The following is a 144,179-nucleotide window of genomic DNA, read 5'->3' as shown; positions in this document are numbered from 1 at the left end:
AGAAAATACCATTTGCAATGTTGCTTTTAATCCTATCAGCAGAACAGACAGCTACTGCTACACTCAGGGGCTGCAGGTAGAAGTCTGGGAAGGATGGAGCTGTTCCAGCCTCAGCTGCAAAGGGCTGGGAGACTTTAATCTCTCACTGCTGTCATCCTTTGCTTTGCCTTGACCCACTGTCCACTCTGCTTTCTGTGTCTGCCCCACAAGCTATTTAGATATCTGTGCTCAGAGTCTGAACCCATTGCTGTGAAGGGAAGGGTAACCTTGTGCTTGAGACACTGGTGCTGCCTGGAAGAACAGGAGTTCAGGTCTGCTGCAAGCTTCCTGACCACGTCCTGGGGAAGTTGCAACAACTCCACAGGCTTTTGGTGTTTCCTAGCTAGGAAAGCTGCCATAACCTGGCTGGTGAGGCAGGTGGTGTGTGGTGCTGCCAACTGGCTGAGTGCTCCAGCAACTGCTGACAGGTGAGATCTGGGGCAGGAGGAATAGGGGGTGGATGTTACACACCACAAGCTAGAAACACATGCTGTTTGCTGGTGTGATGAGGAGAATCCCAGGAGCCGGACACACAGATTCAAAGGCTCAGTAAAAGAAAGAGAGAGGCATCAGACACCTCATAGGAGCAAGCAGGAAGAGGCTGTAACAGGCTTGAGAAAACCAGAACCCTTCTTGCAAACCTGGCAGCCATGTCCTTTTAGACTAAAGAGCCTTCAGGGCAGCTGTTGCCTCCCACCGTGCTTTACACAGCACCCACCACCACAAAGCCCAGCTGAGGTGGGGCCACCAGGCCATGAAGAGCAGCAATGAAAACAGAGCAGACAAACTCAATTCGTGGACCATCCCTCAAGCAGAAAGCACACATAGTGAGCCACAAGTGCTTCTAGTGAATCTGAAAGCAAGTCCTCTTTAAAGTCAGAATTGGCCCAAATCGCCTATAATTGCACAAACTGATGGAAAGCCTGAGTGACTCAAAACCTAGGGAGTCTCAGCCATGAAAAATCAGGGCAGGGAAAGCGAGGAAACAAATCAAGCCCTTCTGGTATAGCTACAACCTCTTGCAAGGCAGCACCCAGTGGGTTCTTTAAGATTCTATCCACCACAACCACACCAAACTGTGATTCAGACTGTGCCAGCATGGCAGTTTGAAGTGAAACAGTCAAGTAGCTGGATACCAAGGATAAATAAGATTTCTGCTAATCCTGCTTTCACAGCAGGATACTAGAAAATTTAGCTGACCTTTGTTAAATAAGCTCAATGGGTCCCTTGAGAGATGGTGAATTACTGTGAGTGAGCAAAGAATGTCTGCCCTAGGCTATAGCCTGCAGAGAGAGTTTTTCCTTACACAAGAGGCTGCAATCCACCACCTTCACTGGACAACATATTTCTTTTATGCTACAGGGAATAGGCCACACCCAAGCTACTGCAAGGCAAGCCAGTTGTGCCACATCTGTAGAATACCTCTCAGCAGCATAGGAGACACCCTCACCACACAGCTTTGGAAACTCTTGCACTGGAAAACTGGAAACTCTCAGCAGGAAAGCTGAGCTGCCAACATAGCAGTTCTTGCCCCAGGATGTCACTGCCATGGCTGCCTGGTTCCCTGCTCACAAGTTTGCCCTCTGGCCTGCCAGCTTGTGCACCTGTGTGGGGCCTTCAGGGGAGAATGGAGGACAGGCAGTGACTTGGAGACAAGCCCATCACGGACTTCAGAGGCACAGGATCCCTTTACTAACACACCGTGAATCCATCGGCAAAACATGGACCAAAACAGTACCACAGCCTGATGCAGCCAGACTAAAATTTCATTGCTGCACACACATATCCTTTGGGAAATAAAAAATATTTAACACCTGTTCCAGCTTGACTAGCTGAAATTTAGACCACCTCATTTGACAGGCTAAGGAAGCAGATGAGACAGAGCAAGGTAACGTGAAGCTTTTCCATCTGTGTTCTGCTGAAGTGGATTTGATGAGACACAGAGGTCACAAAGGGTGACATCAGTTGAGACATGCTACAACAGGAGCTGCACACTATTTCCTTTCCAGGCATAATAACACAGGAAACAGTGTTACAAAGCTGCATCTAAGATCTTCCATTCAGCATCCAACAAGCTGGATAAGAAAACCAATCTGGGCCAACCTCTTTATAATGAACTGAGCTAGGAGAAATCCCACCTGGAAAAGATATGTCCAGAACTACATTTCTGGGTATCCACAGTTGCTCCAGGAGCCACTACTTTTTCCTTTCACAACCTCAAGTAATAAGAAGGATTAGGGATAGGAGAATTGCAATTGAACAATTATTATTTTTCTGTTTCTCGTTCTTTAAGCAACCTCTGGGTACCTGGATAGACAAATACCTGGACTGCCCACTCATGGCAACTTAAAAATAAAAAGTATGCTTCAGATTGTTGACCTCCCTTTATTTCTCTCTCTCTCATCTCCTCCCAACTCTGACCTCTTTAAAGTTCTCAACTGAAACAGATCACAGATTCCAGTGTCCATAAAAACAGGAACATTTTTATTTTAGATTTGAAGCCTATTTCAGTGACCCTGCCAAGGCGGGGGTGGGTAAGGAAACAGGATCATTCATCGTAGCTGAGCAGTACAATTCCATTTGCCAGGCTCTGAAATGAGAGACACTGCTGATGAAGTCAAAAAAGGAAAATGCTCCTCTGTGCCATTTTTCTCCTTTTCCCCACCCCAAGTCTTTTATATGTCTTCCTCCCTCTCTACCCCCTCAGTCTCCCAGCAGGCTCTCTGGAGATAAAGGGGGAGAAGCAGAAAGACTGGTATCTCAAGGGAAACCCACACCTCTCAATATTCAGAATATTGAATATGAAATGTCAGAGGAGTTATCAATCTTACTTTGAAGACACAAGGAGCTTAATTTGTTAGTGCTGGAAGCAAAAGGGGCCTTCCAGAGCCATTCACTGACTCTTCAAAGCACATTTCACCATTGGAGGTTTGTGATTGCTCACTCTACACAGTGTCCAGGTAGGAAAGTGAGACATATTCAAACCTGCCAATCTGTCCTAGGCAGCAGGGGAAGGTGCAGACAAGTAGAAGAGTACACAATGGCAGCATGAGGTGGGGGCCAATTCTTAGCTGGTGGGAAGTCATATGCTACTTCAATTAGCCTCTAAGATATGATGATGCAGCTCAAAACATGTAAGGAAATTAGGCAAACCCTCTGCTGACACTGATGACAATGATGACATGATGACAATAGCCACAGCAGCTGTGAAACCAGTTGAGCCTAATCCTTTCCCTCAACTTTAGGCTCATCCCTTGTCATCATCAAGGTATCAGCACTCTTCCTTACCTCTTCCCTAACTTTAGTGCCTGCAGACAGAAGCTTCAGTGAGGACCAGAGAGCATCCTGAGATATGGCAATTAGCCCCAACTCAATAATCACATACTACAAAGTAGTATGGAGAACTGGATCCTGGCTGACAACAAAGCAGAGGGAGAGTGGGGATTAGGCTTCAGTGAGATCAGTGGAAAATAATACTGGTAGGGCATCTCAGAAGAAAGATATCTATATTTATACACACACACCTGGAAACACAAAGTTTCCAGGTGAAAGACAGACCAGCTCTAGGACAAGCAAAGATGGGGGCAGGACTGCTCACTGGTGAAGAAAGATAACATGGGGCCATGGGCTGCAGGTTATGTGTTCTGATCTGTCTGGTTACCCACATCCTTGTCAGCCCCACAGCTCAGGAGGCTGACGTTCCTCACCATCACATATTTTTTACATGGTGTGATCCACAGCCTTCAAGTGTGCACATCATCCCTCTTCAGGGCAACCAGTAGGGAGAGGTTTCAGTCTTCCCTTAATTCATCTCCCTGACTTTATTCCTAAACATCTGTGGTTGTATATGAACCAGATATTATGTGACCCAGTTCTCCTCTTGCTACCAAATTGCAGACAAATCAGATATGTGCTGGTTCCAGGGACCTACAAGAAATCATGTGTATTGTTCTCTGACCAACATTTTCAAGCCTTGAAAATACAGTTTTAATTCTTAGTTGTACATTCTCTACTACTAAGAATGTTCTGCTGCTCAAAAGTTAGTGTAAGTAGCACACCCATTCGGGGGACAGGATAGGAAACCTGGGCACCCCACAATATTCAGTGCACCCTGTTTAAGAACCATCTTGGGGAGATAAGTACAAGTCCCTTGATTCCTGGGGAGCTACACTTTTTTAAGCTGACTAAATGCTTGGACCCTAAATTCTATACAGGAAAGTTTGAAAATGCTGGACTGCTGCTGTTTCCTGCAGAGCCAGTGTGTAGAAATGAGGTGCTGTTGTTTATGACAGACCACTGTGCAGAAAAAATCTCCTGGTCTCAAATGTGACCTTTCCATCAGAGGTCACCAAAAAGTCATCAGTGATTTCATCAGATATCAACCAACTCAATTGCCCTTACGTGCACACACAGCAGTAGCAACGTACAGGTCACACTCATTTCCTTGTGTGAGTCAGTCACTCTGAGCCCAAGGCCACCAGTTAGAAGAAAGAAAGATCGTCTGAGATCCTGAATTAGATTTCTGCTCTTGGCTCAGCTCTTGTTCTCAGAAATATGCCTACTGAGTGATTACAGGAGTAATACAGCCAGTTTAGTGTTACAGGAGGGTGTCCTAGGGACAAGTGGGCTGCACAGTGGCATCTACCAACACCCCAGCTCAGCTGTAGATGTGCTCTGGTATATTTACCCTGTGGATTTGTATGGCTGTTGCCAATGTTAGCTTGGGAAAGACAATAAAGAGATGAAAGAATAATACAGACATGAGGGTGACTATTTTCCAAAGAGGAAACACTTGCTCTGGCTGTCAATGATTTACAGGGTCATGTTGTTCATTGTTGACATATTTTATTGTCATTATTTATCACGCTCGCTGCAGGAGCCCTGAGGAGCCCTGCACAGGAACTCGGGCCATGTAGCGCAAGGTGATGTACAAATACAGAAAGCTGTCGGGGGGGTAAAGGCACCGGAGTCCTGCCAGCTGCTGCCACTGCAGAAGATACTGCAGATTCACAGCAGGACATAAAAGAGGCAGTAGGGGGAAGATGGCAGGTGTCCAGAGTGCCAGAGTATCTCTCAGCTCAGCACAGAACAAAAAAGATTCTCTTCACTCCATCAAGTTTATAGAGTTAAGTTCACAAATGCTAAATGCTTGCATCATTTTTAATGCTTTCTTATTGGCCACAAGGCTGTCAAAATGCAGAGTAACTGCCTGCACAGACAGAATCCTGAACAGGAGATTACCCAATAATAATAATTATTATTGGTATTATTACTACAGATTTATATCTCTATCATGATCTCTCTATCAAGAGAGACGTACTCTCCTTGTGAAATAACATTTGCTTTGCTCTTCACAGAAGAATTAGAGGCTTTACAGGCAAAAATATACTGGCAAGTTACTCCAAAAGCACTCCAAGAAGGCAGAGGTCTACATCAAATATGTACATTTGCACCTGCTTAGTCTATGATCACTTTTGTAGTGGTGTAAATCAGGAGCAATGCTCCAGACACTCCACTAATACACATCAGTGCAGTTCACTGATTTCATATAAAAACCCTGCTGACGTTAGACAGGGAGAGAGCGCAATCAGACCCTGTCCAAGATCACCCCGTGTCCATAGGCTGTTATTCATTACAAACTATGAGTTCAGTGCCTAGGAGCACTAGGAAGGCCAAAGTCCCCTCCACTACATTCTGCACTGATCAGTAATGACATACAGCACCTGCTTCAACAATTTGCAATGAAAGGAGACAGAAGCCAGGTGTATTCTGGATACATTCTCAGATGATGAAAATACTGCCAAGTCTTGCAATTACATGGTGAGCCCATACAAGTCACAATTTTTCTTCAAGTCCCAGCTCCCAGTCTAGTGAGTTGATGAGATCTTGGAGAAAAAGGCTATTCTTTTACCTAGAGAAGCCTCACAACTCAGACCTTCAGGCTGGCCTTTCTGCCCATTTCTGATTTCCAGCTGCATCTTCAGTGCATGGCTGAGTAGGCTCTCAATTCTATTTATGCTGAATCCGTTTAGAAGGAACGAGAAGTCCAAAGCACAATACAATGGGAAAGAAAGAATGGTTAACAAATGCCATTACAACTCTTGTGAGTCAAAACTGACACAAACTTTCCAAGCTGAATTTTCAATGTGCCTGAACTTGAGTCAAAATTTCCAATTCAACCTGCCTATTGATTTTACTTACTTATTATTCAGAACTAAAGAAATCATTTATCTCTGTCAAAAAGAAAAAAAAAAAAGGGAAAAAAAGAAAAAAGTGAAATACCAAGACACACTAGGAAAGTAAAGAAACACACCACTGCTCCAAGACAGTGGTGGGAGCTATGCAGAATTGGCAGCCACAACCCTCATGAGAAACAGTGTGGCCCCTCCTTGCTCTGTTGAGTTCTCTTCTGTGTTATTTTAGTTAAAGGGAGTAACCCAAGTCTCCCAAAGAGCAGCTGCTGTTCTTACCCATACATACAGTTACTAACAAAACAAAACATGACAAAAAGCCCACATAGGATAAGAGAATGTGCTAACCCCCCAGAGAGCACAGCACCTGCAGTCCAGACGGGAGGAAATCCATGGCTGTGAGCAGGCAGCCCAAAGGCCTCTCTGAAGTACAGAATCCTTCCTGGACCATCCTACAGGTCCCAGAGACACTCACAACTCCCCAGCACTGCCAAGCTCCCCACATCAAAAGGCTTTGAGGAAGTTACTGGGAGACTGCTTCAGGATGATGTCCCACAGTGCCTGTACCAGAAGAAGCCCCCACTTCAGAACCCTTGTGCTCTTAGCATGAAATCAATGACTGGATGAGGTCAGAGGGAGTTATGAAGATTGTCGTATTTGACCATCCTGTTCAAACCAAGATCAACAAGAGGAGGTTGCTCAGGGCTGTGTCCAGTCAGTTTTTAATCGTCTCCACAGATGGAGACTGCGCAAGCTCTCTGTGAAACATATTCCAGTGTTTGACCACGCTATAGCAATTATATGTGATACAACATGTGCAGATATTCAGCCATCTCCTAACCTGATTTGTTCACCATGCATCAGAAATTAAATAAAATAACTCTACTGTCCCTAGTCAGCACATTACTAGTAGTGTAAGAAGCCTACTGCAATAGCACTTGGAGCCCAGCTGGAGTTCAGGAGCCCATATGTTACATCTGTCACACCATGAACAGACCAGACACAGAAAGAAACAGGATACAGAGAAGTGGTGTGGTTCAGCTCAGCTCATATAATAGGCAGGACTAAACCTAGGGTCTCTGAATCCTCTGTTCACAGAATCAGGAGAACCATGCTAACACATCCACATTAAAGCATTTATGTTCTGCTTCGCCACCAACATTGGTGACATTTTTCATAGTAAGTACAAGCTGTTACAAGTTTAGCCTTTACCTTTTCCTGTTCATAGATCCAAAAAAGGCTTTCTAGAAGACAGTTCCCTGTTTGAGTATTCCATACATAAGCAATGTGCTCAAATCCCATTTGCAGCAATTCCCCTTCAGAAGAATTTTCATTTCATCTGAGGTCACTAAAGATATCTGCCCTTACTACTGCAACATGGATTAACCATGGAAAGAGCAAATAGCCACAAAGCAGGAATTTTCTGATGGACCAAGACCCACATACATATGTCTATAGGCCTCTTAGAAGGCCATAGGTCCTCTTCTCATTAAGACTGCCTGGTGCAAACACAAGCCCTGTGTCATGGTCTGTGATCTCATTGCAGGGCTCTGCAACTTCTCTGTCCAGGGCAGGGACACAGCTGCTCTGAGAAGCACCACTTTTCACATTTGTTGCCTTCTGCCAGCACTTTTCTGGTTAAAGACAAAGCTGAGAGAAAGTTAAAGAGCAGAAACAGCTGCTCCGGTGTCTTCCCCAGATGTTCAGCAGTGTTCAGCCGTTTAACAGTTTGAGAAATCATTCGTCAGCAATGGTTTTGCTGCCTTGCAGGCTTATCTCTGAAACAACATGGTACTTACAGAAAAACTCACTCTCACCCTGCCACACTAAGCACCTAAAAACCCCTTGTCATTTCTTAACCCACTGCACTCTCTTGTCTCTCTTTGGGTTGTAGAAATTATTTGGTGCCTTGATAGACAAGGATGTGAAGAAGCTCCCACCCATTAAAGACTATCTGCATGCACTCACAAAGGTTAATCTGAATGTTTCATGAATTTAAAAAGTTGACCCTGTTTTTCTGAATCCTGTGCTTTAGCATGTCTCCCTGCTAGAGTGCTTTCTTCTGCTGATTATCATTCAATTACTGTTATGATTCTCTGTTACAGGGACTGATTGCAGAGGTCAGTGAAAAGAAGATTACAAGGAGTGTTAATGTTGAGATTAGGGTATGGTGGAGATCAGGGCGGAGCAGAGTGGCTCATGTCAAAAGTTACAGCTGGTCAAATTACAAACAGCAAAGGGCAATTTAAGAAGGCCAGTGTTAGGACCCCTTAACACCAGGTATCAAGGACTTGGAAGTGAACCACAGTTGACAAGAGCTAATTGCTGGCGGGATACAGTCAGGACAAATTACAAGCGTTAACTGCCAATTAAAATGACAGGGCCAATATCAGGGCCACTACAAAGATCAATTATGGGATTACAACAAAGGTCTACAAACACATAAGAACAAAGCCCACCTGCAGCCACACAGAGAAACTCAGATGAGGAGCTTCCAAAAGTGGGAGAAGACTTTTTTTGCCTTGAGGTAGCTGAGAGACAGAGACTGTCTCTCGCTGCTGAGGTTCAGGGAACTTCAGGAAATAATGCTGGTTTACTCCAGCTGGGGTTTCAGCTGCGAGGCTTTTACTGGTGGTAGGAGTAAGATATGACTTCTTCATGGTGTTAACAGCCTTATGGTTGTAAAAGACCTAAGAGGAACGGGAGACAGATGTCTTTACAAAGGGCTCACTGGAAAAAGAGCACAGAGCACAGCTCTATCAGCCTGAGGAACCAGCCAGGTGTGAAAACCAGACCTCCTGTACTGCTTCTTTGCTAATGTTGACACCAGTGAATCTGGGATCAGAGGTTTTAAACTCAGCCTTGCTCTTTCTGTGCTTAATTAACTGTCCATCCATAAGCACATTCTGTAGTGTGTGAAAGGGCTCCTCAGACCTCAGCTGAACACTCCAGTCATTTCAGAGCAACACACAAAGCTTTATGAATAACCTTAGAGATTTTTTCCTCTGTTTGCAGAATGCTCTCATTGCATATTCTGAGCTCATATAGACTTTATCACCTTCTTTGAAGCCATCTAGACATAGCTATTGCACAGTCAGGACAGGGGTGTAAAAATGCCATCTCTCCTTTGTCCTCCGAGGCCATCTAGGTAAGGACTGAGGTCCGAGCATAAGATGGGCAGGTAGAGAAGCCACAGTGGGCTAGGGGAACATATGTGCAGGTTTCCCTAGAGCCTGAACTTCAATTTGTTCAAAGAAAGATGCCCTTTTTCAGGCATATTCCAATTGCAAAACTGTTCCAGGTTTGTTCTCCCCTTGTATCAACCCACTAATACCTCAATGATTCCAGCTTGGAACAAAATTGCTTACTGCCCACAGAAACCGACCACGTCCACCTTTGGGGCAGAACATGTCACTCCAGAATCTTTCACACATGGAGGAGACAGCGATTCTCTGCATGCCAATCCTAGAAAGATCGAATTACACAGTCCTAAATACCACAGGAACTGCCCGGATTTCTTTGGAGCTGCAGGACCCACACTGAAGTTAACTGCAACCCGACAGCACACCTGTCTCTGCAGCGTAACCAAGATGGCACCAAAACCCCATCCCAAAAAGCCTGGTGTTCTTACCCAGGCCTTGCACCTGCCCTTACACTGCCCAGCTCCCAAGCTACACTGGAGCACCATTTTCCCAGGCTACCAAATGGTGTCCCTTTTACTGGCTGGACAAGATCCCCTCAGTCCTGTGCTGTGCAGAGGCAGCCAGTCAGAACTGCACTGCCTCCTCAGCTCACCTCCAAGATGCTGCTGTAAATCCAAAGAGAGATTATCTTACCTGCCACAGTGTTACCTCCTTGACTGCTAGCAACGGCAAAGGGACTGGTGAAAAATGCTGTAAATTAATTAACATCAGACCTCTTGTAGCTGTTTGTTACTGTAAACAAACATTTTAATATGCAGTAATTAATTAAATCTGCCATGCTGTCCCCCTCCTCCCATTGATCTTTCTTCAGCTTTTCTTCTGCTCTGCCTCATCTTTTTCGCTTGGTGAAACAGATTACTTGCAAACAGAGACACAGCTTTCCCAGTGGTCCAACAGCAGCGACCCAATTCAAAGAGATCAGTTTCCTCTTCTTAATCAAATGCTGGGCTCTTTTTTGCCCACACATCTGGGGTTTGTTTCTCCTCGTGTGCACATTCTTTTTTCTCTCTGACACGTTCCTTCCCACTAATCAAATACAAATACAAAATTCATTTCTTTTAATAAAAATATAAGCAACATCCCAACACTTACCAGTTGTTCCCCAGACAAAAGAAAAAATATATATGTATACACATATATATACATACACACACACATATACACACACATAAATCAGATTGGTACAATCCATTTCCCTTCATCAGAATCTTTCCAGCCCCCTCCTATTACAGCTCAGCTTTTTTATTCTCTCAGATATAAACTGAGCCCTTATTTTTCTCTTAAGCTGTAGGTAAGCTGTACCAGGCACTGCTCAGAAAAAACACATCTTCCGGTTAAGTTTTCCTATTAGCTAAAGCTAAGACTGTTACAATCAGTAGAAAGCACAAGCCCAGCATTCCAGTCAGAAGTAGAAAAGCATCAAGGAGCAGGAAGAGTAGGACTGCTCCATGACAGAATATAAACCAAGACCCAGAGGTGACCGAGCAGCAGCAACAGTCACCAGTTAGACTGCAGTTTCACAATATCTAGACAGGACTGCCAGAACAGCATCCATGAGCATTCCCTCACCCCCCACAAAGTGTGTCTTCACATTTTACAAAGACCTGGGCTGTGAAACAATCTGCTTGCTGTGTGTTGACATGGGGCTATTTCAGGGCTACACAAAGCCCAGGCACCAACATGGCATGGGGAGGTGGCAGCTAAGGTAGAGACATGGAAACACAATAGAGATGTGATGGGAGGGACTCCAAGGACTCTTAGGCCAGAGCCCTTTTGCACTATCACAGCAAATACCACTTGAACTGTGCCCATCCCAGTCTAAGTTCCATATGGCATGGTTACACCACTGCCATGACCCAAAAATTATGGTAATATTTGAATAGTCAGAGTGCATAGGTTTGCTGGATGAGGAGCGGGATTTAGGAGCATCTCTGTATGTGCATACAGATGGAGGTAAGCGTATGACAATGAATTTGCAGAAAGGTGTGCTCATATAATAAATGTTATGGCAATGCTTGCTCTTTGTGGAATGAACACTTCCACTGATAGGTTGTAGCAGCTTCATATTCAGACATTTCCAAAGACACCCAACAAAATTTTATTCCCATTGGAAAACAACCTGTTGGTGTGTGTGGAGCTAAGCCAGCAGTATTTGAAGCAGGAGGCAGAAAGGAACTACAGCTCCTCACCAGCACTGGTTTATTACTGCTGCAGGGAGAAGTTGCCCTTCCTGGCAAGCACAACTACCTAAAGAATTGAGCCAGGGCCAGGAGCAGGGTCAGGAGCTGTGACCCTTTTGTGCTATCCTGATGATTTGATGTAATCCCTATTCCTCCCAGAGAACAGAATTTTTGCAGACCAGGCAGATCTGCCAGGCAGGAGACCACCAGTTCTGTTCCATTGCAGGGGGAGAGTGCCCTAGCCTCCACAAGGCTGCTGGGGTGTGCAAGTCCTAAGGCTGCCTCATGCTTTTCAAACTGTGGGCTTCACCACAAAAGCTGGCTCCAGTGAAGCCAACCACAGTCATGAGTACCCAGCCCCTCTAAGGAGCAGGCCTTGTATTTGCAGTTTTATTATCCATTTTTCTTTTAATGTCCTGCACACTTGAGAAACCCTGTGTGAGAATCAGAATGAGAGAGGGAGAAAGAGAGAGAGCTCATCATGCCCATAAAAGGGACAGATTCTGATTAGCTGAAGTTATAAAAATGATTTATACTTGCAAACATTATTTCTACTTGTATTGTTTGCCTGCAAGCGTTAACATCACGTCATGGACACTGTAGCCAGACTCAGTCATCCCTTGAGACGGGACAGATGGCTAACGTCCCCTTCCTATCAAAGAAACCCCAGAATGCAGAATTGGGGTGACCAGAAGAAAGACTTTGCTCTGGCTCTTGGCACTTCCGAGCCTCATGGGAACATTCATCCTCATGCAGCCAAAACAGAGTCCCAGGCATCAAGAAGAGCAATCCTGATGTCAGCTCCTTCTCTGTGCTTGGCATTTCTCGCACAGGAGAAGCATGCTGAGTCCTGCCTATATTGTGCGCTTTCTCCGCCTCCTGCCAGCCCAGATCTGGGTTTATTTCCTCATCCGTGATTATTGTAAAGAGGAGCAGAATGAAATGCAGATGCAAAACATGCTCGTAAGAATTTCCTCTCTCTCTCTCCCCCATCTGCCAGAGAATAGATTTTAATCTTTAATCCATGAGCAATCAGCGAACACTAGCGAATTGCAAATTACAGATGTTTTACTGTCTTTGGCATTTTTAGCTTCCTCGCTTCCCCACTGCCACTCAGTGTCTTTCTCACATCCTCCCCTCTTCTGCATTCATCGAATGCCACGCGCCATCACCAAAACCATATGACACTGTCATCATTTGGTAATTAAACCTTTACTCACTTTAAATACGCAAAGCTGGCTGGAGTAAGCAGCACTTAACCCTTTCCTGACAGGCTTTATGCATATCTGGAATGAAGGGAAGGGGGGGATGGTGGACAGAACAGTAAGAGAGAGGAAGCCCAAAGTTTGAAACCGTTTCCTAGTGCTGATGATTTTCTCTGAAAGCATCCCTGCTCTAAGAGAGGCCAAAAGAGATGGCAAAGGTATCTGCTTGTTGCCATTTACCTTCTGTCTGGACTGTGTGGCGCCACTGACAGAGAGGAGCAAAACAAAGCCCCATGGGCTGCTTGAAGACATGAGGTTCCTGGTAAAGGACCTGCTCACCACAGCTGTAACCCTGCACCACACTTTCCTACTAAGCAATTACAGACTCAGCCCTGGCTACTTCAAGTTGTTTATTAGCATAAAATCTCACAGTCTGAGGTCCTTGGTTTGATTCTTTGCTGCCCCAATGGAGATCTCCAAAGAAAATCAAGTGCAAGGACAACAAGCAGAAGCAGGGGCCATCCCTCAAGAGGGGTAAAGAGTAAGTGTGTAATCACCCTTCCTGGAAGTATGTTTCAGCAGTGAAGGACAAGGAAGAACTTTTATATTGCCTCAGTTGCAAGCTTATGGAGAAAAGACAAAATACGACATAAATGCTTTCAGCACAATCTGCTGTTCTGGCCTGAGTCTCCTGTCTTAGGTTGGCTTCCAGCAGGGCTGCAGCAGAGTCCCAAACACAAGTGAGCATTCAAACCTTCTAGTCTGTGAGAGATCTGAATTCTCACTGGAGGTTAAATCACAATTCATTATCAAAGGAGTCCAAGGTAAATCAGAGCTGGAGAGAGTAAGACATGGCAAGAAGGGAGGGAGGGAGGGAGGAAGGGAGGAAAATGTTGCTGCAATTATTTTGCCATAGATTGGCAGGGCCTGCTTTCCCTGTAAGAAGACTGCAACATTTGGGGAAACATAAATAACAGTTGACAAGAGACTGCACCGTAGAGACAGGCAGTAATTGTTTCACCTCCCTCTGTGCCCTGTCCACTGTAGGCTCCCAAGGAACTACCTTTGTATCTTAGCTCGAGGCAGCAGCTCAGGGCCCCTCTGGACTAGGAACAGCCAGAGCCTTAATCATTTTCTACAAGTTTGTCAATTTAACAAGTGTTTGCCCAAGGGGCATCTGTCTTCCTGCCTTCCTTTATTTCTCTCTCTGCTTGTTTGTTTGTGAGCTGGTGCATTCTGGCTGCTATCACCAGCTTCCCACAAGTCTGGCTCTAAGCAGGATGTGGCCCTCACTGGAAGCAATATGGTTAACCCCAGTTTCAGAGGTTACTAAATGGTATCCTCTCCACTTTCTGCCTTCACTTATTTTTTTCCTCCATCTTTCCTTCCTGTAAGTGTGGGCTGCAGCAGTCACACAGTCACCCTTCTCTCCTGCCTCCCTGCACCAGAGACTGAGTTTACTCCATGGCAGCTGGAATTAAATTCATCAAAAAGCTGAGCACTGGCTGTTCTTGAAAACAATGTCTTTCAGCAAATCCCCACAGGACCTGGGGCAGCACCAGGGAGCTCTGGTTCATCAAGGCATTTTAGCATGGGATCCAGCTGACAGGTGTCTAAGCTGAAGGTACAGCTGTGTCGGGTGAGGAAGAGGAGGAAGGTAGGAGTGAAGACTGCTGATGTGAAGGGAACACACTCCCCTCCCAGTGCCAGGTCCCCAGGCCCTCTCAAAATGTGGCAGATTGAAACACAGAACTTGGGAATTTTCACTGTACTTCAGACAACTGAAAAGCAGGTACAGAATTGTCTTTCTGCTTTCCCTTTGAATTAAACAATTAGGGGAAAAAAACCCAAAAATAACCTTAAGGAAGTTTTCAGTGCCGGAATTTAAATGTATTAATTTCTCATAAATGTTTCAGATTTCTCAGGGTGGGGTTACTTTCAGAGACACTGTTCCTGTTAGCCATAACCCTCAATATCATTGTAGCATGCCATTAGAACAACTCAGCATTATATCAAGAAAATTTGTTCCTTCTCACTCTTCTTACTCTTAGGTTCTGTTCTCAGAGAGTGCTCAGCTTTGGTGCCCACGATTACCAAAAGCTGGTCTTAAACCTAGCCCAAATCCCAAACTTCAGGGTCAAGTCACCCATCTCTACAGTAAAATAGAATGAAGGGCTTTTCGCATGTCCGAAAGCACCAGGTCTCTTCCTTGTTGTAAAGGCCCAGCAGACTCTGATAAAAAAAATAAAGTGTTCAATCAAACAAGTGATAGCCAGAATTGTCAACTTGTAGTAAGAGAGAACGAAATCTTGATGAGAACCAAACATCTCCCTAAGAATGACAACGCTAAAGAACACATTTATTTTGGCTTCCTCAACCTAAAATTTCACTTGAATTATAATGGACAGCCCATCCTTGCAGTCAAGAACAATTTAAGACTCAGCAGCTGTGAGAGCCCTGTAATGTCCATTCAAACTTGGTTCTAGTCATTTGGATTGAGATGGTTCTCCAGGCTATATTTCTGGCTGAAATCAGACTTTTATTCTAGTTTTGCTGTGGTACTACAAAGATTGAATCTCCTGGTTCAGTGCCCCGTAGGACTGCTATCTGCATCTATATAGTGCTGTGCCACTCCCTCTTCAAGAGAGGGCTGTGTTTGTCTGGAAGCTTTACAATATTTTTTCCTGAATCACTTTTATGGATTTGATTATTCTAGTATTTCAGCACCAAGAAATCTTGGAGATCCCTACACAGTATCTCCAGGACAGTGATTGCTGTCTTAAAGGCAGGGTAAAAACACAGAATAAATTCAGCCAGTATCTCCTAAACACTCGGTTAAGCCACAAATATGAATATGCAAGAGGTTTGGATCCTATCTTTTATTTAAGCCTAAATATGTGACCAAATTGTTTAAAGGAGTCATTAAAGATGGGAGTGAAAGGAAACTGCTGGCAATTACTCCCCTGTGAGATGGACCAGGGAAGAACAGATTGACTGCAAAACACATGTGTTCCAGACATGGCTTTTATAATGGAACTGGGTGATAAGAGCTCAGGCAACATGACATTACTGCAGGCAGGCAGTACAGCAGTCCCAGGAAACCTCCCTGCCACTCATCTGTCAGTATTTCTTTTTTTACAGGGGGGCTGGCCTTGAGCTTTGTACTTAGGTCAGACTAACTGATTACAAGGGAAGACTTGACCATGATCCCTTTGAGAAAGGTGAGCAAAAGAACATCCACTTAAACACTTAGATTCATGGCACATTGCATCTCACATAAACCATATGAGAGGCAAAAAGTCTCAAGTCCAATGAGCAATCCACCAGGATGCTCACTTGCTGGCTTTTCCTTGAGACAGCAAAGAAATGCTTCACAAGAACCAGAAGTACCACAGCAGTTATTGTTGGGATTGTCATGTCCAAGAAGGTATCAACGTGGGTAACCATGAACCACAGATTCCAGTGTTTCACTTCAGCTGCAAGAAACCTACAGCTGACAGCAGAATTTGTCTCTGTAAGCTGCTCTGTGTTCTCTGTATGCTTGGAACTGCATCACAGCTTCTCCAAGACTTGCTGCCCCCAGGCCCTTCACATGCCAGCAGTGGTTTATTATCTCAGTCTCCTTACCACTGGCAGGAAAGTCTTTAAGAAAAAATGGGTGAAAAACCCAGGAAATGTGTGTCCTTATTAATCACTGTTAGGGCTGACAAGGAGGAAGCAAGTCCTGGACCATATCTGGATACAGGAAGGAGAACTGGAAAGACCACTTCCCAAACAGTAAACAAGGCCCTAGGGGTAGAGCCCAAAATTACTCAGATGCAATCAGAGAAGCGTATGTTTACAGGTTCCCTTTAATCTGACATGAAGATGGACAGGACCAAAGCAGAGATGCCAGGGCACTTTCCACCTGTCACTTCGACCAAGGAACGTCTCTTCTGCCTTCCCCACCCACTTCTTGGTGATAAACATCTCCCTAGGTCACTTATAATGGAGATGATGGGTTTAAGAAGGTATGAGAAAACCACAATAAATGGAGCATTTGCCAAGTCCTGATAATAGGCTGGAGAGGCAGAAACACAGCCACCCTTCCTATCAGTCTCAACTCCCTCTCTAGTGGTTATGGCCACAGTCCATTAGATGCCAGAATGTTTTGCTCTGTGGCATGCTTCTCTGCTTGGCACTGTTTAATATTAGAGAGCCCAGGCAAGACAGTCCAGAGATGGGATATGCACTTCTCAGCACTGACCACTGTGGAATTAACAGGGAGATCAGTGAGGAGTTTCTAAGAAGGAGATCTCATTACCCATGCTCTGTCCTCCTCACCTCCTTTCCACAGCTTCGTCTGACTCACTGACATGTCTTCCTTAAGTCTTCTCCAGCCCTTCCACTCATCTAGCCTAGGCACTTCACTGGCACACAGCCTGTAAGAACAAGAGCTGCTCCAGAAAATAACTTGAATCCTAGGTCAGATCTTTGGTTCCCTGACTACATCTCCGGCTCTGCTAGCAATAGAAAGAGCCTCAAATATCCAGCATTCCAGGTGAAAAGATCCAACAAGACGTTTTGCTGGGGTGGGGCAAAGAGCTGTAGTTGGGCAGGCAGAATAAAAAAGGAGTGGGAGTGAGTGCTGTGGAACATAAAGGTACTGTACTTAGAGGGATAAATGACAATGCAGGAGAGGTGAAACTAAAATACCACCAGACTTCAGAGAGTCAGTAATACTGGTCACAGTGCAGGGGCTTCATCTGTACTGCCATCAGTTTCCCCAAGCCAAACTGGAAAGTATGTCACATCCTGTTCAATACCAGGGTGTAACTGGAGTCTTTCAGACTTGCAGGTCACTGTGCATCTATATCCTCCCCTCTAGCACTCTAAAAGATCATGTGAAATAATGCAGCCCCCTTTTAGCACACTGTCCAGTAATACCCACAGAGCAGTCTGCTCTATGAACTGCAGGGAGAGATGGAGGCTTTAGGAGATTGCATGGACATGCAGTCCAGATGACTGCCATGGAAACAACTTGGCTAGCCTGGCTCCATCGGGAGGAATACCTGCCCAAGGCCAGCAACCCAGCAGGAATACTGCTCTGCTGAAGAGAATAGGAGCCCATTTCCAGATAATTTCTTCCATTCCTCCTGCCAACATCAGCTGTTCCCCTATTGTCAGGCTTTGGCCAGGTGCTTTCCATCAAAGTATTCTCACGATCTGCCTTTCATTTTCCCTAGGCCAAAGAAGCTGAAGTTACATAGGAAGATACCAGAATAGACAACATATTGTTAAACAGCTTCAGAAAGCAATGGAAGTACTTGATTCTGGAGTACTTGATTGAAAAGAAGCAAGGTAGGAAAATGTTCAGAAGTATTTAACCTGGCCTTCTAGCAAACTGACGAGGAGCTCTTAATCAGAGTGTGTTAGGGGAAGCAATACAAGCCACTTCCACTCTCAATGCCTGTTTTTATCTCTTCTCAACCTTTCCCCTTCAACCACACTCATCTCAGTGCTTTTAGACACGTGCTCTGTCTCTACAGCACCTTACACACAGCTGCTGGCCTTACAGGGGTAACAGTGACAAACTCCATTGGCACACAGTCTGCTGGGGAAGTTGGGGAAGATCTGGGACACAAATGAACTTGTATCAGTACAGGAAACGAGAGTGGCAAGTCCAGCAGTATTGTTGTAGCCTTGAGAAAAGGGCCTGGCAAAACCCTGGTAGGAAAGCAACACCAGATGGGCTTGCACAGAGCACCATCACGTGGACTGAAACCTGGCTGATGGCCCATAAAACGAAGGTAGGGTAACATAATAATGATCAGTATGAGGAAGGGAATATCTGGGTTTTGTGCTAGGCCAATTCACAGGTTTATTAATGACATAGAGCAAAGGACATCAAGCACTTCAGTAGATGATACCAAATTTTCTCCTTTGTCAGTTCAGCAATGAATACAGGGCCAAGTGAAGACTCTAGTTTTATGCCTATGGTCTAACACAAGTTCTTCTGCCACAGTTATGGTCACAGCAACCACTCTGTGATGATCACTTCCCTTGTAAGAATGAAATAAACCCCACCCTGCTCAGCATCCAAAAGGAAAAGAGATCAGTCTGCCTAGCAAAAGTAGAGGCAAGCTGATGTGCTGGGGGTTACCTGAATGCTTGATGGTTGAATGACACTATACTTCATCATAAGAACCCAGTATGAAAACAGACCAGACATGAACACCAGCTATATAAAGCAACCACCCATGGGTGCTTTCCAAGACCTAGGAAATTCATAGATTTGTAGTAGCTTAGTCTTTTTTTTTTTTTTTTTTTAATTTTTTTTGTGTGTGTGTGTCGGGGAAGCATTAAGAAATGAGGAATATTTGCCCTGGCTGACTTTGCCCTCATATGGAGTGCTGCAGCACAACTATATGCACAGAACCTACCTGAAATTACCAATGGTCAAGGCATTCCCAAGGTCATTTCATCCTGTGGGAACCAGTTTGGCTGAATCTCAAGCAGCCACAGATGACAATTTCCTGTTACTCTCTGAGGACATTCGAACACCACGGCAGTTGCTCCCAGAAAGTAACTATCAGGCTGGTGGCCAGGATCTCTGCAATCAGCACTTTAATTAGTTTGGCTATAGGTCTGTGGTAAGCACATGCCAGTCACAGAGCGGGCAGATACCCTCCTACACCACTCTGGTGGCATTAGAGAAACCAGCTAGAAAGAAAAAAAAAGGAGAAAGATGGCTTTTCAGCAAAGTAGATGGGAAAGTCATGCTAGAAAAGACAGTGAGCTGGCCTCAGCTGCAATATACAGAGCTCATGACCAAAAGAGGGGTTTTGTTCATGAATGAGGGACGGAAGAAGCCGTATTTCCATAGAGCACCACACACAGTGGAAGTTCTCACTAAATGTAATGGAAATGAAGCAAGCAAAAGTCAACTTGCAGGATACGTAGAAGAGCCCCAAGAGATAGGATAAAAGTCTTGGGATTATTTAGGTCATTTGAAACATTCCTGGATAAGGCATCTAGCCACACACAGTGAAGAAAAACTTCTGCTCGCCACTTGAGAAGGGACACCCAAAGGATCAACCCATATTCCCTATGCAGGAGTGGTTTCCACCAGAACATGACTGGTGAAGCATTCAGCTATCCCAGAGCATTACCCAGCGGTTGGCAATGTAGCCAAATGCAGGCAGAGCAATACTGAGGGCTCCTTGCAGGCTCCCGAAACAGTATTGGGAAGTTTGGCTCATCATCAGCCCCTGATGCGAGTTCCTTCCCTTGCCCAAGCAGACTGCTGATTAACTAGGAATTAAGCTGGCATGAGACAAGAGCTTGTTGATGTCTCTATAAAGCTTTAGCTGATAGACAAAAATAACTTTCATGTTGTCTATTCTGCTTCATCTTCTGCAAATATGCCTGGTTTTGCCAGACTGTCGGCCAAGGTTCTACCCATACTGTAGTTTTCTGCTTGTCCTCAAAAGGAGGAGATATGCAGCCAGCTTGTGCTCCCTTACTCACACATCCATGTTCAGCCATGTGCTGGCTCACACTCACATGTGCCCCACACATTCCCAGTGGTGACTCAGACACCTGCAGGTGTGTTCACATGTAAGAATCCCCAGGCTGCCTGAATGTGGGCATCCACCAAGTGTTCACAAGGGAAACTATATCGTCACATAGGTACACACACATTCTCACTCACTCTCAGACATAATTGTACCCATATAAATGTGTGGGCATGTTTTACGATGCCTTCACTCACAGAGATCCATTCCATCTCCTATTCATTCACCACCCAAGCATTCACATGCAGCACAGCACAGATACCCTATGCAAAGCCCATTCCCTTTAGACATGCTAAGACAAATCAATACTTACTCACATGCAAGACATGCATGCAACATGCATATTTGAACATGCTTGCAGAGATTGCAAATACACTGCAAACCTACAGAAAGAAATATTTTAAGTCATGTTCATTTATGTGTGTGCAAAGCAGCCTCGCTGAGAAATTAACTGCTGGCATTTCTAAAAGGAAAAGAGTTGCTCTTTACTAAAGATCAAGCTCTTTTTCTCTTTGCAGTTCATCACTGGGTTAGAAACATGGAGCAGTCCCTAACTGCAGATATTTGTTACCATAATGAGCATTAAAGATTCCTCACAAACCAGTCGAAGAGAAAAAAATTCTGCCCTATTCCCTGTGCCCACCACTGCTGCTTGGACTACAGCAGTAGCAGATCCCAGGTGAGGGATTGGGAGCCCACAGTGAGCTGTACAGAGTGACCTTACAGCCAGTACCTGAATCCCTTCCCATGCAGCACGATAGATGATGACACTGGTGGGGCCTGGACGAGCAATATCTGCTTGCACTCTCTCTTTCCCTCTGCACAGCTCTGTGCCTCCACCTTCCTGGCAAACACACAGAGCTTTCCTCTCTGGACTCACCAGCAGGCACCCATTTCTGGCCAGCCTCCGCAGAGTGACGGTGCTGATCTGTGCAAGAGCTAAAACAGGCGGCTGAGGCAGGGTGAAGACATAATGGTCTCTGACACACACATAGTCAACTCAATCACTGATGTGAACTTGAATTCTCACCTGCATAGAAGAATATTTTCCACTCTCCAAAGGTGCTAGCTCATCAGTGATCTTTCCAAGGGGAATTTTTCATACTTTTTTGAAAGTATATTTTCTTTACTAGTCAGTGACCTGCTAGTAATGGAAAAGCAACATGCATGAACTTACTTGTTTCAGAATTATGTCCTTTCTTCCCTTTTCCCTAAGTCTGCCCCAAGAAGTACGAGGTGCGAGGTCCAAAACTGCTACCACTTACACAGAAGACACTTTGGCAGATCTGTCTCCAAATCACTTCAGCAGTCACAAGCTAGCTTCAAACTGTGTATAATTTTTTTCAGAAGAGAAGCAGTGAGTTTAAGGAAAAAGAAAATTATTATGAGGAAAAACTCCACTGTATTTTTGTTGTTAAAATGAAGACATTCAAGTTAACTTTGTTTCATGTGCCAAAGCAAACACACGGGGGCTACTGTCCCAGACTAAGAGAACACCAAATTTAAGTCAAGGCTTACAAATTTTCATATGGGTTTTTGGCCATAAAGGCTTGTACAACAGCAAACATGGTCATAGCAGAAAAGCATCTAGCAATACAGTCTTGGAGTATTCTCAAAAGCTTCAGGAAAAAAAAGGTACTGGCACTAAGATATCCTAACACAGGTGTTAAGTAGGAGAAGAGATAGTAAAAATAAGTTTATAGACTCTATAAGGAATAATCAGAGACTACAGAGGTTTTGATCCAAAAAAAGTATCCAAATAGTAAAGGGAAGGAGAAGGGGAAAGGGAATTTTCTAAATTCTCCATCAAATTTTGTCTGACCAAGAATCTTTTACTGATCCTGAGAACAGGTTTTGAATATTGATTTCACAGGCAACAGAAGAGGGACACATCTTAACTGCCAACATTTCACAAAGTATTAAACTCTTATCTTGCAAGTATTTATTGAGCTCTCATGGTGAAAAAAACACTGAGGAGTATAGGCTTTTAGATAATCTTTCTAATTCTTGGCTGCAGCCAGGATACAAACAAACAGTATCAAGAACCTCAAGTAATCCCTTGATGGAGCCTTCTGTTAGCAACATCAACTCTGAAAAAGAATGCAAACCTCAAGAAGGAGTGTGGAGAGCTGCAGTAGCTCTGTGGGATAAGCAAGGACATCTGTGAGGGAAGAACAAGGGCCAGCTGTGCACTCAGGGAGAACAAGCCAGGGGCTGAGGGCAGCCCCAGCACAGGCACACAGTGGTGGGGCAGGATTGCACAGTGCCTGAGCACAGCAGGCACAGCTGGGAGCTGCCAGCAGGCTCCATCAGCAGGGTCAGACAGGACTGGAAAAAACGCTGCAACACGGGCCCAAAGACCATGCAAAAGTCGCAGGTGACAGACACAACTGGAGTTAAACCATAGGAGATGTGTGAGGGGGGCAGCCAGGGAACAAGCTACCTACAATGCAAGGCCAAAGTCTATCCAAAGGGTCGGGAGAACAGGTCCACCTACTGCATAAACAAAGCAAGGCCCAGCTCTGAGCTTAAACAGACCTCCTGGGCCTCAGCCCATGGGCCAGAGGGTGTGGGGCATCTGGAGGCTACAGGTGAGGCTGCTCAGAGCATTGAAGTCCACTGGGACCTTTGACACCATTTCTCAGGAGAGGGTACTTTGTCCCAGTAGGATGCAAGCAGCCTAACAGGCAAGCCCTGCTCAGAGCAGAGTGCTCTATAGCCCGTGCCACTTCACAGACATCCCAGGAAAGAGCATCCAAGAGCTGCCAGAGTGCTTCTGCCAAGAGAAGCTGCTTCTCTGTGGGGTTCAGGAAACCTGGTGGGACCTGCTGGTCTCTAGACTAAAGAAGATCAAACCTGCTCTTGATTTTGTCCAAGCTTGAGGAGGAAACTTAAACATTTTGTTTGATAGTTCTTTACCACATTAGCAATAACCTGGTTCCCAGATTTGCTGCTCTTTTTCTCTGTGCCTTCCATTTACCTTTGCCTTTGCTTCTCACCAATAACATAGAAACACTGTACCTGTTTTTCCTATTTATCTGCCCCATGCTAACTTCAAAAAGCATTTCTGAAAAGCATTCCATAAGGCTCTCAGATAGGTGCTTTGAAGAAAAATTCTTTCCTTAATGAAGATTTTAGAGCAAAGACTAGTCTGTATCTTTGTCTTCCAAGGTGACACCAGAGTATTAACTAGCTAAATAATGACATTTCTGTTAAAATAATCTAGCCTACCTGCACCATTTTAATTTTTAAGAGAAACTTGCATCTGTTGGACTTGTTCACCTCTAAAAAAAAATAAAGGTAAAAAAGGAATATTATAACTGAAAAATATTTTTTAAAAAATTAAGGGGTTTTTTTTTGTGTGTGTTTTGGTTTCAGGTTATTCTTTAACACTGGACCATATGAATTTATGTGATTACTCAGCTGTAGATTTTTAAGAGAAAAATTATACTCAGAAATTACTAGTAATCTTGTTGTGTGTTTTTAAAGAAGAAAAATGTTTTGATGGGTAAAATACACAAGATTCCCACTGACATCCCCAAACCCTGTATCAGTCATGAATCAGTTATAGCTTGAGATAAGAACAAATTTACAAACTTTATATCCTTCTCATTTTATTACTAAGGTTTCAGCTAGGCTTTTCCTCGAGCTGTATTAGTTGAAAATACATCAAAGCCGAGAGTTGCATTTTATCACTTGACTGCAGGAGATGGGACTGAGACAAATTGCTGTTAGGGTGATCTTGGGGACAGTATTCCATGAGCTGTCAGGGCAGCTTCTGAAGGTAGCTGGTAGGTAAGGCTGAGAGGCAGCCCTCACACATGCCCTGCAATGAACGCAAAAACTCCTCCAGTATTTCACTGACACAAGACTCAGGCTGAGCTGGAGACAAAGTTCTTAAATTCTAGCGACCAAGGGAAATAACAGCATCCAATTCTTGCTCAAAATGCAGCCCCTCAGCTAACAGGTGCTCAGTTCATTGCTACCGCATGATTCCTTCTTCTGCTGGCTGATGATCATTTCTGCTTGCAAGTCTGATTCATTTTTAAGGTCATCTAGAAGTTGGGGAGCTTGTGGGATGGGGGGAGGTGATTTCCAGCTTTATTTACATCCAAGGGGATTTATTTAACTGGAAGTCCATCTAAGTGCATTTTCTGAACATGTACCACTTCTAGATGCATCTCAGACTACTCAGCAAAACAAACAGCTAGGACTTGGGCACCTCCAGCCCAGCTGAGGTCAACAGAAACCAGAGAGCCAGTTGAGCTCGACTGACTGACACCAGCAGGACTTGCTCTAAAGCTGCTGCTCTGTGGAGCATCTCAATCAACCCACAGACAGAATTATGGAAGAAGAGGGAAAATAAGTGCCTAACTTTGCCTTTTTGTGGGCAGCCCTGAGAGGGCCTCCTGCTCCCACCTGCAGCACAGCCAGCTTCCAGGCTGTCAGCAGAATACAGCAGCAAAGGAGGGGTTGTGGAGCAGAGGGACCAAAGCTGGGCAGGCTACAGCACCCATCCCCAATGAAGTGACCAGGGCTGGGCCATCACCACCCCTGGCCCACCTCCAGCTCTGCCAGAGGCACACCCAAGGAGCACAGCAGGGGGCAGGGGCTGGAGACTCCCAAGGCATCACCCCCTCCCCGAAAAGGGAAACTGAAATAAAAGGCAGAGGGAGCCTTGTGTGTGTTTTTATTATTATTATTTCTGATTAAAGAGGAATTCATTTCATCTTTGCCTCCTGCCAGGGGCTGAGGTGCCGCCATTGAGGTTAACGGTGCGGAAGAATACAAAAAAATTTCATTGAGGAGGATTATAAAAGTTACTAGCTGGAACATTAACAGAAGAGTAACTTGTAAAAAATGCAATATTACAATATTCACAAGGACGGTAGAGCGTGGTAAAGCTATAAAATTCAACATTAAAATCTTCTACAGCCTAGATAACCTAGTTAACAAACATTGTATTGGAACTACTTTTTTTCCGCGGTGTCGAGGTGCTCGGGGCCGGGGGCGGCGGGGCCGGGGGCGGCGGGGCCGGGCCGGGGCAGAGCCGCTCCGCGCTGCCGCTCCCCCGGCGTGAGCAGCGCATCTGCGGAGGGGACGCACGAAGGCGTGGAGCCGGCGCCGCTCCAGCCCCTGATTCAGCACTGATGAACTTTATGTCATTAGCAAAGCGTGGGAAGTGATTTGTCTCATCCAAACCCGCAAACAGGAAGCACGGATTCGTGTCGTTTGTCACCAGCACCTAATGCCCACACAAATAACAGCCAATATCTTTCCCTGCGCTGACGGAATTCTCCAAGGGGGAGGGGGGCAAGAATAAACCAAAATAAAAAACACCAAAAAAAAAAAACCCAAAAAACCCCACCAACCACATACACACAAAAAACCCCAAAAACCCCACAAAACCCAAAAGAACAAAAGCCCAGGAAAAAAAACCCCAAACCCCCACCAAAGTGGCGAGGATCAGATATTATTATTACTATTGCTATTACTATTATTATTGTTACTAATATTCTGCTCCTAATAATGGTCTCATGCAGTGACATCAACCTCAAAGATTAACCGATGCCATTCTCCCAAAATCGGCAGAGAGAGTTTCAATCTTTAGAGACTCCTGCATCAGGCAAAACTTCTTTCTCTTGAAAGAAGTAGGGACGCATTTCCCCTTGTTGTGTGTTATTTTAATGTTGTTTGTCGCCGCATCCTTCTCCCCCCACCCCCTTCGCTCTGCGTCCTCTGTTCTGGGGGCTGCGGAGTCGCGGGAAGCAGATAGTGTGAAAGGGCCGGGAGAGAGGGAGAGGGAGCGAGAATTGCTCTGAGCGACTGCGGAGTGGAATTCAGTTCCCTGGGGAGTTAGCAGACAGTTTGTGGAGATGTTACTCCAGAGTTTCAGACTATGATAAATATGATAATTTGTATAAAATTTGAATGGGTTCTTGTTTTCAGGGAGAATGCCTCCGATGATGAATGTTCATGATTTTCAGATAGATGGCTGATAAAAAGTGTATTGAATTGTTGAAAGCGATTTTAATTTTAATTCTCTACCTGCAGATGTCTGATAATAATAATGTCTCCTAATAAAATAGGAAGGTGTCAGTTTAAGCAGCAGTATTTCGCTTCACTTCATCCTTCCCATCCCCAGACTGTGGCAACATTAACCTCTTCTTATAAAAAGGCACATAAAATTATTATAATTACAGAGTTATTAATTTTAAAAAGAGGGTTAGCAGGATTTTTTATTATTATTAATAGAGCTCGCAGAGAACCCCTGCAAGTAAATCCCCGTGTGAAATGATGGATCCGATTGCTAATTCTATTATTAGGTATTGCCTAGGAATTGCCTTTCGGGTTTTTAATTAGAGTAATTGAAACTAGAAGAGGCGGGGCTGATTATTTTTATTTTTTCCCCTTTGTTATTATTTAAAAGTCATTGATAATGCTCCCTGCATTCAGATATCGTCTTCAGAAGGAGACTTACAACAAAGCAACAAAGGGAAAACAGACAGATCCGCGGGTCTGGAGCTTGAAACTCCCTAGCCAGCAGTGTGCGTGTATTAGGTTAATTGGGTTTTGTGGGTCTGGGGGGTCTCTGAAACTATCCCCAACCCAGCTCTTACTGCCTCTGAGCTGGGCTGATATTTCATGTGTTAAAAAAAAAAAGAAAAAAAAAAGAAAAAAAAAAAACCCACAACAACAACAACAACTCTGGTAACATGAAATCAATGACCTGGCAGTTACACTCTAATTAGCGCCTCCTGCGAAGCAGCCCAAAGCCAGCCCAGGAAAGCCGCACACAGGCACCGCACGCCGGGGAGCGGAGGCAGGCGCGTCCTCGGCGGGCTGCGGCTCTCCGTGCCGGGGGCAGCCTGGCTCCCGGCCGAGCCTTCCCCGCTGCTCCTGCCACCCGCCCTCCGCTCCCCCAGCGCGGCGCGGAGCGGAGCGGGCTCGGCCGAGGAGCGGGGACCGGCCCCGCTCGGATCCCTGTGGGGCGGCCGCCCAGAAGCCCCCGGCTTCCCTCTCGCTTGCCCGAGCTATTTTTCTCTCGCCCTGAAAAGAGCAGACAATATTGTCCATTCATCAGAAAGGCAGGAATTTGGTGCTTCTGGTTGACTCCGAGACGGGTAATTCAGGGAGAAATGAAAGCTGGATAAATGACTCGGTAGTGTGAATTAGTACGGAGGGTGCAAGCCGCCTGGCAGAGAAGTGCGATTTTATAAACAACGGCATCATCTGGCAAAAGGGTAAAGAACTGTGCAGAGCTCACAGCTTTTCTAAAGCATCACATTGATATTTTATAAATGGAGAAGAGGGGGGAGAGAGATACATGTGATATATGTTCATAAGCACAAGCTATGCAAGCACAAGGGATCATTCCCGTTCAGATCCCCACACAGGTGCATCTCGCCACGTACTAAATGCTCCCTAGCTGTCTCCAAAAGAAATAGTTATATGCAATAAAATATATATAAATTAAAGTCTCTTCATTTTGATATAAATATTCGGGTTTATATTACACATTTCTTACATATTGCCACGTATTTCTCTCCACAGAGGAATCTATTTTGGATATATGCGCATAGTTGTGAACATAGCATATATACTTATAGTTACACAGGGAATCTGAGAGTTGGCAATACGTCTAGCAACGAGAGTGCTCGTTATGTATATGGTTGCATAAAGGATCGTGTACAGTTACATTAAGTCCCATTAAGACACTGAATGTCAGTCCGCACCGTTTCGCACACGAAATTACAATTACAACTTCCTTACTAAAGAGAAGGAGGAAATTGTCAGAAGCTGGGGTGGTCCGGTCTCCCGGCCTGATGCTTCCGACCTCCTTCCCGATGGGGTGCCATTGGACGTAGGAAACCGGAGATGGGGAGAGGTATTTATTCAGGGCAATTAGAAAGCAGGTACCGCTTCAAAAAATGGATTTATTAAGGGGAAAAGGAGTCGAAATTATTGTTAAAAAAATGTGCATAAACGAGTCTAACAAAGTAGGGAAGCAGAAGCATATTGGCGTGTAAGGTATCACACTGGAACTGCTTCCACTTCAGACCTCGGGATTAATCAAAGAAATCGGTGCGGCTGATGAGGAGTTATTCAGCAGCTGAGCTCTGGAAAACTGCATCCCTGCTTTCTTTATACATTTTATTATTTTCAATTGGTTTGAAAAATTAGAAGTGTTTAGAAAAAAGAAATACACATTTCTTCTTCCAGCGGGCTGGAAAGCTTTGATTTTATCCCCCTCCCCAACCCCTCTCTCTTATCTTTCCTTCCCTTTCTATTTTTTCTCCCTCTCAAGTTTGTGATGGGGACGACAGGGAAGGATGCTTTTGAGTAAGAAATTGAAGCGCCTTTTTGGAGGGCACTTCTCTCCTTCGCCCCACCCTCAGCATTCCAAACTCCTGTTTCCTCCGACAGTGCCAGCCCTGGAAGCCAGCAGCCCGGGCGTTCTGTAACCTCCGACGCCAGGCAGGGAAGAGACAGATCAGGGTTCTTCCTGACAGTTTCCCTTCATTGTGCTTTTAAACCTCCCCCTGGCAGGGCTCGGCAAACGCGTCTTTGTCCGCTTAGGAGTGGCCGTGGCAGGGGGAGGTGAGCGCTTCCCCTTCACACGGACATCCGTCGGTGCCAAAACTTTCTTAGGAAACTTGGAGGAAGACTCGACCTCTGACAATCGGGCAGAGATGACAACTGCCAGCGTTGGCCGCGGCCATTAGCTTTAACTTTCTCTGCTTTCAAAACGAATGGGAAAACTCCTCTTTTCACAACGGCCATCTCCTCAATCGAGTATTCTTAAGCGCAAATCTTAAATGCTGTTGAATCAGAACCTCTGTCTCTTGGCCAGCGGGCAGACAAAGTTGACAGGCTAAAGGGATGGTGGGGAGCGAAAGTTGCCGACACGAGTGGGACGAGGCAGGAGCGGCCGCAGCCCCCCGCACTCACCCGCTGGGGTGTCACTGTCCAGGCACACATGGACCGCTCGGGAAATAATCCCCCGAGAGCGATTCCTATTGATCGCCGGGCGAAGGGCAGCGGATTGCATCTCTCCCCTGACGGTCGGCGACGTGTGACGGTGGAGGGTATAGGGCGGGGAGGGGACTGGGGGAGGGGCAGAGGGAGAGAGGGGAAGAGGGAGTTCTTGGGCCAATTTATCAGTTATTAAAGGACCCATCCTGGACCTACAGAGCTCAGGGGCATTTCTCATCTCAACTCCAAATAGAAAAAAAAAAAAAAAAAAATGTAGTCAGCTATCTTTAATCATTGACTCCAGGGCACATTTCACATCATCTCTCAAATCTGCATTTTTTATGAAGTGGCCAAAACGTGTGCTGTGTGCCTAATTTTCTCTCCCTTACAGGCGTTAATAAGAGTAATGAGAAATCGGCTGGAAATTAACTTGCTTCTGCCCCTGCAGCCTTCTCCCCTCATGAGAGACTGGAACTTTTATCCCCCTCACACACACTTTTATATCAACTGGTTCAGAGCCCGGGGGCTGCCGGGGTTGCGGGGCAAGGGGGGGAGGTGGAGGGAGCTGCCCGCAGCAGAGTTAGGAGACGGACCTGCAAAGTTCCCTTTTCTCTACAGCTCCCAGACCATAACAGAGATTCTTGTCACAAGGACAATGGTTGTGTTCCCGGGAAAAGGTGAAAGGCACACGAGTTACATCTCCCCCGGCTTTTACTCTTCCACCCAATGTTCCCCTCTCAAACCTACTCCAGCCCCCAAAATACTGAAAACTCAGCTCGTTCAAGAGATCAGGGGACCAGGGAAGCAGCGGATGTAGGAGGATATTTATTTTCTATGCTTTAATATACGGAAACACATTATCATTGTTGTCATTATTGTTCCTCTTATAATTACTAGTGCCTGGAGTATTGGAGTTTTCCACCGAGGTTTGGAGTTTTCCACCGACGTGGAAGGACAGGCTGTCAGAGAAGGGAGAGCCACTGTTTCCTCACTTCTTGCACCTTGAGGTCTGTTTTTTGTTGCTCCCGTAGCCATTCCCCAGCACTCGCCCCCGCGCACGGCAAGAGCTGCGGAGCAAGGCAGCCCAGCCGTGCCTCCGCTGGCTCCCTCCCCATCCCGGAGAAAGCCGTGCCCGGGGAAAAGCAGGTTCTTCCCTTTCCTCGACGTGCCGGGGAACTGTTGCTTCTGCGCCGGCTGCGAGCCGCTCCTGCTGCTGCCCCCGGGACCCCCGGGCTGCCGAGGGTGGCCAGGGCTGCAGAGCCGGGAGTTGCCGTCCCCGCACGGGGCGGAGGGGCCAGCCCCCGCTGCCCGCTGCCCTTCGGCCCGACGGGAGGCGCTTGCTCGGGGGCAGCTGCTCACCCTGCTCCGGGGCACCCGCAATGGAAAGTGGAAGTGAACCTAAAAAAGAAAAGTGCGGCGGAAAATAATTCTTTACAGCTCAAAACAGCGTAAAGCTGAGATTTAGGAGCTCCATAAAATGCCAATGGGGAAATCACCTCGGCGCAGGCTGCCATAAATGTTTCAGCTTTTCTGTTCTAATTTTCATGTCTACCAAGTGTTTGACGGCTCTTAAATACCTCTTTATTCTTTACTTCTTTTTCTTTCTTTTATTTTCCCTTTCCTTTTATCCTTTCCTCTCTTATCCTTTCTCTTCCTCTGCCCCCTCATTCACTTCCTTCTGTCCACAAATGCTAGAAAGGTGGGGGGTTTTCCTCTTCTCATATTTTCTATTTTTTCACTCATCCTGTCCATTTATCCATCCATCCATCCATCCATCCATCCATCCATCCATCCCCCTTTCATCATCAAATTAAACATCTGCTTCTTCATTCAGACCTTTTTCTCTAATATTAGTAAAGATCAATGTCTGTCTCTTTGTCTACCCATTCATCCTGATTTCCATCCTCTCACTTAGTTCCAGGCTTCTTTTATTTTCACCTTCTTTTGCACATTGGCACAGGGCATGTTCAGCTGCCACAATCTCTCACAGTTTTTATGCGATCTTCCATTTTCCTTTCCTTTTCTCCAATTCTGGCAACGGCGATTGGAAGCCCCCCGCCTACGTGTCCATCTCCCTCATTTCTATCCTAATCCAAGCTAGGACTTTCCAGATTCCCCAAACCCTCCGGATTCCCCGGGCCCTGAGGACCCAGGCTGTCCCGAAGGACAGGGCGCCCGCAGGCCGTCTGGCTGCCGGGTCCCCTTCCTTGAGATAGAAACTTGTGTTGAACTACCTGGAGAAGGAATAAGAGATCCCACCGACGTCTCCCCAACCCTCGAGAGAGAGCACTGCCGCCCGCCTGCCCCCAGCCCCGCTCAGGGGGTGCGGTAGCCCCGACCCTGAAGGGAAACTTCGCCTGGTTTTGTCAGCCACCACCTCCAACCGGGACCACCAGCCGGGGCCGTGGAAAGGTTCTGGGAAGCGCTTTTCAATCTAAACGTCACCACAGGGCAGCGAAGGATTAACGCTGCCCGGGTGTGGGGCAGCGATCCCTGCCCGGGCCGGGGCCCCGCTCCCGGCAGGGCCGATCTGCACTGCCCCCTCTGGCGGGACGCGCCCGGCCGGGAGCGGGGCGAGGCCGCCCTGCTGCTGGGGCTCCGGGAGCCCCGAGACAGACAAACTGCGCCCTCCTCCCGCCTGCCCCCGAGCCGCTGCGGGAGCTCCCGGCCTGATCTGCGCGGGGAACCTGGCCTCCCGCCGTCGGCTTGGTTTCGTGCCCCGGGCCGCCACCGGCACGCCCGCCCAGCCCTCTCATCCCTGCGCCACGTCCCGGTCGGTAACTTCACGCCAAGGTCCCTGCACCGACGCCGCCTGGCTCAGCTCCCCCTGACTCCGTCCCTCACGCCCACATCCCAGCCCGACCAACAGCCGGGCACCCCTCCGGAGACACCCCAAGGCAGCGAGAGCCCCTGCGGCTGCGTCCCGCGGGCGGACGGGCGGGTTCCACCCCACGGCAAGCCTAACCCACCGCCCCTAGGCATTCACCCCACCCACCCCAAACTTCTCGCAACCCCCTTCCCACTCCGCTGCTCTGACATCAGCTCAGCCACGGGAAAGGCAGCCTTTCCCCGCGCTAGCAGCATCCCTGCAACTTTGGTAGCTCAAAGTACTCCTGATCGTCTCGCAGCCTCTATGGAGAGCCCCTGAACAGGGAAGAGGCTCACTCCTTACCCTGCTTCTCTCACCTCTCCCTTTGTCCTCCCCAGTTCCGCCATCACCATGAAAAAGCACCAGGTGGTCAGCCCAACACTAAGGCAATAGTGCGGGAAAGAGCGGCGGCGGCACAGGACATCCCACAACTCTGAAGTCACCCCGAAACTCCCGGGAAAGGGCTGGATCTGCCCGTGCACGGCTGCCGGCCGGCCGAACCGCAGGGAGCAGCCTCCGAGTGCCGAAGCCCCCGGCCGGGGTCCAGCCTCGCCTCTGTCCTTGCATCTCCCTTGCCCGTTCCTCCGCAGGCCCTGTTTTTAATATCCTCTCCACCCTTCAAAGCACACCCTGCCTCAGAGAAAGGGAGAAATGATGCTGGACAAAGGAAAAGGCACCCCTTCCCTTACAATGCTCTCAACCCAAACAGCCAAGCAGTGTGCATTTCCCCCAGCCATTGGAAATCGTCCCTGCTCCCCGTGTTGCTAGTGTCTGCCCTATTACCTGTTGCACCACTTTCTGTCTCGGACTATGGGGAAAGAGCCTGTCTGCCTCCCTTTTGCACAGCACAGCCCCATCAGGAGTTTATTCCTGAAAGCACTCCGTCCTGCTTTCTTTCCTAAAAGGTGCAGGCAGCCAGAGCCCGAGCCCGCAGCGGAGGAGAGGGGGGATTTTCCCGAGGGCTAGGAGAGGCTGCGGCCAGGGGGAAGCGGCGGCCGGTGCTGGCTGGGAGCAAAGACCCGCGCTCCCTCTGCCTCCGCATTTCCCTGGGAACTTTCTATTACGGAGTTAACCATTAACTGCAGGAAAGCAGGCAATTTTCTTCGGAATGCGAACTATTTCCTTTATCCAGCAGATAGATGTTTGAGGTGATTGATTAATATGGAAATTGATATTAAAATATGTGTCGTAGAACACTTTTCCCGTAGTCACAGTCGCACGGCTACTGCCGCACGGAGGAACAGGCGTCCGGGGCAGGCAACGCACCGAGCTGCTGCCGAGGGTTTTCCTGCTTGGCCAAGAAATGTTTTAATTGTGAAATGCACGCAGATATAGTTATAATAGCTCGAATTAATACATCTGAACAGTGCTGAGCGAAAGGGCACGCTGAGGGCACACAGCAGCACTCACGCGGGAGAAGAAACGCCGGGGGTCCCACCACAGAAGGGGAAGGTGTTTGGATAATGTTTGGCGTCCCCTCGGGAGCAAAGGCGAGGGTGGGCGTCCCACGTGTCGGCAGGGTAAAGAGCAGAGATTCACGTGTATAGAGATGGTGCAGAGCCAAACAGGTACGCTATAACCATTCGTGGGACACCAGTTTGCTGCAAGGGGAGAAAAAAGAGATTTTAACAAGGAAGTCTGTAATTCTAGACTCGCGTTAGATTATACTTCAGCACAGCTTTAAGATAGGAAGAGACGCGTGTCCGTTAAGGTACCCAAAATCGTTCACTCCTTTTATCTGTAGCAGCACCTGCGCTCCTTGGTTAAGGGTCGCAGTCTGGCACCGAAGAGGACTGTTACACACCGGGAAACCGGGAAAAGTCCGGTTCCCGTTTATCCCGGCCCCACCATGTGTTGCTGTTCTCCCTCGGCTAGCCTCGGGCTAATTAACCTGTGCCCCTTTTAATTAAGAGAGGACTCTCTTGGCGGTGCCCCCCGCTCTGCCCGACGGCGCGCAGCCTGCAGGGGCTGAACCCCCGGCCCTGCCGCCCAGCCCGCCCCAAGCCCCCATAGCCCGCAGGGGTGGCTGCCATGGGCACCTGCCCTTCTCGGCCCGCTCGGCTCAGCCTCCTGACGATATTTTTCATGCTTAGTCCCCCCCTTCCCTTCTCTGCCGATTCACACGAACATTTTATAAAGGGAAGGGGAATTTTCCAGATCCTTTTGCTGTTTCCCCCCCTCTTTCCTGGATTTACTCCTCTCCCCCTTGCTCCCTTCCCTTCTGTTTCCTTGCCCCTCGCCCCCCCGCCGCCGTTTGTTTGTCCCAATGCCCGGCCGATCATCGCGGTGTATGAAGTTCTAACTGGTTTGTGTCAGGCAGCTCTCTCTAAGCAGTCTGGCGTGACGGATTAAACATCAACTAGTTAAATAAAAATTAATATCAACTGCCTCCTAACTTCTAATGTCATGTTGTTTATAACTAATGAACTGATTAGGGGATAAACACATCAGGAAGACATTTCTGCTTCCCTGCTCTTTCGAGAGAGATTTGCAGAATTCAAAGTAAATCTCCCAGAGTCCCTTCTGGGTTTCTCCCACACCGGTCTGGGGAGGGAGGACGGGGATTCCGTGGGGTTTGTGGGGTAAGGTCGGAGGAATCTGGTGCATGTGTCAGGGTTAGCTGGACTTATTTAAACATCTCACCGAGGAAGCATTTCAGCGCGGCTGCGAGCAGGGCTCGGGCTGCAGGGAGGTGAGGAACCACTCCAGACAGATCCGGCGGCTGCTGCACACCGGGCTGGAGACGGCGTCTGAGGCAAATACTCCTTGCTGCAATTATTGACTTTTGGTGCCCCATTTTACTATTTAAAATGAAACTTTTTTTTTTTCCTTTGCTTGAAGAGGCAATCGATGATTTTTAAGTGATATGAAGGAAAGTGTTCCCTCCGCCTTCCTTATTTTTACAATTCTCCGCTTGTCTTGGGCGTGCTTTTCACCAGTCTGCGTTGTTAACATTTTCCTAAACACTTTAGAAAAAGAAACACATGCACACACATAACCCCCAACAGCCTCATCTTGGAGAGGTCCCAAGCTTTTAAATACTGTTTGCCCAGCACCGCCGGCTCTGACAAGACAATAATAACAGGGGAAGCTTTTTAAAACCAATTTAGCAAATGCAGAAATGTAATTTTAATGAAGAATCGATAGCAGAATGGTTCATTTTTCCTGGGACTCCTTGTTGGAGCTGAGAGAGACTTTCAATCAATGGGTAGATAGAAGGGGGGAGCAGAAAGAGAGAAAGAAAAATATTCGTTCAGTGATGTCTTTAGCACTGGGAATTTTTCTTCTTTTCTTTAGAGCTTTGTTCTATTTATTATTTATTTATTTTCAGTCGCAAAGCCTCTATCAAAACGTGGTCGCAAGAGCAAGAAAAGAGACGAGTGGATAGATAAATGGAGGGAGGGAAGGAGGGATGGATGGATGGATGGATGGATGGATGGATGGATGGATGGATGGATGGACGGACAGATAAATAATCTCTCTGAGGCAAAAATCTAGGCTCTCACAGAGCTAGACTTCATAGGATTGCCTTCTGTCGCCTCCAAACTAAACGGCGGAATCCCTGTACCCCACCTGCAGTCTGCCCGGACCCCGAGCTGAGAGCTACCAGCTCCCGGGTGGGCTGCGCCACCATCCAGACCAATCCCCCGCCCGTCCCCGACGAGCTCCCCCCTCAGCCCGAGCCCACCGCCTCCCTTTTCAACTTGGAGGAAGTTCCTCCTCTGTCCCACGTCCCCCTCTCCCTTGCCAGCCCCTCTCCGAGCACATTTTTATGGTAATAAGACAACAAATTAATCTGCTGTTACAACAAGACTTCCCTACAGGTAGCCAGCTTGAGGGAGGGGGGCAAGGGGAAGCAGATTCCAAGTCCGGGCGTTGTCCCCCCTCCCGCAGGATCCCCGCGGGACCCCCCAGCCCCTTTCCTCCCTGGCTGCACAGCCCTGGTAGACTGGAGCAGGTGAGCCCCTCTCCAATTTTATAAGCAGCAGCGCTGCATTTGCTTTGATTGTTATTTATTTTCCCCTCCTTTTAGCCTGTCCCGGCTCAGTAGAGCGGCGTTTCTTTCTCTGTGGCTGGCTATTTTTTTTTTTTTTTTTTTTTGGTAGTGGTGGTGCTCTGGTGTGTGTGTGTTGTTATCTAAACCGTTTAGTTTTGGGTGGTTGCGCCTAGATCTCGAAAGTCAGCGGGGGAAAGCAAGACACCCAAGCGGGGAGGAGAGAAACGAAGAAAAGGCCGCGGCGGATCTACTGGCTTGCAGCCGTCCCGGGGAGACGGGCCATTAGGCAGAGGAGCCATGGCTCAGAGCTCAGGGAGAGCAGGTAAGGCGGGGGGGCGCTGAATATTCAGCAGGGAGGGATGAGACCGTCACCCCCAACTCCCTCCTTTGGCAGGAGGCAGCCTGCTTCTACTCTCCTCCACGCACACCCTCCTCGCCTCGCCAGATCCCCCTCTAACACTTGCTATCTCACCTGATAAATACCCCCTTTCCTTATGGGTGTCCGCTCCGGCACCCCTCGAAAAGCTGGGTTCCCACCGTGTTTACCGCGGGAGCTTCCTAAGGAGCCTCAGCGGAGCCCCCAGACGCGAGCGAGAGCCGGGCCGGGCCCCGGTCCCTTCCCTTCCCTTCCCTCCCGGCCCGCTCGGACCGCCGGCGGCCCCGGGCGCTTTGCCTCGCCGCCCTCCAGGCGCCCCGGGCGGCCGAGCCAGCCCCCTCCATCGGCCTTTGTCTATTTGCCCCAATGCCGGAGCTCCCTCCCGTCCGCAGAAAGTTCAGGGCATTTCTTAAACTCTTCCTCTACCGACTCCTTCCCCACCTCGGGAAACTTTGCTGGCCGTGCTGGCTCTGGATCTGCGTTGTCCCGCAGCCCAGCGCCTGGCCCGGGCTTTGCGGGGGCGAAGCGCGGGGCTGAGGCGGGCGGGGGCCGGCACTGCCTCTCCCCCGAGCGGGGGCTGCCCCTGAGCCCCCTAAACCTGCTCCGCCGACGGACGCGTCTCCGGATCGCCCCCGTCTCCCAGTCAGCAATTTTATGATTTGCAAACAAAGCTTCAAACAAACCCCGCCGGAGAGGTTTTCCTCGGCGCTGCCGCTCGCGGTAAAAGCACAATTACGCGGTTTGGTTTCCTCAAATTAAGTATATAAACAGAGCTTTTAATTTGGGGATATTTTTGGGAGGGGGGAAAGGATACAGAGGTTTAAAATACAAACCTCACCGACTGGCAGCACAGAGCCGTGCTGTCGCCCCGGCTGTCAGTCGTTTGCTGCAAGGGAAGCTTGGAAAAGAAAGGCTGCGGCGGGCGCTGGGAACCGAGCTAGGAACCGGAGCTAACAGCGCTGGTTTTCCTTTGTCATTTCTGATGGAGTCGCAGGGTGAAATATCCCCCACCTAGAGAGGGATTCAAGTGCACAAACAGAGAGACACGTACGGGAGGCAAATAAAAATATTCGCCCTTCAGAAAACCACATCTCTTCTGTCGATAGTTTCCTCATATATAAATGTGTGTGCACCAGCTCTGTAAATCTCAATATTAAACACGTTGTGTGTGAATATATATATATGCATATACACGTGCAAGCTTATGTTTTCATAATCGAACCGATTAAATCTATTATATATGTTGTATACTATATATAAATATGACAAAGATTCACCAAATCGTAAAAGAAAATTACAAAGGCAACGAAAAAGGCCTCCTAAAAGAAAAGGCCACGGAGGCAGTTTTTTGCTATTCTGCACCGAAAATCTTCTAAGTCAAAACTGAAAAAAAACCAACCCTTTAGAAAGTTTGCAAACCCCTCTGTTCCTTTTCCCTTCTGTGTTTTTAAAGGATCTGCCGAAGTCCCTTTGCATCTGAGGTTTAAATAGGGAGATCAATAGAAAACAGTTGTAATGATCTAATTAATTATGGCAAAATTAAAAGCGAGTAGAAAATCAATCTCTGATGGTGTTGAAGATGGAATTAAATTGATAGTCCATCTGTTCACCTCCTAGACCGTATAAATATGCAACCCAAGGACGGAGCTAATGGGATCGAGCTGCCTGGGAGACTCTCTCATTCTCTCGCTCTTCTTTTTACTTCATTCCTTCCCGAAGTTCAGCCCCGTAGTCCCCGAGTTCCCTCTCGCAGCCCTCTGTTCACCCCGCGTTCCCCCTCTCGCTGGAGACACTCAAAACGCTGCTTGTGTCGAGCAACTCGAACCGGCAGCAGCAGCCCGCAAATCTGAGGGTACAAAGCCGAGTGGTTGGGAGGAAAAAAAGAAAGCTGAGGAGACAGCGTTCAGTGAGAGCGTTCTCCCTATCGTGCTGTTTTTAAATCAAACGGACATGATGATGATGACGATGACAACGGAGTAGTTTGAGGATGTTCTCCTCCTTCTGAGCGTCTTTTTTACATTGGTCGTGGATTCAGGAAAGTCAGCCCTTTCTGTAGCCGGATTTCTATAAAATACTGTGTGTATTCTGTCAGGGAGAGGCGACACATTGAATTAGTTTTGTTTGCCAGGTTTTCCTGACTGTGAAGCTCTAAGAGCAGAGACCCAAGGGGAGGCCCTCGGTGCCGCCGTGTCCCGGCGCTGTCCCCCCTTCCCCACTCCTGCCCTGTCCCTGCCGGGCCAACTTTCCCCAAGTGGGCACTGGGCATTCCTGCGCCGGGCTGTCCTCGGGCTTCCACCCGCCTGCCCACCACGGTGACATTCTGCTGAACGACCAGCGCCACTTGAAAATAAAGGAGAATCGATGTAATTGCTAAATTAGAGGCATTACTGTATTTTCCCGTTAAAAAAAAAAAAATACCCTCTTTCCCCCATTTCCGCGGTAATTTGTAGGTGGGGAGCATTCGCTAACAGCAGGGAGAGCTAGGGCGAGCTGTTAGGTTGGAGGAGATCACCGCCATCCCGGCCGCTTTTTAATTGTGAAAAATTAAAGCTTGGTGCTGCGGTTCCGTTGGAAAATAACCAATGAAACCTGTGATAATATTGCCCGGGTTAGAGCTGCGTGGGGTGGGACGGTGAGGGAGGGTCGCTTAAAAAAGTGAAGCTTAAATAAATACAAATCAACTAAGACGGAGGGTCCCGGGCCCAGACCTAACCGCGTGTGCACACCCCCACTATCGGGGCGAAAAAAATTGACCGTATCTCACCAAGTTGTGTCAATTTAGTTCTGCCAAACCCCGAGAGCCGACGGAGGGAGTCCCGCCGGCTTCGCCTGCCGCCCCCAGCGCCGCGCCGAGGCTGGAGCCGGTCCCGGAGCCCCGCGCAGGGCCGGAGAGGGGGAGAAGGGGAGGGGGGGAGGGCGGGTCGGGTCGGGCTTTGCCTACGGGGACTTCCCTGCCAAAGTTTGCCTTCCCCTCACACTTCCCCATCCGGCCAAAAAGAGTGCCTCGGGGGGGGTGGGGGTGGGGGGGGAGCAGCCCGCAGCACCAATCGGATTTATTAATTGATGTATTGAAAAGAAAGATTGATTGACATCTTCTAATGGAAATTACAACCTCACTTTCCTGCTGCACGCTGCCCTCCCGGCTATCCCTTCATAAAGAAACCCTTGAGGCGAAAGGTAGATTTTCATTTAAAGTGCCCCAATCCTCAATTTCACAGATTAGATACATTTTAAACACAGACGCACATATTGCAAATTAGAAGCTAATTTAATTATAAATCAAAACTGGGCATAAATCTGCACTCACCACAAAGGATCCATTTAGCAGAATGCAACCACCTCCCCTAACCCTGGAAAACTGCCTTGCAGAAATAACACTACATATACATTGCCAAAGTTATGGATTGTGCACAGTTTAAAGACATCCACGGGAGATATTTTTCCCCACGCTGGGGGAGGGGTAAAGCCCCGTGTGTCAGAAATCAGATGTTCACATGGTGACAATTTCTCTTTCTCCTAGAGAAAGGAATTTTCCGACACATAAAAGTTTGCATAGATGTAGAAGGTTGTAATTCTGAACTTACAGGCTGGGAGGGAGTCAGAAGAGGCAGAGTTTTGAAGTCCAGCAGGTCATGATCAACAACCACGCTCACACACGCGCACACACACGCACACACGCACCCACAGAGCCGGGGCTCGCATTGATTGGTGACGTTTGGTTTGCAAATCTCAGGGAGGAGAGGAAGGAGGAAAGTACCGGGGTCCGAGTGAGGAGAAGGAAAGGCAAGCACCCGGGAATAACGCTCCGCGCTCGGAAAACCTCCCTCCCTCTGTCCGTCCCTCCATCCCGGATCCGCTCGTCCTCTCTCCTCTCTGCGTGCCACTCTCCGCACCCGCACAGTTGTTTCCTGACTCCGCATCCCGCCCGAGCTGCCCAGATGAGGCAGCCAGGGAAACTGGAGGGATTTGGTGTTGGCTCACAGTTCAGTTCTTCCCCGCCCCCTCCACCTTCCAGCTCCTTTTTATAAGTTAGAATTCCCCATTTCCCCCACCCTTCCTTTAATCTCTCTTTCTCTTCCTCCACTGCGCTGAGAGACCCCCTCCCCACTTCTTTCAGCCCCTCCGTTTCCCCCGCACTTCAGCCCTCTGCCTCTCCTTCTGCATCTTCCTCCTCAGAGGCAGTAAACTCCGAGGCCATTAACAACTGATGTTAAAGAGGCATGAGTCTTCCTGCCACTTTTTTTAATTAGGCGCCTAACTTGAGCTTTGGCGGCTCCCAGCCAGGGGAAGGAGGGAGCGAGCCCGTCTTTGCGAACGGCACGGCAGGAGAGAGCAAAATTCGCCCGTTTTCCCGGCTTTCCCACAAAGAGGGGAAGGGGGAAGAAAGTTTCCCCACCAACTTACGACCAGTTTCTCCTGAAGCCCTGCAGACTCGCATCTTCTCCCCCCCCAGCCGCCGATTCAAGCACTGCTCCGCAAACAGGACCCCCCGCTCCCGGCCGGGCAAGCCCCAGCCCTCACCTGCGGCTCTCGCACGGGGCCGAGGGGCCGCGCCAGGTCCTTTGTTGGTGCGTTTCCAGCCTTTGTTTAGCGGTGGAAACGAGCCTGCCTTCCCCAACCCGGCTCCTGGCGCATCCCATCCGACCGGAGAGCCATCCGTGGCGGAGGGAAGCGAGGGGCAGAGACAGGGCTCGCAACAGGGCTTGGGAACCACTGCCAGAAACGCGACCGCGGCAACTTTCTCTGGGGAGGTGGATTTGTGTGTGTATAGAAATTGTTCGGGCTTAGCTTGGGAAGGAAACGGAAGGAAGGAAGGAAGGAAGGAAGGAAGGAAGGAAGGAAGGAAGGAAGGAAGGAAGGAAGGAAGGAAGGAAGGAAGGAAGGAAGGAAGGAAGGAAGGAAGGAAGGAAGGAAGGAAGGAAGGAAGGAAGGAAGGAAGGAAGGAAGGAAGGAAGGAAGGAAGGAAGGAAGGAAGGAAGGAAGGAAGGAAGGAAGGAAGGAAGGAAGGAAGAAGGAAGGAAGGAAGGAAGGAAGGAAGGAAGGAAGGAAGGAAGGAAGGAAGGAAGGAAGGAAGGAAGGAAGGAAGGAAGGAAGGAAGGAAGGAAGGAAGAAGGAAGGAAGGAAGGAAGGAAGGAAGGAAGGAAGGAAGGAAGGAAGGAAGGAAAGGAAGGAAGGAAGGAAGAAGGAAGGAAGGAAGGAAGGAAGGAAGGAAGGAAGGAAGGAAGGAAGGAAGGAAGGAAGGAAGGAAGGAAGGAAGGAAGGAAGGAAGGAAGGAAGGAAGGAAGGAAGGAAGTCTTGAGGTATATCTAACTCTCTAGTGCATGTGTGAAGAAGTCTGCTTCCAACTTCCCCCGCTGGCCCTGCAGAGGGAGCGGAGCGAAGCGGTTGCCCCTCTCCCCGGCGGGTCTTTTGTACGATCATTTTTGGAGATGTGAATCCCAGGCAGTCATTACCACACTTTGGCCCCTCTGACTGCTGGAATTACCCTTTCCGGGGACTTTAATGGCAAGCCATAGGGTTTTTCGCTGATCCGCAGCAGTTTTCGCTGCCTCCCCGTTTTTATGGGTGTATTATAGTTAGGGGTTATATAAATGTTTTTTGCGTGTGATAACTGTAAATCCTAACATTTGCAAATCGCCCTGAGGCCAAACTAACCTTGGACGGGCAGATAGAGGGAGGGAGGATCTCCCACTACTGCTGATTAAAAGGAGACTTTAATAAGCGTCTAATTCACTCATCGGGAGTTTTATGAAGAAATTAGAGGACAAAAAAAAAAAAAAAAGACGTCTCCATCGTGGGGGGGGGGGGGGGGGAAGAGAAGAAGAGGCAATAGAGGGGGGTTCCCACGTCTCTACCCCAGCGGCAGCCCAGGGCAAAGGCAAGAGACAGCTGGGCCTTGCCAGTGGCACAGTCTCCTGTCACGAAAGAGGCAGGGTTCACATCTGGGCAGTTCGTTTTTGGGTCAGAGGAGCAGCACGAAAACCCCTGCCCTCACCCCCGCTCCGCCGCTCCGGGGCAAAGAAATGAGCAGGCAGACGACCAAAGGGCTCTGGGACTGCGGGGACAGACAAAAGGAGACATCGGTGGCAGGAGTTTCGTGGCGAGCGGGCGAAGCCGGCCCGTGGAAGCCGCCTCGACAGGAAACAGGTCTGGGGACCCCCACAGCAGCGGGGGCTCCTCCATCCCGCACGGGGTGCGATGTTCAGGAGCACGGATGGACCGAGGCCGCAGGTCGGTGCAGGGGAGCCATGTGTTCCCTCCCTAGCTGTCTCTTTAGGGTGGGAAGGGGCAGACCGGGCGGCCTGTGCTGAGGCCGCCCCCTGCCCCATATGTCTGTGGCCCGGGAGGCTTGGAGACTCGCCCCAGCTCCGGCCGTCCCGGTGCGCTAAGAGGCGGCTTTGTTGCAGAAGAGTCTCTTCACATTGTTGGCTCTCCCCCCACCTCCACTCTTTTTTTTTTTTTTTTTTCTTTTTATTCTTTTTTTTTTTTTTTCCTCCTCAATGAGGCTGCAAAAGGTCTTCTGCTTGTCTCGTTTTTGTGGCAAACGCTCTCTTGTAAAGAGGAGAGGTTAAAGTGTCGGTGACTGAATAAAGAGCAGCACACGTGGGCTATTACCATTCAGGGCAAACAAATGCAGAGAAGGGAAAAGCCAGCAGCAGGCAGGGCGAGGGGGGAGCGCAGCCCCCCCGGTACACACACGCACCCGCCCCGCTGGCAGGGCCCGGCCGCCGGCCTCATCGCGGCCCCGGCGTCCCCCAGACATGCAACCCACCCATGGCTCACAAAAGAGCTAGAGAAAGAGAGAGGGGGAGACATGAGGGGGTCTTAGATGGGAAAAAAAGAAAGTAGCTTTAGGGGGAATGTGCTGTGGAGTGTGAAATTGCAGCCCGTGGTGCTCCATATTGTACCAGAAGCTCTCCAAAAACTCATCCTCCAACGTGACCAGAGGTGCTTAGAGGGGGAGAGAGAGGGAGAGGGGAAGAGGGGCTCAGAGACACAGGGGGAGGGGAAGGATGGGGGTCTTTTATTCTTTTCGCGCCCTCTTTCTTATTAATTGTTCATTTAAAACCTGACTTTATATTTATTTGTTAAACTCGGCCACCAAGGGCAATCTCGGGTTTTCTGGGCAGAGCGGCTGGGGGGACGGGGAGGAGCAGCCGGACTCTGGCTGCCTCCCCCCGCCCTGTTCGGCCCTGCCCGGCCCTACGCACCCCTCGGAAATCTCCCAGAGCCTCGCTCTTGTTTCCATATCTCCACACTACTGCTCGGCACCTCTGTCCTGCCCCATCACCCGCTCCCCCCTGGTATGATCAGCCCACAACACCCCTACACTGAAGATGTGGATACCCCTTTCATCTGGGTGCTCGTGGGTGAGAGGCGGTGAGAAATCTCAGGCCATAAATCATCCTGACCTCAGACAAAGCACCCCAAAAGTTATCCAGGAACGTCTTATCAAAGCGTCCCCTAACTTGAAGATCCCTCTGACACTCACACATATGCCGACTCCTTCCCTTCAATGCTCACATCTTTGTGGAGGGGGAATTATCGTTTTTTACCTCTGTCTTTTCACAGACAGGGATTTCACCACCGACTTTCTCAGGGTGAAAGTTAAATTAGTTGACGCAGAAACTCTGTGTTAGAAAAATACACCCAGAAGGTCAGCGTAGATTTATTCTGTGAATTCCTAAATATAGTGCTGGCAATATTAAGCGTTGAGCTAAACCACCTCCAAACTACCAACATTAAGGCTGTAAGCATTTGCACACTTGGCAAGGGGAAGAAAACGGACAGGGTGTGGAGCTGAGAACTTCGCAGCATCTCCAAGGCATACAAATCCAAAACTTCTACCTCTGCAGCACACTGTCCTGCATCCCATGGCCATAGGTCGTGTTTAGCTGTTTTCCAGCATAATTGGCTGCAGACAACCCCTAGAAAACAGAGAACCAACGTGGGCGCAAGTCCTGGCCCAGGCCTGAGCCCTCCGAGGGGCTCCCCCACCGCCCCACCCCTGTTGCCCCTGGGCACAGCGCCCTTCCCGAGCAGGCAGCGGAGCAGGGGGAGCAGCTTCCGAGAGCAGGGTTTGTAGAACCTGCTTCCCAGGGACGAGGCGAGGCAGCAACTTAGGGAAGCCAAGGCAGCACGGGAGAACTCAAAGGACTTCGAAGGCAAGCTGACAGGGCCCTCCAGGTTATGTGTATTGGAACCAAGGGTGGGTAACAGGATCAGTGGTGAAGATTTTGACTTGATCAGCTGGAGAAAGCCGGCTAATGAAGCAGATCGAAAGATGGCTATCATTGCAACTCCCCCAAAAAGTTTATTTTTCTTGAAATTTCCGCAGAGAGGCGGCCGCCTCTTTTGAAGTGTAAATGTTTCTAGCTTGGGGGAAGGCGGGGCGGGGGTGTGTGTGGAAGACTGGGTTAGAGACCATGGGGGAGATCCTCAGATTCCCTTTGAGAAAAAGAAATAAAAGCAGGAGAGAAGAAAGGAAAAGGAAAAGAAAACAAAGAAAATAAAAGATTAATCTAAAGTGGGAGAGGGAAATAAGCACACAGGGCTCGCGAGGTGGAATAGATGCAAAGCTATGGGAGTGGTAAGAGGCCCGTGGTCTTGGCCTCGCCCGGTCCCTCAGGGCACACGGCAGTGCCCGGGGCCGCACGGACAGGATGGTATTTTTAATTTGGGTTGGCAGAAATTGTTCAGTGGGTTTAAATGTTGACAAAGCAATAGTTCCAGGAAGTCTAGCGTGGGAAGGGGCACCAGGAGATATTGTGGTATGTGTGGTGGGGGAAGGGAGCAGCAAACAGAAAGCCTTCCCTTCCCTTCCCTTCCCTTCCCTTCCCTTCCCTTCCCTTCCCTTCCCTTCCCTTCCCTTCCCTTCCCTTCCCTTCCCTTCCCTTCCCTTCCCTTCCCTTCCCTTCCCTTCCCTTCCCTTCCCTTCCCTTCCCTTCCCTTCCCTTCCCTTCCCTTCCCTTCCCGTCTTGTTCTAGCGGGCTCAGGGCTCCCCGGGTTTACTCGGATTCCCCCGTGCCATGGGATTCAGGCTTCGTGTCGCAGAGTGTCATTTTGTGTATTTCTCGAGCCCGCTATTCCTGTTTTTCATTTCATTGCTATGGGAAAACAGTGAGGAAACTGAGGCAAAATACATTATCGGGAGGAGGTTTGGGGTTCGCCGGCTGTCCCAGCCCACCACCAAGCTGTTGTTTCCTCACGGTATAATCGCCAGTTACAAAGACTCAGAGTATCTCTGAGAGAGGGTCCATGAACTCACCAAGTGTCAGCGTGGAGTTCCGTTCCACCCAGCCCTGCCGGGGGCTCGGCTGTGTGTCTGAGCACGGCCCCGAGCGCACGGGGCACCCGGGGCTGCCTGCGGGGGAAGGGAGGAAGGGCGGGGGTGACTGCTGGAAGAGGAGAAGCGATCCGGGCCGGTGGGTGATGGAGAGTTGTAACAGAGGGTTATAACAGGGCCGTTTCCAGCCACGGGAACGCAGGAGGCGCCGAGTGGCGGGAGGGGCTCCCGGCACCGGCGATCAGCGGGCTCCGGGTCCCGCCGCGAACAGGAGACTCTGCTGCCGGGGGGACTCCACAGACACCGTTGTCGGACCGACAGATGAGTGCGGGCCGTGCCGTGCTGCTCTGTGCCGTGCCGTGCCGGGCCGTGCCGTGCCGTGCCGTGCCGTGCCGTGCCGTGCCGTGCCGTGCCGTGCCGTGCCGTGCCGCGCCGGGCCGGGCCGGGCCGTGCCGTGCCGGGCCGGGCCGGGCCGTGCTGCTCTGTGCCGTGCCGTGCCGCTCTGTGCCGTGCCGTGCCGTGCCGCTCTGTGCCGGGCCGGGCCGGGGATCCCGGCGGGATCGCGGCGGCCCGGGCCCGCCGCCGGCCCCTCTCCGCTCTGCCAAGCGACCGGAGGGCTCCATCTAGAGGCCGCGGCGGGGAGCGCCGCCGCCCCGCACCTGAGCCCGGCCGCCCCTCGGCCCCTGCGCGGGGCGGTCCCGGCGCGGCCGTGCCGGGGCCCGGGGCGGCTCCGCTGATGAGGGAGCTGCGGGTGGGCGAGTTGCGGCCGGCGGGTCAGAGCCACGGGGAGCGGGGCACCCCGGCCCGGCGTGCGGCGGGAGCTCCCGGGAGAGACGGAGCGGAGCCTTTGCCTTCGCCAGGCGGGCGGCAGCGCAGAACCTGAGCGGGCAGCGCAGAGCCCCCCAGTCCCGTGGAAAATTCACCCTGTGCAGGAGCTGCTGCCAGGGGCGGGCAGGACCGCATCAGCCGTGCCCGCCGCGCCTGTCCGCAGCGCAGCCCCGCAGCCACCGAGGACTCACTACTCACTTCTATGTAATCCCGGCGGCGCAACAAAAAATTTTATTTTCCAAATCATCCTCTTTTTTTGCACACAAGGGAAAGAGAGAGAGGAGAGAGAAAGATAAAACATCAGCTGAAGTGCCAAAATGATTTATGAGACGGTGGAAAATATTTCATAAAGATCTCTCAGACATTCTTTACTTAAAGCGGTTAGAAAAAAAAAGGGGGGGGGGCTTATCTGTTTTGTGACAGCTAAGCAGAGGGATGGGGAAGGATGAAGGAAGAAAAGAATATAAAAGGAAGTACATTTCAGGTGATGGTAAACTCTCAAGTTTGAATATCAAAATTGAGCTCACATCACTTTCTATCTTATCTTTTTGCCCCTGGTTATTATCCTAAGAAGGTGTTTCTTTCTTCCTCTATATTGCTCTGCTAGGTCAAAGCCATGTCTATTTTAGCAGTAGACTTATTTGTAAAATAATTTTTAAATCCTACTCTACCAAAAAAAAAAAAAAAAAAAAAAAAAAAAAAAAAAGAGTGAGAGAGGAGAGAAGAGGAGGGAAGAGAAGCAGCAGAGATGTGGAAAGTGTGAGACTGGATTTGCTGTTATTTCCCCAAATGCATGTGAGGGAAAACTTCGCAATGACTGAAACGGGCCTAATCTCTTGGTTTAAAGAGGTGCAAGAAGCTTGCTTGCTCTTTCGTTCTTTCTCTGTCTCGTTCTTTCTCTCTCACTGTCTGGCTTCGATTTATTTTTCTTTATTTTCATTCTTTATACATTCCTCTCTTGATCTCTCTCTCCTCTGGCTGTCTCTCTCCTTTTTCTTTTCCTTCTTTCTCCCTCACCTCTTTTCTTTCTTTCTCCCACACTAAGCCGCACACCACGGAAGCCTTGATGTGTATCGAATCCCCCTCCCGTCCCGCTTTACCCCGAGTAAAGTCTCCGGTAAAAAAAAAGCGGAGCGTGAGAAGGGAGGTGAAACTAGCAAGGCGTGTGTGCTTGTGTTAAATAAGGGAGTTAAGGATCCTGATCCGCAAGTGACAACAAAGCGGGGCTCACGTCCGTTCCCGCGGGCCGGGCAGGGGCGCCGCCGCCCCGCACACGCACGGCCCGGGCCGCTCCGGAGCGCGGGGCCGGGGCTCCCCCGCCGCCGGGTCCCGCAGGCAACGGCCCCCCCCGCGCCGAGCGCCGCCGGCCCGGCCCTCCTCTCTCTCCTCTCCTCTCCTCTCCCCTCTCCTCTCCTGGCCGCGCTCGGCTCGGCGCGCTGGCGAATCAGAGAGTGTCGGAATCTATTGCCTTTGTCTGACAAGTCATCCATCTCCGGGGAGGCGGGCGGGGGGCTGAGGGCGCTGCGGCTTTTAGAGAGACACACACCGGGAGCGGAGGCTCCAGTCTCCGGCCCCGGCTTCTCGCAAGCACTTCCCACCTCGGGCGAAAGTCCGCCGGGCGCCGGATCCGCCGCCCGGCCGAGAGGAGGGGTCGCGCCCGCCCGCCGCTCGCCGCTTTCCCGGGGATTGCTACTCCGCTTTGAACTTAAATGAACTAGCCCCGGACCGCGGGAGGAGGAGGAGGGAGAGCCGCGTCCTCCTGCGCCTTCTGCCGCCTGGCCTCCGGCCGCACCTTGCTCCGGCACCCCCTCCCCGCCGCCGGGGATGCTCTGAGCCCTCCCAGCCATGACACCCACCTGCCCCCCGGCGCCGCCAGTCCCTCGCTCCCACGGACTCTGCTGACTCCCCCAAGGCCGGCGCAGCCCTCCCGCCCCTCGGAAAGTACTTCGCTGCCCGCTCCGCCGGGCCGGGGGCCCAGCGCATCCAGCCGCTCCCCTCCTCTCCTCTCCTCGTGTGCTTTTTTGTTTTGTTTTGTTTTCCTTTTTTTTTTTTTTTTTTTAATTTTTTTCTCCCCTAAGTCTTGAAGTTGACTTTTAGAGGCGACACGGCGGCTTCAGCCGATTTCTTCCCCTTCCTTTGCCTCCCCATGGATATGCACTGCAAAGCAGACCCCTTCTCAGCAATGCACCGTGAGTACTGGAGCCCGGCTCCTTCTGCTGCTGTCCCTTTCTCATCCCTTCATTCTTCCTCCCCCAGCCATCCTCCCTCACCTGATCCTCCTTCAGGTCCACCTTTTCACCCTGGCCGATCCCGGGCTTAGCGAGGCGTTCAGAAGGCAGGACGGACACTGTCGGCCCGAGCAGCAGAGCGAGGATGCCGGTCAGCCCCGGAGCTGAGGGGAGCAGAGCCGGCAGTGGGGCGGGGGCCAGGACCCCCAGTCCGAGGGCAGGGGAATGAGTGCGGCTGTGCCTGTGCTGCAAACCCGGAGTGAGCGAAAGAAATCCCCCTCCGAACCAGAGCTATGCTCCGCAAATACTCTTTCCCCATCGCCCCTCAGACAACAAGAGTTTATTCTGACTCGCGTCAGCCCCCGGGACCGGCCCTTTCCCTGTCCGTGCCCAGCCGGGCCGGGACTCCCCGCAGTCCTCCGCGGCTTTAACCCCTCAGATTTCCCCGCGATCCGATGCTGTTTGCTTTGATTTCGGATTTCGGTGGCAGACAGGGAAGACGCCAGTTTCGAATTAATGGCGGGTTAGTCGGTGGCTGTTCTGTGAGCCGTTTTGGTTTGGCGAAAGGTTGGACTGCGGGAAAAAATAGGACAATTGTATGGCTGGGAGATGAAGTGGCTTTGGAGGCTCCCAAGAAGTCACGATCCCTCCTGGTTTATTTACCAGACACCCGGTGTGAATTTTAAGTACATTCCTGGCACAGAGGAAAGGGCTTTCGTGCTACATTTTCAATTTTAAAAGGCTTTCTTAAGGAGGGGACGAAGGAACGCAAAATCCCCCTTTAGCAGGGACTGTAACAAGGAATTTCCAGTGATTTTAATTAAACCGCAGGAGAGAAAATAATTCCGAGATTTAAATTGAAGAAGAAAAAATACAAACAGAAAACCGAGATTGAGTGTGTTGAGTCAGGAAATGAATAATTAAGAGCAATTTGTAACTTTTGACACCGAAACTTTTGAGGACACGCCCTGTCCGCTGCATAAAACACAAATCGAAAAGATAGAAAATGGAAATGCTTGAAGTTTTAAAAAATCCCGATTTTGCCTTGAGAAGGAAGGCACAGAAATATAAGTCCACGACTGAATTCCCAAACGCAGATGTAGGCAACTGCCTTTCTGTTTCCTAATAACTGATTTCCAGAACACATTGCTTAAAATGGGAGGTTTGATTTTCAAAGAGCTTTAACAGCAAACACTCCTTGCCTTAGACATTATTTTTAGTTTTCAGCGGTGCAATCTGTTTCTAGATGCGATGTCAGTAATTCCGGCTCCGGTACAATCTGAAACATGTCAGCAGACGAAAGATGCATTTCACTGCCGCTGATTTTTTAAAAACTAAAATTGGTTAGATTCCTAACCAATTTTTGGCTTCCGATTAGAGAGGAAAAAAACCCCCAAAACCCCACCAAATTTAAATAAAACAAAAAGACCCCAGCAACATTTGATCCGTTTCCTAAAGTGTATTTCTAGAGCTACAGACCTGGGTATTATTAAGCAATTAAAACAGATGCGGGCACAGGCTCCTGACACAGACAGACAGACAGCAACACACGATCAGTACGACAGCGGCACGACTGAGTCTGTGCAGATACAGATGCCGGCACTTACATGCAGATAAATACAGTAAATATCTGACTACTCTGATAGAAAGAATCTTAGAAAACCACCGGGCAGAACAAAACAAACTCGTGTGAAAAATATCCGGACTGCAATAATTTGAATTATTAATTTTTAATCTTTTTGCATCTGTTGCCTTTTAATACTTTGTAATGCGAGTTATAATAGGTGCTTTGAATTATTTATCATGGAGTTGCCGAAGAAATTGCTATCTTGTAACTTTAGAGGCAACATGTGCAGAAGGGGTTCTGAACAAATTAAGAAAGAACACAACAACATATACCCGCCGGTTTTAGTGGAGGAAGATAAATATCCCCCGTCCCCTTTGAAACCCTAAATATGTTTTAAAAAAGACTAACAAAAGAACGCAAAAAAATAACCCCGGTTCAGCGGGGAACGACGAGAAAGCCAGCCGGCGCCCCGGCCGATGGGGCTGGGAGGGGATGTGTGAAGGTGTTACTGAAGGGGTGGGGGAGATGGGAAAAACTCTATTTGTGCGAAAGGACTTGGATCGATCGCAGGGCAATGAGAGTTTCCACTAAGTTCAGAGCCAATAAGTCAGTGTCAGAAGCAGGAGAGAAAAAAAAAACCTCAACGAAAATACAAACAGATCATTTTTCAGCAAACTGCAAAACGAACTAAGATCTCTTGGCGAGGAAAACACAGGAGGTTAGGGTTGTGTGAAAGGAAAGCTTTAATACAGAGTGCACTCCACAGCTATATCAGCTGGATATTCCGGAGACAGAGACGCTCAGGTAGCAGCGCCAGTGAAGCTGTACCGCCTGCGAGCGGGCATCTCCCCATGCCCTGGCAACGGCGAGCTGCTCCCGGCTCGAACGTGGACGTTTGATTCACGACCAACTGTCTTGTTGCGTCCCAAAAGGAGATATTTCCCTTTATCCCCGTCACTCCGTTTCTCGTGCCCGTGCTTAGCAGGTGCATACGGTTTTTTTTTTTCCCCTCCAAGTTATTTCTAGAAATGCAGAAAGACAGATCGGGGGAAAAAAGCGATCCTAGGAGTCCTATCTGAGAGAGAGTAGGTTTTTGCTTGGAAAGGGGGGAACAGAGGAAAAAAGAGAATTAAAATTCTCCCTATGTTAGATTTGTGTAGTGGAAAAAAATCCCGGAACAGTATGAGTCTGGGGGTTTTTGGGTTTGTTTTTCTGGAAAATTTTTCCTGTAAAGATCGAAAGCTAATGAGAGAAAGGGTCCGCCTAGAAAGGAACACCAGCTGCGAGACTCAAAATATTTTCTTTCTCTGTCTCTCCCTCCATTTCTTTCCCTTTCTCTTTTTCTCTGTGAGTCCTTTCAACTCGCATCCCAAAATAACGGGATAGGACTGCTTGTATGGGGGACATGCCGCGGGGTGAGGGAGGGCGGAGTTCGCGAGGAACTGTAATTGACAACGTGATAGAAAATCCTGGAAAGAAATGAGAGAAAAAAAACCCAGGAGTAAAGAGAAGGGGGACTGCGGCAGAGTCCGCTCGGAGCTTCTAAGAGGTCGAGCTCTGGAGTTTGGGAGTGCATCGCTGCCCTGCTCTGGGGAGAGGAGCGGGCGCGGGCGCTGTTTCCATGTTCGGCCCACCACAATGGCCGTGAGAATCCAGCGCTCCGGCATCCCGCTCGGGACCGCAGGAGGAGAGCGGCTCGGGGAGGGAGGGACGCGTACGGGAAGGTGGAGAACAACCTTCCTCCGTCTCGGGAAAATTCATTCTGACTTCTCTTTCCTTTCCACTTTTCCATCTTTCCTCCTTTTCTTTATTTCTTTCATCTACATTTCTTTCTTTCTTTCTTTCTTTCTTTCTTTCTTTCTTTCTTTCTTTCTTTCTTTCTTTCTTTCTTTCTTTCTTTCTTTCTTTCTTTCTTTCTTTCTTTCTTTCTTTCTTTCTTTCTTTCTTTCTTTCTTTCTTTCTTTCTTTCTTTCTTTCTTTCTTTCTTTCTTTCTTTCTTTCTTTCTTTCTCTTTCTTCTATCTTTCTCTTGTTATCTCTTTCTCTCATTTGTTCATTCTCCCTCGTTTTACCTCCTTATTTCTGTCTCTCTCTCCCTGTTTGTCTTCTCTCTCTCCCCCACGTCCTGTTCCCCACTCTCGACCCCCCGCCATCACCTCCGTCCATCTGTAATGACTGGAGATTGTGCAGTACCAGTGGTAAAGAATCCACGACTAACGGTGTGTTTCTGGTGTGCGTGGGTTGTTGTGTTTTTTTTATTTCTCTTTCCCCAGCAGGGCACGGGGGTGTGAACCAGCTCGGGGGGGTGTTTGTGAACGGCAGGCCCCTACCTGACGTGGTGAGACAAAGGATAGTGGAGCTGGCTCACCAGGGGGTGCGACCCTGTGACATTTCCAGGCAGCTGCGGGTCAGCCACGGTTGTGTCAGCAAGATCTTGGGCAGGTAAGGAAAGAGGCAGCTCCTTCCCCTCCCCTGAGACTGCAACATTGCATCCCTTCCCCGCTCCAGTATGACCTTCCGCCCTTCCCGCGGCACCGGGCTCTCCCCGCCACGACCCCGAGCGGCTCCGGCACCTTCGCACAGTGGGAGCCCGCCGCTGAGCAGGGCCCCCTCCTCCAGCTGGCAAGGACGTGTTTCTCCCCCGCCTCCTCCCTTCCCTCACCGGCGGTGTTTGAAAACTCCTGAGAAGACAAAATAATTTGAGAAGAGTGGGTGGGAGGGCGGGAAAGAGAATGGACGGGAGAAAGAAAACGAAAGAACGACCAAAAAAAAAACCCAATCCAGAAAGAACAAAAAAAATCCTAACTCACAAGCCGTAAGCAGCCTTACCAGATACACGGGTAAATAAACAAGCAACGGGGCAAATAAATAAATAAATACATGCCCGCGGTAACCCATCATTGCCAAATGAGGTGTGCAATATCCCTAGGGGCTACTCGGGGAGACCCAGGGCCCTGGCCCGGCGGCTCGGGCGCGGAGCGGTGTGAGCAGGCGGCGGAGCCCCAGCCGCCGGTGCGGGCGGTACCCGCGCTGCTGTGCCCGGCGAAGGCCGGGACAGAAATGCTGCCGGCAGCAGAGCTAATGGGCAGCGGGGAGTGGGCCGAAGCTGCCCTGTACGAGCACCCGCTTTAGAGGGAGCCCGGGGCGGAGATACACCGCTCTCCTGCACCCGCAGCCCGGCCAGCGCCCCGATCCGGGGGTAGCCGACTGGGAGATGCAGGCGGGGAGAGCGACCCCACCACTGCCCGTTCCCCACGCCCCCTCCCCGGCCGCCCGGCCCGATCCCACGTTCGGCGGGCTTCGCCTCCGGACCGCTGCATCGGGGAGAGGCTTTCTGGTTTATTTCTCTACCCCAGGGCCTAAAAGAAGTGTGTGCGCGTAGGCGGGGGAAGGGGGAGGCAGCGCCCCTCGCTTCTAGCACACATACACGCACACACATAAAAAAAAAAAAAAAAAAAAGGGGGGGGAAATAAAAAATATAATAAAAAAAAGGAGAGCGAGCCCTAGAGAGGCGAAGGGATTGCCTTAGCCCCAGGTCAGGCCGGCCGGCGCCTCGCGGAGCGGCGACATGCAGCACCCGAGCGGCCACGGCCGGACGCCGCGTAGCCGCGGGCCGAAGGCGAGGTGGAGCACGGGGCAGGGGTCCGCGGGCGCTCCGAGGGCCACTGGGGCTCTGAGTGCTCGGAGACGGCGGAGCCCTTCCCGGCACGGCAGGCCACTGACCATCTTTTGTGCAGGTACTACGAGACGGGAAGCATCAAGCCCGGCGTGATCGGAGGCTCCAAACCCAAAGTGGCCACCCCCAAAGTAGTGGATAAAATCGCCGAGTACAAGAGACAAAACCCGACAATGTTCGCCTGGGAGATCCGGGACAGGCTATTGGCCGAGGGCATCTGCGACAACGACACGGTCCCCAGCGTCTCCTCCATAAACAGGTAAGAGAAACCCCGCAGCTCGCGGCCCAGTCGCATCTTTACGGCCCCATAAAACCCCTTCCAACAGCGAGAACGGCCTAATCCTTCCTCGGTCAGGGTAGATCCAGCCTTTTCTATTGCCGTGGGCATGGCCCCCCAGTCCCCGGCCCGGTCCAGCGGGCGCTCCCCGGCCCAGCTGCAGGCAGCGGGACCGAAAGCAGCTGCCCGTTCCCGCAGCGCCCGCCCCGGGCAGCGGGTGCGGGGCTCTGTCCCGGGGCTCGCTGCCCAGGGCCGCAGCCTTTGCCCGCCGCCCGGCCCGGGGGCTGAGAGAGCCGCTGAGCGCCCGGCACTGCCGCGATGTCTGTGTGCTACTCGGGCTGGAGGGGTGATGAGCTGCGGAGCCGGGGTGTCCCGTGTCCCCCGAACACCCCTATCGGGTGTAGATGACCTCCAGCCCTGCCAGCAGGTATTAGAGCTCCGAGCAGAAAGGCTGCCGTCATCTTCTGGCAAGCCGGGCTCCCAGCCGCGAGCCGCTGAGCGGGGAGGAAGGATTCCCTCGCACCCGCTCCCCCGGCTCACTCCCCATCGGGAGCCCGTGGGAACGGCTGGATTCGCCGCTCCTTCTCCCGGCTGGGCAGCGCTGCTCTCCGCGGTCCCTGTGGCCCCGAGTCGCTCTGATCCCTGCCCTCGCTGAGTCGATCTCGCACTAGCAAACCATCTCCACACCTCCACCGTCCCCGTTTCCCCATTCCCTCCCCCGGCTGCCAGGGTGAAGATTTAGTTGATTTTGTTGTTGGAGGGACTCGGATTTGGTCTCCGGTTTGAGGTGACAAAAATAACCGTATGACAGGCACAAACCCCAGGATCGATGCAGGAGAAAAGGGAATAGATGTAATCAAGTACTGACAGACGTCAAAGCGTTCAGATTGTTCACATGCCTGCATGTCCAAACACAACGTACATCAGATCTTCACACTTTGGCAACACAACACTCTTGTGCACACAGTAAAAGTAATTACACTGTTTATAATATCACTGTACAGATACCCTGACTGTGCCCACAGAAATACAACCTCTAGAAACAGAGTAACGCAAAGATATTTGCAAAAGGTACATACGCAGGCATGAAATACCTCACCAACAGAGTAAAATACATGAAATTTTGAATGCAATTCCAAATGTATGGCTCTTCCCAGTCAAATAAACATACACAGGGTATGTGTAAATAAGCATGCAGGCTTTTGTAGTGTCTACATAGATAAAATGCACAAATCGGTATACTGGCCCTTTTGATATATAACAAATTTAGCCAGATTAAAAAAAAACAAAACAAAACCCTGGTGTATTTATAGCAAGGGAAGCAAAAAATAAATAGCAAGGAAAACACAGTGGTATTTTTTTGTCTTGCACTTTTCATGGCAGATTTATCAAAATATGTCTAATAACTCAGGCTGTGTATTTCTAAATCTGGCATCCTATATAAATGGGTTTTAATATTTTGCAAATGATATGGAATTATCCCAAATCATCTTGAAAACAGCAGGTAGAATTAGCTAGTGGAATGTACCTTGGCTAAGAAAGATTCCCTCAGACACACTGTCTCTGTAATATACTGCGAGGCTACCCTAGGAAATTATCCCTGTGTGTGCCATCTGTATTAAAATGGTTATTAAGTTATGAACAGGGTAACATAATACTGATCGGCTAATTATACACCCTCCTAAAAAACCTCCAGGTCTCTGTTACTCTCTCAGTCAGGTATTGAAATAATAACAGTTTGACATTCAGACACCTTACAAAGGCAGCTGTGGAAGGACAGACAGCTATCCCTGTAAGGATTTGAGCTGGTGGTACGGAAGTCCAAAGGAATGGTTGTCAGCTTTTTGGAGAAATAGCATGTATGGACCCAACATATATTTATACTTCAGCTGGCTTAAAGGAGCTCAATATCCAAAAGTCACTGAAGTCTCAGTCCTGGACCCAGTGCCTCATGTCCGGGTTGTGATGTCCCGGGCAGAAAGCTGAGCACCAGATTTGGCTCCCACCCTTCTACCAGTCTGCGGCAGGGTTTTGGGAGTTTTGTACCTCAGTTTCCCCACACTGGAAAAGAAAACTGATTTTTCTCAGAAGGAGGTGGAAACAGACGTCAGTTAGATTGTGCTTATAAAATACTTTGAGGACAAGTGTTTTGTAGCTGCTAAGTATTATTATACTAGAGAGGCTCAGCTGTGACCCACCATGGCAATGGCATTTGAGTGTGTAGTCCCCAAGGCTCAAGAGCATTTTAGCTTCATAAGATTCAGTCTTTCCCCATTCCTTTCAAAAATTGAGAACCAACTTCCCTCTGTTCACCTTTGTATGAGGCTCCCCAAAACTCACATCTGTAAGGAAGTGAGCCTATAACACAGGTCATAAAATTTGCAAGTCTGTCCTAGACAAAAACGGGACAGCGAACAGGGAAAAGATTGCAGTGAAATAGGAAATATTGAGTTTATTGGGGCCCAATCCTAGTGCTGTGGAGAGTAGCGTGAACTTCATCACTCCAGTGACTTTCATGACTCCAGCTCACAGAAGTCACAAAACACAAAGAAGCTCACAATTTAAATATATATTTTTCTCTTAGTCATTGTAAAAATTCACATACAGAATCGGGTCAGTCCTTTGTAGCAGCAAATCCCTTACCTGCAGTAAATTCTCATCTCTCTGATCACCAATCACAAATTGGAATTAATCTAACATTTAGTCTCTGAGCAGCTTCAGAGAGATGACAATTTTAAAACCTAGCCATCAATAAATATCAGTCTTCTTACTTCTGCAAAATGTGGAGTTTCCAACGTGAAATCGGGTTTTGCCCAGTGTCTAGAACAGTCAGAGCTACATCCAGGAGCATTTTAACATCTTAAGGTAATTAGCAAGAAATTTACAGAAGAAAAGTTACCTATATCCCTAGATAGACTGTGAATACTGTGCTTCAAAATGAAGATGTCTTTGTACACAGAAAAAAAATACTTTTGGTTATTATAAGATTTTTTGGAAATGTATTAATTTTATTTTCTTTCTGAGAATTAGTCTAACATTAGTAAAGGTCTTTGGGTGAGAGACTAGAGAACAACACAGTTTCAATCTAGTTTTAAAAGTCTCCCTTAAACACTTTAAAAATATTTTTCTTTTTTTAATTCTGTGTGTGTACATTGCACTGATCTGTCGCTATTGCACTGAGAATAGCAGGACACGTTTGGGACAACGCGTTATTTAGTTCTGAGTTTTATCAGAAACTTTTTCATACCAAACTCATACAGACAAAGCACAGATACAAGCTCTAGTCACAAAAAAATGTGACTTAACTACTCTGTCAAGACTCAGGAAAGAATACTAACATTTACTACTATGCAGTAGATTTCTTTTAATTACGTGAAAAATCTAGAGAGTATATGAGTTAATAAGCAAAGTGCACCAGAAATGACAGGATTGAGATCAGGTATCTCTGCGCCCACAGCTTTTCTGTTCCCACTTCATACATCAGGTAATATGCAGTATAAAGCAATTGTGTGTATGTAGGTATACCCACGTACAAACATACAAATATGTATATATATGTGCATATATGTAAACGCACACACATATACACAGTGCATGAAACTGAAAAGCAGGCAAAGGACAGAAGATGTTATTCTTTGGTAAGCAATTAATGCTTTAAGTAGCTTGAGCACCTTGCCTCTTGAGCACTCTGCCAGCCCAAATTTTCCATCTATCATATGATTATAAACCAGTTATCTTTGGTCATTTCAGGTTAGACTATTTCAACTGAATTCAGACTCTGCTAAATTTAGATGCTCCTTGTGGCAGTCGCCTAAAAATGAACTTGGAGGCAGATGTTAGTGAGAACTTTTCCTTTGTTTAGCAGAACATACAGTTCTACCTAAGAACATAGGTTTCATGAGATGCTAATTATTCCCAAGAAATCTTCTGAATTAGACATTATATGTTAGGAGGAACAGGATGGAGCACATCACGGACATACTTCACGCTAATGCAAGTTATGCAATGGACATTGTCGTTTAAGCATTATTTACTGCTTCTCTTAAATTAATGAATTATCTTGGATTAATGAATGAGGTCCACAAAGGCAAAGCAAAACAACCTCCCCCTGATTTGTACCTCTCTCCCAGTTCTTGGATGGCCAGGTTCAGTACTGGGAACTCCCAGTTAGTTCTGAGCCAAGGCATGCCAAAGGTAAAGCATTTCCAAGTTCAGTCAGTTTTCTGGATACACTTTGGACCCTGAGTTCCTGAGAGCAGACCTAACTAATGCCCCATGGCAGAGAATAGAGTTTAGTGGATATATTATCTCAGTCAAACTGCTGGATGCTTTTTCGATCTTCTCTCAGGTATTGGGTATCCATAATTTCTAGTGTTAAGCATATGGTTTAGGGAGATGTTTCCATTTTCACAATATAGCAATTGACTAATGAGTCCTAGTTAAAGTCTCCAGTAATGGTGTGCTTTTAAAAATACATATGGAAAAACACATACATTGACTTGGGTTATAAAGACCAGTGAAATATGCTTGTACATTGAAATATTATTGAGCATATGGCAAATTTCAGTGGCTGAAGGCAGTTCTGTAGTTTAGAGCAAAGAATGACATATTCGAAGATCAGATTTCTCTTACCAGTTCTGACATTAATTTTCTGACCGATCTTAGGCAGGTCACATGGACTCCATAGAAGCCTGTTTTGCCACCTGTAAAATGAAAATAACAGCTTTTAGTCACTTTTGTAAAACTCAGTATGATCTTTCACTAAAAATGTCCATTGAGTTCAACACGTAACAAGAAAAAGTTCAAAACTGAAGCTAGGTTGTTTTACATCAGCTGAGACTTTAGCTCATGTAATTGAGGTAAATGTAACATTTCAAGACAAACAATTGTCTGGCAAGAAGCAGGCGCATTCGGGCAGGGGCTGTGTTATATGCGGAAGAAATCGGTATTGCGCAAACAGAGCGTTCTGAGCCACCCTCGCTAGCCGGCAGCACTTGAAAATTCCCCACAGGACATCCCAGCCAAAGTCACTGTGAATCTCTTCTTGTTTTTCACCCTGAACAAACCTGGAATTCTTGGAAGACAGGTAATGAGTCTAGGGAAGAGTACCGGGTATCTCTAATGGCAGCTTGTTCACAGTGATCCAAAGCAGTGACAACTGCAGTGAACTCGGGCTGAACCGCCTGAGTTTTAACCTGCAAGAATGTGTGTGGGTGTGTGTGTCACACAAACCTATCACCACTGCTGGTATTCAGTAGGCACAAGTCAGTTTTCCCAACAGAGAGACCAAATATTCGACTTGTCATCATATCAGCTGGATTTGCCTCTGTCTGACATTGTGCTGGTGCAAGGCAGGGGTGAGAAAAACTTGTCCGATGGTACTCAACAGAGATCACCAGGACTTGTAGCCTGGCACTTCCTAGCTCACACACAGAACAAACTTGGGATTCTAGCAGGAATCTTCTCTCCCAGCTGATGCTGAGTCTAAGGTTTCTAAGAGGTTTCCTGCATCAGGGCATGCTCTCAAGGTAGAAGACTTCTACTGCCAGTTGCTTTCAGCTGAGCAAAGAATGTAATCGGGTCACACAGGGCTTCATTACAGGGAATATACTCCTTTAAATTCAGACTCTTTTCCATCAGACACAAACCTGGTATTATCTTCTTTTTATCATTGCAAATAAAGGACAGGCTCATAAAGCAGAGGTTACAGACAATGCTACTGCAGCTGAAAGAGTAAATGAATGCTCACAGCATTTCTCTTTGTCTTATTCATCGTATCTGGCCATTGGAAGGTTGTATGGGGCGAAATACAATAAGCTAGCTGCATTTTTTCTAATTTTCATATTGCAGAGATATTAGCTCAACAGAGCCAGTCAGCAAGTAGAATTGGTTGTGCCTGGGAAGTTTGGAACTCCCTGTTCTGTGAACCTTGAAGTTCAGAACCGTATCGGCCCCTTTATCACCTAAAAATCCCAGCCCTTCCTTTTTTTGTAGATGTATAAAAGGCTTGACTTTTGCTGGAAGTTAAATATTTTCAAAATTTTGCAACTGCTGAATTATTGTTGCATTCTGCCGTAGAGGTAGCGGCACTTCTGCGCTGGGTGAGTGAGCCTTATGGAGCTAAACCTCACTTACCAGAATCAGTATTATGTGAAAAAAACCTCATTTGACTTTGGGAGAAAAGAGGAGAAAATATAAGTGGCTTGGCCAAGAAATGACGAAGGGGTGAGAACAATATAGTGATCTGAAGGGCACAGTCCTTCCAAGAGGAAAGGAATTATTCACATTTAAACAAAGCACTGTAGACAGGAATGAAGGGAGGGAAATAAGAAAGGAAATATTTAAATGGTAGCAGAAGGTATCCCCTGATAGGGAGGTCCATTAAAATGTGGAATTGCATCCCATAGGAATTCCTGATTTCTTGGAACATATATATAACTAGGTGGCATTAATAACAAGCAAATATACAATAAGAAATAATCTTGTGTTGGATAAAGAGACAGATAATAGTCTAGCAGGGCAGCTGGACCTTTTATAATATGATGACATGGTGCACACAAAACAAAGTCGTGTTTTCAGACATATATCAAATGTCAAAAAGCTCCCATCTCTAACCCCAAAGCCTATTCCAACAAAAGATTTTCATATTACTTGAATAACTTGTTCAAAACAGTTGAACAAGGCTGAGCTTCACTTAGATTCCATTGTCCTTAATTAAGGCACAGTGAAATTCAAATGGAATTTAGGCTCTCAGCTTAAAATCAGCAAAATATTTAGAGATCACACGGTCGGTATTGGTCTCTATAAATGGAAAGCTAGAGACTGCTAAAAGCATTTGCCATTGGTCTGATGTCCACATAGCTCACCGGGGGTTTAGGAAATCCCATCTGTGTGTAGATGGCTCTAACAATGATTACTACTCATGAAAGCATCAGGAAGGTTTGAGTTCTTCTCCCAAATGATTATTTTTTAAACTGAAATTAACAGGACTGAGGATTTTTTCCCACTGTCATCCAAATTAATCTGTTGGAGCCTATAGCTGCATTGCCATATTTATCAGTCCCAACAGTTTAAAAATGCCAAGGCAGAGCCTAAACTGTGTAGCTGGCATAAGAATCATGAGCCCTTGTAATTCAGTGTAGGTTTGTTTTCACTTGTTTTCTCTTTCCTACTGTAAATTTTAAAGGAGATTTGGATATCTGACTCCTATTAAACAACTTTAAAAACATCTTAACAATGCAGCCCTTTGAGTCTTCTGAGAGCTGAGACGTCCCTTTTCAAGCCCCCACAGGCACTGGCAACATACTTTATTAAATGAGAACTGAAATTCTCATGCTACCACTTGACTAGAGGAGCTAGAATCCCCTAAAAAACACGGTTAGGCTTGTGATGAAATACTAGACACTATGATATTCAGCACTAGCCTCCAATTTTCTCTATTGCCAGTAAGTGAGGGCTGATTTTGCAGCACTTACATGGCTATCTATCCAGCTGAAAATCACAAATCTAATCACTTGGTTTCCAAACTCCTCAGGGTGCACTTACAAATATTCATTTCCAATCAATTTACACCTGCTAATATTTCTCAATGCTCACATGTGATCACAGAGTCAGAAGCAATGCCAGTGCTTACTATTTCTATTGCAATAGCATAAAGAGGCTCTGTGCATAGATCACAAACCATTGTCCAAAACAGGCACAGCGTAAATAGGAATTTCTTTCAAGAGGCACTTTTAGAAAATCAGTATATACACGTCTTGGTTTACACCAGTCCCTTAGCTTCTACTAGGCTCATAATTCAGACAGTCCTCAAGGTTTCAGGGGTCCTGAAACAAACATCTTTGTCTGTCATTGGAAATGAGATATGAGGGAAGGGCTCGCTCATCAAGTCCAAGTCTAGGTAAAAAGCAGAGCAAAGCTGGAGAGTCCTTTTCTATGAGCTCACACTTGACAAGACGGAGGCTGAACACCAGCTGGGCTGAAAGAGCCTCCCCCCTCTTCCATGATAAGTAGGCATATAAATAAATAAATAAATGGCATCCTAACTGCACTGAGAACTCAATAAAACAATCACATCAAATATGAGGAGGTATAAATCTCATGTCTGCACAGGTAACCCACTCAATTGCTTTTATTATGGCTCAGCCTGACTCCATTTATTACCATCCGTGGCCTGGGTGAAGGATGTTTGCATGGAGGGTGGTCTCCTGGTGAAATCCTATCCCTGGAGCAGCGACAATCAGCCCATACAGAGGTGGATTTTGGTGGGGAGACCAAAGGCAGATCCATCTGTCTGCATGAAAACTAATCAATAACCCTGTAACTAGACCCCTTGTCACTGGGAAATGGACAACACAATAGTTCAATCCTGGAGCCATAGGAGAGGAATAGCTGTGGTTGGGGTATGAAGAATGACAGGATATATGCATGAAATGTTTGAGGCATATGGAGAGAATATGTCTGTCCATATAGACATTGAGGAGGAGTGGTGGTATAGAAGGAGTGTAGAGGGTACATTGGTATATAGTAGGCAAATTCAAAATGTTGATGTGTTCAGAGGCGGGTATGGGGAACAAAAAACCTAACTATACTGCATTTTTTTGTACAAGCCATTTATACAGGGGCTCTAAGTGCAAGGCAGATAGGTACCTTTGGCAAAATGTGCCTGCTGGTTGGATACGACATATTGGTGTATGGTAGAGAACACGTGTCTCTGAGCAGGCACGTAGATGGTGACACCAAATGCAGGTACTCAAAAGGAAGAATATGCAGGAGTTCAATGCAGTCAGGGAAGGATATTCCTTTGTCCTTTGTCTGGCTTGGGATTTATGTGTGTACTAGTTTTGACAGAGAGGAGAAAGAGTGATGTGCCAAAAGCCTGAGCTAACAGACTGTGAGTACACAGATACACTTCCCAGAAAATGCTATATGTGAGATATTTAGCCAAACCTCACTGTTAATTCAGGAAGGGAGATTCTGGTGGCTTGTCTCTGCCTCCATGAAAAACAGAAATAGGACATTTCTTGCTTTTGTCATCTCCTAGCTTTGCAGTTCTTGTAGCATTTCTAAAACCTGCAGAGCATATTGTTCCCCAGGCTTCTAGCAACTCCCTAACACATGCACCCATACACAGGTAGGATGGAGTTTGCTGGTAATAATTGTTCTGTCCTGGGGGCAAATTCACTATTCCTACATTTAGCTTCATTTTCAACAGATCCTCCTCCTTTCAAGGAAAGAATTCTTCCCTCTCTGTATGAGTCCAAGGCATAAGGGTTAAATGGCCATCTCTGCTTGGAAGACAAATTGCTTCAAGATCAGTGATCAGCTCTGCTCAAAATGCCCATCACCGCATTTCATTTGAGAAGCGTGGTGCCCATGTTTTGCAAGACAGACTGATGTCTGTTTGCTAATTTACACAAGGAAAAGCAGAGACTGCAACCAGACAACAAAGTCACAAAAGAAACCCTCACATATCTGTCAGACAGGATGCCCTGTATCACCTCTAGTTCCAGGGTAGTTTGCATAGTTCTGGCAACAAAAAGAATACTCATTTCACTGGTCAGAAAGGATTAATATCCCAGCCCTTTGATTCCCAAAACCAATGCTCATTTGTTTCAAGCTGGGCAAAAATACAACAGCAACCTCGTTACCCCACTGCCCACTTCCAAGCTCTCTCTTTAAAATTGCACTAGATTCTTTGAGTACCAAGATTTGGGCTCTTCTTAAAGAGATTACTGTATTTCAATATACTCATGTTTCTCTAAAAATTCTTCTAAGAACAAGTTTTGGTCATCTGTCTCTAAAAAGAAAGACCACAGCACGATGTAGCTAGGCAATAGTGTCTGCTGTTAATATTTGCCTAAATTTAGGCCATTTTTTGGTTGTTTAACTGCAGACTTTTGAACTTGAAAAATTAAACATTTATACATAAATAACACATGCACAAAAAAACCATTAATTTATAAAATCATTGTGGATGGAGGAGATGTGTAAGAGAGGAGAAAAGGAAGGAATTATATTTCTGAAGAAAAGGATATCATGTTTGCAAATGGAGTGCATGGGGAAGTGTATTTCAGGGATATGCTAGGTACAAATGTGCCAAGGCAGTGCAAGCAGAGGCAGAGTGGAAAATGTGCAATGTCCCAAATTCCCAAGCTCTATGGAACAAAAAAGCAAATTTAGAGTTTAAAAGAGACAATTTCTGTAGTGCTGACTCTGGCAGATGAGCCACAACATGAAGTTTCCAGAACAGGAAGAGAGCACAGTTGGGTGGGGTTGGATAAGGAAAGGGCAAGATATTAGGATGGAGTGAAAGACTAAAGCAGATTTGAATTGTATACTATCAAAATCAGACCTTCTGTGGCTTTCCAGAAGACAGTTTTTGGGCCACTATGCCAAATAAAATGCTGTCATCCAGTATTAACATCCAAGTCCCTTATGTGGCTTCAACAATTTCAGGCTACAGTGTGCCTGAGTTTAGGGTCTGCGAGTGTGAAGGCAGACAGGGTGAGGACAGAGTAAGTGGGTCTGGCTGTGTGCAGTTTCTTGTGACATGTGCAGGCTGGAGAGCTGGGAGGAACTGCACGGATGAGTTTGTGTGCTTGCACATGAGAAGGCATATACAAATTTGTGGAAATATGAGTGCCATGACTCTAAACTCACTTTGCAGTTTACATGAGTTTTTGTGACCTGCAAATATTTGAAGAAAAATACATGCCTATAGCATACCTATGGCTCTTCATGCCCCACAGACAAAACTGGGAGAGCTGGTGGCACAGGGAGACACGAAATGGAAGGGAGTGTGGCCCATTTCAGGTAGAAGTGAATACAAGGAAATGCCCCTGGCACAGTGAAAGACAAGGGACAAAGTGATCCTGGGGAACACAGCCTTTTGAAGCATGCATGCGTGAGGAGGATGCCAGCACTGTAAGTGAAGCCTTAACACTGTTCAGAGCACCATCTTCCAAAATGAAAGCACTTTCTGCACCGCTTGAATATGCTCCAGGATCACTCTGTGCACGGTGAAGTAATTTGAGCATGGAAACCTGGGTGCATTTGTGCAGATAAACCTTTGAGTCTCTATTGTTCCACTAGACAATCTTCTCTGTAATGGATATTTGGGCGAGACATGCCCTATACCCCACGACATGTGTACAAGGAGGAGCATGGGCATATCACTAGGGCAACATGTCCAGCTGGGAGTATAGACTTCTAGCAAGTAGGTATTATTGGTCTGTGAAAGAACTAAGAATAGTCTTATCCATGGAAACAACATCACAACTGTGCAGTTACATGCAGGGAGTCACAGTGGTGAGCAAAGGCAGAGCAATACGTGGGACTCTGCACAGGATTCTGTGCCATGGCTTCCTGATGGCCAGAGAGCTTTGTAAATGCCGAATGAATGAAGTATGGCTCTAAGCAGATGCAGGGGGGAGTCCTAACAGTGCTCCTATCTTTGCCAGCGGCTCTTTTGCACAGATGTGGGGATAAGGTTCTGGTGGCAGCCGTACCACCAGTGTGCTGAGGAAACGCAGCTGGTGAGCATCAGCAGTGTGGTGATGGCAGCATCGATAACAAACACGTGTGCAAGTGTGTGTATGACAAAGTGGAATCTGCTGAGATGTGTGAACACAAAAGGTGCATGTCAGGGCAAACACATATACACAAGAAAACCTCACACACAAATATAGGGACATGAGCCTGTTGTGGGTACCAAGTGTGACCAAGGGAATGAGGGGCATTCATGGCATTATACATTTGTCAGAGAGTGGATGTGTGGTAGTTCACCTGGTACATGAAGCAAGAAGAGGACACCTGGGGATTGTGGGGGCAGAAGAGATTACACTAAAGGAGATATTTCTAATTATAGCTATAGTTTAATGCACTGGACTCTGCCCTTCTCTCCTCTCCCCTCCCCTTGTACTCTTTTCCTCATTACCCAGGTTATCTTGTTTGGGTTAAGAGGCCAATTTCAACAGACTATAATTGAAGAGTGAAGAGAATCTGATAAGATAAGGAAGGGACATCATTCCTCAAGGGATCAATAGAGGTTTCATGTTCCTCCTTCCCCTGCTGTGTCCCTAACACGCTAACGCTCTGTGTCCATGGGCCTGGTTTATTTACTCTGCTTGTCTGCAAGACTGGAAAGGAAGTGCAGGAGTAGAGGGGGGCTGTAGCCTGTCTGTCACACAGACAGAGCAGGGAAGGGGGCATAAGGAGGGAACCATGGTCCCCTCTGGGGCTCACGAGGAAGCAGGGAGGTGACAAGTCTGATACCCTCCTTGCTCTGGCAGGGGCACAGATTAACGGGGGAGGTGTTCACCTTTGGCCTTTTATCTCATCATTGTGCTCTGCAAGGAAAGGATATTGATAATTTTTCCTGATTTAGACTTGCTTTCCCTACCATCCATGTGCAGACAAGCTCAAGCTTTTTATAAGCACTAACAGGGCAACCTCCCAGGGCAACGTCAGGGTAACAGAGGCATAATTACCTCTTCCACAAAGAGGCCTGGTAGCTGCTCCTGAGTAGGTTTATGTTAGTATCTGAAGTTCAGGCTTGACAGAGCCAGTATCTCACAAGCTGTTCTTAGCAGTTTTTTGGAACAAACTGACATGTGAGGATCCCCTTAAGAAACATGAAGCTGTCTCAGTAGTGAATACTGGTCCTCGTGGCAGGGCTGCCAGGGCTCCCACACTGCACAGGCAGAGTTTGTTCCACTCCTGACTCGTGCTCTTTGGCAGGAGGATGAGTATCTCACAGAAGCAATGTGAGATCCATAGGAACCCGTGCCCGTGTGAGATGCACATGAACGTGCAGGCAGCTGGGGCACTGCAAAGAAGTCCCTCCAGGAGGCCCAGCCTCTCACATCAGGCAAGCTCTGTGGATGTTCCCCTGTCCCTGCAGCTGGCATAGGAATGCTCAGGCACAGGGAGATGAGCTGAGAGGTCAGCATATTACAGGATGCAATGCAGATCCCATACAACAGGGCTGGGCAAGCTGCTGGAGAGACTGAGACACGGAGGGGTCTGGGGCTGAGATATCTTCTTCCAGCTGATTTCTCTTTTATTTTTAACACCCAGAGAAACAGACGCTGAGAGCAAGTCAGTCATGCAGTGAGCATGTGGCAGAGTTGGGAATACAACTCAGATCCCCTGACTCCCAACCTCAGGCTTTAACCACTAGACCATGCTTCCCTCTAAGCCACCTTGAACTTTCCTCAGTGAGGATGGGGGCTACTAAGCCTCTGTGGGCTGCAGTTTACCAAGCTGTCAGGAGTGTGCTCACTGGACCGCCTCACCAGAGACAGCCTTCCTCACGCATGCTAAAAAAGTTGAAAAGAAATTCATTTCATGGCCGGTGGTTGCTTAAAAAAGGCGATTCCAGCATATGTATGTGATAAATGTTAACTGTGCATTAATCGCATTAAAGAGGACCCTATAAACTTTTCATTTCTAATTAAATTCTGGCCGGTGATTCTGGCGAAGCCAGCTCACTCCGGGCCTTTGTTTATGTGGAAAATTAAAATGCAAATACAATGGAATTTATTTCCATTACTAGAGTGATATGCTGGGCTCCTCTGTTTAACAGCCTCCAATTATTTTTCAAACAGGTCTCTCTCCTTCTTTCCCTCCCTCTCTCCTTTCTTCACTCCCTCATTTTTTTTCCCTTCTCTCTGTTACCCTGATGCTGCTACCCCAGTGTGAGGGGTGGGATCTGGTAAAGCAGTGGATGGGCTAAGGATCATGTAATCTGTTCCAGGTCAAATTCAGGCCACAATATAGAAGAGAAAGTGGGGAAAAGAGTGCGAGAACGCAAACAAGGGAGCAAGGGAAGTAACAAAGCGAGCCTTGTTAATGCAAGGATGAGTAAGGAGTTACCTGTTAGCAACCTCACTGAAAAATACAATCTAAATTCACTGGCTTACTAAATCCCAGCCATACAGATGGCCTGACTGAGAGAGGTCATAGATCTTTCTCTGATGAGACATTTTGATGAGAAGGTACAAGTGACAACTATCTCTGGAAGTTTTCTGGATCTTTCAGAGCCTTTTTCATAGACTTTGTCTGGATGTGCCTGCTGCTGGGCTAAATCCTGATGGCTGAGGAAGGACAGAACAGGCCCAGTGCCAGACACATTGCCTGCGCAGAGCAAATAAATTCATGCAGCAATGACACATAATCATCAGCTGAAAAATAACTGAACTCTCTTGCTCATTTCCAAGGGACCAAATGTGGCCACACTGTCTTAAAGCATTACTGCACAATACCTGCACAAGTCAGAAGCCGTTGCACAAACCCAGAGATTCATTGTACGTTTAAAATTTCTTAACACATATATTTACTGCTAAATGCTGCTGACACAGAATCTCATTCGTCCTTACATATATGAGGGACCCAGGTCAGCTCAGACTTGGGAACATTGCTAGTCAGTCACACACAGATCAGAGGCATCTGTTAACTGACACAGATGCCCTTCTACGCATTAATGTAGAAAGTCATACAAGAAGACCCTTGCAAAGGCAAGCGGACACTTCACTGAAGACATGTAGTAATTTATAGATCCTTTCAGAGACTCAGTCAGATCTATTTGAAACTGCACAGAATTGTCTTGCATGTAATTGTGAAGAACCTGATCCCAAAACATGACTGGAAGGTCTTAGCAAAATCCCTGAGTACACCAGAAGACACACACACCTTGAAGCGTGCGGCTGAGAACCAGCCAGACACGCCACCCCACGTGTCACACACACACACGAGAGACGTACCTTCGGCATGCCTCGTGGGCAGGGAGAACTCCTGAGCCAAAGGGATATTCTTTTAGTGCATGTGAGCATCTTAAGGAATCACCTAGTGTAAATGATCCTGCCCCAGCCGAGACAGGGAAACAGGAGAAGGACACATTCACTTACAGCACTGAAAAGAGGCCATTACCCAGTCAAACAACCCAATCCCTGACATCATTATTCAATACACAGGAGCCCTGAAATGCACACTAACTCAATCACACGATTACAAAATAATACTGATGGAATCAATGAGACAGACATGCGGTCATACAAAGCACACCCAGCCTGGTGTTAATACACAATAACAGCCGCCCAACAAGCGAATACAAAACAGCCATTCACAACCACAGGGCAAAACACCAAAACATGGGGCCACATTCTCAAAGGAGACTTGAAAACTCTGGTAACAAAACTCACCCTTGCCAGAGGGGTCTGAGGGTATGGGCAAAATCTGGCAGTTGTCAGTCTAGTGAGCAGCAAATAGTAAGAGCTGTGTTGAGGACCACAACTGAGTGCATTCATGTCCTGGTGAGGCTGGTGGACTTCCAGGACACTCAGAACCATTCAGGATTGCATCCACAGCCTTGAAATAGACTGGTCAAGTGAAGTAACACCTGCTCAATGACCAAAAGCATCATGCAGGTACTCTTAACACAAGAAGGGGTGCATGACATTCAAGCCTCAGCAAAACACAAGCCATTATAAGAAAAGAAATCCTTCAGAATATCACAAACAAAAGAAATTCACACCGTGGTCAGATCAAAATACTGTTCAGTACCCAAAGCCACAGAACCATCTGACAGACCTGCCTCTGCAACACAGCCAAATCCTCTTCTCAAACCACAACAGCACCCCCCAACCTAACACAGCACTAGTGTCTTTCCTCTTTAGAGAGGAAAAAAGCAAAGTGACACATAGAACAGGCTCATAACGCCACAAATGATCAACCTTCCTTGCACCTCGCAGATTGTGCCAGACCATGCTAACCCAAGTGCTTAACACACAGCCCAAACAGCCAGCTTTTGTAAATCCTGCATGATCTTCTTGGGAGGGAGATGAGGGAAGCAGACTGTAAGTCCTGTCCCTGGCACGGCAGGCAGCAGCTCGTAGCAGGTTGTGTGCACAAGAACATGCTGTTACTGAAACAGCCAGCAAGGCTGGGGGAAGTTGTATACTTCCAAATACTGTTGGTTGTGTATGCCTGCGTGCGTTGTGTGTACAGGAATTCCCCTTCCTCTACCCAGTGCCGCTGCTTGTAGCCATTAAAAAGCCCAGGTCCTCATGCTGGATGTTCAGTGAGTATTGATTTGGTCTGCAAGCAATTTTAATATTTCTTCAGGGACTTTCCAGCAACAGCACAAGTCATTAATTCACCCTCCCAAATTGCTTATTCAATAGAAGGAACATGGCTCCTGAATAAAGTCCCAGAATTTATGTGACTCACATGAGTCAGGAGGTCAAACAACTGTTATGGAGCGAAGTTAAAAATCCAAATAAAATATTGACACTTTTTTGGGAGTGAGAGGAGGGGGAAGGGGGAAGGGAAAGAAAAGGTATTTAAAATAGGGTTTTGTTGCAATGCCCCCAGGATAAAGAACGGAAAGAGATTGAAGACAAGCTGGAGTTTGTAAAATCAATGGGATTTATTGCATATCCACTTGGCATTTAATAACTCCTTCCTTTCCATCTTCCCCTGCTCTGTTTGTACATGGGGGAGATAAAAACTACAAATAGCCACCACAAAGTACACAGATGGACACCCCAAACACAAACACACAAAGGCAGGTACATGCAGGGATGAATGTTACTGGGAGGCAGTGGCATAGCATCAGAAGGTCCTCTCAGGACTCATTCCTGACTGGACTAGACAGAGCCATTCACACAGAGAATTACACTATGCCCATATAGTAGCAGGGACTGCATGTCCTCAGTCTCAGTTTAAAAAAAGGCTGGGAGGGGAAACTGTGGCACAGAGTGAATTGAAGGACTCTGCTCACTCACAGAGCTCATCAACAGGGATCCAGGTCTCCTGGTGCCCAGTTTGTGGTTTTCTGCCTTTTATGGGAATGGAAGCACTCACAGTGACTGAGATCAGGCCTCAAGAAGGCATCCATCTGTCAGGAGGGACACACAAACCACACAAAGAAACAGATCTACAGGCACCATGCAAGCCCATCCATATGCAGATAGATGCACACACAGATACAAATACATACATGCTTTTACTAAGCTCATTGATATTCAGAAAGCAGCGCAGCGAGATCACACACAGAAGTAGGAGCACACCTGCAGACAGACAGACCTGCAATGGCCTGTGTGTACAAACCCACAAGCACACACATACACACACTGACACGTCAGTACAGCCCTGTAGAGCAGCACAGCCACGCTGAAAGTCACTGCTTCTGCAAGCCTAGGTTTTACTTACAGTGGTATCCTCTCAGCTAACTGCACATAAATGGATGCCCACATACACTGAAGTGCATTCTGCACAAGCTTATTAATATACAGATAGGACTGTCTCCTTATTGCATTATACTGTGGCTGTTTCAGTGAAACCATGCTAATTTTCTACCATGCAAAGATCTGAGACTGCTGTAGCCATCAAACAACACTATTCATAAGCAATAATGCCATAAAAAAACAGCACACAAAATATTGCCTAACCATCTAATCAAACAGTACTGGATAGGACATTTAAATGGCTTTCTTTGGTTTCTTTGGTTTTTGGGGTTTTTTTGTCTGGTTGACTTTTTTTAGCAAAATCTTAGGGCAGCTGCTTTCTGAGATGAGATTTTCCAGAAGGCAATTTTTCAAGGGCTTTTTGCATTGTGATTAAGATATTTGACAGCATTTCCTTCCTAAGGTATCCTTTGACCAAACACACAATGTGTTTTAAAATTAAGGAAGGTAATGAAAATGCTGAAATTTCCATAATAACTCTCTAAAAATATTAATATTCTTGCACTAAAATATGCTTCTGTCTTATTTCTAAGATTATTTTGTTCATGATTGATTTTGCAACTGACTTTTAAGAATGACATGGTAGAATCTTTGGTTCTCCTTATGCTACGTCCTATCTTCCTAGGCTACGATACATTGAAGAAAAAATGTAAAGGGAGTACAGTTTTTTAAATACCATTGCCTATGACCCTCTATATTCCTCTGCCTATGAATCCTGGTTGTATCTGCTCTTGTTGAACTTAGATTAAAAAAATTAAATACACACCGATTTACAGCTGGAGGCATTCTGATTTATTAGGTGCACAAGTACTTAATTCAGATTAAGGGGACCATGTTTTGAAATAATGGAATGGAACAAAATCACTAAAATTCTCTAGAATATCATGGTTTGCAGAAATAATATACCATAGTTTGCAATGTTGTATTCCACTGCAAAATCCTAAATGGCAAAATTTGAATAATTTTTTAATTAATTGATAATAATTGAATAATTCAATATTTATAAGTCAGGTCTTGGGCTAGTGTTAAACAATTTTTGCATCTCTTCTGTTTTTACCCCAGCTAGTGCCTGGTTCAGCAAGTCAAGCTCTAGACAAATCAGTCTTAGAGACCACTAAAGCTCACTGGGAGAAAAGTTGCCTGCATGGGGATGTAGGGATAAGGAAACACTTGTGCGTGTGGGAGGATCATTTAAACTGCTCCTCTTGGGAGGCTGGTTGTCAATTCGGAGTTGTTGAAGGAATCTCAGCTGAGATGGTTTCATTGAGAGGGAATAGAAGACAGGCTTGTTTACACAGGGACAAACAGGAAAATTAATCTGAATTAACTTTGCAAGTACATTGGTTAAAAGCATTAAAACATTGTTCAGGTGCTCATTCAAAATTTGAGTGTCCTAAATTGAATTTAGTTCACTTCATTTCCAAAGTGAATTAAGCTAAACTAAATTAAAGCTGCCTTAACTCTAAACAAGAGAGTCAGAGGTGTAATGCAGTTTAACTAGACCACTTTAATTTCACACATTCAGTTAATTCAAGTTATTTTGCAGAGCCTTATGTAGATAAACACTTAATCCGCTAACTCCTATGGACAGAGACTGTACTTATCCAGGAGCCAGGAAAAGGGGACCCAGAAGCTCAGGGTGCTCTACCAGCCACTGCAACTATAACAGAAAAGGATGGATATAATAGGCTGGTGAAGGCTCACAGAAACCCACAGTTATGCACTTAATCGGATGGAAGCCAGATAGGTTTTTTAAGAATAGAGCAGTTCTTTATTCACAAACTTACACAATTATGCAAATATACACACAGGTATGTGCCTTATAATACAGCAAAGTTCCACATAAATTATGGATCAGTATTCAGATATGTTAGCTGTTACATCATAGGTATTATAGCTTTGTTAAAGACTAATGCTAGGTGATTGTGACTTGTTATTTGTGATAAGTGTGTGCTGTACAAAAACATCCATAGAGATAGTTGATGATGGTTACAAGCCACACATCTGAATATTTTCCCATAAAACTCTGTTAAAACTTGAAAAAATATTTATTAATTCCTTATGGGGCCTGAATATGCAATATGTGACCCAAATGCCTATCTCCATGTAGCCACAGTTATAAATGCAGACCTATAGGTAAAGATAAACAAGTATGCTGGCTGTGTGGTGAATTTAAACACATCAAGAAACAAACGCTACCGCCAACACAATATGGAAAACATACAGCTTGTATCTCTAAACACTACACCTGACAGTGACTTACATGAGCCAGACTGCTTACAGATTTATCTTTTCACTACATAAAACTGGCTTTGTCCTATAAATATGAAAACTAGACAATCCTCTACAGAGACAGGCACCAACTTGATGCTGGGAGTCTGTGCAGCACCCACACCCTGAAGTGCTCACTTGTACTTAACTGCTTTGGGTGACAAGATAAAGCAAGGAATAAATTATACCAAGAGCAACAAGGATTAGAACAGGAGGGGAAGGATTCTAGTTCTCTGTGAATATTTTCTATGTGTTTTTGAATCAGAACTTTATTAAAATTCTACATTTCAGCGTAGTTGGAACATGCTTTTTCAGCAAAATCAAAACATATTATTTTCACTTTTTAAATTAGTCACCAATTCACCTGAAATAGGTAATTTTAAAGGGCAAACCCACAATTTTTCCATTCTAATAAGACTTACATTCTTCTTAGGATTTTGTTGATTTCCTTAACAGCCGAGGTAAAAATAACATTAGATTAAATAGACACATCTTCAGCACTGTTGGTTTGTCAGCTTTTTTTTGGCAAAAAACTTCTACTGGAAAAGGGTGAAAATTTTCCCCAGTTCTGACCAGCCTAAGGGAAGCATACAAAATGACATCCCTGTAAAGAGAAACATTTAATTATCCAACACATGCAAGCATGTACTGCAGTGCAGCACTCTGCAGGATACAGAGATAATACACAGCTAACTCACAACACTGCCAAAACCAAAAGTTAAAAAGTACTGAGTCAATACCATCCAAAATTAAGTGACTGGCATAAAATTCCCAATGCTGTAAATAAGAATATTTTTTTCCTTTGCCTCCAGTTCTGGCCCCTTGGGAGGCAGCCAGGTCCCACTTCCACCTGGTCCTTGCAGTTATGAAAGCCAGAAATACCTTGGTATTAAATGAAAGCTGAACTAATTGTTTATCTTCAAGATCTGAGGCTTTACACAAAATACCAGGTATGGCATAACTTGCAAGAGGGCTGAGAATGTTATCTACATTTATCTGATTCCTCCCAGTTCAAGACTCCCTTCCTAGTACACACATGTCTTCTGTTAATCAAAATGAATGTCCACAAGGAATTCAGCACAGACTCCTGAATTTTAATAACTGGAAATGGGCTCAAAGCAAAGCTTTCAATTAAAAGTTCCCATACTCCAGATTAAGATATTTAACCTTGGCAAGCCCATGTGTTTCTGTAGGTCTTCTTAACTCACCTGCTGGCACAGCCGCTGTTCTGACAGCTCCAGCCCGTGCTGCGTGGCAGTCGCTGTGTGCTGGCAGCTCGTGGGGCTGTGCCCCATGCCAGCTCCATGCTGCTGCAGCAGCACTGCTGGCAGGACACAACCTGGCCAGTGTAGAGGTAACTCCGAACTGCAGAGTTAACACTCTGAACTACACATCACTGCAGTGTAGGTGTAACCAGAAAAAATTCTTAATTCCTAAGAGGTCAAAAATATGTGGACCTTTTCATGGCAGAAATGTCTTGCTAGTGAAAGGGACTTTAGCTATTAGTGATGCTTTTCTCATGTTCTCCTCCTGTGGCTTGTTGGTTTTATAGCTTTTGGTTTTCTGTTGCAGAGATTATGAATTTGTTGAGGAGGAAAGGTAGATCTCTAGCTGCTTTGATGGATACTTTGATAGATGCTCTGAGTTGAATGTCTGCTCCATGGTTGCTATGGCATTAAAATTTGGACTCAATGACCCAGGTGGTTCCTCCCAGGCCTATGTTTCTACATCCAAGACCGGTATAACTCATTTTGTCATTTAAGATTTCCTTAACTCACCTTAAAACCAGGATGTCAAAAACCCAGGATCAAGTTTGCTTACAATATTTTGGTAACTGTATGATATCTTCTGAATATTTGGATTTTAATGAATTTCTGGAAGAAAGCCTTCCAGACACAAACTGAGTGTAATAAAAGTAGAAACACCTACCTGAGGACATTTCTATGCTGCAGTCATTCTTTGAGTGCAGCTCGTGTAGACACACTTTAGCCACCTTAAAGCTAGCCAGCCTAGGTCCTGATGCCTCTGTAGCCACAGCTTTAAATAACACTAAATAAATAAATAGCAAATATTTAAGCACACCTGTTTCCCTGGTGGGCAAATGGTTCTTACAGCCTCAAACAGCAATTCATTCTAGGAGGTCAGGCTAGGTAACCTATACACCTGGGGCTGACCGCTGTCAATCATCAGTACCAGGGGCATGAAGTTGCAGGTTACTGCTCAGCAGAATGAGGTGGCAGGGCAGCCTCCTGCCTGGCATATCTACTCTCAGAAAGCAGACATCTTCCCCTTTCTTTCCTTCTACCCCTCTTCCTCATGTCTGCACTTGTACCATGTAGCACAGCAGAACTGGAATGGGTAGAGATCTGCTAGAAGCTGAACACTAATGCTCTGCTCAAATTAAATGAAATAAAACCATATGGTGTCATCATGGGTCACTGATTTAAAACAACAAAAAAAAAACCTCCTAGCTCCTCTCTAAGCCCTTCAGATAGTAAAACTGATGCTGTGAATTGTGTGTCTTCTTAGAGTGCAGTCAAGAAATGCAGCGAGAGAAATGGGCAGGATTGGGCTTTCTCTCATGCTCCCAGTGAGCAGGCTAACCTGGAACAAAGTGACACTTCTTCCCCATGTCTGCGGGCATGATGTCAGTCTAGCCCCAGTGAAATTGATGGACCTACACAGATTAACAGCAGATGCAGAGTCAATTCTCCTCAGACAGGGCTGGGATTGTGTTCTGAGATATGTAAGGCTCTCCATTTTGACCTCTCTTCATGCACCTTTTAGGACTATCAATCTAATCAATCTAATTAATCTATCATACTTCTGCTTATATATTAACACAATACATGATCACTCCTCTTCTCCTTTTCCAAAAGGTAGGGAGAATAAAATGCAATTTTCATGACAGAAGCAAGTTTGAATGTGTGAATATTGCTTGTGGCCCCTGAATATGGCAGGGTTTGAAGGCATTCTGCTGTCTTGGCAGGGAGTGCCAGAGCCCCAGGCCAGCTAGCGAGGAAGCTGCTCCTGCCAATGTCAGCTGTTTTTCTGAAGGTTCTAAGTGTTGCAGTAGATTTTGAGAGCAGTAGCTTCTACTGCTCCCACCCTACTTCCTATGAGAAATTATGTTGTGGCTTTTGTGTCGCAACTGCAGCTCTGATCTTCCCAATTACAGCTGCTGTTGCAAATTCAAAAACCACCACCAAAGCCTGTGCAGCTGAAATACAATTCCTGTTGCCTTTGCCCATTTCCCTTCACATACAGCCACTGTCAGCAGGGTACATGTCACTTCTGCTTCAAGCAGGAGAACGAAGCCAATACTGTGCTACAGCTCGCTGAAGCACTTACTTGGCCCCTGTTTATTAGAGAGTCTGAGCCCTTCACTCCTCCTTCCAGCTGTCCTCACTGTGCCCCAGGTGGCACGGCAATGCTCCTATCTTCACACTTCAGGCAGGAAACAGAGCACAGAGAGAAATGCCATTTGTCCAAACTCTTGATGAGAGAGGTCCATGACAGAGCAAGAACTGAAGCCCTTCCCTAAATCGGATTAGGCTCTAACTATCAGACTTTCTATTTCCCTTCCTTCACCCCCAAATCCCTTGGCTGTTTTTCCTCACCATGTTACAAAGCTCGCTTTCCATTTTGAACTTCGGGAAAGCAAGATTTTCCCTCCCCCCTTCTTTTGCTCAACCGTGAATTCAGCTGTGTTTCAACCTATGCACAGAAACACGAGACTGTCTCCTGTTTGAACAGAAGCCACTTTCAGAGCTCTTTATGCCTCTGCAGCACCAATCTGCAGGTGGGATATTGCTGGCTCCATGAGGGTTTTCACCAAAGACCCCAAAGCTGCCTCTTCTCATCCCATGTTGTCCCTCTTTGCCAGCACCTGTGGGATGGTCACAAGCCTTTTTGTAGGAAGCCATCTGATGCAGAGAAGGCTTCACCGTCTCCCTTAGCCCTGCTCCGTGTGTTCTGCAGGCTGCCCTGCACCAATTAACGGGGCAGCACCGCAGGGTGTGCGCCTTGGCCATCGCAGCCTGCCCTGGACACAGCGCAGAGAAAAGGCTGAAGCTTCGCAATGTTAGCCTTCCAAGAACCGCTTTAATTGCCCAGTAATGCACACCCTGGGGTCTTGTAATGTGCTTCTAATATGGAGCATTTAAAATATGAGTACTCCAAAACAATTACAAGGAGTTTGGTGCTCTGCTGAGTGTATTCTTCCGCTCTCAAAAATAATCCACAACAAAGGAATATGATCAAAGTGAGGATATCGGTGCTTTCTGAAATCTGTCAGGGTCTTCTTGAGGCAGCAGGACACACCAATCTTTCCTTCAGTTGAACTTCACTCTGTTCTTCCAGGATTAAAAGAATTGCTAGATTGTGACTCCAGATTATTCGGTCCTACCGTATCTCCCTCTTATCAGTCCTAGTATGATTTTTTTTTATTTGAGATACTGTCAAAACATTCTGCCAGCCATAGTAAGAGAAAAGAAACCACAGAGCATGTTAGGCTATAAGAGAGCTTGGATAGAAATGTCAGAGAAGCAAGGTGAATTTTCTATGATCTGTCATTCTTTTAGCCAGTAATTTCTAGGCAAGTTTAGAAGTGATTTTCTGCTTGCTTATTTACAAGGAGTGAAAGTTCTTCTCAGAAAGCACTCTGGCTCAGCTAATTATAACTGCTAATATTTCTTGTTACGTCTCTTGATTAGAGCTTGTTACAATTGTAATACGAGAAGATTTTTGTCTGCCCATCTGTATTCGGAATCAGGAAAAGGAATTTCACTAAAGCTGACAAAAATAATGAAATAGAAATCAAACATTGGAAATTCATGATCTAATACTGAACATTTAAGAAAGTCAAAGGCATTTGGAAATAAGCAATTGGTTACAGCTGGTGCTGTATGTAATATTAAGTCTAGAAGGAGTTACTACAAGCCAACTATGGCAACTCATGAATTCCAGGATGGATGTATAATTCACAGTATGATACTATTTACTGTAATGACATTATATGCCATCACTTAACATAATATTGCATATTAAATTCAGATTGTGAAATGAAGTTCAGTTGCTTTACTGCAATCAAAGATCTATAAATGTCCTGTTGCTGAAACTTCAGAAGGTTATGTATTAAATCTGTTTATATTATCCAAAACTCAAAATAGTCAACTTGTGCAAAAATCTCCCACCGGAAAATGAAAAATGGGAATTTACAGGAAGTACAAGTTAATATTCCTAATTAAATACAAATGCTATTATTGGAGTCACTGATTGTGATAGAATTAGAGCAGGAATGAATTTAGCCCAAAGGGTCAATTTCTCTTGGAAAAAGATGTTTGAAAACACTGGCATTTATCTCAAGAAATCAGCACTGCTAACTGATGTGCCAGGACTTGTGTTTCATCTGCTTTTGGGAAGGGGTGAGGACGTAACCTGCAAGACTTGCCTTTCTCTACTGTCTGAAGACAAGAACAAGCCATCAAAGACAGCAAGAAGTGATCGAGGTTTTGCGACCTCTTATACAGCAGTAATCCAGAAATCCTAGATTTGAGGCAACAGATCTGGCTTAGTGCACATTTCAATCCCTGGTAAGGGTGAGAAGCTTTCAGCGACACTGAAGTTTAAAGACAGCATTATTATGCTGCATTTGTTGCTATGGGGCCAGGTCAGCTCTGTTCATCTTTCATCTGCTGTTTCATTAGGTGGTCTCGTGTAGGACAGACTCACTCGAAGCCTCTCAAAGCAGCAGCAGCGCTGCCTGGCTGTTCTGCTGTTTGTCACTGTCCCTAAGTGAATCGACCCAGGGGGCTGCACTGCCGCGCTCTGCACTGGGCATTAGGATCCTGAAATCTCCCCTTTCCCTAAAGCACTGGAGTTCAGTCATAACTTTAGGGCAAAGGAGCATTGCTGGGGAAAGAAGACCTGCCTCTTCTTTTAGCAATAGAAAATATGTTCTACCAAATACCTCATTAGGTTCACTGTGCATTCAATGCCAAAAATTATTTGACCCAAGCCACTGGAGGCTGCACAACCAGAACTGTTCCCCTCTGCTCATGGCTTCTGGACGCTTTCTTTTGACATAAAACCAGCTTCTTTCCTAGGAAGGGAATGTTTTTGAACAGAGCCTTTCACCTCTGGGTCACTAGCAGAAATCTGGCCCTGCTTGGTAGTGACCGAAAATCATTACCAGCTGACAGCTACTTGGTGCAATGAGCTGGTGAGTCTCATTCCAGTTCCTAATGGACACATCTCAGTAAACAGAGTCACAACTGGCACTAACTGGTGCTCTCAGCCAAGAGACCTTAAACTGAATGGGGAAGGAAATTGAACCTTCCTCTTCGTCTCCTGCCTGGGTTTTGGAATATTATGGACAGGCTTTTTATACCTGCAGCATTTCACAGGCTGTTTTTACTCTAAACGGGTTTTTGAAACTTTGCAATTTTCATGCAGCATGATTCAGCACAGCCTGATTTGCCATCTCAGTATAATTAGACTCATCTTATGGTTCCCCTCAGTAGAAGCTGAGCTGTCTGGTGCCAACTCCCAGAACAAATGGTAAATCTGATGTCATATCTCAGTATGAATGGAACCGTCTGATGTCACCTCAGTGCTAACAGGACGTTTTATAATATGTCATCTAAGGCTGCAGGGGAAATCTTCTAATCCATTCACTATGCTACACTACAATAGAACATAACACAGTATAATGTGTAGGTTAACTTAGACACCCTCAGGCAGATTTTGGATAGACGGATAGATGGATGGATAGAAACATTTATACAAAGTATACATATATTATATCACTCTATTGATTTTAAAAAAGTTCCGGGACTGCCTAGCTATAATGAGATTTTTGAACTTTGTGTTGCGATCAATGAGGGGAATATTATTGGCGTGGAGAATTGATATACCCGCTCTCTGTGGCTTGTTCTGCTCCTGGACTGCCCCTGCCCCCAAGGTGTACGATTCCATCAGACACTTAACCTCTTTTACAGTGTCATCAGGCTAAAAGGAATCTAATAGTGACACGGGACTTGTGCTCAGCACTCTGGCACTATTGCTTTCCTGTCACAAATAATTTATAGCTTTCTATTTCCATCCCTTTGCCTGCACCCCATCCCCTTTTTCTGTTTCTCTGGGCTGGGGGAAATCAATAAACTCACACAACCAGAGTGGCACTTCAGGGGGTTTTAGGGGGAATGTGAGACAAGAGGGGAAAAAAGAAAAAAAAAAACAGAAAAAGAAGAAAAAAGTTATATAATTTGCTGTAACACACTTTTCACATAGTACACTCTTCACATAGTACAAATAGTATGACCTCAGAATCTGGCCTTGTGGCCTTCAGACACTTTTTGTATAGGTTCTCAGCAACTATAGATTAGGGCATGTGGTACCACTAATCTATATGGAGTGAAGATCTGGATCTCCATCCTCAGCTAGAACCTTGACATTCTCTCCAGCTATCTCCCAGGCACTCCAGCTACTGGTGAGGCTTTATCAAGCATGTAGCAGAGTTTTCTAACATGCTGAGGTGGGATGTTCTCTTTCTTTTCCTAAGAAGGCTTCCCTCTTGGAAGTTATGGTTTTTAAAAATTGCCCTCACAATATCTCTGCCTATCTCTATCCATGTCATATCACCCACCAGACACACATTTGCTCTTTGAAGCTTTGCCAACTTAACCTTTAGAACAAATTTTTAAGGGAAGCTCTTGAGTGGGCAGGAAGAATCTTCTATTTGCTTTCACTTTCTGGAGAGATTCTTGGGTAGAAAATAAAGCTAATATAATGCAGGGCTAAGAGTTCCAGAAGCTCAGGCTGAAGAGAATCTGCAGCCTACACCCTAACTGGAGTGGCTGAAGAGAGGAGAGTTTTTTTCTAACCTCAGAAAGGAAGTTGGTTTCCATGGCTTTCACAGGTCGTGGCTTATTTACTGAGTTCCTTGGTGGAACAGCTGTTCCTAGCTCACAGATACCCAATATCTGCCAGTAGTCAGGGACTTTGCCATTCAGGTACTAGGCACTACTGATTTTCTTTCACCACTGACCTCAGCTGGATTTAAACCAGTGACCTAGAGGTGAAAGATTTCATGTAACAAGAAACGGAGCACTGACAATTACAGTTCAGTTTATTGTCATTCTGAGCTACATCATAAGCTTGGTGATGTCTTTTTGAGTTCCTATATGGTGTTCATTCACCACCTGACAAACACCAATTTTTGCCCTGTTTGATGGACCTTTTTTTCTGGTGATCTATATCGCATCACCTCTCCCTACAGATGCCTTCTGCTTTCACCTCATTTATGAAGGGCAAGGGCTTTGGGCAAGCCTTCCACAGTACAAAGCATTTAGTCGGAAGAGTATTTTTCAGGTAGACAACAAAATTAAAGCTGCACAATTTGTAAATTCAGCAATGTCTCTATTAGCTGCAAAGACTGCATTGTGATTGTACTCACAGATCAGACCATAAATGACAATGCAGCTGTTAACACACAGGACATCCTAGCTTGCTCACTGAACACCATCCTTATGCAGAGAACACCCAAGTTTGGGATAAAGACAGCAGAGCAGAAATAGGACGATTCTCTGAGAGCTGGACCATTAAAGCAGTAGAATCAGGATCACAAGGCAAATGAAGCCACTCTGCTGCACCGAGAGCTCAGATCAAGCCTTTAGGTTCTGAGAGCTGGGACTGTGGCTCTGCAAAGGCACAGAGAAGATGCATTTGAGTTCTGAATGTAATTCACTCTTTTCTAGGATCATCAGAACCAAAGTTCAGCAACCTTTTCACCCAACACCAGATGGGAGTGGGACAGGTGTGACTGCACCAGGACATACTATTGGTAAGTAGACCAAATGAGGGGTGGTGACAGGTCAAGTGGAAATGGGGATGAAGCTTAGTTGAGGGAACAAAGTCTGACAAGCAGATGCTAAGCAGAGTAAAAGGGAGGAGGGAGTGGGGGGAAAGAAGCCTCCATGGAAATCTGAGTTTTCTATTCTTTGTCTTTGTTGCATTACAGAGAAGTGAATCACACAAAAAGTAGCCCAAAGTAGGGGCTTGCCCAAGTGATTCTGCCTTAGTGTTCATTTCACGTTCATGCTCTCTCCTTAATCTCTCTACAGAGAGGTATTTACTGCTGTCCTTGTCTAAGTGTCAGTCTTCACCTTTTCTCTTGTCCTATGACTCTCTTTTTCCCCCCTACCAATTTTTCTTCTCTCCTCCCCCTTTGCTGGAACTGGTCCATTTCTTAGTGCTAGTAACACACAAACATGAGTGAGATGTTCCAGCTGCCTCACAACTAAGTTCTTCATTGTTCTAGCTCTACAGTCAGGTGTCCCATGGGTGTATTTCACTGAGAAATTTTATTTATTTTTTGCTGGGGAGATCTTTTGCTGGTTTGTTGAGGTGAACAGAAGATGGAGGCTCTAATACAGTGACCAAATGCCTCCTAGTCTGTTTAAAGGTACTGTGTTTTAGATGTGTGATGGGATACTTTTTAATCTGTGGCCTGTGTGGTGGATATGTCTGCTCTTGCTAGCCCAGCTTTATCTAGTGGCAAACTAGAGCAGGAAAAACACAGTATTCTGTGTTTTACATAGTGGCTTAAGACTTTCTTAGATTTCTGTTGGCTACTGAGAATCTGCTGCTACACGAGGATTTACCAGAAAATGCTCATCTACATGGGACAGAGCTGGTAGATATAATCCTGTACACAAACTGTATTCAGGAGTACAATGGGCCAATATGGAAGAGCATTTCTGGATGCCCTTTTAATATGGACTTGCTCACTGGACTGGCAATCACTGATCACCACAGATGGAGCTGGCAGATATTCCTTCTTGGAACAGTAGTGCAATGTCTAGGGAATGCAGTGGCTGAGCTGGGATAGTGACTGTGAGTGCTTCTAGTGGAGCTCTGGGATTGCTCTGGGATGTACTAGGAAGTGTGGGTCTACATTGGAGAGTGTTCAAAGGTTCTGCTCCATCCTGAAAGACTTGTGTTAGACATATTGATTGCTTCAGGTCAGTGCTTTATGAGCTGCATGATGAATAGTGGCCTGTAAGAGAACTGGGATAGTCTCTCCGTTACTGGGACATGCTGGGACACAATAGGTATGCCTGCTGGATGCATAGGTCTACCTGTTCTACTTTCTGAAGGCCTGATTATCATGAAGAGATCATTTCTAATCTGGGTAACTTGTCACTTTTGATATATTGGAAATTCATCAGCAATCTTGGACAGACAAGTGGCCAGAGCATTCTGCCTGTTGATATTGGTCAGTACAAAAGGAAGGCACTAGATTTTCATTAATCTGGGTGGTAGCACGTATCACAAACCAGTCATTCCAGTAGAGAACTGAATTTATTAGTCCAGCACCGAAGTGCTTCTAACCTATGATAAGAAGGTAATTTTTCATTAAGTGTTTTGGGTGGGCATGTAAGAGGCTAGTCTGCCTGACAGAACACATGCACTCCTGTGAGGAAATGATCTGGTAAAATACGGATGGACTATGAAGTCACTAGAGAATGTGGCCTATGCAGCACTTCACTCGATTACCTTGAAAGCCTGCTCTGAACTGGGATGTAACATTTAACTTCTTGATGGAATACACTTATGTGTTATCAATGGCCCTGTACTGGGAGGCTGTGAAGCTACAGTATAGATGTGGACAAGGAAAGCTGGGATGCAGCTTTGCTGGGATACAGTAAAGTCCCTCAGCAGGAGGGACTGGGAATCTGCTTAGTGCCCAGGTTTTCCTATTAGACTGGTGGCATGCATAGCTTTCAGCTGGGGATCCCTGAGTGCTGTGCTGCTCTGCTGATGGCCCTTTTTCCCTTTTCCTTTCATCCAGTGCCCAGCACAGCATCCCCTCCTGTCTCCAGTGCCTCCAATGATCCAGTGGGCTCTTACTCCATTAACGGGATCCTGGGGATTCCTCGGTCGAATGGCGAGAAGAGGAAACGTGATGAAGGTAGGGGGAGGGGAGAAGCTCATCCTCCCTTTTATATTCTTTGTCCCCATGTACAGGCTCCAATTTCAGGCCAAGGTTTGCAGCTGCTCCAGGGGCTAGATCAGTTTTAGCAACAGAGACCAGTTCCCCGCCACTGCTCTGCTGGCTTGGAATGCTCTTCTTCCGAGGCCCTTTCATGACAGGCTGCGTCTCCAGACATCTGCTCAGCAGGCAGAGAGCCGTCTCCATTGCTGGAGCTGATCCCAAGTTCATTCACTGCTGGAAACGGCTGGAACTGAACTCCCCAGGTGCCAGCAGGTGCCCGGACTTTGAACTGTGGGTAAACATGGTTTCCCTGACTCACTCAATTTCAAACTAAATGCCATCTTGGAGAAGCACCAGCAATGTGGGAGTTGTCTTTCATTCCCCTTGCAAACAAGTTCCTGCCCTGTGATGTGCCATGAGCTATATTAGCTGGTGATCGCAAGGGCCCAGTTTTCAATGAGTAGCATCTACCACAGCAGAACTATCATGCTTGCAATAGTCTGAAAGCAGAACAGGAGTACTGTGATCCTAAGGTTGTTTCTAAGCCTTTCACTAAGGCTGTAAGGAAATTGGATTAAGCTATCTCCTTTGGCTTCCTACTTGCTGGGAAGTATTCAGGGCAAAGATCCTGAAATGAATCAAAAGCTGGAGCCTCAGGTCTAAATAAACTGAGTCAGGACAGGTGGGTAAGGTCTTGGTGCTCTTGTGGTGGCTTTCAAACACTTTTCCTTAAATCTGTCTCTTTTAATTTGATTTGGTCTAAAATTGAGGGCCAGGAGGCAAACTTTTTAAAGAATACTGACTGACCAGTTTGTTGGGTTCAGCTCTGACTTCAGTGTGTTGTGTTGCTTGTTGCATGGAAAGACCTCTTAGGACAGGTGGCTCAGCGTGCTGTGTGCGCTGTAATCCCAGGGCTGCGCAGTGCAAGAGAACACGAGAGTTCTCTGTGGTGTCTGGTGAGAAGAGAAAGGTCTCCTGAGACGGATGCTACATTTTGAGGTTTTGCTAGTAGTCTTCTCAGCATTGGTTCTGGTGAGGTTCACATCTGTAAGTTTCTGATCCAAATAAACACAGTAATCCTAAGAATAAAAGGCAGTCATTGTGACCCCTTTCTCCCTAGTACAAAGGAAAACTAGATGCAAGGACCCAATCCAGCTTCTGTTAAAGCAAATGGGAAGATTTTTGCTGATGTCATTGGAAATTGGATCGGGCCCCAGAGGAAGATCCATTTCCCAGCTAGATGGCAGTAGGGCCCAGCTAAGAGAAAAGTGTAGCAATGGAAGGGCTGAGTCAATGCCTCAAAGTCAAAAAATGTCAGGAATAAGAGGCAAGTATTGCAAACCTTTCCAACATTTGCCATCACTACATATACAGGAAATAGTGACATTTCAAACTGAATGACAGCTTTCTCTAATGGTTGTGCAGATCTCCTGGCAGTTATCTGGGGGTTTTGTGAATCCCTGTTCTCATACAGTCCAACATGGTGATCACCAGCTCTCAACATGGTGCCTCCACATCTCATTAGAAATGAAGCTCTTCAATCTGGCTTTAGCTGGTATTCAGGCTATACCTGGAAAGATCATTCCACTTTAGATGCAGCCACACAGTCATTTCCAGCCTCAGAACTTGAGCTTTCTTTGGAACAGTACAATTATACACAGAAACAGCAGAGCAGCCATCTAAGACTGTGACACTTCACAATGATATATTGACAAAACTATTCTTTGTGTCTGTCCTTAATTCACTCCAGATTTGATTTAGGCAAGTTGACACTGCAGCTCCTTGCTGTTGGCCGAGTGCCCACACACATATCCCACTAGGAATCAAAAAGGTACCAACCAGACAATCCTGCAAATGTTGCTTGTCTTTAGCTCTCAGTTTTAGGTGGCAGTCACATGACATGGTTGCAACTGCCTTAGATAACAGCCTGAATCCTGCCATCCCAGATATCTGCTGCAGGGACACATTGTGCTCCTGACCTGGAGAAAGCTCACATGGGACCCCCAGCTAGCTGCTGAACATCTCTAACCATGGGTTGAATTATCTGGCCTTCAGAAATGCTGAAAAATATCATCCCTTTGCAGGACTGGGTCCTAAAGTTAGAAGGGTCCAAGGAGAAGTTTTGCAAAGCCAAGCGACCTGCACTCATTCCTGGGCAGTGTCCTCTGTAGCTCTGAACATTCTGATTGTTTTTAGTTGAGATGGGGAGTAGGAAAAGTTTGTCGGGAGATATAATGTATTTCTTTGATGATGGATGCCTACATCTTCACAGTATTTCCCAGAGCTTCTGAACACTTCATTGCAGTTTCTTTCTTAACTTCAGGTTTTATTCTCACGTTGAAAAGCCCTTGTGAGCTTTCCACATCTACTTTCCAAGCATTTAGGGAGTGGTTCTTCCCTAAAGGAAGCAGAAAAAGCAGCACTACTCTCTCTTTCTTTCCGCTCTGTTGGACCAGCTCTGCTGCAAGGATTCCTCTGTGAGGAATGCAGTTCAGCAGAAAGGGGAAGTACCAAGCTATTCCTGAATCACCAGTTCTGAAAACCTTGTTAGCAACCTCTGTGATGGCTGGGGGGAACAGGGTGGGAGAAAGACAGAGAAGCTTCTATGTGAGCACACCCCCTCCCCCAGGTCCTCCTTGCTGCAGCTGGTGCCTACATTAGGCAGTAGCACAGATGATTAAGAAGAGGAGAGATAATTATGTGTCAAGATGATGTAGCAGAACTCCCGAGTTGGACAGAAGGAGCCAGACAGATGCATGAGGTGGGCTCAGAGATGGACGCTGACAGCCAGGTGTGTCCCTCTCAGGGAGTTAGAGGGAAGAGTGGGAATCCCAACCTACCAAATACACTGGTTGCAAGTGCAAGGGTGGCCTGGGAAATGTATGACATTGAGAGAGAGCTAGCTGGGAAACAGTTCTGAGTGTCTACTAGTCACAACAAGGAACTGTCTGGCCACGAGTCTCAAAACTCAGTGTATCTTCCTCAGGTGAATGCCAAGAATGGATGGTCAGGATTTGCCTTGTTAAGACCACATTATCCTTTTGTTTCAGTTTATAACCAGTCACAAAACTTCTGACTTTTGTGATAGATAGAGTTGGTCTCCTGTGATTTTGAAAATAATTTGACTAAAAAAGTTCACCACCATTTGTATAGCACAGTATGTGTCTGTGTGGTCTGTGGGCATTGCCAGTGGAGCTGTAACTTCCCTCTGACCTTACACCCACCACCTTCCAAAGGCTGAGGTGACCCTGCAGCATATCATGACTTTCTCTAGACCCGTGAGGGTGAGTGTTGTAGTACTCCCTGAGGGCAGGCCAACCATGCTCAGCAGGATCATTGCCAGGCTAAGAAGCAGCAATATAACGTCCAGAAGGACAAAGGGGAAAAATATGCAACTATTTCTGATGTTTCATAACCCCTTAATTGACAGCTAAAAGAATGAGAACTGAGGTGGCCCAGAGGCACTAACAAAAATGTTGTATCACTCATATTGTAGTCTTGAGCACTGTACAAGGAGAAAAAAGGAAAAATGCAGAGAAAGCAAAAGATAGATTAGAGAGATAGATAGATAGATAGATAGATAGATAGATAGACAGACATAGATAATTAGATAACAGGGAAAGAGTATATGAAGCTGCTGTCAGCGTATCACAGCATCTTCAACTGGGTGAAACTTTGGCAATTTTTACAAAACCATTCTTATGAGGCATGGCCCTTTCTTTCCATATTAGGCTGCAAACAGACTTCCTGTCTAAACCCAAATTCTCATTTGGGATTCATCTTCCAGTAAGGTTGGTGCTGAAACATTCTCAGCATTATTAATCTTGGTCCTTGACAGTATCTGTAGTATTTGACAGCATTACTGCCAGTAATATCTGCAGTGCCGACAATGGCAGAGATAATATCCCCCAGTATTATCGGCATTAGCAAGGATCATATCTGCAGCCTGTTATTGGTGGGAGCAGACGTAATGTGTCCAGTATTATTAGTATCAGTAGTAATAAAACCCAAAGGCTTGTTAGTGTGATCACTGCTAATATCAGCACTAGGTTTGTGGGAGAGGAGGGGACAGAGTGATTGCTGCCATAACCGGCAATAATACTCAGGCTGCTTGCAGCAAAGGAATCCCCAGCAGAGATGGGGGAGCAAACCTGAGAAGGCAGAAGTCTCTCCTTCTCTTTCTTCACTTGTCATTTTGATGATTAGACTGAGTTACCTTGATGCCTAGTAATGCAGGGCTATGTCAGTACAGGGGGACAGTGAAGAGTCACCAAGATTTCTACAGATCTGGTGGTGTTTTCCCAGAAGTGTTAGCTGTATCAATGCAGACGGTTCACCATACTCTTCAAATGGGATTGAGCTATGCCAAAGAGGATGCTGCCCACTATCTGTGGGAGCATCTGCACTGTTAATCCTGTAGCTATAGGATAGGCAGCATCACTGCCTTCTCTTTGGTGCTGCTCATATTATTTTCTGACTGTTATTGCCACAACACCCTCTATTGAAAATCAATGTTTTTGTTACAGGTGGTTTTCTGTTTCCTCACTCCAAATGGGAGGACTCTGAGTGCAGAGCAGGGTCTTGACAGTGTTTAGTTCGGGACTTCTCCTACCTTGCCATGATCTCATTTTTGTACTGGGAAATTACAAATGCGTCCTTTCCATGGAGTGTGAGGCAGGGATATGTGTGACAGTCCCAGTATTGAAAGTTGTTTTTTTAAATACTGCCCCAGGACATAGACTGTTTTAAAGGCTTAAGTTTAAAATTTTCTTCAAGTGGAAAGTAGCACAGAGTGGAGAGGTGTGTAATGTGTCTAAGTTTTTGAACAGATATATAGCAGCTGAGTATGCCACTGCAAGTATGATCCCCTTGCGTTGTTCGGAGTGGCAGGGATAATAAAACTTGAGAGGTAGCTATGACATTTCAGGTGATTGTGTCATTGTCAGTGGCACACAGTATGTGTTCACAGGCAGTTTGGTTGTGGTTATCCTGTTGTTGTTACTATCACTATAGGTTGTGGGTTTGTGACACTAATGATGAGATTAACTGTGTCACTGCTTGCTCTGCTGCCCCATTACACTCAAGGCCATTACACTCTTCAGAAGCAGCTGTGAATTGTTTCTTGTGGTACGTTTGCATCATGGCATGCAGTAAGGTTGTTTCAACGTGGTAATTGTTGGTTCATTGGTGCAGTTTCTACTGTGTTGTCACTGCAACTCATAGAGTTGTTACTGCAGCTGATGTTACGTGTTGGTTGAAAACAGACCATCACCTGGCCATGACTGTGAAGTCAATATAGCTATGTCCCTGCAGCACCATGTCCAGAATGGTGTGTTTTCATGAAGTATGATATTAGTGTTCCACAGCATACTGGGGTCACTTCAGAACATACAGAGTGCTTATGCTGTCATCTGCAGTATGGTGATGCTTTGCTTGTGCTGGAGTTGTACCAGAGCAGAGGTCTAGCCCAGAACTGTCCTATGGGGAAATGCATTCATTCATTTTTCTATGCTGCCTGCGTATGTTTGCAAAGAATATGAGTGAGTCATTCCACTTGACTGTATGTTCATCTCTGGGCATATTAGGTATATTTCTGTTCTCCTCAAACCCTAATAATTGTTGAAGACAACGGGGTGTGTTTAGACCCCTGCAGGTGATGGAACAGCACTACTGTCTGTGGTGAGCCTGCATTGTTTCACAGTGAGATTTTTTGTCACCACATCTGACTTGTTTGTGTTTCTCTATATGACTGCTTTATTGCAGGTCAGCAATAGTCTTAATGACACTGGAGACACATACAGTTATATTGCCTCAGGTGCTAACCCCATGTTCCAACCATCACACAGAGTTGTGGGGCGTACACACAGCAGTTTATGGCTGTGCAGATGGGCTATGCAGATTCTGGAGTCTTTCACACTCTCACAATGTCTTTCTCCCACTTTCCCTGGGACTGTGTTCTTTTATGCAGCACAGCTGAGTTTCCAGTGGCTGGCAGCTTGCAGCAATGGTGTATTCTGCAAACAGGAGCGGTCACAGGGGACCAGGCTCACTGCATTTATACTAATCTAGGTAACACTCCCTGCCACTCTAGATGAAAATATAAATTGAAGAGGGAGTTTATTCTAGGTAATCACCCACTTCTCCCTCCTGAAGGTCTTTGGCTAGTGAGACTTCTGGAAGGACATAAGAAAAGCACCTGCTACTCATCCTGCACCTCTCTAAATAAACTGCAGGAGGATGTCAGAAAAGGGAGAGTATGTATGGGAAAAGAGAGGAGGGGGAATCTGGATGAAGCAGAAGACAATGAATGAGCAGCACAGCACTGGCAGAAATGTGGGCTGCCGCACCAGGAATCTGGAGGTCTGTCTGTAGGCAGGAGAAACAGGATACATGTGTTTGTGTGAGCGTGTCTGCACCCACGCTGGGAGTTTGGGGAGTACGCATTGCCCAGGAGGAAGTCAGGTAAGGGAGAGTTAACAGCTTACATCACAGATAACGGTTCGGACAGAATGCCCTGCTTCTAAAGCTTATAGTGCTGCTTAGTTTGGCAGGGGTTGCTGTTCTCTGAAGACAAGCTGGTCTGGCTTCAGTTGTATTTGTATGCATCTCTGATTGTGTATTTGTGACTCTAGGAATGCACGCCTGTTTGTTTTTTGTATTTCTGTGCTAGGATTGCTGGTTTCTACTTATCTGTGCTTATGTACTGGGATGAGTGGCAGGTCAGACCCATATTTTGTGCATGCTTATGGAGACCTGGAAAATGTGTATGTTAAGCTGTGTATAATATTGCCTACTAGGAGGATGCTGTGGATCATATGGATGTCTGGGCATGTATGGCTCAGTATTAGTGCTATGTATTTCTGTGAATGAGAGGTACTTGTATTCACATTTTGAGCATATATGTGAATGTTGTATATTTGTATGTATATCCTGAATGTACGTGTTGTTACATACTTGGAGGATCCCTGTATCTTTTGGTTGCTGGATATGAATATATAGCCTGCTAGTGCTGTGCACTTCTGTATATAGTTTGTACAGATGTGTATTTGCATTGAGGTTATATATTTGTGTATATGTTATATATATTTATATATGCACATATTGGTTTTTCTTGCCTGCATAAAGGCTTTTTATTTATGGAAATATTTTGTATTTGTTTACATTATTTAATTCTGTACATGTTAACTTAAGGAAATTACTTTGAGTTACAGGTTCTCGTTTAGTTAATGCACATATACTTTTGTAAGTTATTTGTTTATTCAGAAATTACATCTAATTGACATGCACCTGCATTAGTACCTCTGTGTGTCCCAGTTTGCATTCTTGTGTCTTTAATATTAATTTGCAGCGTTTTGTGGGTGCAACTTATGTGTAGAGCTTTTCTTTATATTTATTCGTGTGAGTACTATGAGTGTGTGCTTTTCTGAGCATTTATTATGAGTATTTAGTTCATGGTTAGATCTTTTTTCCACTTTTTGACTCATTCTTGGGAGGGATCGTTGCAGCTAATGTGTCAACAGGAGTCAGGCAACTACAACTCCTACCAGCATCTCTGCCTCCTCCATGATTCTACCTGTGCAAAGGCTGCTCCCCAGTTTTGCTAGATGCTTGTTTCTCTGGATCTTCTTGTTCACTTTAAATGAGTTTTACATTGGGTCTGCCTGCAATCATGGAGGTGACTGTTGCATGTTTTCATGGATATAAAGAGTATGGGAATCAGAGGGAGCATGGTGTCTGAATCCATGAGGACCCCAGGTTAAAGCATAGTGGATGACAGAATCAATTGCAAAAGGAATCAGAAGAAGCTGGCATTGTGCAGGATATGGTATTTTAGAGGGTTGTTGGTATAACAGTGGATGAGGAGGCCATGATTGTGAGAGATGACACTGGTTTAGGGTCAAGCGACATGGCAATGTCACTTATTGTCAATACGGGCAATACTACTGTGGAATCAAGGTGACATGTCACTGAGACAAAACATGGGTCACAGTCACATGCCAATGACCCAGGCTGATCTGTTAGAACAGGGAGAGCTGGAATCTGTCCATCAGCTGCATAAGGCAAGGAAAAACAGGAGGAAGAGGGTGAAGAAGATCAGAGGCAAATCAACAGACCTGTACTACTGGGCTGTAGGACCCAGGTCACCAGCAGTGTGGGACATGCAGTGTCTCCACGGGATCAGTTGTGTCCTGGTGTGAAAGGCTAGAGCAGTCTGTCAGCAGTGGCTGTTTGCTAACAGTGATGGAGAGCAGAGATAACACAGCGATGACATCAGGTGGTGGCCATATCCTGTGAAGGTAGCCATGGACCATGGGGACTGTGTGGGCAGGGGCATTATTCCCAGTTGCTGGAAAAACAAAGAACCTAACAGGCAGTAAAACAAAAACAAAGGAGACTTGGAAGCACCTGACAGCCCTAATTCATCACAGCCCAAGATTTTTTTCCCCCCTCATGTTCCCATTATATTTGTTTGTAAAAGTGGAAATCAATTTTGAAGGTAATTTTCTGGAAAGAATGGAAGGGAGGTGGGAGGGCCGGATAAGGCAGAGATGGCAAGAGGAAAAAAAAATTTAGGCCAGGCACAGCCCAGGGGCAGCTCTTGGCAAGGTGAAAGAAAATTGCATATTCAATCTCCATCCATGAATCTCCCTTGCTGCTGCCCGCCTCCTGCTCGAAAACAATGAAGGCTTTCTCCCCTACGCTGCACAACGCCTGAGTATCAGCGCTCACTTTAACTTCAGGGTCATTAATTCACCTGATTATTGCAGGAGAGGAGAGGGTTGCAGAGGCATCCATTCTAAAGAGCCCTCCCTTAGCTCATCCTTTGATTAGTTCAGGGTGGGGGGAGTTGAGATAATGTGTTGTCTTGGACACAGTTTAAAATGGGAGGGGTTGAAGAGGGGGTGGAAGGAGGTAAAGGTAGAAAAGGGAAGATGTGGCCCAGCTTGTTGTGGAAGGGAGGGTTGGAAAGCAGTCATTCTTGCATCCCTCTGCTGTGGTGTTACTGCAAATTAAAAGTAGCATGTTCCACTTCGTAGCTATCTTTCAGGGAGGGGAGGGGCATGGGTATATGTCGGCACGGGGATGGGGGGGATCTTATCATTGCTTCCTCAGCAGCCCAGCGTAGTGTCACCCTGTGAGGTGACATTTGAATTTACAATTCCGCAGAGAAAAGCCATTAATTCACAAATTAACATTTCTCTCTCTCTCTCTCTCTCTAGCTCTTTCTCTCTTCCTCTCTCTCTCTCTATCTCACATGGATGTGCAAGCAATTGAAAAGACAAAGGAAATAGCCTTAAGGAAGAGACTTTACTGCTACTCTGTCTGTGCAGAGATTGCCACTACTGCTTCTAGATAGATAAACCAATTACCTGAGCTGCTCTGTTCATGGCAGCCTGCTATTACCTCCTTTTGTAGAGCTGATTCCATTGCTGGATTACACTGTGTGTATCTCATTAATGTAAACCAGCATGATAGTGGGCACTGTTTCTGACCCTTCTTGCCATAGCCCCTTGCTCTGCAGTGGAAGAGGGAACCCGGGAGAGGAGCTGAAGAGAGGTGACAGTAGGCACAATGTACTTCCTAGTGCAGGCTACACACAGAGCTTGTTAGAATACTTGTGCTAAGCTTAGGGGTGATGGGGGCCTCCCTTCTATGGAGCAGATTGCATGACATTAACCCCAATTTCTTCCATGTCTTGGTGAGCACTGGGGGTTCTGTGCAAGAGGCCTCGTGTATGGGCACCAGGTATGGGCAGTCCCTTGAGCTCTCAGCTCTACAGTTTTCAACAGGTGTAGAAATGTGTGTGGAAGCAGACATAGAGGTGTGAGTACAAAAGCTGTGTATCCATAGCTATAGCACAGGAGTGACTGCACCAGGAGCTGACTGACTCACAGAGGTACACAACAGAGCTCAGAACAAGAAGCAAGTGTAAGCATTTCAGCTTGCAGACTGAGAGGGACAGATTTCTCTGTAGTGCAACTCCATTGAAAGCAAGTAAAGGATGCCTGCAGAGATGTTCTTGTCTAAGACAAACACTAGGCACGTTTCCACACAGCCCTGTTGTCTTCTAAATCCCTCTTGTTGATCTTTCCTGCCACAGTCTTTCTCACACACTTACTTCTGCTATCACTGCTGCTGTGGCTGCTTGGACAGCACATGTACAGTACAGACACATACACACACGTAAGCACTCAGCCACACGCTGGTGCCACCCCAGGCACACATCTGTGACACCAGCAGCCTGGCTGTGCAAATTCATACCTCTGCAGACATGGCTTCCCCGCACCTGCTCTGGTGAGGTCTCTTCAGTGGCTCCGAGCCCACCTGCTGGCACTCTGGCAGTCTCAGCTTCCTGAGCACCTTCTGGCGCTCCCTGCAGACAGCCTTGTAGGAACATGCTGGCTACCCTACCTTTTAGCCTTGTCACACAGCTACGTGTGTTTGAGGAGAAAATATCCAGGCAGTGTTGTTTACATAAAGACCTGCACATATGAACGTGCAGTTATCCAAGTAAAAGAAAAATGGATCAGAACGGTTGTTTCTAGAAACCTGGTCTCCACATGCTCAGTGGTTGGAGCATGCGCCATTCCTCAGCATTGCCTGGGGTCCTTAAATCTTCCTAAAAACTTATCCTTTTAACAAGAGCATCTGCCTCTCTGACATTCCCTGTGCCCCACACCGTGCACAGCACATGGCTGGGGAGCATCATCCCGCAGCTGGTGCTGGAAGACGGATCACGATCAGCGGAGGAATCGGCAGGCAGTGCCAGTAATTCAAACCATCCTGACCGTTCAGTGAACCTGAACCTGCTGACCTTGACAGCACTAGACAGCAGCGGCCTCAGGAATCCCAACCTTTAGAGAGGCGTTGGCTGGAGGATGGCTCCTGCTCTCTCTTTTTCGCTTTCTCTTTGTGATCACATCCAGCAGCCAAGGGGGCCCATGAGTCAATCCCCAGTGCACCAATTAGCTCCTAATTTGGCTATCTCTGCACTCCTAAGTCTACATCAATGTAATATTAAGCATCGCTTGCTGTTCATAGATGTAAATCATTCCTATAGAGGAGTGTCTTCTTGTGCTAAAGGAAAACACTAAGCACCTTGTTCTCAGTCAGGGCCACGGAAACACCTCCTCCCAAAATGGGAGCTGCTGCTGTTTGGAAGGAAAGCAGAAGCTCTTTACTTCCCTAAGTGATAGTATCAGATCCTCTAGCCTTGTTTCACTGGATCCCGGGGGAACAGCAAGATCTCACCAAGTGATTACCCTGTGAGAATCTTGGCTGGATAGATGAGAGGAAAGGAGGCAGTCTGATTGGAGGGGAGAAAGAAAGAAAAAACAGTGTGTTTAATTTTGTCACCAGACCTTGAGTTTTAAAAAAAAAAAAAATGCAGTTTGTGAACATTTTATGATGTTTTCAGGACTTTCCGGACTCCAGCTACCTCTGTAGCTGCCAAGCAAGAGCTGAAAAATCAGCATTTTGGGTTGGCCTGCAGAGGCTACGCTAGGCTCTAGGATATTATATTTGAAGGACAATTCTGTTAGTAGTAGATGGCTGGAAAGAAGCAGTTACAGATACTTGTTTGTATCTATATATTGGCCAGACATGTTCTGTCTTCTGTCTGTCTCCATCCATAGCTCTTTGAAGGTGATTTTTCCAAGCATCAATCAGATAAAAAAAAGAATGCTTTAAATAGGTGTCAAGTGTAATTCATGCCCATTTTAAGGCACTTTAAAATGTCAGAGTTTTGTTAAGTGCCCTAAAAATAATATCTAGATCCACATTTCCCTTTCACTTTTCTTTCATTCATCCAAGCATCCTACTGCTTACGTCCCAACAGGTTCAAGGTACAAAGGCCTCTTCCCACAGAGGTCAACAGCTACATGAAAACACACAGGAGTACAGTGCCAAAGCAGGACCTAGGTCATGGCTATCATGGTTTCTATTTGGATGAGCATCAGGTCAGGATTTCTTTCTCTCATTGTCCCTGCCTTTTTTTGGTCAGAGGAGTTATTCTGTTTTTAAGCTAGGGGATCTGCATTGGAACAGATTTGTAGACATCTGATTAAACCTTAATGAGGCAGTTATTGTGTATGAAATGTCCATCAAACCTTGAGTGCCTTCTACTCCTCTTTTAAATGCTCTAGAAAAGGCTGTTATAAAGGACAGGTATACTTCCATGCCTGGTTTCCCAAAGGACCTGGTGCTCTTTTGCTCTGGGTTTTGGCATCTAGTCTAAGAGATAGGCCTTGAACAGAAGGGTTGCCTTTCTAAGAAGGTCAGAACTGTTCTAGAATTTGGGACAACTTTATCAAATCCCAGCAAACGAAAAGCAATACTCTACTGTCTAATCCTCAGAGATACTTATGACTCTTCTCTGCAGAGACCTCACTTGTTTGTGAAACTGATTGCTGCCCATGGCTGGGCCCTCTCTTGTTTGGAGACTACCTCTTACAATTTGGAACATATTTGCAATATACATTTTATAGAGGTCACATCAGTTTAGGTTCCTTCATGAGCCTATAATGGCCTTCACATGACCTCATGCAGAAAGATGACAAATAATTCTACTAATAGTTTACAGTTATTACAGGAATGAAGATTAAATAAAATTTTAAAAAAATGGCATGGTGACATTTCAAGCACATTGCTGCCTATTGCAAGCCTGTAGCTCTTTTATTGCACGGCATCTCACATTTATCCATCCTGTATCATATGTTGTTTATTAACCTTCCCATTTTTAAGATCTCATTTTCTACTGAAATGTGGTTGACTCTCAGGTGGACCATAGCAGATGTTGAACAATACAGAGCATCAACTGTGAAATTTTGCTGTGCCATGTCCAAATGAAACCACAGGAGAATTAAGATATGCTGTGGGTAATCACTCAGGCTGGATTTTGTTCAGGACAGCCAGGTTAATGTCTGCACTCTTGCAAAAAATGCCATGGGAATTTTAATGACTCTGAGTGATTGGAGCCTTTGTTTTATGGCATGTCAAAAATGGCAGCTCTAAAAACACTCTGCTTGAATACTGGTTTAGTGCTGACTCAGAACAGCTTCCAATAACATGATTCACAAGTATCTGGCTCAGGGGCAGGTACAGACTCCTTTGACTGGTGAGGTTAAGGTGAAAGTGTTCATGAGGGGAAAATACGTGGAATGTAAGGAAGAGAAAGTTTAGAGCAAGGGAAACAGAAGGAAAGGAGGTATTAAGAGGCATTATTAGTGGGGGACCAAGCCAATGGAACCAAGAAGTCTAAAGAGGAATCAATATTTTCTGGACTGTGCTTTAGAGGTGTCCATGGTCTGACCCAGATCTTCTGAGTCTTAATGCTGGTGCTCTCCACTGGAATCTCAGGGATTCCCAGAAACTCTGAGGTGGAACTGGGTGGTGGCAGTCCAGCTCTGGGCTCCCTGCCTTGTGTCTAGCAGCCCTGATAGCAGTGTTGATTTGCATGTCAGGCAAAGCACTGCTTGAGGAAAAAAAAAAAACCCTCCAAGTGTGGCGGTGTCAGCGCTCGCTGTTGTTCGACAGTGTAAAATTAAATTAATAAAGCCCCCAACACAGGAAAACATAACAGGAAATTAATGGCCTTTACTGTCGCTCTGATGCAGTCATTTGCAACCCTGCTTTCCGCACCAAAGACTTCATAAATGCAAGCAGTTTCTCTAAACAAGCATAGTTAGGGCTGCATGCGATGTAATTTTTTGTGTTGCTTCTCTCCTTTGGAGCTAACAAAAGCCACCCTTTTTTATATGCTCACCAAGGGGGATCCTGCCAAGAAGTAGCTCCCCAACAAACATGCTTAGGGAGATGAGAGAAGAGAGTTAAGTCGTGCCAATGATGCTAAGAGCATCATCTTCTCTGGCAGAGGGAAAGCACAGCTTCTGGAGCCCTGCTTCCCTGCAGCAGCAGCTGTCCCCTAGGGCACTGCACTAAAGGCAATGCTGTGGATACCACACCAGCATAAATCAGGATAACCCTTCTGATAACTTTTAGGATGTATAAATCAGTATAATCACTGAAAGCAAGAGACTTACAGATTTAAACTGACCAGAGAATCTGGCTCACTGTGTGAGAGTGCTGATTGCTACTCTGTCAACATAAACGAAGCCAGTGTACTGGATCCTAGAGGCAGCTGCATTTCTATTTGTCTAACAGCCAAGCCTAATAGCACTAGTAAGAGATACTGGACCTAGAAAACTACTACCTAGGCTAAAACACCTCACCTGCATACCCACACATGCTGTAGTACATGTTGCATACATATCTGAGACGGCTGCCTGCATCCTAGCACCTGGAAAGACTTTTGCTGGCATTTTCAGTAAGGCTGGATCCAACACAGCTTCCCTGATGCTCTCGTCCAAATTTGTAATCATACACTTAGATACAGTAGTAAATACATATGATTTTCATATGCATAAACACACTCACTTCCTTAAACGCATTTTGCATGCTCCCATGATAATCCAAGACAGATCTGAGCACACACTTCATTACACATTTGCACACACAATTCATTACATTTACATTCTCATTGAGCACTGCCGTTTTTGCTCATGTAAGGCCTGTATTAAAGCTGCACTGCCCATCCCTGCTCCATCTAGAGTACTCAGTCATACACAACCCCTGTGTATAAAGCACTGCTGTCAGGCACCAGCACACATCTCACTCTTCCTCAGTCAGGCAACACTCACTTCCCTGCATGAGCAGCCTTCCTTACTCACCAAATGTGAGCTATACCCTCACTTCAAAATGTAAAATCCTTTGTTTCTGAGCCTTTCTGCTTTGAGCCTGAGCATGTAAGAAAAAAATACACACAGTCTATGTGTTGCTGACACACTTAAATTACAGAGACACGTGGACCAGCACAGTGCTATCAATTAGCATACTGAAATCCAGGTTTGTGGATTCCCTTGAGGCAAATGGACACGGGAATCTGAACAACTGTGGAGTTCATGAAGGCTGATGGTCTTCCTTGAGGTGATAATCCTCCAGTATTTATGTCCCACTATCCCTGTTTCTGCAGGGATACATAACCTGAACTTGTACTCTATCTTCTTTCACCATTGCAGCATAGATCCCTGATAACATTCCTTCTCTGTGCATTCCTTAACCTTGCCAGTCTCTTCCATGCTCCATCATCTCTATTCTGCACTCGCTTAGGATCCTTCCCATCTGAATTTGAAGTTCATCTTTCTCCCCACCAGTTATCACAATCAAAGCACTCAAAATTCTTGCAGCACTACTACATGCTGAAACACAGAACGGACCCATCTAGAGATGACATCTTTCACACTGTCTAAAAGATCACAGCAATTCTCCTGGAAGGAAATGTAACCCAAAATTTACAGCCTTCCTTTTCCAAACCTCTAACTAGCAGGGCAAGAAAGTTACATAGGTGAGAAGATCACCAGATTAGGACTGCCAGTCCTTGTGCTTGTCCTTACTGGGGGAGTACAGTATTAGTTTAATAATTATTGAGGATGCAGACAGTGTCTCTAGAACATTGTGACAGCTAGGCGGGATCAGCTTGTGTAGATCAGGACATCAGTACCAGGCAATCCTGGCCATCTGAAAATGTGTGACCCATTACCTCGGGACAAGGTCTTTGTCCTTGATCTCTCTCTTGGTTGGGGGTCAGTTCGGACACAGATGCGGGGGATCCGCTATTCCCAGCGGGAGCTGGAGACCAGGGTTTGAAGGCCGGCTCTGACAGTGCCGGGTCCTTCGCGGCCCGCACGGATTGCAGCACGAGGGTCTGCGCAGGGCTGGCTGCCGTGAATGACAAGCACTGGCTATCGATCGCGTTCTGAACTCGGCCCAGCCGATAGAAGGTAATTAATGACTCCATTTGCCTCAGTACCGAGGAGAACAATTGAGTTTGAAACTGCAACAACTGGCAGTGTGGGGAAAGGCCCCCCGGGATGGACAGGAAAGCTGCCTGACAGGCCCAGGCTGCACGGGGACACGGGAACATATCAGAGGGGGAAAAAAGAGAAATTGGAAAAAGGGAAAGAGCAGTCTTAACACAAAAGTGTGATTTGGGAAGGGGCAGCACATGTAGCCACAAATGCTCAGGGAGTGGGAGAGGGCTGCTCTGAATTAAGCACCCTGGCAGGGACAGTGCAGGCAGGCTGCAGGAGAGGACAGGGTTGCCTTGCTGGTGCAGAGGGACAGCATTGCAGCAGCCAGCTCAGCACCACTGCATCAGACAGTTGTGCTTCCCTCGGAGCCTCTGACAATTAGATGAGTTCTGCTGCGTCACCTGGCTGGCAGTTCTCATGCCAGTCACATTCCCTTTTATTGTGATTATGACTGTGATTTTTATTGGTAGAGCTGCAAGGGCCCAGCTGAGATCAGGGCCCCACGACACTGCAGGCAGACATGTCATAGGGATGGTAACAGCCCCTTCCCTAAAAGGGAGCAGTATCTCCATGTTTGTGTGGTAGCTGTGCAGCTTCTCATGACCTTCCTAGATGTTTCTGTGCCATAGATCTCCCTATGTCAGCAGTACTTCTGAGTTACTTGTTGAGATGGTTGTGTCCCACCCTGAGCAAGAGTTCTGTCTGTCACTTGTAGCCAGGGAAGTAATGAATTATACTACTTTGTGCTATTTGTACATTATGGCGCCTTTGTGGCTTCCAGACCTGAGAATGTCTCTTTGTTTTGGAATTATTTAATGGGCGTATTCCCTGTGTCAGGTGTAGTTAAGGTTGTCCTGTTGATCTTTGGTTCAGCATTTCCTTGTTATCTGTCAGAATACTTGTGTGACACCCATGGAGCATTTCTGTGTCGGGTGTTGAGGGTTTACTCTGAACATTCACTATGTGTACTCCCCTGGCTGTCCCTCGGAGGAGAGATATTTCCTGTCACACATGCAAGGCCTGATCACACGGACAGCAATGTGTGCCTTTGTGAGGGACACTGCGACTGAGGCCATGGTTTGCCTCTCAAGCTGATTCTTAAGATTCTTATGATTGAAAAGAGAGGTTTCCCTTGCCACTAAAGGGAACTGGGAAAGGTGATGGTGCTGCTTCCTATTGGGTACAGTTATCACAGTTACCCAGGTGGCCTCCTCAGCTTCACCCTGCAGCTGAAGCCTTCCTTTACCCCTTTAAACACGACTCCTTCCAATATCCCTGTCCCTTGAGCTTTTACTCATAGCACTGTTCTTCATCAGCTGAAGTGACTGTTGCCCACCAGAGTGCCATTCCTTGTGGGATCTGCTAGTCTTTCCCAATTCAAATTTTCCCTGTAAGTCCTTTCTTCACTAGCACACATAGCCCTTTGATGGATTCTGTCCCCAGAGTCCTGTCTGGTCTTTTCTGCCGCCTTTGCTCGTACCCACATGGCTGTCAGCTTTCATACTTTGTGTATTACACTACTTGAAGCTCCTCCTGATAGTCCAGCTTACAGAGACATATGCTTAGATGAGGATTGAAACTTTGATTTAAAACCGGGTATAAGTTTCTGGCCCTTGCAGTTTCAGGGAAGAAATGAAAACACATCCTCTGTAGGTTTTGACACAAGAAGACAAACACAGGGGACTTACAATCATTTGGTTTTAAAGAAAATAAAATGATCTGTGACTGTGAATGTCTCAACATAAGATCTGTCTTTCAGGACCACCTCTGAAACCTTCTCTGCTTCATAAGTAAAATATATATGCACAGTTCATTTAATTGCTCTGTGAAGCTGGGGATTCATGCGTCCTACCATTATTAAGCCAAATATTTGCACAAGCTGTTTAGACAAGATCCACCTCAAGGTACCCTGCAGGCCTCTGTCAAAAGTTTCTTTGCTTTTGCAGATTTTAAAGCATAGGCTAGGGCAGAGTGGCCCATCCCCCTCCTTCCTCCCTCTCCCCTCCAGGAATTTCCACCTAAACTAAAGCATTGTCTTTCTCCTTACAACTTCTGCACCCCTCTGTACCCATTTGTTTGCTTTGATCATTCTTATTTCTTATTTTAACCCCATTCTTTATCCTTCTCTTTCCTTCATCCTTGTCTTTCATTTCCCATAGACTGTACAGATCCTCTCTCATCTCATCAGCTGGTCCTGGGTTTCCCAAATACACATACACACTTATGTGTGCACACACACACACTCTGACACAAATAAATAAATAAATAGAAAGGTCAGTGAGCAGAGCAGCAATAACCCCTAAAACAGTACTATCAGAGGGACATGATTGATCAATTGAATTCCATAGCGGCTCAAAAATGTGGGATTAAGTAGTGTATTATACGCACAATGAGTTGAGGCATGATGTTCATTTCAAGTTCATTTCGCCAGCCCTCTGCCACCAGATCAGGCAATCAATAGGGGCAGCAGATATCATATATCACCTCTCTCCGTGCTAGGCAGAGAGCACCATAATCTCTCGCAAATTTAGAGTGACAGATTTGTCAAGATCTGAAGGGCCCCTGAATAAATGAAGGAAAAGAGACTCTTACAGCGACTCAGGAAAGCTGTGATTTCAGCTTCTTCACACAAAGGCATGGCCTGTGCACACGTGGAAGACACATGTGCACAGGGCTCTGAAGGCAGACAGAAGTGCAAATACCTGTGCATGTGTGCACAAATCTGTGTAAGCACTCAGGGCAACTCACTAGGGGTAAAATCTAGTTTAATGATAATCAGTAAAAGTTTTAGTGTACGTCTGTTCAATCACACCAAACACGATGCATACTATAGAGCTGACATCCTTGAAAAGCAGGTACAGCCAAAACCAGCAGCCACAGACAAATGCCTGGTCAGGCATGTACTGTGATGTGGAATCTAAGGAACAACAGAATAATTATCTAGTGCAAAAATACCCACGTGTATTAGCATCATGGTGTACAATCATGCATGCTGACTGACACACGTGGAAAATCCTCAAAGGTAAACAGCTCCACAGGCTGCAGACAGGTTGAGGCTGATACAGAAATATTTTTGTTCTGAGTCTGGACCCAAGAGTTCTGTGCCAGCTTTCTGCAGGGAAGACCAGAGTTCTAGTCCTGAAAGTCACCCCCTGCAGAAACAGGGGATTCATCTAAAACATGAAAATGGTACTGACCCACACAGTGTGCAGTCCACCAAGCTTGATCCTTGCTTTGTTTTCTTAGTCAAATCTGTCATGAACTCCAGATTTCAGGAAATTGAAAACTTTCTCTTGGGCAAATAAGCCTGGGGAGAGGAGAAAACTCCAGGGATCAGTGCCAGTAAACAGCCTTGCTCTGGCTTGGGGTGGAAAAGAAAGAGAGAAGAGGCTGCTCAAGGGAAGGCTGCTGGCAGGGACAAATCAATATGTAATATTTTCTATGGTCTTGTGAGTGGTACTGTACTACGCTACTGTATATAATGTACTATTGATTATATCATATCGTATAATCACCTATAAACGGATATATCTCATAGCCAGAAGGCAGCAGGCTCAGTCATAACTCTGGGCCACCAGTTGGGCATTAACTGTGCCAGGAAAAGACCATCTTGGCACTATCTGTGAGCTAAAAGAGGAAGCAGGAGAGTGTTCTGGATGCTGTTCAGTGAATGTCACTCCAGGCTCCTGGGAGCATCATGTGTCCATGAGCACCTCACAGCTGCAGGGAGGAAGGAAGAAGTCTATACAGAGTCCTTCACCAATTTCTTGACAGACACAGGTTTCTGAGATTCACAGACTGGAGGCCACCAAGAAAGGCTTAAGTATGAGGCATATTAGTGAAAAAACAGGAAGATAATTACAGCACAAAAGGGAGAACCTGATAGGTTGGTCAGGGTGATAAGGCATTCAGACTTTTGTCTGAGGAAGCACAGTAGGTAAGGATTCAGCATGGATAAAGCAGGGGATTATAACCAGGCACACCAAAGTTAGGCTGAGATGTGACAGCAGAAAGATACTCAGCACAGTTGGGGGAGATTATAATGAGAAGATTTGCCTCAGATGAGATGAGGGATTATGACAGAGGAAGATTCACTTCAGCTGGGACAGGAGGCTATAACAGACAGACTCACCTTGGATATGACAGATGCTAATAGCAGGACACTCACTCGAGACAAAAAGGGGTTATAACAGAGAAAAATGCACCTCATTTGAGTTGGGGGATAATGGGGAAAAAACCAAACCAAACCCAGATAGCAGATCAGATTGTTTTTCACAGGAAAAAAATTCACTTTGGATGGGGCAGGGCATTTATAATGGACTCAGAGCAGAAGGGATGAGTGGGCCGTAAGAGATGTGGGATGGCACGACAGAAATAGAGACACCCTGGAGCATGGCAGGAGGCACTGCAGTGAGATTGGACTGTGTCAGAGGGCTGATGTAAGGACAGAGATGCACTTGTAAGGAAGCTTCTACCAGAAAGCAGCTATATTCCTAGTAAGAACAAAGTAATATCAGGAAGGCTGATTCCCACTTGGCAGGACTAAGTTTTATAATACAATAATTCATTTTGGATAAGAAGGGAGACTGGCAGAGACAAAGATTCATCTCATTTTGGAGGAAGTTTTATAACAGAGATATGGGTCATGATAAATCACAAACTACACGTAGGTGAATAGGACAGAAACCAACATATGTTGGATGGGACAGTTGCCCCATAGAGAGAGATTTGTCTCTGGTGAAACATGGAGTCAGAAACTAGATTTCCTTGTTATCTAAGTGGGGAGGGGGGGTTAAAGACTCATCTAGGATATGATCAGATGAAAAGGAAATTATAATAGTGATTGCCGCTCATAGGACTGGGGAGGTACAACAGAGACTGGCTCCCTTCAAAACTAAGAGAGCCTTTTTCCCATTGCAGGCTCCCTCAGTCCCCTTCAGTACAGCCCATCCTCAGCACTCTTGTTTCTCTGTGAACTGCCTCTCCAGTGGTCTTCTAGCGATGCTAATCGCTGTGCTTCGCTCCTATTTTATGCTCAGCAGTGGAGATTTGACAATTTTTAACACTGAAAATCAGCGGAACCGAAACTCATCTCTGAGCTAAGCACCATTCTCCACAGCCTCACTCATCCTGGGCAGGAGAATCCCACAGAACCCACTGGAGCAGCCTGGCCACTCCATCAGAGAGGAGAGGGCTCCTCTTGGACCCCTGCAGCCTCCTCTTCCCTCAGGAGTGGCACAGCTACCTGGGTGGAGGCACAGAACCTCACTCTTTCCACTCTGTCCTTGTCCTGCATCCATTACCAATCCAAGCCAGGGTGGTGCTAACTCCCTGTTTTCTCTGTCTGTGCCCTGCAGATGTATCCGAGGGCTCAGTTCCCAATGGAGATTCCCAGAGCAGCGTGGACAGTTTGCGGAAGCACCTTCGTGGCGACACTTTCACCCAGCAGCAGCTGGAAGCTTTAGATCGAGTTTTTGAGCGTCCTTCTTACCCTGACGTCTTTCAAACATCAGAGCACATCAAATCTGAGCAGGTGAGGGCCTGGCCTGGTAATGGGAACTCACAGACACTGAGATAGCTGGGAGATTCCCTCACCAAAATCCCTCTCCCCGTCTCCGTCCCTTGTTCTGACACTGCCCTGTTACTGCACATACCTTTTACAGCTCTGTCTAGTTGTAACTGTATCACTGTGCTGATGCTCCTCTATACACAAGCTTTACCTCCTCTCCTGAACTTGCCATGTACACACACACTGTGCTTTCCCTATGTCCCCATGACCACTTCTCCCTCTGCACACACACCTGTCTGTATGCCAGCCTGTTCTTGCCACGAACATGCCTACAACCCCATCCATGTTCACTTGCAGGCTGCACTGCACAGAAACTCCTGTACCTTGAGATCACACTGGTCACCAGCAAGCCACAGGCTTGGGCTTTATTGAATCATTTTCCTTCATGAACCCAAAGCTGAGACTTGACTCCCATCTCCAATATTTCCTTCACGACCCAAAGCTGAGACTTGACTCCCATCTCCAACATAGTTTTCCACACTTCTGTAGCTCTGCCCACCTTTTCTTTACTCCCCCTCTCTCCCGGCCTTTTATCCCAAAAGCTGTTTGTCTTAATAAAATGAAAATCAAAAGTCTTTTTAAACCGCCCCAAGCCATAAACCAACAAAGGAAGAGAAGGAGAGGCTGGCTGTGGACTCCCTTCATCCCAGAGTCCCTGGGTTTATTACAATGAATAACCTTTATTTACTTTCATTAGACTATTAAGCACCAGCACAGTCATTTTTCCCCCTGAAACTCTGAGCAGGGCCCATAAAGCAAATCCAAAGCCTAATTGAGTTCATTTTAATTTCTCTCCGATCACAGCGAATTACTCTGGTGATAAATCAGGGGGCAGGCTCACCCCCAGTAGAAGGCCTAATTTGCAGCTAATTACAAAACTGATTTCTACAGGAAGATCAATACAAGAAGGAATTGGAAATGACTAGGCAGTCCTAGCCAAGCAGGGACAGGGGCGGGGAGGGGGCAGCATGCGTGGAACCTGCTGGAGGAGGGGAAGATGTGGGGAGGGGGTTGGGGAAGTGCATGGAAAAAAACGGAGGAGAAAGAGCAGAAAATCAGTTTTAATTTAACGTAATATTAATCAGAGCAACTTTTCCTGCTGTTTTGTACCCTTCCTGGTTTCTCCAGCTCCCGCGTCTGGTCTGGAGGCTGCCACAATAAAAAGGCAATTACCAGAGCCTTTCGGACAGGACACCCTTTCAGATTCAATGGCTCTCCCCCTCCCACCCTTCTGTTAGCCATGTGGCTCCCCCCTCCTCAATTTCATACCCCAATGCACAGAGTGACAGAGGCAGGGGATGAGGCTTCTTTGTTTTTAAAAGCTAGGACAGAGGTAACAGTGGAGGGGAGGCAGGCGACCCAGGCAGAGACCCTGGCGACAGTGGGCCAACACTGTCTGCTTCCTACTGCCTGCCTGTCCTAGTCATGTCATTGTAGTCCTATGCCCCAGCTGTCCTTGTCACCAGGGTAAACACCTCCCACCTCCACTCAGCCAAGAGGAGGGGATGTGGATTTCCCCTTTCTTTTCCCCTGGGCTGGCACAGACAGCCATCCCCATCCCCACAGCACCGAACGAAGGCTCAGCCATACCATAGATAACAGGCCAGATCCCTCACCTCTCTTCCCCTTCACAGCATCAAGCAGGCGGGTGGGACAGTTCATCCTAGGATGCCCCCCCTCATCCCCCTCAACCCTGTTGTCACTTTGTCTTCTCCATTTCCTCCTCCTCCTCCTCTTCCATCTGTGCAGGGGTTTGCATCTCTCCTCTTCCTCCCCCCCATCTGTACACCCTTCCCTTTCTCCCATCGCATCAATAGCGAGCTGTCTTTCTCCTCTCTTCCCCAGGGTAATGAGTACTCCCTCCCAGCTCTGACCCCTGGTCTCGATGAAGTCAAATCAAGTCTATCCACCTCTGCTAACCCAGACCTGGGGACAAATGTGTCAGGACCCCAGACGTACCCTGTGGTGACCGGTAAGCTGCCTGACCAAACAGCAGAACCAAGCTTTTTATTTATTTCCCTCATCACCATTAGCTTCTGCTTTTTCTGCTAATGCAAGATACCCCTCTGTGGCAAACAAGGAGAGAGACAGACCGTGGAGAACATAAGGGTTCAACAGAAGCTTGAAATTCAGAGTGTTGGCAGTTTTGGGTACACTTAGATGTGTCCAGGTGTGACTCAGATAGACAAACCCAGATGTGAATCACGAACTTGTGTGCCCAGATGGGGCTTAAGGTTGGGATGTTGGTGGAGGACAAATATGTCCAAATATGCATTGTGATTTTTTCCTTTGTATCTGAGAACAACAGAGTCATGGCTTACTCATGATCTCCATTTGGTTTTCTTTTGGAGAAATAATAGTTTAAGTTTTACCCTTAGACTTGGAAGGCACTGGCACTTGGAAGGGGCATTTGCAAATTAAATACAATCTGCTGAACTGTGACTGCTCAACTCCCTCCTCCTTAAGCCCATGAGCCTCTTAGGAGGGCTGGCAAAAAAAAAAAAAATTGTTCATAGCCTTTCCTTATATGTGGGCACATTAAACTCAGGTGTGGCTGGGAGAGTAGAAACTGTGAGCAAGCACATGAAAACAGAAAAATCAGGATGCAGAGAAATAGGAGGCAATCTCTGTAGCAGATGCTTCACTGAAACTTCCTTTTTGCTGGTAGCATGTGCAGAACCGGAGTGGCACAGGTTGGGCTAGGGCCACGGATCACTCCCACACTGTCCTGGAACTGGTGTTAGACTGCCTGCCATGTGTGTGTTTAGAGCTGTAAAGAAGTTGTCTGGTGCCACAGCCCTTCTTCTTGAGGCTTTGGTCACCATTGGTGGCTGCTCACACAGCTACCAGACTTGCACATCTCCTCCTAGGTAGCTAAAGTGGCTGCCAGGCTCAAGTGACTTGCCCCTGTTTATCCCCCTCTCTCATCAACTTTTGTAGCCCCTGCAGAAACCTCATGGCAGAAGTTTAGAAACAGCTCAATAGGAAGACAAAGAGGTACAACTCCTGTTAGCAAGGGAAGAAGTTTCTGGTCCCTTGACCAAAAAGTTTTCCTCTGATGGCACAGAATCAAGAGCAGTGGAGTTTGTATCTCAATTTTCTCTTGCAGAAGTCCCAGCTAGTAGCCCCCGATGTCAAAGCAACTCTTGGCAGAGGCAGGCAGTCATTGCTTGTTCAGTGAACACTGGGCAAAGGCATATTGTTGCATACAACTTTTGGCTACCAAGCATTTTGGGACCAGGCAGGATTAATAAAAGTTAAACACAGAGGATATCCAGTGTGAGGTCTGCAAAATCTTGTGTAGAACATGGGAGATGAACTATATCATTAAGGAAGTGTCTAGAAAGCATGACATCCCAGACCTTTTTCATGGCTTTTACAGCTATCAGGCTTGATTCAGAATCCTTGTAATCACGCAGTTTCTTAGCCAACCAGAAAAAAATTGCTTAGCTGTGGCAAAAGTATTCTACCTTTCTTTGTATTTGCAAAACTCAGCTGGTATTTATCTACTGTTTAGCAGATCCACAGCTCTTATCAGAAATATCTTCTTGTCTTTGAGGAGCAAAGCTAGTAGGAGAGCAAGGCAAATCCCCACAGCTAAATGTAAAGGTGATGTGCCTACAATCAGAGTTAAAGATTCAAAGAGACTATGAAAATAGTTCTCTTTAGTCCTTCTGCCTAAGTGAAGATAGTGCATTCCAGCCTGTTAATGTGAGAGAAGGCTTCCTGAAGGCTGGGACACTACACAAGCCTTGGACATGACTCTCACAAGGGCACAGCAGGAGACAGATTTGGTCTCACAGAAGAGACTATATGCGGAGGAAAAAAATTTTCTTCATGTTCCTCCCACCCTGTGCTACCCCTACTCTGTTCCCTGCCACACTCCCAGCTCAGCTTGAGAACATCCCCATCTGATCCATCTGGATTCAAGAGTGAGAAAAGTTCATTTCAGACCCAGCTTGACATTCCCAGGTGGCAACTTAGCACTAACATCTCAATCTGTATGCGACATTTCAATCAGTGCAGAGTAACAAAAGCAGAACTATTAGCACTGGGAGCTGTTCACTGGTGGTAATGATGGAGAAACTCAGAAACTGGAAATGAAAAGGGGAAGAAAAAGCCCCTCAACACCCTGAAAGGCATCAGGGGAAGAGGGGTGGAGAATTTTTCCTGTACACTTAGGCCAGGATCCAATGTTTGGATTAATGGTGCCATTACCCAAGAAAGGACTTCAGATAATGCTCATTCTTAAAATGTTTTTGCTGGCAATTAAATGGTTGCAGGTATTGATCTTCATTGATCTGATGTTCTCAATTTGCATAATCTATTAAAGATGAATGATTCATTATATGTTTGCTATGGGGCTGGGCAATTCTTTCAGGAAGGACCAGAGAGGTGAGGAACTCAGTGTTGCCTCCTCTTCTAGCCCAGCTTGGAAATTAAAGAAGGGGCATGCAGATTTCTTTGGTATCACCCAGTTCCTGCGTCCAGGAAGTGATATTGGTGTAATAGTGAGTACTGAATTGCTGGCTGCCTCTTTTGCTGCTATGGTATCATCCTTGAAATGCCTCATACTTTTGTCCCAGAGTGGTCTATGAATTCAGGTGATACCAGAAACAAATGTGAAACAAATCTGCCCATTCAGGATACAAATTCTGTGTGGAGTCACTTTGTAATGTGACATTTAGAGTTTCAGTCTACAAGCAAGTCTCCCTAGCTTAGTCTTCCCAGACAGAAAGAAGTATCACTAGGTCCTTCCAAACCATAACTGCATGATACCAGATCCTTGTCCTTTCTGAAACTGAAGAGGAAGTCCTTCTCTCTTGCTCATGATCAGCTGTCCTCAGCAAGCTCTTTCAGCTCACACCATTCTGAGACTGCACCCCTCCAAAAGCCATCAAAACCTCAACAATATGTAGCTACCTAGAATCTTGAAATGTAGAGAGATAGTTAAGGAACAGTGTTGCTGAAGTCCCTTTATCTGTCTGGGGGCTTCTCAGAACTGAAGGGCTGGAAATGCTGCAACATAGACAGCCATCTTTTCAGCATGCCAGAAGGCCTTCCCCAAAGTCCTGGGCATCTGTTTTATGTACAGCCCAGCCTTGCCTGTACTGACAATATCAAACACTCCCTTTCAGACAGTTATTCTACTAACACATCTTAGATGGCTCATTTATTACTCAAATCTCCGAAAACAAGTAAACAAAACCATTTTTTTTACTATGGAGCAGACAGGTCATCCTTATTTCTCCCTATTAAGTATGTGCAAGGAATTTCCACGAACAAGTTCCATGAACTTAGGGACTAGATGGACACTAGGCTAGAAAACATACCCTGCTGTCCTTCATATGGAACAGACAATGCAGAAATTTTCAATTTACTTCTGAGGATTCAGAGAGAGAAAGCTTTTAAGAGCAGCATGAGAACACCACCTCACCACTTTCTGCACACACAGGGCCAGCAGGTGAGCTACACATCTTCCCTTGATGTTGCATTGCTGTCATAGCTGGATTGGTGTAGATCCCCCTCAGTTTCTTGGACAATATCTTTGGACACAAATCAGAATTCCTAGGAGCAAAGATCCAAGCTCAAACATATCATGATAAGGCAAGTAAGTGCAAACACTGTTACAAGAATTCTGTTGTTCAGTTGTTCTACTTCAGTCATTTCTGTTGAAGGCAAAGAGTCAAAGCAGATGAGTATAAATTTGTACAGAGCTAGGTAAACACAGAAAATCTCATCAGCTTTCCTTTATTCATTCATTTGCATTGATCTCTGAGTTTGGAAGGTACTCAATGGCTAGGTTGTAGGTAGGTACTCAACAGCCAAGAGCTGAGTGGAGAAGAACCTCAGGATTTTGGCACTAGCAATAGGAGTACTTTAAAGGCACAGGGATGTTCACTTGAGTCAAGAAGAGAACAAAGGTTAAGATCCATCTTTTAGCACCACTAGAAGTCACAGCTGTTGGAACAGTCATGCAAAGAAGTGAGGTGTCTTCAAAGCAAGTTCTGAGTTCTAGGGACTTAGATTAATAGTTTGGGAACAGAGCCCTTTTCAACTCAATTATCTAGCCCAGGAATTACCCAACAGAGAGGCAATACTAGAGCACAATGGACTTTTCATGTATGGCTTGAAACTTGCTTGTTAGCAGACTACTAAAGGGGAGGATTCACCTACTAGATCATAAATTGACAACAAAGATGAAAAAAAATTTCCATTAGTTGAATCCCAGCAGTTTTAAATAGGCCTTGTTTGCGAGCCCACTAAATCCATGAGATGTACAAAGAAAAAGTAAAGGTAAAAGACAAGATGAAAAAAAAATACTTCAGGAACTTCTACTGTGACTGAAATGGGAATATATGTTCCTTTTTCTTCCTGTGAGGAAGTTTATTAGTGCTTCTCTGCTACAGTTAACACCTATTAACAGGAACAGAGAATTTTTAAAGTCATCACTACCCACCAAAAGAGCTATCATATCCTATATGGAAAATGTTTCCTTCTCTCTGGGAAATATTTTTTTCCTTAAAGCAACAAATATAATGCAAGTTGAGAAATCCTGATGACAACTCATGATGTACGGAACAAAGGCACCATAAAACCAAAAAGTTAATGGATTTTACTTTCCTCCAGACCTCCCCTCTCTGGCATAGGATCATATTTTTCAGTTTACTTTTTTAAATTCATACATGAATGCAAAAAAAGCCGGAACTACTGACAAAAAAGGATACTTGCTATACCTGAAAGATATAAAAAAAGTAGTATTCAAAGAGTATCTGATTTCTATGAAAGTTTTTAGGAAAGCTGTGATGCTAATCATGGAGAAGTCACTGGCTAGACACTGGGAAAAAATTTCTGAAATGCTGAACAATCTTTTGAGAACTTTAGGCTCCTGCAAGGTGAAAAGATACTATTTCCTTCATTTCAGATTAGCAAGTGAACCAAAGAGAATTTTGTTCCATTCAATAAGATGGTCATGTAAAATGAAGAAACAAACTAGGATTTGAAAAAGCAGGAAGATTTGTTTTCCTCAAACTAAGTGAATTAGAATTGGTATGAAAGGATGAAATCTGTTAGTTTTAAAATAGGATTCTTAAACCAGTCCAAATTCCTCCTTATAGTTATCCTGTCCTCCGGTAAATAAATAATTTTTTTAAAGCATAACCTGCTGATAAAAGCTTGCTGCTTCTGTTCTAATATATGTAGGAAGTCAGGGAACTTATGGTCAGTTTATTTAATTAGCATGAATAATTACAAATTCTGTTTTTAATTTAATTCTAATTTCCATCCAAATATAACTTGACACAGATAACAAGTAAAAAGTTAATAATCTAATAAAATAATAACATGGACTCATCGTTCACTATTTTGCCATGTAATAATATGTGAAGACAAATTATATTAAACAACATAATTGTTTAAATAGATGTGCACATGATGCAGTTCATCTACTTAGCAAAAACTGAAATAACTGTGTTTAGGGTGAATTTTATATTTGTTAAAATATTTGTTACCACCCATAAAATTCAAGCTTGTAGAAAACAGCCTCACAGTGGAAAAGTAAAACAAGTTGATTCAGCTTGCTGTTTTAAATCGTGACTAAAACTGATCATAACATTCAGTTGTATTTATCATGTTACAGTGAGAGGGGAAGGAAATACTTCCCCTTTCCTTGTTTGTACTGGCAAAAAATTCCTGTCTTACTCCAGTCTACTTTAGCCTCTGGTTTCAGCAGATTCTGGGGTCTGGCTAATGTGACTTAAAAAACCCCGTTTAGCAAACTGCTGGGGGGCCCAAGTTGGCTTTGGGGATGGCAGATCCCACAGACGCTGACCCCGCTCAGGTCATGGCTGCAGTCACACAGCCTCTTGGACACATCTCTGGATGCTCCAATGCTGTGAAAATGGAATATGATAATCATTCATGCATCTGCTAGAAGGTTGTTACTATCCCCCCTCACTAAAATGAAGGTAGTATTTTCTGTAAGCCTCTCATATTTAAGATGAGGAACTGGCAAAAGCTGAAGTCCACAGGACCTCCAAATTTAATCAACTGTTTCCCCTCCTTAAGAAGAGATAATATCTTATCTAGTCAAGGAATTTGTAAAAGCAAAAGGTGTTACTATTCTTCTCTGGGACCAAATGGCTGGGAGTGATAGATGATCAGATGAATGATCCCTGAAACAGACAGGAATGGGGGTGGAGGGAGGGAATCATATAAACTATTTATATGCATTCAGTGGAATTTTCACTGACAGTAACTTCATGATGCTGAAGAAAGCAGCTGGTGGGCTTTAAAGGCATATTCAACTGAAGAACACAGAAATGTTCTGGCCTAAAAGAAATAATACCTTTGCTTTCCTTAAATTAACATTTAAGTGAACAAGAGCAGTGAATGAAAATTATGTCATATAATGACAATAGCAGTGAATTGGCATTCCCAGTCAAATTTTCTTCAACAAGAGGACAGCATTGCAGGCTGCCACACTGTGCTGCTGGACAAAAGGGGACTTTTTTAGAGAAAATAATTGTATTATATTGTCTTTCCAGCAATTCAAGTTTTTCCTTTTCTTCTGAGGTTAAATGAAGGACCCAATGAGTACGACTTTGATAAAAATTCTTACAATTCTTACAAATCTTAGACATTTGCCCAGTGTAGCAAAGATTGTGTTTTATAACAGAGTTAAGCAGACATTAAAAACTTTGTGTGTCCATCAGCTGTACTGGATTTAATCAGGCCCACTTCTTGTGTAAGCAAAATTTCCCACTTCAGTCTCTCAGAAAAATTGAGAGCTTAGAGCAACCTTTGTCCCATCTCCTTAAGTTTACAACTGCTGTGGGCTACCAAGGAAGATCTATCCTATCTTGTGATCAGTAAAATACCATTATGATGAAACCTTGGATTTACCTATAACGAGGACTGTGTGAAAAAGTAACAGGTTCTAATTGCACTTCCCAGTATACATTTCAAAAGCGTCTTGTTTAAGAGGTAACACTCAAGTAGCAAAACAACAAGGAAAAAGTACATACTACATTTCAAGACAGGCAAAACTTGCCAAATCCAGTGTGCTGGGACTCAAGAAAGGGGACAATATAAGCTCCACTCAACTTCCCTGTTTGTCAAGCGCACAAGTTGCATGCACATCTTTTTCCCTTCCACCCAGGACTTCAAAGCGTATCTTCCTTCTTCAGCGCCATCTTTAAACAAATGTACTGAGAGCCACATGAAATAGACTTCAGTGGAGTTCTCAAGTGATTAATCAGTATTCAAGTAGCTTCAAAGAGTAAGACCAGATCACAGGTCTGCTGGAAGCTCCATGTTTTACTCTATATGAAGAGTATAAAATTTTCTCTTCAAAGTAACATACAGAGTTAGCAGGTCAGTTTACTTGGAAAGCAGCAGTTGATCAGATCAGACAAAATCTAGATTTATAACATCCAGTTTAATGAAAAAAAATACGGCAAATAGATGATAAAATTTTACATGGGATGTGATATCACAGCAGCTTTGACTCTTAGGGGAAAGTAGTCCAAGTTTGCTTCTTTAAACATCTGCTCAACAATGTAATGGGCTAAGAGCAAGGATAAATGTGTGTAGAAACAGAAAATAAACCCGAACACATAAGGCTCAGTCTCCAGTAGTAGGAAGACAAGAAAGGTATAATGAGAAGCAGGTTAATCTGGGCACACCTATAAGTTCTTCTAGCAAAGGTCTGTTACGATCAGAGAAGAAAAAAACAGGACAGTATTTATTTTCAGTGGAACTCGCAAAATGCTCTCACAACAGAAAACCTAGGAATCTAAGAGTAGAAAACGTGGTTCTTCTGATATTTGACAGTAAGCATTATGATATTACAGTAAGTATTATGACAGTAAGCAAAAACAAGCAATATGCTGTGTGAGTCCTGTCTGGTCTTTTGTATGGCTTTTGGAATTGGAGGCAAGACTCGCATATGGGAGAAAGTGATGTAACTCCACTCCCTATAGTGTAAATTCGCCAGTGTATGAGTTCTGAGGACCCAGTCCTGTTCTGTTTACCACAATCAAACTTTTCTAAGGAATAGGGAACATAAATACAGAAAAAGGTGTTTCAGAGGTGGGTACAAGGATAGAATTCAAAACACCTGAGAGAAGACTGAGCTTTGGCACAGGGTTCCTACACAAACTTGAGTATTCTTCTCTGGGCTCAGCTCCTCATAGATAAGAGTGATCCTTAAGCTACGCTATAAGGACATGTGTTGTAAAGGGTAGGACATTGGGGTCATACAGATATCTGTTAGAGGCCTGAGGAAAAGACAGAGAACAGAAAACATTGGCAAGATGGTAAGCAGTGTGGAGCTGGTGTGTAAAAGCCATCCCTCACACATGGACATGCCATCTTGGTATTCTTTGTGTACTATAAAGAAAAGGAGCACTGGATGCAGATAGCTTATCCTCCAGGAAGCCAGCAATGAAAAACAAGCAGCTTATCTAGTCCTGCAACCAATACCCACCCCCACCCGACCTGCTTCCCTTCCCTTCAACAGGAGAGAGCATGATAAAAGCTTAGATGAGTCTCTGTAGGAACCCAAAGCTGTGAATCTTCCTCTCACTGTCTGGCCAAAATCCCTTCATTCGCAGTAGGAATTTAGGCTAGAGATCACCAGTTCTTGCTCTCTGCCAAAATAACAGAGGAGAGGGTTAGAATGGAAGAAAAACAACCGTAACTCAGAAAGTACAGTCAGAAAGAGAGGAGTAGGTGACTCACAAAATGTTGTCCTCTGTTATGTTTCCAGCTATATCCCCACCTTGCTGACTTTCAAGTTTCCCCACCATAACAGCAGCCAATATATTTTTTGCCACCTATAAACAAGGATACTGTTTGCCTTTTAGAAGAAGAAAGGTGACTGGGGCAGAAATAGATTTCTGCTGCTTTGGAAAGGGGTCGCAAACTCATTCCACTCCCCTCCCATTTGATTACAGGTTGGTATTCCAGCCTTGGGAGCAAGATATACCTTGAGATTCACTGAAGGAGCCTTACTGAGGAACACTCCCAAAAAAACAGACAAGCCAAGATGGCACTGCTCCACAGCTTGCTGGCAGTAGCAGGACTTGGGATAGGCAGGGGCAAGTTCTCCATCACAAATGTGAAAGAATTAGAGAATGGAGAAAATCAAAATTGAAAGCATAAAAGATGCAGTTGAAATTTGGTGGTTAAAATGAAAAATGGGGCCGTGCCATTCACAGGTGGATAGATAGATCAATTGGTTGATTTTGTATACAGTGACATGTTTTGGAGCTATAATTCACTGCTGGAGCAATTATTCCAGCATAGCAGTGGCAGGAGTTATACCAGAAACAGAATTCAGGTGCTTTTAGTCAGTGGAGAGTTGGACAACAAAGAAGTAAAAAATGGTAAATGCCATCCATCAGTAAAGATACATGGGATATAAATTATGCCTGTGCACTTGCAGAGTGTAGAGGGAAAGATAGACAGACAGATAAATAGACACATAAAAGTCTGAGTTTTGGTTGTGCAATCATTCGCTGTCTGACCTTATCCTCGCCTCCTTTCCACTGTTCTTAGAGAGAAGTGTTTAGCATTATTGTGTTCAAGTCTCTTTGCCATGTTACTGTTGACTTCTTTATCCCCCCAAACACTGAGTAAGTGGTGATGCCTCTGGAAGGTGCGAGGAATTTTTCTTCATAAGCCTTGATGTGTTCAAGAGAGGGCTGGGCTCATCTCACTGTGAGTCTGACAGGGGTTTTAACAGCCTTGCAACATCGGGACAAATAGCTCCTGGTCCCTTAACCCTTCCCAGCTTTGCAAGGCAAGGCCTAGCACTGTTGTTCCCATTGCAAGGGCTTTACACAGTCTTTCAGGCTGAAATCCTCTCTGTGGTGGCTGGGCAGAGCGGAAATCCAGGGGCTGGATCAGATTGGCCTAATGCTACAGCAGCTTAAGCGGTCTGTTTTACCAGAGATTATGGTTTCACTTACACAGAGCGCCTGAAAAATGCTGCGGTTTAGGAAGGATTATAGCTGAAAATTCCATGCTTTAAAAGAGAAATAAAGCAGGGGAGGGACTAGGAAACGCAACGTGCCTGGGGGCTGTGCAAACAGGATTAACCCCTGCCCATAGCACCTCTTGCTTCTGCCCACCCACGCTTCCATGTCCACCTTATTCTCTGCCCTTTCCTCCCCAGCAGCTCCCCACACCTGCTGTCTCTTGTGTAATAAAGAGAGTTGAAAAAGGAGTATGGAAAATGCCCAGGACCGAAGTGTCCCTAGTTTATTTACGTATCACTGTCAAATGGCTTCCTTGAAAAATATCACCTCACTCACAGCCTGTGAAAGCCCAGGGAACTTTTGGCCCTCTGCCTGCAGATAGGTCTATTCATCCAAATTATCTTGTATCAACATTATTTGGATAAAGGCTTCAAGCACTCCCAGAATGCTGGTGGTGACTCTGCCCGTTTGGTCTGAAAGTAAATCTGTGCATCCCTTGCCATCTGATGACAGAGGATGCAGAAGAAAAATAGCTTGGGGAGTTCTCGATCTACAGATACTGGCTCTGGCACATGAAGGCTCACTAGTGGGATGGTAGGAAAGTGTATGGTTGTAAAAAGCAGAAGCTGAGTGCTGATGTGCTGCCTACTCTGAGGACTTTATTTAACTGTAAAACAAAATCCAGATACTCCAACTTCCATTCCCCGTGTCCTCCACAAAAGGTCCTTGCCAAACAGAGCTTCCTAGCAAAGAGGGAAAAGAAATTACAATCCTCTCTTAGCATACCAGTGACTTCACATAGTAAACTAAATGAAGAGGAACTGTATCCCTTTTGGCCAGGATCCTTCCCGATTAATTGAAACATGAGCATATATCTTTGCTGCGGAGTCTTGGTGATGAGAGACCTTTGCTGGCCACCAATGTTAGAAGTACTTGGACAAGAACACAGATGGCAAACTATCATTTTTGCCAGGTAGCAAATCTTCAAATACCTCAGGATAAACAGCATTCACAGATAGATATTGCCCAGCCCTTTATTGTCTAGGTGAGCACTACAGCCTCGCAACAAGGTGCCTGAAGTTAATTAAGCCAGTTCTACATTAATGAAGTCAGATTTATGACCTAATTATGTGTCACATTTCTATTTCTCTGTATAAATCAAAACCACCAGAACTAACTTATTTCATAGGCCATTGGCAATAGTTGCCATCACAGCAGAGAGATGGCTTTCATTTATTGGCTTGAATTTGTTTACCTGAGGATGGATGGTTTCCTGGATAATTTGGATTGGATCTGATCACATCATCCATGCTTTGCTTTCAGGTGTCCAAATACAGGACTCCATTACTGCTGACCCAGCAGCAGTGGGTGTTCTGGAATACCCATGCTTTAGGTCACAGAGTTCTCCAATTCCCAAACTCTACTTGGCAGCCAAGTTAGGAGCAGTTGCAAAGCTGAATCTATTGAGCCTATGAAAATCTGCACATTAGAAATGGAGTCTCAATGCAAACAACAATGAAAATTAGACCTTTTATAAGTCCCCCACATTTCCTCTTTTCCATTATGTCTCTCTGTCAAGGTATCTATCTGGCAAAACTACACTCTGGGAACAATCAGAGTCAGCCCTGACTGCTTTTATGGTTAAATCACCAAAATGTGCCACTGTGAACAAGATCAATTGATTGATCCATCTATCCACCTATTAATTGCACAGTCCCATTTGTATTTTAACCTCAAACTCCAGCTATACCATTTTTGTCAAGCTTTTATGAAATTTGGCTTGAGAAGCTTTGGCCACTACACCCAACAATCTGTTTAATAGAAGCTTATAGTAAGGCTACACTTCTGAGGAAGGTTACCTTGGGTTCGAAGAGAAGAAGTGGTGCAATTCCTTGGGCCACACTGAGTGTAGCATCTCCATATGCCCTTGGCCAGCAAGAAAAAGCAGCAGGAAAGGGAGCACAAAAGCTTCAGAGCATTCTTCTTCCCAATCCTATGCTTGTTCCTGTCCTCCCTCTCCTGCATGTTCCCTCCCTCACCTCTCCTTGCCTCCCATTCCTCCCCTCTGCCACTCCCTCTGCCATTCCCCACATCTCCTGCTGTCTCGCTGAGGCATTCCTGCAGTCCGAGCCTAGCCCCCAGGCACATTTACTGCTGTTGTCTCAGCACTGGCTCCTCTGATCTACTCCTAGCCTTTTTATTTTTATTTTTGTTTTAAAATTAATTTCCCTGTAGATTTTAACCACTCCATTTTCATTTACCCATTTTGTTCTTCCTCTCCTCCCTTCCCCACCCTCCTCTTCCTTCCCTTGTTCCCTTTGTCTGTCTGTGTCCATCCCTTACCCTACCACAGAAAACCTCTCCTCTCCCCTCAGTATAAAGCAAGAGCCTCATGGAGCCTCTCTCACCCCTTTCACCCCCACCACGCCGGTCGGCTCTGGGCAGGCTGATCTTCAGCCCTTCCACATGGCCCTTTCAGACGATGCGTCCACGCCTTGCTACAGTGCCTTCCTTCATCATGGTGCCCACTTTGGGCAGTCCAGCAGCCAGCCTCTGATAGCAGGTAACCGGCCTTGGCCACAAACTGAGTGGGGATGCTGTAGGCAAGGGGTTCAGTTTCGTCTGACGGGGAGGCCAGTAAATGCTGCAAGCTCTTTGAGTGCAAGTGGGAACAAGAGCAACCACATTCCAGGTCTGCATCTGCAGCACATGTCCTCAGCTCCATGAAGAATCAAAAAGTTTTCACACCTGTCCTTCATTTTTAGAATAAAATGGGAAAAGAAGCTGTAACTACCTAGAAGTGACTGGGTGTCCCAGTTGGATTTGGTTTGGGACTTAGTATAGAAACATGCATACTGCAAAATCCTGTGTTTCCTCAATAGCCATAACGTCCCTGAGTACTGCAGGCACAGAATACGGTGTGCTAGCTAGGGTAGATGACAGCAGCGTGAAGATCCCAGCCAGCTCTAGGTCTGCCTGGGTTGTTCAGCATGAGTTGCAGCTCCCAAGTCAGACAGACACAGGCAGGTGGTGAGCCCTGCCATAGCTATGCTGCGAGCAGTATTTGAATCACCTGGTTTGGGAGTGTCAATGTGAGCTGGTGCCTCCACACAGCAGATCAAGCAGTTAAGAAACCCAGCATCATGTCTGAGTGTCAAGAGCAGGAAGGATGTGTGAGAGACTATGTTTTACAGCCAAAGGAATACAGAGCTGAGGTAGGGGGCCTTTAAGGGAAGAAAGAAGTGAAGAAATAGGGTGCAGAAGATGGCAGCATTTAGGAGCAGCAGGCAGGAAGGAAAGATGAGAAGGAAGGTCAAGTTTCAGGTAGGTACTAAGGGAAACTCCTGAACAAGGTGACAGAACCAACATTGCTGCAGAATCTCAGAGGTGACTTGGGTGAAATAGTGGGTATCATCTTGGGTGACCAACAACAATTTTTCAAAATATGTAATCTGGGCTTTTTCAGAACAGACAAGTCTTAGTGCAGACCACAGTTCCTAATACTCGAGAAACATATCTTACCTCTGCCTCCTTCATGTTCCTATGTTATTTTTCTCTTTTGACTTAATAGCTTTCTTTTGTCTTGTCACATGAGATTCCCATTTCTAAACCTCCAAGTAGGAAAACAGCAAGTAAAAGCAGAGAAGACTGGTGTTCCTAAGACTGTCTTTGTCCTACCTTATTGCAGCCAGTAAGAGCCTCTGAGTTCTGGGTACCTCCTAAGCCAAGAAGTCTCCTGACTCTTTCCAACACTACAGACATCTGGGGATACTGTTATATATGACCATCTAGCCTAGAAGGCACCGTGTCTCTTGAGAGGCATGTGCCTCATGACTTTCAGGGAATTGGACATAGGACAAAGCGTTCAAAACCGCAAACAATGTCACAGTGATTCAGGTGCTGTTCCTCACCCAGAAGGTTCTTGCAGGATGAAGAATGGCTACAGTTGGAAGCATGTTATGAGCTAGCTTTGCCATAGCCCTGCACTACAAGAATTTAATAATCCTGTCTACCTCTTTGTAATGAGAGGAGGTTATGGAAGGGGCCTGTTTGTACGTAGCAGCATTTTAAGAGTTTCTCTGTGAGACCTTTCTGATCTTACTGACACAGTACTAGTTTGTCATCATCTTTTTCAAGACTGGGATCTTGACAGATGATCACTTCCCAACAAATTTTCCATGCTCAGTTTCAAACATCAACCTCTGTGCCCTCATGTCTGAAAAAAACAGGGGCATATGTGCACACATCAAGTAGCAGAGTGAGTGTATATGTGATCCCACCTGAATGAAAGTGCCAAAATGAATTAATTTTGTCTGCAGCTACATAATGTTATCTCTAATTTTTCAGTGACTGTTTTCTTACTCATCACTTGTTATTTCTCAGGCTAGTCAATAAATGAAACTAAAAGAACAAGAATTGTAAGCATGAAAATTTCTTGCCTTAAACCAAAGTGAGAAGAAAAACCAACTACATCTACTGGGTGTATTAATTCATGGTATTAATTCATACCATTTAACAAACAGCTACAAGTCACTAAAGGTATGATGGTGATAAAAGAGTAAAAGAGTGTAGAATATTAATCCCTGGTACATTGTGTATTTATTTTTATCAGTATTGGGGAGTGGCTGGAAAATGGCTCAACTGTTGTCTAAGAGGACATAAGCTAGGAACATCAGCCACTGATCGGGAACCTCTTCAGGGAGAAAGAATAAACTTGCTTTTCTGTTTTCTTGAGTAAATCACCTCAGTAATCTTTACTCAAGACCTGTGAAAGAAATGACACTGGTTTAGCCTACCTCATCCCAGAGAAACTTCCTCCCTTCAGGTTAATGTTCCATGCTTATTAGTTTTTGCTTTGCCTTGTAACTGTTAATTATTTCTGATTCCCCAGCCAAGGTTCATGCTTGTTCCAGGGCCTGCTTTTATCAGTTATCATTCTGCTGTTAGTAGAGCTAAACCAACGCTTCTTCTTTCACTGGCATATGCCAGCACGGTGCAGGTGACTCCGGTGGTGTTAATGGGCTATACTTAACCTGTCTCTCCTAAAGGCGAATCAGACTCTTGCCCTCCAGTTAGAACAGATAGGAGAGACAAAATTTAACAAAAGAACAACAAATAGCACAAACTTCTTGGTGAGCTACAGTTCACCTAGGGAATGTGAAAGGCTTTCGATGCCTGGAACAGGCTGACATCTCAGTAGGCAGTGTTGGAGGTTGAGCTGTAAATCTCTCAGCAGCTGTGGGGGAAAGATTATCTTAATTTATTTAGCTTTTTGTTTTGTTATGTTTTTCTTTGTTTGTTTTGTTTTGCTTTGGCTTGAAACTCCCAGCAGCTTCTGAGATTATTTTAGTTCATTTAAATGCAATAAGCACTAACAGCAAATGCCCTTCTGGCTGGCCCGTTTTCAGGCTAACCAGTCCAAATGAGGAAATGCCTCTGGCATCAACCAAGAAGCCCCCAGCTGCACTTCCTAAGAGAGGAAAAATAAACTACAATCATACAGCCAGTCTACACCCCTCTCTACTTCTTTGGTAGTGAAAAGAAATCACAACTTAAAGTATTATAAATAAAAAACTTGTACCTATGATAAAGATAAAGTGAGAGTCAAACTAATTTGCATGATCCTATTATTATATATAGTACACCCGCACCTGGAAGGAGTCCAATCAGTATTAGTCTCATACACTGTGCAAATGTACTAAAAGTGTGCCCTTGCACCAAAGAGTTTGCAGCATAAAGAGAAGCAGAGAGAGGTAAAGTGACTTGCCTAAAACCATCAGCAGGTGAATGACAAAGGTGGGAAGAGAGACAGGCACAGGAAACTCTTGGATCACTTCCCAGTGCCTTGCACATTGATCACGCCCTAAAGCAACATCACCACAGTTTTGGAACTGCATCCACTGCATATAGACAGGACCTCAGCTACTCTGGCAATGAATATGCTGCCATTCTCTGTGCAGATCAGGGCCATTTTGATTTAGTTAAAATAGATCCAAAATCTGCAATGAAACAAACCAAATTCTTTTGAGCCTCATCAAAGCTAAGTTTTAACATCCATCTTTACAGTGTGAGATCAAAAGTACCCCAATCTTCACCCAGAATTTTCAGTGGGTGCACACAACTCATGTAAGAGAAGGCTGTGCAGTAGTTGCCTATCAAGTCGTGCGACAGTGGGACAAGAGGTGATACCAAATCAATATTGATCACCTGTCCTGATTTTCTCCCTTTCCAGGTCGTGATATGGCAAGCACCACCTTGCCTGGCTACCCACCCCATGTTCCCCCAACTGGACAAGGCAGCTACCCAACATCAACTCTTGCAGGAATGGTTCCTGGTAAGTCAGCTGCCAGCCCTCAATAATGGTACACACATGTTTGAACAGTTACCAGCAATGTGAGAGCTTACACAGCTGGCTTGGCTATTGCTTTGCTGACATGAAGTGCTATTCTTTTCATAAAGAAACCATCAGCTGCCTATAACCAATGTAGCTAACCACCCCTTTTGTAATGCATCTCTTTCCCCTAGTAACTGATTCACTGCTGCTATGGGCAGCTAGCTAGCTATAACCTGTGGCAATTAATTGGTAATTAATTATCCCTAGTATTCATTAACTAATGTAATTATTTTCCAATGACCCATGCAGATTATTATGTACTGCTCATGGCTCAAGATACTCACCTATCCAATAACTAAGGGTGACAACTCACCCCCTGTCTAAAGCCATGGCATCAAACTGAAAATTATCAATGGTAATTTAATACCTGCAGTATTTGAAGACCTACTGTCTATATAGCTTAAATTTACTAAGAACTCAGAAATTATTAACAGTATTTCATGAGAAACTAACTATTCACTCTTAACAACCAACTATTTAACCATCTCCTGTTTGTGAAATAGTGCCTCCAATGCAAGAAACTATCAACCTAATTCTACATCCAAAGACAAACTTTTTCTTTGATACCCAGTGCTTGGGACAAAATCTCAGCATTTGGATTCTCCCACTCTTTTAGAAGAAGAAAGGACCATTTACTCTAGGACAATGGAAGAGTTTATTACCTCAGGCTCTATTACCCACTCTCCTCTGATGACAGTTGTCCCCAGCAGATAAATGAAGAGGCAGCATTTTCTTTTCTCAGACATGGTAGCTCAGAACTCATCTGACACCGATTTCTGCTTTATATGGCCCATGGTTGTGAGTCGTGATGATTAAGGGGCAGATACACAGCCTACTCTTCTGCTTCTAAAGAGATGAGTCCAGAACCAAAGCAGCAAAAACTTGAGGACAGAAAGCTCTTAAATTACTATCATATGATTTGCCAGGGCTTGTGAGTGGAAAGCCTGACTTAACTCTCATGCAGATCTCAGAACTGCCAGCTAAATGAACATTAACTTCAATGAGGACAGTGGAAATATAACTGTTAGGAAATGTTTTCAGGTCAAAGTCTCAGCATTTTTAAGTGACAAATCATAGAATGGCCTGAGTTGAAAGGGACCTGAGAGGTCACCTAGTTCAAACCACCCTGTTATGGGGGGGCATCTTTACAGGTTGTGCAAAGCCCCATCCAGCCTGACCTTGAACACTTTCAGGGATTGGGTATCCACAGCTACTCTGGGAAACCTCTTCCAGTAACAAATTTTAGGTCATGTCCTACACTAAATTATTCAGGGAGATGGTTTGGCTCCAGAATCTGACAAGCACTAAGATACTTGTGAATGAATGAACATGCCCCACAGAGCTCCCCCCAGTAACAGTAGGTAAATTCAGTTGACAACATTTAGATCATTTATGGTCAAAACTTTTAGGAGGTCACAGCATACAGAGATTATTAATAATATCAAAATAGCTGTCTCTTTGAGTAGAAACTGTTCAGTTATTGCTATGTAAGTTTAATCTCCTCATGACAAGGATGATACTGACTTCTAAACTGCAACAAAAGTCTTAAGACCACTAATATCAGGTCACTTATCCAAGAATAGGATATTTCAGCTCCTTGATGTGGAGGCTGCATATAAGACAGTAGTGTCCCAAAAAAATCCCCCATAAATATTCCCCAAAAGAAAAGGAACATAATTATACAGAAAAAAGGTTAAGTTATATGTCAAAGTTAAAAAAAAATATTCTGGCCAAATGGGTATCTTCACATTAAATCTGATGTCAACATTCTAGCAGAGGGAGTTTTTCCAGTGGCCTACCAGGGCATCCTGCAGTAGTTACTGCGTTTTTCAACAGAGCATCAGGTTCCGGCTGTTTCAGTCATACCTCACTGGTCAGACCCAGCCAGGAAGCCCTTTTCTTTCTGTTTTCTAGTGTGACTGAAGCCAACAAGATGGAGATAAAGAGGCTTCCTGGGAAGAAACAGAAAACTTCGCTTTAGTGGGTCACTCTGCAGATCCCTGCAGCCACTACTTTGTGTCAGGGGCCAACAGGAGAAATATGAGGAACGGTGTTAAGAGTAGAGCAAACATATATTGGTACTTTCTCAAAAGATCTCCCAGCCTCCACATTGCAACTAAGAGCAACTTTCTAAGCCAGACTTAGTATTTTTCTATTTAATATTAAACTCTTGATAGGTTTTCCCTCTACAAATGAAAAAATGTCTCCTGAATCTATATAAGCCTTTGACATGCATAGAAACCTTTTGCAAGGAGTTCTGTAGCTAAACTACATATTTTGTGAAAACTAAATCCCTTATTTGTTCTGAACTGCCACCTGCTAGGCTCCCTTCATGCCTCATCGTTTCTGTATTAGAGGACTAAACCAATAAGATTTAAATACACATGCCAAGAAATAGTGTTAGTAAAGATTCCCTGAGCACAGATTGCACAGAATATAGGCCTCCTGAGATCAGTCCTCTGTGCTGACTTGCAACCTCTGTTGGGAGTCCAGTTTGAACAATCAAATACAATGGTGTCAATGGTTTGTTATGTACCCTTAGGCCCAGAAAGTTCAGGGCCCAGTGCTTTAACTGCACTGGAAACAAGAAGTCAGCAAGATGAATGCTCAGGGAGTATCTTTAAGAAACATACTAACATGCAAACAAAACTACTGTTCAGATATGAGAAAACATGGGAAAGAGACCCTGTCTTCTCTAAACAAAAGTGCAGAGCTAAACACACAACTGTTCAGAAACCAGATTTCTAACCCATTCAAAATTCTGATTCTTTGATATTTGTTTTCATCTTGCATTGGTATGAGGAATCAGAACCTTGCAGTTCAATTTGCAAACATCAGGATGAAACATTTCAATAACATCAACATGTTCTAGATGTCAAGACATATTAAAATAATGAAAGAATTGAAAGAAAATTAAATTAAATGAGAAAGGCAAAATGAAACAAAACCAGAAAGTTGAAACATAGAAATTTGTTTCAATTTGCAATAACTTCAGAACTTTTTTTCCAAAACTCTATTGAAGCTGACAAGCTCGAGAAAAACATTTCCATTTCAATGAGACAGCATTTTCCAGTGGAAAACTGAGAAGATTGTTTAACCAGTGCTAATCAAAGCTGCTATGTTCTACCCATGACAACCTTTCACTAGACTTCTACTCGCATAGTCTCCTATAGCACTGCATTCATGCAGTCTATAAAAAGCTTGTCTCCTGTAGCACTGCATTCATGCAACACGGCCAGCAAATTAAAAGGTCTCTGAGGTTTATGCAGATAACAAGACCAGATACCTATTCCTGCATTTGCCCTTCCTGTAACTTCGGGTCCCAGGCTGTAAACATGGATGAAAGCCAGTGGTCCTGAGCACACACTTGGAAAAGCGGGAGTTAGTCACTCACAGAAAGATGGATCAGATGCTGGGCTACACTTAACCTACATATCTGAGAGAAATTTCCTAAAAACGTAACAGAATACCTTTGATCCCTGTACCAATTCTTCCTCTTTCGCAGAAAGGACGTCAAGTTTCTGCAAACTGTTTTAGTGAAGTGAGCATCCACTGAAGGAGCTGGAGTTTACACAGAGCAGTGCGGAGCCTGCAGAGGGCTGGGGACGGCGGCAGCAGGGAGTCGTTAAACAGAATCCAATGTTGATGAGGAAATTACACTTGTTTCATTAGTGATCGGGGAAGGCGATAGCTCAGTTCCTCTTGGTCACAGTTGAGCTCAAAAGCTCATTATCCTGCTGCATGCATGCTTTCACTCCTCGTCAATAAACACTGTTTCCAGTGGCTGCCCTCCCTCCTCCCCACGCTCCGTAGCTGTGGCTTTTTCTCCTGCGCTTAACCCGTGCTTTAGCAGCACTATAAACAGTTTAGGGTGTCAACTCAGCAGGGAGTGAGAGAAAAGGCTTGAAATATCAGAGCAATTTCTCTCCATACAGTGAGAGAAATAACAGTGAAGTTACGTCATATGAAGCACTTCAAAAGCAGAAATTCTCATTAGGAAAGTTTTTCTTTTTCTCCTTCTTTGGGAAGCAAACTCATTCCAGTATATTCCACAGGTAAATAATTTCAGTAGAGAAATATCTGGACTGTGCATTGCATGGTCCTCTTCGCAGGTTTCACCTATTCCTTCCCAGCTAGTTGTCAGAGTTTCCATGCAGGATATTTCTAGCTATGGAATTATGCTGAATTATTATCATTAAAACAGTAGTTAGCAAGATCTCTCACACAAAATGAGATTCTATGCTGAAACTAAAAGCCACTGTGACTAAAATACCTTTGTATGATGATTTGGTTTGATTCATACTAATTTTTGCACTGAGTACTTTGGTTATCACCCTGAGTACCTCTAAAAACCTTGCTGGAAAGATCCTCCTCAAGTTTAAAGCAGTACAAATCCCTTAACTTGAACAGACTTCATTTCCACCATCTGAGAATCTGTGGTTTTGGTTTTAACACTCCAGTGAGAGGAGATTTGCAGAGATTGTGCCATAATTAATTGACAGTCTTTGGTAATTGTATCACAGGCATCCATCCCATCTTGCATTACCTTCTTTTCCTGTTCCATGGTATCTAGCAGGAACTTCCAGGTGCTTTTCAAACACTTCTGTTGTTCCACCTCTGCCTTTGGGCAGATCAGAAGCTAACACCCACACTATTCTTCCACTGCCTTTTAAGAACATAAGGCCTTTCCGATGGCATTAATTGTCCACAGTCTGTTGTTACTACATTAAATTGAGCTTATGAGCAGATCATGCCATGATTTTCCATAATAGAATGATACATATTTAAGTTTGGGGAGATTTGTTTATTTTGAATGCAGCACAATCCCCCTTCAGTTACCAAATACCCTGCACAGCCTTCTAAGAAACAGGGAGACAGCTCCTTCCAAAAATAAAGCAAAATGTTTTAGAAGACTCTGCACCATTCGGATCTTGGTTCAGAGTCTTACTAGATGACAAAGCTTGGAAGTATTTTGGTTCGGGCTCATTTTCCTAATGTGAAAAGGGGAGCTGTAGCCCTACTTGTCTTTCAGCTGTAGCCCTACTTGTCTTTCAGATTCAGCACATTAACTAAAGTGCTAGTCATTAGAAAATTATTTTCTAGAGCTAGAATGCAGCAAGTTTTCTCTATAGCTCACTAACTGAGCATAAAAGAGAGGTTAATAATGTATTAATCACTTTTCTGACTAATATTATCCAGAGTAAGAAAGAAAGAAAGTGATTCATGTGTTTCCTATTTTGTTTTGTGTTTAAGCACAGCCAACCCAGAACATTTCCAAAAATGAATTATACTTTTCTCCACAAATATGCCATCACCCTCAGTACCCTAATAAAAAAAAACTTAGCAATACGTATTGCCACCAACAGCACTGCTAGTTCCAAAGAGTTTCTTGTGAGCTTGTCCCATCAAGCTTCCATGCCTGCTGTCTTGACCCTACTGGATACTGGAGAACTTTTGATGTTATTCATAAAAAAGCTGATAATTAAGTGCATATAAGCTTGCATATGCAGTCCTACTGCAACTTGAGAACTGGAAGATAGAAGGCAGTGAAAAAAAAAGAAACAAAACCCCCCAATTTTAATAATTTATTCATATTATTGAATTTGAACTGATTCCTTGATTGTGAAAAAGTCAATCTTGTGATGCTTAATGGTGTGAGTAAGCAACTTTTCACTGAACAGGCACTGCAGTGACTTGAAGGGAAGAGGCCCAGCTAGACAAGGAATAAAAAAACTGGACATACACCAGTTTTCCTGCTGGCAAACAGATTCAGCACAAACACTGCTCTGATGGAACAGCAGACATAAATCTTTATTCCTCACTGTATTTCACACCTTCCTTGGTTTCTTCCAGGGAGCGAGTTCTCAGGGAACCCCTACAGCCACCCTCAGTACACGACCTACAACGAGGCCTGGCGGTTCAGCAACCCTGCATTACTAAGTGAGTACCTCTTTCCCACAGCACACCCCCAGCCTCGCGCTCCTTCTGTTTGTCTGTTTTCTTTTCTTTGTTCTGTTTGTTTGTTTGTTTCTGAAGAGGATTTTCAAGTATTTGGGCAGGTGAGAAGCCTTTTTCCTCACTCTCCAGTCCAGTTTGAAATGGGTATATATATATACATATATATATGTAATGGATACCTCATGTATGTTTTGTATCAGTTCTGAAGCCGATTCCTCTTTCATGAGACAGTTCAGAACTCCAGTTCAGCTCTGGCTTCTCCATGGGCTGCATGCACAGTTTATTCCAGATTACATCAAAAGTTAAATTTAGGTTCTGTTACTCTTAGGCCACAACTAACATACTTTCAAGACCTGGTTGAAAATTCAGATAAGATTTCACTCCTCTCCCAGGCTAAATCCAGAGTCAATTCCTAGGAAATCTTTAAATCCCATAGAATTTCCAGTTGGACTAATGTCTAGAGTGGGAGACAGGCTGCATCACAAGATTTATAATAGCCAGTAGAATTCTCTTACAGGGATATATATCTATCTTCAGTCACTGATATGATCAGAAATAGTCAGGGTTTTTTCAGAGGGGGGAAAAACTCTTACGAGACCATAGCTTCTAATACAACATTTCTTTGCAGGGGAATAGGAAGAGACTTATTTTATGTAAAATAAATCAGTTGTGATTATTACTTATGTATTTACTGAGGTTTAACAACTGGATAATAGATGCATTTTATTCCAGTGCTGTTAAACTTCAGTAAATGTGATCTTAATAATCAATCACTATTTAACACACATTCAATAACCATCTAAAGAGCTTTCATGCCAAATGTGATCCAAATCCCAAGTAGTAAAACACTGTAATTTTGTTTCATTTCTCCCCTCCTGGTTTTAAAGTGACCCATTACACTTTGTTAGGTACACTCAGAATACCTGGCCCTGACACTTTCTTTGTGGCTACGGATCAGGTGTGGCGTATTTGTGCTGCAATGTTTGTTGTGGTTTAGCCCCAGGCATTAGCCAAGCCCATGCAGCCACTTGTTCAGTCCCCCACCAGGAGGATCAGGGAGAGAACTGGAAGGATAAAAACTAGAAAACTGGGCTGAGATACAGACAGTTTAATAAGGAAAGCAAAAGCCACACACACAAGCAAAGCAAAACAAGGAATTAATTCACTGCTTCCCATGGGCAGGCAGGTGTTCAGCCATCTCCAGGAGAGCAGGGCCCCATCATGCACAATGGTTATTTGGGAAGACAAACAACATCACTCCAAACATCTCCCCTTTCTCCTTCCTTCACAGTGACCATGGTGCTATCTGGTCTGGAATATCCCTTTGGCCAGTTCAGGCCATCTGTCCTGGCTTGTGTCTCCTCGCAGTCCCCCATGCACCCCCAGACTCCTCAGTGGTGTGGAGAAGCAAAAAAGCCTTGGCTCTGTGTAAGCCCTGCTCAGCAGTAACAAGAATAACTCTGTATTATCAACCCTGTGCTCAGCACAAATTCAAAACACAGCCCTTACCAGACACTGGGAAGAAAACTAACTCTGCCCCAGCCAAAACCAGCACAAATGCCCATGGGCTTGCTTATTGATTGTCAGAGGATGCAAAAGGATCTCTTTCCCATAGAGGGGCGTCCTATCCAGAGGCCACAGTAGCGTCTATGGACTGAAGTGTGGCCCTCAGTTGGCTTCCACTGATTGCCTTTCCCTAATCCCATTAGGAGCTCAGTCTCCCAAGTTCTTCTTTTGATTCTTTTGCTTTTCTTTCTTTCTTTCTTTCTACCTTTCTTTTTGTTTTCAGTTGTCCTTTATTTCTTTTCTTAGTTTGATTGTTTCTGTTTTTTGGTTTGGTTTTTTTTTTGTTTACTGTTTGTCCTTTCAACCAGTCCATTCTTCTCCTGTGTTAACTTTCAGGTTCCCCTTATTATTATAGTGCCACATCCCGGGGCTCCGCACCTCCCACTGCTGCCGCTGCCTATGACCGCCACTAGTTACCATGGAAACCACATGAAACTGCAGGGCGACAGCTTAGGCCTCCACATTGTACCTGTCTGATCACCTCCCTCCATCCCTGGGAAGGGTGAAGAGACCTTCTCCGTTCCTCCCCACAGTCCAGTTCCTTCCTCTTCGCCACGAAGGCGCCGGACCAAGCGCTCACCACATGAGACTGAGACCCCCTCGTTCCCCCTGCCCTCCGCCCCGACAGCTCCCCCCGCGCCAGGAACAGCCTGCGGCCAAGTGGCTTTCCCTGCAGGAGCCCTCCAACACCCCTGGGTAAAGCTCAGCCATGCAAAGTCCCCTCGGCTTCCAGGACTCCAGGGGGACTGGGAAGCAATGCAGCTGGCAGCCATTGCCTTACAGGACCCCTTTCTGGGAGCGGTAAGGGCCAGGGAAACAGGGGAGAATGCCGCTCGTGAAACACTGTTCCCCAAAGATATACTCTTCTGTGGTGGACTCTTGAGTGTGTGTAACCTGAGATGCTCACCCTGTTTCCCAGGACAGAGGGAACAGTCTGGCTAGAGCAGAGATGGCAGCACAGAGACCTGGCCCATCTGGCAATGAAGAAAGGACCAAGTAAAGATCTGCACCCCACGAGGGGTTCTCTGTGCACCTCATCCCCACTTTCCAGAATGGATTCCCCCACAGTTGGCTGCACCTCACGGGTGGTGACTTTGCAGGCCAGAGTTGGGAGGAACCTCACACATACACCCACAATTTCTGTGACACACAATCAGCTCAGACAGGAGGATGGAGCAACATTTACAAACAAACCGACGAAATGAAGAAATATATAAATAGATATATAAATATAACTGTGTTTTTATGCTTTGTCATGAAGGTCTGTAAAAAGGAACAAAAAAAATCCCCAATTTTCTAAAAAACCCAAGCAAACAAAACCAACAAAAAAACCAAAATAATAATTAAAAAACCTTACAAAAATAAAACTCCAAGTCCCATCTCCCCCACCACCTGAATGGCAGCCGAGTTCCTCTGACGTTTGATGCTCCTCTTTCACTCTAGGGTTTTGTTTCCTTTCTGTTTTGCACTACAATGGGATGATGGTATTGGAGAGGATTGGATGCCAGCTCCACCCAGTCGCCTCCTCCTCCCCCTCCTTTCCCAAATCCTGTCTCTGGGGAGCAGTGTGGACAAGTCACATCTGACAAAGTTACCAAATACATCCGTCGACAAAAAAAAGCACTCTGAGGCAACAAACGTTTTCCATGTCACTGGTTGGCAAACAAAGAAAACAAGCCCAGCTGCGCTCTCTCTGCGCTGTGTGGTGGAAAGTGTGGGGCTTCATGTGGGCCCATCTGATTGCCCTCTGGACAGCTGAGACTGAGATGGACAAATTCAGGATTGGCTGGGATAATTGCTTGGTTCCCTAGTCCTTAGCCTTCAGCCCTTTTACCTTAAACTCTATACCTGTGACAACTTCAGTTCACCCACATCCCAACTTTTGCAATTTTAGATATGCCCAACACCCATTTTTCAGATCTCCACTGCTGGTGACAACCACCTCATTATCTGTGCCCAACACCTAATTTCCTAACCATTATAGCCCTGCTGTATGGGCCCCCCTTTGATTCCCCGCCCATCTGCTCATACACCTACTAATTTATAGGCCCCCGTTCAAATCCATATGCTTGCATCCTACCAGCCAGACCCAATATATAGCCCCATCTTTTCATCTTCAGTCCTGTATTGTGCACCCTAATATTTACCCCTTATCCCAAATGCTCACCTGATGATTCTCTAGGGATTCTCTGCTCATTTTGGTTCCCAAGTGACGGACAAACACTGTTCTGCAAAAGGCTAACTGTCAATAGAAATGCTTATTACTCCTGTATTGTCAGCAAACTCATAAGCTGTTCCTTGCACTGACACTTCCTCAAAATTACTCAAAGAAAACATGAAGGCAGCTATAGCCTGTCCCCAGGGCACCAAGTCTGCCAAAGTAGATCCTTGTTGTTTTAGAGAGGTTTCAGATAAAACTCGTGGGCTATTGTCCATGGACAAAGACAGGATTGAGAATAAAACCCCCAAAGGGCATAAAAGTGAACAGTGGAGCAATCTGTACAGCCAACATCATGTATAAAATCCGAAGTTCCAAGCCTCTGAGGAGATGTGGTAGTGGACTTGGTATTCTGTCTCCAAGTTTAACTTGTATGTATAAAATCCACCATCAGTAAACAGCTGTGTTGATCCCAAAGGCCCCTTTCACCTAACTTTTTCAGCCTTTGCATGGCTTTAGCTGATTATAGGTCTGTGTCTTCTTTAATGGGGTGCCCAAATGATAAGGGTATTTGGGGGGACATTTACATATAAGATAAAGAGCTAAAATCTGTTCCTGTACAGAATAAAATCAAAGAGGTTACTCCTGATCTATTAAAAGTGTCATTCTGCACATCTTACCTCTGAGTAACCTCTGCTGCAAGTAGCAGAGCTGTTACACTGTCACCAAGACCAGAATTGGCCTGTTGTCTGATCTTACTCTATGAGAGAAGAAGGTTCTGTTCAATTTCTAAAAATATGCTTTCACCACTCCTTCTGTTTTCCTTCACAGACACCAGATAGATGCTGAACCCAGTTAGATTGGTCTCTCTTTTAGTCTCTCAGTACAACCTCTGCTCTACCTGTGCACCACCCAGATTCACTCAGCAGGTAGTCAGTGCAGAGGCAAGAAATTCCAGGACCAGCAAAGAGAAGCTCCTGAGGAAGCTAGAGAAAAAGAGACGGTCACACCTCACACCTGGCCACCTGCAGCCCAGGGCCCAGGTTGAGAGAAGCCAGCAGCTCAGAAATGCTTATTTTTATAATGGTGTTTCACTAAACTTGAGGACACGAGCTAGAGTCTGAAAGCAGGATTTAGTTGTCTCACTCATGGCTGGCTTGATTTGACCCTTGGAGGGCCAAATCGATTGTTGGCTTAACTCCACTGATAAAAGAGGATTTCCACCAGGCATTGGATTGGTCTGGAAAAGTTCAAAAGTACAGCACATAGTTTAACCAGGAAAATTCAAAGGAAAGCAGAATTATGCAAAGGACTGGGCAGTCTAATCCTCTTCCACCACCATCTGTAGACCCTCATGCGAATGTACTGAATTACATTTGCCAAAGAGTTTCTTGTGTTGGTTGTTTTGATTTACAGTCGGTGGATGCATTGTAAAGCAGTATTATAGCCCAAGTCTAGTAGCTGACATGGGGATTTATGTGGTGATATTATGCGGAAGAAAACCATCAATATTCATCTAGATTCCATTAGACTGGACTATGCAGGAAACGCAAAAATTCTACCAATTATTTAATATTATGTTATTTGCAAAAAAACAATTGCTGCTTTGTAGGAAGATAATGTGTGTAATGTGAAGGCAATTCCTCTTGTATATAAGTTCATCTCCATCTTCATCATGGTAGTTATTAAAACAGCCTCGTCTCATCCTGTAGATAAGGAACACGCTGTGTGTACTGTGCAAGTCTCGTTGTGCTCACTGAAAACAAAACAATGTGTTCAATAAAGCACAGCACAAATCCAAAACCTGAGGGAACAGCCAAACCTTGTAAGGACCCTTTCCCCAACAGGCCAACAGCTGCTTTGTTATAGGTGGGGGGTTTTAATAATTTTCCTTCTAAAAATGTTACAGAAAAAAAGGAAAAGGATTGGAGGGATTGTGCAAAATCCAGTGAAGTCTACAACACAAACCTCTCCTCCATTCTGCTGTCTCTTACCTTTCTCACATTTCTTTCTCAATCCCTCTTTCCATTCAATTTATATCATTCTCTTTTATTATTTCCCATTCCCAATGCACTTTTCTATCCCAGGAGGGAATAGCATTACTGATATGAGAGCAGGTATCTGGGACCTCAAACATCCTAGTTCTCCTTGTGGCTCTAGAAAACCTTTGTCAAGTCCAATTTCCCCACACACCTCAATTCCAACACTCTGTAAAATGGGAATAACAACAGTTTCTAGTTCACAGGGGGATTGCATAGCTGAATTAATTAGCACCGGCTCAGTGCTTTGAGATTCTGGATAGAAAATTCTATCAAAATGTTAAGCATTATTGTGAATAATAATTAATGTTTCCATGACATTTCTCTCTTTTCCTTTTTCTCACAAATCATTCCTCGTTTCTTTTTTCTTCTTCCTTATATCTCCCTTCACTTCTTTCTTCTCAGGTCATTCTTAGTTCTGTTGCTACATTTGCTTTATCTAATGGACCAAGCAGACACGTTGTGAGACTGGGTCTCCTCTCTCTACTTGATCATGGGAGAAGAATCTCACGAAATCTCAAGTGCTGTGCTTGGCTGGAAACAACAGGGACCATGGCATTCAAAACTGGGCAGCACCTTTGAGTCCTGCTCTCTGAAGCTCTCACATCCTTTTGGCCCAATGGGATGTGGGGAGGATTGCATGAGGTGGATGCAGTAAAGCTGACACTTGTGGCCTGTAAATCTGTTGGGGAGAGTCGGTGGCAATGAGCCCTGCTGTGGAAACAGGGAGAAGTTTGCATGCTTTCTGACCCATCAGTAGTGATGAATCAAACTCAGAGTAAGACTTTGGAATTAATCACAACATAAATGTGAGGATGTTAAACAAGAAAATGAAAACAAAAAGCCCTGCACCTCTTTCTTCTCTTGAGTATAAAATTATACATGCTTATTGACAATTTCCTAAAGGAATTTTTGTTTTGCTGAACTGTTGGAAAAACTCCACCCTTTTGTCCCTAAGGAAAAGCACCCCTCTGGAAAAAGAAATAAGAATCATAGCTGAGCTGCCCCCTTTGGCACTGACAGACTGAGGGCTTCTGAGGGACCCACAAATACCACAGTGTGCTCCTTGGCTGAGCCCATGATGGTGGCAGACTTGCAAAGCAGGAAGGAGGGACCAAACTGGCAATTACAGAACTGATAACAAATATAGAGCAGCTCTGCTGATGATCTCCAGGCTAAGCTTGACATGAGACTGGGGAGGGAGGGGGCCAGTACCAGGTGCAGGGTCACATCCATTCTAGGCTTCTGCAGCCCCTCTTGGCTTTTCCTCATCACTTCAGTTCTGTTTGACTCTTTTCTTTTCTCTTTTTGTGCACATGATAAATAAAAGCAAATTTTTTTTTCTATGTCATTTTTGTGGCTTCTGGCTTGTTTCTCTTTCCCTCTCCTTCTCTCTCTCTCTTCCCCCACTCCCCCAACACTTCGCTCTCCAATAGATTCCCCTGGAGGTCTCTGGGATGTTACATTTGTTGCACCTGGCACCCTTTGGGCACTGTGTAAACAACATTACTATTGTTAACAACCACCACCTTGCATGATGGACGGCACTGCACATGTTTGCAACACCCTACAGGTACAATCCAGCTTCTGAGCCCCCATCAGCCACCACACGCTTCTCTGCATTGCCAGCAGGACTCCCTCTTCTATTGATCTCACTCAGTTGATTCCCAATGATCCATAACACATCAGGTACCCCCAGGTAGTTCAGAAAATCAAAATGCTATTGGGTAGCTACAGCATCAGAAAGATGTGGGGTAAAGCCCAGAATCTCCTTCCCCTTTAAGCTTGTTTCCTCATAGCCTCAGCTGGGATACTCTGTCTAGGTCAACTGGGGAGAAAAACCCAGTGTAAAGTCATAAATAACCCACTCTCCAAGCTGTTCATCATCCACCTAACAAACATCTGGGCATTATATTCAGGTACGCTATAAACATACCAAATACTGAGGTATTCAGTCAATTTCATCTCAGTTAGGCATTAGTTCTCCAGGAAGTCCTATTCAGTTTACAGTCATAGAGGTGGACTAAAAATGTAGCAAGAAGTCAGGCTAGACCAAACCAATTTTACTCCTACAATTTTTAATCATTATAAAATATTTTTACAACACCTCATGAAAGCCAGTGGGCCCCATTTTCTGCCAGTGCACGTGTATGTTAAGGAAAACCTGCTCATAAGTGTTGTCATGAAATCAAATACTTCTGCTCATCAGAGAGTTAAAGCATCTCCTTTTGTTTATTTTCTATTTTTCCCTTACAGTATTAATAGCATAGGCTGAAAATCCCCGAACAGGGTATTTTCCATAAGTGAAAGTCAGTTTGTTGAAATCCAAACAGACTGTAAAAGCAATTCAGTTTTCACAACACCTCAGCAAAACTGCCTGGCAACTCTCCTGAAGCTGGAAGCCTCAAGTTTCCAGGGTTTGCTGCCTGCAAGACGGACAGGCCTGGGATGTGATGTAGGGATAGGCTTGCACTCAAAATTGGAATAAAACTGAATTCCCCAATTCTGGCACTTTTTATGCATCAGAATTCTCTTTCTCTACCAAAGTTTAGGTGATAAGAATCAAACAGCAAATCAATAGATGAATCCTAGATGTTAAATTGACTGTAATCAAAGGAAATTATTAGTGTACATTCACTGTCAGAGGTGAAAGGCTAAGAATCACCAGACAGATGTGTCAGACAAATGCAGAATGGATTTTAAAAATACATCCTGGTAACATAATCTTACAACAATGATTTAGAAGCTAGCATGATTATCTCATTTGTATCACAAAATACAACCCAGAGATTCACCCTGGCATTCCTTGTGTAAGTCTCCATAACTGGAAGTAGAACTACAGCAAAACTTTTCAACTTCCAAGAACTTATATATCTTGCAAAAATATACTTGCATGAAAGAGCTGTTTCCACCATTCAAACTAGTATTATGTTCCTTTAATAATCCTGCATCATCAATGGGAGTCCTCAGTATGAAAATGTTATGTGATAAAACTAAAAAGAGCACCACAGACTGTCTCCTAATGAGGAAAATTATATTGTGAGGGTTATACAACACTAAGTAAAGAAATCCTCTTTATGATTACTCTGAAAAGAAAAATAAAGAAAAGTTTGAACATTCTGATATGATGACAACCTTCTTTAAATATACTCTTCAATGAGTGTAGCCAATAAAAGATAATGCACATCTCAAGGTATTCATTAAGGTAGCAGATTAACTTACTGGACACACAGTCAGTACTGAAGAACTGTAAGGAACTGTGGAGTGGCAAAAATGGAATAACAGCAAATATAATACCGATGTTTTAAAGGAAAAAATTCATCCTGAAAACTATAATCTAGCAAGTCTATACAATGATGTCTGTGTCCAAAAAAATAATGCTTTAAAATATTAACAGAAGGATCCACTCACTAAAAAAGTAGCAGTGAATGAAGATGTGCCTAGTAAACAGTCCGCAGAAAAATTGTTTTCTCTTCTTCAGAAAAAAGCTGGGAATACCCTCAGGACAGTTAACTTACATGCTTCAGGCACTGTCTGCAGTGAAGTAAAGAATGTTTGTATTGTCAGTACCTCATACTTAAAAATGATGATCCAAGTACAGACAAAAATCACAAGATACATTAGAAATAATGTAGTTTGTATGTGACACCATTTTGTATATATGTATATTTATATACATGTATATAAAATAAATACAAAAGAACTTTTATCTGACTTCTAGTTTCAGTGTTCTCAAGACATCTACAGCTATGTTATTAATGGTGCCTCTTCCTCTGTAAGTCAGAAATTTACTTCTAGTGAAAAGGAAGCATCTCACTGCACCACAGGGACCTTGTGGTGTAGTGCTCTTGGGAGCAGCTCAAATGTCACAAGACCTGGAAATGGCCCAGTAACTCCTGGCAAAGCTGACAGGGCTGGTCTGAAACCAAAGCTTATCAAGGCTTGGGTTTTTTCATGTTTTCCCCTGTGTGACATTTTGGTGGAAGATGCCTTCCAAAACCTATTTGATAATTTCAGGTTCAAAATTCTAGCTGGAAATTCATTCTGTAGTAGCAGCTTGGAAATGACTATTTTCCACTGGTTCTTATCCATGTATCAGGAGAACCCCTCTTTGTCAACCTTGGCTGCTTCGTGCAAGCCCCATCTCCTGCCATGCTCTTCCTTCAAGATCCTTTTCTGTGCCTTGCCAGAAAAGCTGTAAGGGACTGCTTTGAAGGGGTTTGTTTGGTGTTGGGGTTCTTTTCCAAACTTAAATAAGATAGATTTATTTTAGATTTTATGAAGTAATTCTTGTCTGTGAGGGTGGTGATACATTAGAACAGGTTTCCCAGAGAAGCTGTGGATGCCCCATCCCTGGAAGTGTTCAAGGCCAGGTTGGATGGGGCTCTCAGAAACCTGGTCTAGAGGTGGCATCCTTGCCCATTGCAGGGGAGCTAGACAGAGACAATATTTAAGGCTCCTTCCAACCCAAAACATTCTATGATTCTATAATGACTTTTAACCCGAGACTAATTTCAGACACATCCTGTTGAACACCCACAAAAGGAAGACAAAAAAAACCTACAGAGAAAACTGAAATGGACTGAACAGGGTGAAACTTCACACAGGTAGAGAACCTGAAGATAACCTGAAGAGAAGAAAGTAGCGGGTTTTTTTCCATGTCAGCATCCATGAAAATCCTGTTGTAACCACAGAGCTGCACTTAGAACATTTAGAACCTCCTTGATACACTGGCAATGGTTAGATAATCAGGCACCTTCCATATATGTAATTCACAGACTCATGTATGAAAGTCAAATCATCATTACCAAGCAAATCAAAGCCCCCTATTTTCATGCTGCTTTCTCTAACATCAAGACCAGTAGTTTTTACTGTATGCTTTTAAAATCAGTCACTAGTTTATTTTTAAGGAAAATGCTTTTAATGTAACTGGGAAAGGTGAGCTTATGGACGTAGATGCACTGTACAGGCAGCTATTCTTCTACTGCTTGTTTTTTGTATTTACTGTTTGCTAGTTGAAAAAATTGAAAATCTTTTCTCTAGATATGCTTCAAATCTCAGAGCATGACCTAAAATCCAGGAACCCAAATTTTAACCAGCAACACCTAGCTAACAATCTGCTGTCTAACCCATCAGGAAAGTTTATATATACTATCCCCCTGTCAAAACTGAGTAGAAATATGATAATAATTTGCTAATGCTACCAGCTGAGCCAACCTTTTATCTCAAGCAGATACAGTCTACACTCAGGAAGTTCCAGGCAGACTCTGAAAAAAAAAAATAATTCTCCTTAAACTGTCATGAATTGCCTGTTTGAACTTGAAAAGTTCCAGAGAAAAACAAAGAGCAGTAAAAGAATTGAGCCAAAGCTACAAAGCTGGGTACCCAAAACTTAGCAAGTGCCAGAATACAGAAAGACTGTACAGAACTCTGCAGGGAATGTGCCAAAGGGAACAGGAGAGAAATTAAATCAACTTGTCATACTTTTTGCTCTCTAACTTGGTAAAGTCTATTAGTAACAGGGTAAGATTAGCACAAGAGGTTTGCACCATCATGAACAGAAACTCCTTGTACACTCCGTGCCATCCACATTTGTCCAGCAACCCATTAACATCAAGAAAGTATAATATGTTAGTAGGTTAAATTTGCTAATAAACCAGGATGTGAGCGTGTTATAGCTACTTAGTATTCAGTTTGTTCTTTTATAAATGATTTGGTAGAGAATCAGGCCCTCCTCTCCCTCTCTAGCTGACTCTCATCTGATTCTAATTCAATTTCTCTGCCTATTGTTTATTTCACCGCTCCCCTGTGAAGTGTCAAATGCTGATGTTCCGTCAGCCCAGAACTGTCGTTTATATTTGTCATTCAGTCCTTGTTAAAAAATAAAACAGGACTGCGCCTGCCTTGGAGCGCTCTGCCTGGGAATTCCCTGTGGTAAAATTAGTCCATTTAGATGGAAAGTTTTGTGTCACTCCCCTGTCTAAATTGGCAGATCTGGCTCTTTTGCAAAAACCAATAAACTGTGAACCTTGATGCATCTGTCAATCAAACTCATCTTTCGTGAGCAAAGCCAGATGACAACAAAAGCTGGGCAGGCTCCTCCGATTGGTTCTTCTCATTTAGGCATATCAGGAGGCACCTGTCACTCCTCTGGCTCAGCATCATGCTCAGAGGGACTCCATTCCCGGAGAGATGAAGCCTTATTGGGGGCTGGGTTGGGGCTGGGATGGGAAAGGAGAGAGGGGGAGTTTACCCTTCTCACTTTCAGTACAATCTGCAGCTTGGCTCCTTCCTCATAGCACTGGTGGGAGGCAAGGAAGTGGCATCACCTTTTGTTCTGGAAATGCTTTTTTCACATCTTAAGCAAGCTCTTGAACTGCAAGTTTTCTAGTGGCTAGGAGGATGTAGAAGGAGCAGTAAATGTGACATGCTATATCCCTGGGGCTCTGGGAACTAAGCCACAATACCACAGAGGAGAGACAGGACATATTCCAAACCCCTTTCCAAAGCTGCTGTGCCACCATGCCTCCCTGGGCACCCACTGAGGAGAAGCAGAGAAAGTATTTCTACCTGTCTGCTAGGAAAGAAGGGGATTGCAAACTGTGCATGTAAAAGGAAGTTTATGTTTCATATAAAGGCATAAAGAGGGAACAAAATGGCAGCAAAGATCAATAGCTCACACCATGGGACTTGAGGGGAGCTGGCACTTAGGAGCTGATGATACTCTGGGAACAATCTCCAGAGAGAACAGAACTTCATAGGACATCTCATCCAGTGCTCACTGGAAAATCCTGAACTCTTCCCAAAAAGGGGGCTACATTTTTATTAACTTTTTCTTTTGCTTTCCAAAAACTGATTTTACATTATTTTTTGAAGTGTTCTCATTTGCATACTTGCTTTACGTTGCCCTCGAACCAATCAAGAAACTTTTTCATCCACAGAGATGTTGCTTGATGGTGGATTTATGTTGCCTCTAAGGCACCTCATCACAAACCTCATCTTAGGTACCTATATTTTCTCTTTCTACTTTGTTTATCTCAGAACAGCTCTGCCTTTGTATGTCACTTACACTTATTTTTGCAGGAATCATGCAGTAATTATCTTGGCAGTTGCAGTAGCCAAAGAGTTCTCTCAAAATCAGAATAAAGTACATGACTATTTCTCACAGTTACAAGTCTCATCAAAGTTTTGTGCTTTTGTTCCAAGAAGAATATGTGATAAAAGATTGAATTCTCAGCCTCCCTAAAACAGTTGTGAGTTCTTTCGGTTCTACCATCCAGTGTAAATTACAAGCTCAAAAACAAAAGACAAAAAGCTTAAAATCAAACTGCAAAAAACCTCTTTACAACATTAAAGCTTATGTAATTACTCTCACTGAGTGTTTGAGACTTGCCAAACTGGACATACAAACTACAGATTTTCATGTGAGATGAATCTGGTAAAATATTGACCGGGTGATAGTAGTTAACTTTCATACACACATCTACTGGGCTACACATATAAGGTCAAAATACAATCTGTACCTCAGTGTCTGAGGTCTTGAGCAGACTGCTAAAAGACTGCTTTTAGCAGGCAGGTTACAGGCTACTGAGTGAGTACACAAAGTAGCACAGCCAAAGGCTGCAGTCGTGGAAAGGAACATTACAAACTGTGACTATGAGCCATTAACA

General features: G+C 45.4%; 2 protein-coding genes across 10 annotated transcripts; one reads left to right on the top strand and one right to left on the bottom strand.

Moving 5' to 3' along the window:
- Positions 1–30,163: 30,163 nt before the first annotated feature.
- On the bottom strand, positions 30,164–32,566 carry LOC131580326 (collagen alpha-1(VII) chain-like). The gene is made up of 3 exons (XM_058841385.1): positions 32,523–32,566; positions 31,690–32,108; positions 30,164–30,748 (listed from the first exon to the last, which is right to left on the bottom strand). The coding sequence occupies exons 1-3, from the start codon at positions 32,564–32,566 to the stop codon at positions 30,339–30,341; spliced, it is 873 nt and encodes a 290-aa protein (XP_058697368.1). The 3' UTR covers positions 30,164–30,338.
- A 3,453-nt stretch (positions 32,567–36,019) lies between these two features.
- On the top strand, positions 36,020–140,145 carry PAX2 (paired box 2). Of its 9 annotated transcripts, XM_058841750.1 has the most exons (12): positions 36,020–36,177; positions 36,390–36,538; positions 52,774–52,942; positions 54,238–54,435; positions 82,733–82,818; positions 84,829–84,948; positions 106,199–106,374; positions 108,256–108,382; positions 120,748–120,957; positions 124,627–124,728; positions 130,642–130,728; positions 132,668–140,144. In XM_058841750.1, exons 2-12 carry the CDS (start codon positions 36,514–36,516, stop codon positions 132,787–132,789), a joined length of 1,422 nt encoding a protein of 473 aa, XP_058697733.1. In that variant the 5' UTR covers positions 36,020–36,177; positions 36,390–36,513; the 3' UTR covers positions 132,790–140,144. The 9 variants fall into 9 exon arrangements, 8 of the variants coding, with proteins under 8 accessions (XP_058697733.1, XP_058697732.1, XP_058697730.1 ...); XM_058841749.1 differs by lacking the exons at positions 36,020–36,177; positions 36,390–36,538 and adding an exon at positions 48,241–48,895 and having other exon boundaries at positions 52,777–52,942; XM_058841747.1 differs by lacking the exons at positions 36,020–36,177; positions 36,390–36,538 and adding an exon at positions 48,241–48,895.
- Positions 140,146–144,179: the final 4,034 nt, after the last annotated feature.

The sequence above is a fragment of the Poecile atricapillus genome, chromosome 6 (genome assembly GCF_030490865.1).
Source record: "Poecile atricapillus isolate bPoeAtr1 chromosome 6, bPoeAtr1.hap1, whole genome shotgun sequence".
NCBI lineage: Eukaryota > Metazoa > Chordata > Aves > Passeriformes > Paridae > Poecile > Poecile atricapillus.
The sequence above is the reverse complement of the archived record's forward strand: the minus strand, read 5'-3'. Positions and strand labels throughout refer to the sequence as shown.

Bases quoted from the DNA above. Each gene is read 5' to 3' on its own strand.
- LOC131580326 (XM_058841385.1), bottom strand. From the start codon at position 32,566: ATGGCGGAACTGGGGAGGACAAAGGGAGAGGTGAGAGAAGCAGG. The intron at 32,109-32,522 runs GTAAGGAGTGAG...GACGTGGCGCAG, and splicing joins GGAGAGGTGAGAGAAGCAGG to GGATGAGAGGGCTGGGCGGG. The intron at 30,749-31,689 runs GTCGGGGCTACC...TTTCTTTTTTAG, and splicing joins AGGCGAAGTTTCCCTTCAGG to GTTCACTTCCACTTTCCATT.
- PAX2 (XM_058841747.1), top strand. From the start codon at position 48,853: ATGGATATGCACTGCAAAGCAGACCCCTTCTCAGCAATGCACC. The intron at 82,819-84,828 runs GTAAGTAGACCA...CCTTTCATCCAG, and splicing joins TGCACCAGGACATACTATTG to TGCCCAGCACAGCATCCCCT. The intron at 108,383-120,747 runs GTAAGCTGCCTG...ACCCTACCACAG, and splicing joins GACGTACCCTGTGGTGACCG to AAAACCTCTCCTCTCCCCTC.